The following is a 144,179-nucleotide window of genomic DNA, read 5'->3' on the forward strand; positions in this document are numbered from 1 at the left end:
TGGCGGTTAGTTAGATGCTTGCCTAAAAAGCTATTAGGTCAACCATTACTGTAGGTTTTTCTTAACTGCAAACTACAATTATTAAGAGGATTGAGCTGCTTTTTCTTGATGGACCAGGCACAGGTAGATTGTCACCCCTGCACTTGTGAAATTTAACCCCAAAGTCTCTTTCACAAAGTGCAATTTCATGTGCTTGTTTCTCATTTGAAACAAAACATGACCTTAGTCTCAGAGATAGTAGGAACTGCAGATGCTGGAGAATCTGAAATAACAAGGTGTAGAGCTGGATGAACACAGCAGACCAAGCAACATCAGAAGAGCAGGAAGGCTGATGTTTCGGCCTAGACCCCTCTTCAGAAAATCTTAGTCTCACTGGAATGAAGTGGCAGAACAGGAAACTAAATTTGATGATTTCAACTTTGCAATATAACTGGAATTGAAATCATCATTAAAAACATCCAGCTGTGTTGGTCTGGCCACATCACTCATTATTTGATTATAAATTTCCCAAATTTGTCTTCGATGCCAAGGTGCTGTTCATATATTGAACTGGAGGTAGGCATAGAAAATTCAGTTAAGGTACACAGAAGTTCATTCTCAAACGTTGCAATATTAATTCCAACACCTGGCACAATATAGTTATCATTGCTAGGGGTTGATTTGAATTAATTTAAATGCAGACTGCTTGATGTGTTAGTTAAATACTTGGTACATAATTTAACAAGGCTGTATCTCAATGAGAAATTGATCATTACATGCATCCAAAATTAGCTCTTGTGCTTCTGAGCACATCCACAACTGAGACGGATCTGTCAATGTGACTGGCAACTCTGGTTATTGATTTATTGTTACCACTGGAGGTAGGTGAAAAGGCATCTAGTTGGTCTGCTTCACAAGCCTGTTTCCATTTCTATCATTTTGAAACTGGATGGACATTAGAATTATAGAATAGAATAGAACCCTTATAGTGTGGAAACAGGCCCAACAAGTCCACACCGTCCCTGAAAGCATTTCCCCAGGCCCACGTCCCTATAACCCACCTAATCTACACATCCCTGAATCATACGGGTAATTTAGCATGGCCAATCCACCGAGCCTGCACATTTTTGGACTGTGGGAGGAAACCCACGCAGGCATGGGGAGAATGTGCAAACTCCACACAGACAGTTGTCGGAGGGTGGAATCAAACCCGGGTCCCTGGTGCTAACTGTCACGTGTACTCAAGTGCAGGGACGCTGAAATACAGTGAAAAGCTTATAATGTCGCCATTCATGGCACCATCTTACTAACAAAATCTTAGATAAAGAATATAAAAATAAAGAAATTTAAGATAGATCTTCAACACTACAGTTACGGTATAAAGTAGTAAATAAGAAATAAAGTTAAAAGTTCTAAATTACAATCCTTCTTTGGCCATGGGTCTGCAGTCACCTCCACACTGCCTTTCCCCATGAGTGATCAATCTCTCCCCTATGGTGAAGGAAAAACAGAGTTAATGTTTCCTCACTTGACCCAAAATGTTAACTCTGTTTCTTCCTTCACAGAAACTGCCAGACCTGCTGAGCTTTTCCAGCAACTTTGTTTTTGTTTAAAATTACCTTCTTTGTTTAGGAGAATGTGTCTTACACATCCAACTTCAGTCAAGACTTCTGTAAACCTGAAAGCAAGTTTTCTCGAAGCTATGGGTGTTTACCCACGACAAAAATAAAACATCCAGAGCCTTCAACCTGAAATGTGATATACAATTGTTTACTCTGTTCGCTCGTAAAACTTTCTCAGTGAAAACTAACCTTATTACTCTCCAGGAGCTCTCTCTGTTACACTGCATTTTAAAATAAACCACCATGGCTTCAGAAATACAGATGAGTTCATCAATAAACCTCTTCATAGACACAGACCAAATTCACATGCCACTAGCTCAAAATTCCAACAGTAAAATAAGTGATATTAAGATGTACATAAATCACGCATTTTACATCACAGGTTCAGGAATAATGGGATTGATGAGACAAATAATCAATGCACGCGTGCTTATCTCAATGACCAAAATCAGCATCTTTTGTCAAAAATATAATTCAAAAGTTGAGTTATGAAAATGTTGTATTCAATGAGCTGATAATCAGTGACTGCTCATGATTCCCACAATGTTCACATCTGAACGTGGTAACAAGAGCATAGTGCTGCATATCAAGGAATCAGACCTAACAGTAAATATTTTTTAAAAACTGAATCCAGGTTACATATCCTAGGTTTATTCTTTTGTTGGTGTTGACATGGCCAAATGATTCCAAAGGATCTTCTGGTCAGAAAAAATTAACAATACCACTGAAAATATATTCACTGTGAATAGTAAACACAAATGAGGTTTAACCTACACCATTCCTGTTTAAAATAAAATATTGTGAGTAGGTAGTCAGCATTCACATATTTTTACACATTAAGTATTTGATATAAATATTTCATTGAAAAATCATTATAAGTAACCTACAGGGTCTCTTGGACCTCACAAATGGCACTTGTGAAATGTCTGCTCAATACTCAAGGTGCTACATACTATTTTGTATCATACAATCACATGGCATTCGACAGTCTGATCACCAGGTTTGCTGTTTCTCAACTAAATCTCTCAATAAATTTCTCAATAAATGGAGAAGCTTCATCAAAGTAAAGGTTTACCAAAAATGAAGTTTTAAAATTGGAATTTATCAAATTTTTAAATTTAAATCAGGCATGAAATTGAACTTTGCCTACACTCATATTTTTGTAAACTGCATTTATAACCTGCAGTCTGATAAATGTGTATTACATTTCTCCACTAGTCTGGAGTGAGCATGAATTATCTATGTATTCCCCTAGATGCCAGAGTTTTGTATTGAAGCTTGCTTTTCCAAGAATTTTATTTTGTTTGGAGATTATAGCAATTGTCAAAGGCTTGAAAAACCTCAGCAAAAGCATCTGTTGTTTCATTTAGTCATTGGCAAGCTATGACATCATCGACTATACTCCCAACTGTGTACAAAACTCTTTATTTGCTCAGCTTCTGACTTACTATCTCGTTTGGCAGCAATGGTGTATCTTAAGTATATTTTATCTGAGACACCAAATTATGTTTGCCCCATCTCTGAAATTAAATCTTCTTTCCATCAGTGGCAGTTGAGGAGGTAATTCATGACTCTCAGCAAAAATACTTCCAGTAAGGAGGAAATATTCTAAGTGAGGGTTAAACCAACCATGACTAACTAATAAAGTTAAGGACAGTGTTAAGTTGAAAGAAAAAGCATATAAGGAGGCCAATGTCAATGACAGCCCTGAAGACTGGGATAAATTCAAAATTCAATAAAAGTAGGAATAAAAAGCTAGTAGTGACAAAATAATCTATGAGGGTGAACCAGAGAGGAATACAAAAACTGATAATCGGAGCTTTTCTCAATATAAAAAGGAAGAAAGAGGTCAAAGTGAACCTGGGCCCCTTAGAAAATGAATCTGGTTGAGACGGTTATAGGGAATAAGGAAATAGCAGCAGAGTTAAACAGATATTTTTCTTTCATTATGGCAGGAGATACCTCGAACATACCATTAATATTAAAGAATATGGAGAAGAAATAAGTACCATCACCATTACTAGAAAAGTAGTATTAGACCAAGTAAAGGAGCTAAAAGCAGATAAGTCCCAAACCTTGTATCCTTTGATCCTGGAAGAGATAGCTACAGAAGTAGTAGATGCTTTAATTGTAATTTTCCAAAAATCCTTGGATTCTGGAGGAGGACCAGAGGATTGGAAACAGCTGATGTGACAGCCCATTCAAATGGTAGGGAGGTAGAAAGCAGGTAACTATAGGCTAATCAGCCTAAAATCTAATGTTGGAAAATTATTAGAATCAATAATTAAGAAGGTAATCACAGAATGTTTGGAAAATCATTATCTAATTAAGCAGAGTTAGCATGGCTCATGAAAGTGTGTAATTTATTAGTGTTTTTTGAGGAAGTCTCAACCAGAGTGGACAGAAGGGAGCCAGTAGGTGTGTTGTATTTAGACTTCCAGAAGGAGTTTGATATGGTACCTCACAAAAGATTAAGCCATAAGAGTTCATTGTGTTGAATGCAGTACATTGGCATTAATGGAGAATTGGCTAATGGGCAGGAAACAGAAGTGGGGATAAGGGTTTCTTTTTAAGTTTGGCACACTGTAACCATTGGGGTTACATAGGAATCAGTGCTGGGACTGCAACTCTTCATAATATATATTATTGACTTGGAGGAAGGAAGTGAATGCATTGCAGCCAAATTTGCAGACAACACAAAAACTGGGGAAAGGCAGGTTGGGAAATGGGTACAAGTATTTTAGTGAGAGATATTGATAGGTTAGTTAAGTGGGAACAGAGTATAATGTGGGAAAATGTGAAGTTGTTGATTTTGAAAGGAGGAAACAATAGAACAGAACATTATTTAAATGTAGAAGATTGCAGATAGATGCAACACAAAGGGACTTGGATGTATTTGTACATGAAACAGAAAACTAACACACAGGGGCAGCAGGTAATCAGGATGGCCAAGGGAATGTTAACACTTACTTCAAGGGAGTTGGAGTATAAGAATAGGGAAGTCTTAACTGCAACTGCACAAGGTGTTGTGAGACCACTTCTGGAGCACTATGAGCAGTTTTGGTCCCCTTATTGAAGAAAAGATATTATTTCATTGAAGACAGTACAGAGGAGGTTCACTACAATGATCCCTGGTATTGAGGGCTTGTCTTATGAGCAACAGTTAAATAAGATGGTACTCTACTCATTGAAATTTAAAAGAATGAGAGGTGGTCTTATTAAAACATATAGGATTCTTAAGGCATTTGACAGAGTAACCGTTGACTTTAGGACTCTCTCGGCTTATATAAGAACCCAGACAAACATCAGAATTCATCAAGATTAACAATGTTGGCAGAAATTTGTTTCACTGTATCAGCAACTTTAGCAGAAATGTTTTCCACTACTATCAACAACGAAGAGGGTTCAGATTGAGAAAACCAGTAAGGTATGTACGAAAACACAAGCAATCTGACAGCCAATGATACTCAGCTTGGATATTCTCTACCACAGTAGATCAAGTAGGCTCTGTAGATCCCTAACAAGACAGAGGATGGTAGCAGCAAATCTGCCAGATAGCACATACAACACAATGGATAGTGGTGGCAATACATCTTACAACAATAAAGACATTTAAAAATTATAACCCAATTGACTTTAGCACAAGAGAGATACATGAATGTTACAGACTGATACATACAAAAGCATAACCTTCTTCTCTCTGCGCTTGGTATTCAGCAGCTGTGGGGCCCAAGTTCTCCATCTGTTGCCTTTTGTTGCTCATCAAGACAGGATGCGACATTGGATTGCTGTGTCTCAGGTGGCGCTATAACCATATTCAGATTACAGTTTCAATAATTCTTTTGTGAAACATCTTCAGATCCAAAAACATAGTATGAATATAGATATCCTCATGGGACCTGACCAGTTATAAATTAACTGAGCCTAATGTTAAAGTTTATAAATCTTTTCCCTTTTTCTCATTCACAACATATGGATGTTACTCAAAATGCCGAAGCGGCATTTATTTCCTATCTCTAATTGCCCTTGAGAAGGTGATCCACTTTCTTAAGTCATTTGGTTTTGATAGACTGACAGTATTATTAGGAAGTGGTGGTGGTGGTGGGGGGTTTGACCCAGCAAAAGTAAAGGATGATGTGTGATTTGGTATGATGTTTCCATGCATCTATGACTATTGTCCTTCTAGGTGGTAGAACTCACAGGTTTAGAAGGTGCTGTCAGAGGAGCCTTTGTGAGTTCCTGCATTGTGTCTCAGAGATGGTTCATATTGGGGGTCCTCTCGAGATTTTCTCGAAGGTTACTTTTTGATTTTCAGTACCTACATTTTGGTTTTGAGACCTACTCTTTCATTCACTATGAATTATTCATTAGGTGATGCCATCATGTAGTAACAATACTTTCTGTATTTCTGTTAACATCTGAAGTAAGTTTTTTTTATTTGATTTATTATTGTCACATGTACATAGATACAGTGAAAAATATTGTTTTGTGTGTAACGATATAAATCATACCCTACAGAAGTACATCACGGTAATAGAACAGAATGCAAAACATAGTATTACAGCGACAAAGAAGGTACAGAGAAAGATCACCTCTAAAATAAGAGAGGTCCATTTACAACTATGTTAACAGCAGGGAAGAACCTGTATTTGAATCTGTTGATGCCTGTTTAAGAAGTAGAATTAAAATGACCAATCCTCAATACTTATCAACTCTCCATTAAATATAAATCCATAACAGAAGTTAATTTCTGGAACACAACAATTGAATTTGGTGCAAGGCAACCAGATTGGGTATTTTTGTTTTTAGAATAACTGACATATACTTCTGCACATGAAAACATTACCCTAAAACATAACTTCCACAGATTGGTGAGATCACAACAAATACATTTCCATCACACATGCACAAAACTGGAACATCTTAACAAAGCAGCTATAATCCTACTTACTGTATCTCAGATCTCAGGCTCTCAAATTTAACAAGTGATCATGTATATTGCAGCAGAATCTACTGCATTTTTTTCCACGTATAGTAGTGCCTGATATTATGCAGCCTTAACATAAAGATTATGCAATAACTTACATGGGAATCATTACTTCAACAATTTGAACCTTTCTTGGGTCCCAATTAATAAGTTTTAAACTGTTCTTTCTTCCCTGCAGCCTCTGAATGAATGAATTATTCATTGTCACATATATCTAGGGGGAGATGCAGTGAAAAGTGTTCAGTCACCATAATCCCTGTAGGGCTTGCTCTACCCTCCATACTGCAGGGCATCCATCTCATCCCATCTTGCAACTACCTTTTCTCCCAAACTTTAAATCACTCACAGCCTTTTTTCTCCACGTCATCGTGTGGCCACCTTTTTCCTCAATATCCTTCTAACCTATACCCTTTTCCCAACTTTCTTCTACCTACTTTTTACCTACCTACTCTTGCCATATCCTTCTACCCCACATCCAACTTGCAATGTCCTTCTCCCTGAAACCCATCTTTACGATTCCATACATCTTTTGCAGCATCCTTCTCCACTTTATATCTCTTTCAGCCTCCTTCTCTCCCTTCCCTCATTACAGCCTCCTCCTCCTCTACTCTGCTCTTGCAGCCTCCTTTCTTCCTCCCCAAACCTTCCAAAGCAGTTTCCTCCCAATATGCCTGCCCTACCTGACTTATGCCTATTGCAAATCCAATAGACAGAAATCCCAGATCTACTAAAAGACCTTATTTATGAAATATCATTCACTTGAAAAGCTAACTATGTCTCCTCACAAATGTGGCCTGACCTACTACATTTTACAAGACTCCCATCCCAGAAAAAGGTGTCTCTCAGTTACCCCCTTCCCCCCACCAGCCTGGCTTTGGCTACCCCACTCCTTAACTTGAGCTGAGATAATGGGAACTGTAGATGCTGGAGACTCCAAGATAATAAAGTGTAAAGCTGGATGAACACAGCAGGCCAAGCAGCATCTCAGGAGCACAAAAGCTGACGTTTCGGGCCTAGACCCTCTCTGATGAAGGGTCTAGGCCCGAAACGTCAGCTTTTGTGCTCCTGAGATGCTGCTTGGCCTGCTGTGTTCATCCAGCTTCACACTTTATTACCTTAACTTCAGCTGCCAAACTTGCACCCCTGATCACCGGCTCCTGACAAAAGGCACTCCCCAAGTGACTCTTTTGATTTCAGCACTGACTTTCCTAATGGCTTGATGCTCCTGCAATCACGAGGCTGTTTCTCTCTGGCACTTTTTTTTTGTTGTAAGATTTGCTAGTGAGCTTATTAGCAGCAAGCACAGGACACAAGCCAGCCTGCGATTGGAGGAGAAGCTCCTCATCGTTTCCTACTATTCCTTTTCTTTGGGTGGGGGGCAACTTTGATTTTCTTAACTGCTATCATGAGTTCTGCCAGGCAATTTTGGGACTTTCAGGGTGGGATCCACTTCCATCAAGCACTTGAATCTGTCAATGTGTGTAGGTGATGGAGAGAATGAATGCACAAGGTGATGGATGGGATAACAATCAAGTGGATTGCTTTAGCCTAGATGGAGTCAAGAATCTGAAGTGTTGTTGAAGTTGCATTCATTCAAGTAATGCCAATCTCAATAATGTTTGAATAATAAAGATAAGTCAGTTAAAGCGATATGCACTGACTTCCAAAAGACATTGATAAAATGTCAGTAAAGTTACTGTATGGAACAAATGGGGCAGAAGCAGTATGGAAACAAAATTGGCAGAGTGACAGGGAGCAGGGAGTAGTCAATAATGAAATCAAATTAAAAAATGCTGGTAAAACTCAGCACATTAGGCCATATTTGTTAGGAATAACAGTTAACTTTACAAGTTGATTTATTGAATTAATTATCGTCATGAGTATTCAATGTACAAATACAGTAAAAAATGTGTACCCTCGCCGTATCAACATGGTGCCATTCACATGAACTTAGAATAAGATAAGAAAAAAAAACTTAAGAGAATCCAACTTTCCTTTCCACTGCTACTGTCCCGTTATGGGCTTTCCAGCCCTTGCCAGAGGTTTGCTCTGGACTTTCCAGCCCTCGCAATGCCTCTGCCAGCGTCCTGCTCTGCGGTTTTCAGCCCACACCAGCATCCCATTCTGGGCTGCCTCAGTGGCCCAATCTTGCCGCCACTGCCTCACTGGCCAGCTCTCACTGGCTTACTCTTGATCTGTTGCTGTCGCTCCGGCCCAGGCTTGATCCACCATCACCTCAGGACACAACCTGTGCATTCAGCTCCCACATCATGTTTCCCAGTCTATATCCGTTTGTAAAACCGAACAAAGATTTTTGAACCACTGGAAGGAAGAAATTTGTGATATTTGTGATAGGGTGGAGGCCAACCAACAAAGTCCCCTGGATGCTCCTGTCACCTCCATGACCAAGCTCTAAAGACTAAAGAACTAAAAGAAAGAAAGCAAGAAAAGAAGAAGAAAAAAGCAGTTAGAGCAGACGAGCACCAGTGAGGAGTCTTACTCCACCACTATCTTGCCAAGATAGAGGGTATTGGGATGAATGGGAAATGGGCTCATGTGCCATAGTGAAACAGTCCCTACAAAATGCTGTAATGAGAAAGTAGGAGAAAATCTAGTGGTTGCACCATTTAGACTTGATGGAAAAGGCAAAAGGTGACCCATTGAACATAGAGGCTGATGCGTAGAAGGTGAGAACAAGGTAAATCTTATCATGGTTTCGGGAGGGAATGGAAGGGATAAGAGCAGGTGTGAGACGAAGGCTTATAACATTGTTATAATATGGAAATTGGTTTCTAAACTAGAGTTAAATAATTTTTTTTGAGTTGTTTAAGTGTCAGGAACTTTTTTTAGTATTGGGTCAAAACAGTATTTCCAAGATATGATGTGAGTTAAACTAAATGAAAAGCTACCTGCTGAGATCATTTAGAATACCATAAGACCAACTGTTTACTGAGTTGAGGCTTTACAACCAAGAGAGAAAAGGATGAAGAGATCAGAGACCAGAAGCAAGTTCAGTTCGGAAGAAAAGATCCATACTAACAGATGTGCAGTTTAGAAGCTGCCAAGCAGTCAAAGCAAGTGGCGAAAGTCTCATCTGAGAAGTTAGTGAGATTTCCTGTGTCCATGTCTCAAGAAGGGACAGAGTACCACATCTAGTGAACACACAGAAATTCACTGAAAGGCTTGTGTCCTTGTCAGTTGAGAAAGAAATTAGAGTTAAGACAGCTGTGATACTTAACTGAGGTTTAGTATCTGTAAAGCATATTGCTGCAGAAAAGAGCTGAATCCTTATTTTGCTGTTAATAAAATATTTCCAAATTGTCTTCTATAAAAATCATTGTGTTTTCTTTTATTTTATACAACACTTATGTTCTTTTATTAAAAGCACTTTGGCACCCTCATACAAATATATTCATGGTAACCAAATTGCAAAAATAAAACTTGTGCTGTCTCAAGTTTTCCTGTGTCCATGTCTCAAGAAGGGACAGAGTACCACATCTAGTGAACACACAGAAATTCACTGAAAGGCTTGTGTCCTTGTCAGTTGAGAAACAAATTAGAGTTAAGACAGGTGTGATACTTAACTGAGGTTTAGTATCTGTAAAGCATATTGCTGCAGAAAAGAGCTGAATCCTTATTTTGCTGTTAATAAAATATTTCCAAATTGTCTTCTATAAAAATCATTGTGTTTTCTTTTATTTTATACAACACTTATGTTCTTTTATTAAAAGCACTTTGGCACCTTCATACAAATATATTCATGGTAACCAAATTGCAAAAATGAAACTTGTGCTGTCTCAAGTTTCACTAAATATTACCAGTATTATTATGTATTATTTCATTAAGTATTTCCAGTATTACCATCAGTTTGGGTCATAATAAATGCATGAGAGAGCTGGAATTACCTTTCTACCCATGGCCTGCTACAAACTGCAGCTAAATAGTTAGATTTGGAAACTGGATCTATTCTCCTAGAGAAAACAGAATGAGAAGATATTTGATAGAGGTATTCAAAATCATTAAGAGTTCAGGCAAAACAGGTAGAAATAAAGTGTTCCTACGGGCAGAAAGGGCAAGAGCCATCAGATACACTATTTAAGGTAATTGTGAAAAGCAGCATTGACACAGGATTTTTTACAGCATGTTGTCAGGATCTGAGGTGCACTGCCTCAGAGTATGACAGGAAACAGGGAGTAGTCAATAATGAAATCAACACAAAAAGTGCTGGTAAAACTCAGCACATTAGGCCATATTTGATAGGAAAAAAACTGGAGTCTGGGAAAGTCCCAGATGATTGGAAAATTGCTGTTGTAACCCCCTTGTTTAAGAAAGGGTCAAGACAAAAGATGGAAAATTATAGGCCGATTAGCCTAACCTTGGTTGTTGGTAAAATTCTAGAATCCATTGTTAAGGATGAGACTTCTAAATTCTTGGAAGTGCAGGGTTGGGTTAGAACAAGTCAGCATGGATTTAGTAAGGCAAGATTGTGCCTGACAAACCTGTTAGAATTCTTTGAAGATATAACAAATAGGGAAACCCAGTGGATGTTATCTATCTAGACTTCCAAAAGGCCTTTGATAAGGTGCCTCACGGGAGGCTGATGAGTAAGGTGAGGGCCCATGGTATTCGAGGTGAGCTACTGGCTTGGATTGAGGATTGGCTATATGACAGAAGGCAGAGAGTTGGGATAAAAGGCTCTTTTTCGGAATAGCTACCGGTGATGAGTGGTGTCCCGCAGGGTTCAGTGTTGGGGCTGCAGCTGTTCACTTTATATATTAATGATCTGGATGAAGGAACTGGGGGCATTCTGGTGAAGTTTGCCAATGATACGAAGATAGGTGGCAGGCAGATAGTACTGAGGAGGCGGGGAGGCTGCAGAAAGATTTAGACAGTTTAGGAGAGTGGTCCAGGAAATGGCTGATGAAATTCAACGTGAGCAAATGTGAGGTTTTGCACTTCGGATAAAAGAATACAGGCATGGACTATTTTCTGAATGGTGAGAAAATTTGTAAAGCAGAAGTACAAAGGGAGTGTTGGACCAGTATTATCTAAAGGTTAACTTGCAGGTAGAGTCTGTGATTAAGAAAGCAAATGTAATGTTGTCGTTTATCTCAAGAGAGTTGGAATATAAAAGCAGTGATGTGCTTCTGAGACTTTATAAAGCTCTCGTTAGGCCCCATTTAGAATACTGTGTCCAATTTTGGGCCCCACACCTCAGTAATGACATACTGGCGCTGGAGTGTGTCCAGCGGAGATTCACATGGATGATCCCTGGAATGGTAGATTTAATGTACGATGAACGGCTAAGGGTCCTGGGACTGTATTCATTAGAGTTTAGAAGGTTGAGGGGAGACCTAATAGAAACTCACAAGATAATGTATGGCTTAGAAAGGGTGGACGCTGGGAAGTTGTTTCCATTAGGCGGGGAGACTAGGACCCGTGAGCACAGCCTTAGAATTAGAGGGGGTAAATTTAAAACGGAAATGAGCCAGAGAGTGGTGGGCCAGTGGAATTCATTGACACAGGATGCAGTCGAGGCCGGGCCGTTAAATGTCTTCAAGGCAGAGATCGATAAATTCTTGATCTCACAAGGAATCAAGGGCTACAGGGAGAGTGCAGGGAAGTGGAGTTGAAACGCCCATCAGCCATGATTTAAATGGCGGAGTGGACTTGATGGGACGAATAGCCTTACTTCCACTGCTATGTCTTATGGTCTTATGATGGAGGCGGATTCAACTGAGTCATTTAAAACTGAGCTCACTTTTTAAATGTAATTAATTAGAGAAGATTATTGCTAATAACAAGAATGTTAGCTAAGAGTGCATTTCTCAATCAATCTCTATGCAGGAAAAACATATTATCGGGTCATTTTTTTCATATTCATGGTGTAGTGGACAGTGAAAAAGGTTATCTTTGAGTATAAAGTGACGTTGATCCAATGGGCCCAGGAGTGGCAAAGGGAGTTTAATTTAGATAAATGTGAGGTGTTGTATTTTTGTAAGGCATACCAGAGCAGGACTTACAAAGTTCTTCGTAGGATCCTGGGGAATGTTGCCAAACAAAGAGCCCTTCATTGGTCAATGCATTGAGTGTAGGAATTGGGATGTCATGTTGCAGCTGTACAGGACATTGGTGAGGCCACTTTGAGAATACTGCATTCAATTCTGGTCCAACGTAAAAGAGTTCAGAAAAGGTTTACAAGGATAGTGCCAGGACTTGGTGGGAGTGGGGTACAGTGTTGTTAGTCAGAGAAGCTGAATAGACAATAAGTTTTTTTCCCCTGGACCATCGGTGGCTGAGGACTGACCTTATAGAGGTTTATAAAATCATGAGGGACACAGACAGGGTGAATAGCCAAGGTCATTTATCCCCAGTAAGGGAGTCCAAAACGAGATGGCATAGGTTTAAGGTGAGAGGGGAAAGATTGAAACCTTTTTCAAGGAGGGTGGTGCGTGTATGGAATAAGCTGCCAAAGAAAGTGGAGGAGACTGGTACAATTACAACATTTAAAAAGCATCTGGATGGGTACATGAATAGGAAAGGTTTAGAGAGATCTGGGCCAAATGGAACTCGATCAATTTAAGATATCTAGTCAGCATGGACGAGTTGGACCAAAAAGTCTGTTTCTATACTGTAAACCTGTGACTCTAAATAATTATCTGAACACAAAACAAAGAGTAAAGTGCAAGAGGACGAGATGAATCCTTCAGCCACACAAACAAAACGCATACTATGAGTCAGCTACCCCCAGCTACCTACTAACCTCATCCCACCTCCTTGACCTGTCCGTCTTCCCTGGACTGACCTATCCCCTCCCTACCTCCCCACCCACACCTTCTCCACCTATCTTCTTTACTCTCCATCTTCGGTCCGCCTCCCCCTCTCTCCCTATTTATTCCAGTTCCCTCCCCCCATCCCCCTTTCTGATGAAGGGTCTAGGCCCGAAACGTCAGCTTTTGTGCTCCTGAGATGCTGCTTGGCCTGCTGTGTTCATCCAGCCTCACATTTTATTATCTATGAGTCAAATGGCCTCATTTTGTGACTCCCAAATTGCCATTATTTTGAGAATGCATTATACCAGTTTGACATTAAAGGTACGAAGGCATCCACTTTGTTTGCCGCCACTGTCCGGGAGACGACCATCTGTTTGAATCTGAAGCAAATAACCGCCACTAGTGCGCTCAGAGCTTGCGTCTCTGCTTCCACCTGATTGGTCGGTGTGACCTGGAAGTTACGTTAGCCAAGGAGGGAGATTCGAATGTTGGAAGTTAAACATTCAAAAATTAAACGGGTGAAGGAGCCGGTTGAAGGGAGCCGGGAGCCGGGTAAAGAGAGCGGAGAGGATCGGGGAGCCGGGTAAAGGGAGTGGAGCGGATCGGGGAGCCGGGTAAAGGGAGCGGAGAGGGTCGGGGAGCCGGGTTAAGGGAGCGGAGAGGGTCGGGTGAAATGCTGCGTTAGCAGTTTAGGGTTAAATCTGGCTCTGTTTTCATTCTGTCGGGTGTGACTGATCGGCAGCTTGTTGTTTATCACACCGTTGGCACTCTCTGACATATTAATTGCTTGTTTTGGTAAGCTGTCATTTCTAGTTTTATGGGATCTTCCAGAGAGGGCGAAGGGGCTCTCGAACTAAAGTCTCATCCGAGAAAGTCCGGATCTTTGCCAAAATAACATTCCTTTCCATTGTGCACTGGCGGTCATCAAGTCAAAACTAACCATGGAAGTTCAATAATGAGCCTGATTTTATACTTTAGTTACAGGGTATTCAGCACATCAGGTCTTTGCCAATATGTCGTGTTATTCTAAATTGAGGAACTGTGGCTGCTGGATGTCTGAAACACAACCTGAATTTGCTGAAGAAACTCTGGCAGCATCTGTGGAAAGAAAGCAAAGCTAACTTTTTGAGTCGGGTGACTCTTAATCAGCACTGTTACCAGCTGGGAACTTTTGTTTTAAAGTAGCAAGGAAAACCCTGCTTTCTTCCCACAGGTACTGAGTTTCTTCAACAATTCCTGTTTATTTTGAGTTGTTTTGTTTACCACCAAGGACACCCATCACCCTCTTCAAGCAGCTAGCTTCTACTTTTGGAATCATTGATTGATCATGGGCTCTGCAACAAGAGGTCAAAACAGAGAATCTCACTTTCTGATTAACTCGTGATTTTTTTTTGGCCTCATGCATTTTTTTGCCGTTTATCTTGAATTTGGTGCTTTATTGATGTTATTTTGTGGACAAGTGAAAGCACGCAATCATTTTGAGGCCTCTCTCTGGGCTTCCTTCAATCTTGTGCTCCAATGGAGAAAACACTTCGGACTGTTGAAGTTTTCTTGGCACTTTAGAATTGTCCAAGATAATCTATGTTGCATCTTTGTGTCGTCTTTTTTTAAAAACCTTTTGGAAACTTGTTTTTTAATCATGTACACCCATCTGTTGTGGATGGGGGGGGGACAGCTGTGAGAATAGGGACAGTCAACACAGGACTGAGGGTATTGTAGTTAAGTACATGCAGTATAAGAAACAGGGTAAATGAATTTGTAATTCAGGTTGAAATTGGTGGATATGGTGTGTCAGGTATACCAGAAATATGGCTGTAAGGGCTTTGGGGCTGGAAACTAAATATCCAAGGCTACAAGTCCAACTGAAAGGACTTTGGGAGTTGTGTGCAGGCCTCCTAGCAGTAGTCACAAAGGAAACAAATTGTGAGATAGAAAAGACATGTCAAAAATAGACCTTGATTAGGGAGCTTAAGGTGAAGGAGCCCTGCGAGATAGTGACCAAATATGATAGAATTCACACTGCGGTTTGAGAGGGAGAAGCTGGAGTCTGATGTAACAAGATTATATTGAGTAAAACTAACAATAAAAACTTGAACAAGGAGCTAGGCAGAGAAGTGGACGCTAGCAGGAAAGATGGTGGGGCAGCAATGGCAGAACTTTCTAAAGGTACTTTGCGAAGCAGAGCAGAAATTCATTACTAGGAAGAAGCAGCATACCAAGGGGAGTATGAGGCAACCTTGGCTGACAATGGAAGTCAAGGACAGCATAAAAGCAAAAGAAAAAGCATACAATGTGATGAAGATTAGTGGGAAGCCAGAGCATTGTGAAGCCTTAGAAAACCAGCAGAGGATAACTAAAAAGCAGTAAGGTTTGAGAAGATGAAATATGAGAGTAAGCTAGCCAGTAATGTAAAAGAAGACTACAAGAGATTTTTTGTTCAGATATGAGATAAAAGAGACAAGAGCAGACATTGGATCATTTGAAAATGAGGCGCGAGAAGTAGTGAAGAAGGAGAGAGCGGTTGCGAAGTAAAGCAGAGAAGCTGAATAGGTACATTACATCAGTTTTCACAGTGGAAGACACCTGCATGCCAGAGATTCAAAGTCAGAAGCAGAGGTGAGTGTAGCGGCCACGTCTAAGGAGAAGGCACTGAGGAAGCTGAAAGGTCTGCAGTTGGATAAATTACCCACACCAGGTGGACCACACCCCAGAGTCTGAAGGAGATAGCTGTGGAGATTTGTGAAGGCATTCATGGTGCATTTTCAGGGATCACTGGACTCACTTGGTCCCAGAGGACTGAAAAATGTCAAATCTAACATGCCTGTTTAAGAAGACAGGGAGGCAAAAGAAGGAAAACTAATAGGCTGGTTAGTCTAATCTTAGTCACTGACAAGATTTTAGAGTCCATTGTTAAAAATGAGATTGCGAAGTACTTGAAAGTGTATGGTAGCATAGCTGAGTCAGCATGACTTTGTCAAGGGGAGACCATGCCTGACAAATCTGTTAGAATTCTTTGTGGAGGTAACAAGCAAGTTAAACAAAGACCCAGTGCGCATGATCTGTTTGGATTTCCAGAAGGCCTCTGACAAGGTGTAACACAGAAAGTTGCTAAATAAGATAAGAGCCCATGGTATTAGGAGGAAGGTACGGGCATGGATTGAGGATTGTCTGACTGGCAGAAGGCGGATAGAGGGGGCTTTTTCTATATGGCACCTGGTGACTAGTGGAGTTCTGCAGAGGTCAGTGTTTATAAATATCCATGTTATACATTGATCTGGATAAAGGAACTAAGAGCGTTGTTGCTAAGTTTGCAGATGACACAAAAGTGGAGAGACAGGTCGTGTTGAAGAGGTGATGAGGCTGCAGAAGGACTTGGACAGTCTCGGACAAAGAAGTGGCAGGTGGAATCCAATGTTGGAATGTGTGAGGTTATGCACTTTGGTAGGTAGAAGAGGCATAGATTATTTTCTAAATGAGGAAAAGCTTTGGAAATCTGAAGCACAAAAGAACTTGGGAATCCATTTCAGGATTTTAAGGTTAACATGCAGGTGAGGTGAGAGTGACAGCCCTTGACATCGAGGCTGCATTTGACCGAGTGGCATCAAGGACCCTAGCAAAATGAATCGATGGATATCGGGGACGGGCAAACTCTCCAGTGGTTAGAGTTATACTTGGTACTTAGGAAGATGGTCTTGTTTGTTGGAGATCAGTCACCTTGCATAATACGGAGGCCTGGCGAGGAGAAAACATTTCCACTAGTAGGAGAGATTAGGACCTGACAGCTCAGCCTCGGTGTAGGGACAGTTAGATTTTGATTTAATTTACTGTTGCCACGTATGCTGAAGTACAGTGAGAAGTTTTGTTTTGTGAGCAGTACAGGCAGATCATAACATACAGATCACAAAGTGTTTAGATAGAGCGAGGGAACAACGTTATGGCTGCATGGGAGGTGCACAAAAGTAAGATCGACATTAGATTTGAAATTAGAAGTCCATTCAGCAGTCTAATAACAGCAGGGAAGAAGCTGTTCTTGAACCTGTTGGTATGTGTGTTTAAGCTTCTACACGTTCTGCACTCTTTAGAACTGAGATGAGGAGGAATTTCTTCAACCAGAGAGTGGTTAATCTTTGGAACTCATTGTTGCCTAAGGCTTTGGAGGCCAAGTCGTTCAATCTATTTAAGGCATATTCCTGATTGGTAAGAGGATCAAGGGTTATGGGAGAGTGGGGTTGAGAAACGTACCAACCATGATTGAACAGCAGAGCAGACTTGAAGAAGAATAAGGCCATTTGGCCCAATGTGTTATGATTTTATGGTGGAGCAATTAAGTCCTTGCACAAATTTGACGTTAGCCCCTTGTTCTTATCAGCTTTGGTTCTGTTAGAAATTTTACTGACCAGATAAGTTTTTTATTTTAATATCACATTAATATTGTATCCATATCATTCTTTAAATGTGAGCTATGAAGTTTTGGTTTTTTGTTTTGAGATAAATGAGGCTGAATGTGGGTCTCTTGGGATTCAGTGTGCTGTACTGGCTTTGGTTTAGACGTTTATCCTTTATCCTGTTCTAAGCTTGGGTGACTGCCAATACTATCAAGTTGTGCAACTGGATAAGTCCCAGCTTTCAGTTATAAAAATCTGCTTACTCTGTCGGCTTATTGAAATGCTTGCCTGTGTTTTGTAGCTGGTGTGGGAATTGGGCTTCCTATTCTGGTCATTATATGAACTGAGATTTCACTGGAGTCTGTCCTCTGTCTATGACTGTTTGTTGTCACCACCTGTACTTCTGTCAGTTAATTGCTACTTTTGCTGGACTTTTTCTTCAAACGTTAACAGTCCTTCATCAGGCTGTAACAAATGCCGCTTCACTTTTGTCCAGCTGAGTGGAACTGCATGGGCCTGGTTTTGTTTTTTATGTAATTAACAAGTTTCTAGTCAGGATTTCTTGCAACACTTCACCTTACTGTGGTTGTTGACATGCTCATGAGCTGGTCAGTTTGTCTGCAGGCATTTTGTCACCATATTAGGTAACATCATCAGTGTGCCACTGGTGAAGCATCAGTATTCTGTCCTGCTTTTTGTTTGTGTTCTTGGGTTGCTGGAGTGGATGGCATCACTTCTGGATTTGTTTCTTAGTGGTTGGCATTGGGGTCCAGCTCTACATGTGTTTTAATGGCATTCCAGTCTGAGTGCCAGGCCTGTAAGAATTCGCGTGCATGTCTTTAGTTGGCTTCTCCTAGGATGGCTGTGTTTTCCCAGTCAAATTGGTGTCCCTCTTTGTCCATGTGTATTGAAATGAGCGATAATTGGCCACGTCTCCTGGTAGCTGGTCGGTGTTCGTGAATCCTGATGGCTAGCTTCCTTTCGGTTTGCCCTATGTAATGTTTTTGACAAGTCTTTGCATTATGTCTTGTAAATGACGTTGGTTCTGTTAGTTGTGGTTGTTGGATCTTTTGTTCTTGTTCATAGCTGTGACAGTGCAGCACTTGGTTTTTGGGCTGTCATGATTCCTTGGGAGTTGAGTAATCTGGTCATCTCGGATATGCCCTTAATGTATGGTAGGGTGAATAGTGTCTCTGGACATGTTGTGCCACTCTGTGGTGTATTGTGTAGGTATCAGCAGACTATGCTTTTCAGGTAACCGTTGTTTCTAAAGACGCTGTATAGCTGTTCTTTCTTGGCTGGGATGATTGCTATTGTCGTTGCGTAGATCCAGTAATTTGGGGGACAGAACACTAATGCATTACCGGAGGTGCACTGAACTTACCTAGCATGGTGGCGAAAGTTTGTTCACAAATGTTATCAGCTCAATGAGCAAATCAACAGCCCGAACTTCAAATCTTCTCAGAAACATTGAACTTCACCTTACTCTTGTATCATCATTACTGGGGTTTTCCAAGAAACAATCCTTGACCACATTTCTTACCTACAGTCTACTCGTTTGATAGCATTCATCTAACAGAGCGTTAGGTTTCAGCAATTTCAATTAGCTGACTACCGCCATCTCTACTGACGTAAACAGACATCTTGACTGATGAAGAGAAATTTGTTCTAATTAAATATTTCTAACATTGAACTTTAGTCCCTGCTGCAAACTCCATTCCCTAGCTACTAATTTCATGTTTCTGTCTAGAAATTGAAAAGTTTGTTTGGAACTATGGTGTCATACTTGACCCCAAGATGAATTTGTATTGTCATATTGACAGCATCATTAAGATTGCCTATCTCCACCACAATTCAATCTCCTAACTTTTTCTGCCCCAGTTCGTCTACTGCTACCGATGTTCATGCTTTTTGTCTTTTATCTTTTAGACCTGATAATTTGCATATTCCGCTAGCTGGTTTCCCACATTCCTTGACTTCATAAATTTGAGGTAATCAAATTTTGCCTGTTTTGAACACAGCGTCCCACTTGTCCATCACTCCATATGTTTACAAACCCACAATGTAATCAGCCAAGTGATGGTAGGGGTCTGAAGAGAGGATTGTAGTCTAATTCAAGTAAAGCAACCCAACGCAGTAGAAGAATTCTAACTGCTCAGTATTCTTGTTATCACTGAAATTAAAGTCCTCCAACATTGTTCATCAATGGGGGAAAAAAATGGGCAATGGTCAATTTCCACCCTGTCACTGTATTTGTAACATAGGAACATGAGCAGAACGTTCAGCCCCCTTGGCCTCTTCAGCTGTTCACTGAGACCGTGGTTGATTTGTGGCCTAACTCCATACACCTACCATTGGCCATTTGCTTGATAAAAACACATCTCTCTCAGATTTACATTGACGGTTGATACTAGATCAGTTGTTATTTTTGGAAGAGAGTTTCAAATCTCTACTGCCCTTTGTGTATGGAAATGCTACCTGAAACGTACCTTGCACAGTCAGTATCCTTGTCCTGATACTGAGAAGTATTCACCAGAAATCTGGACAAGCTAACAAAGTTCCCCATTGGTTTAGATTCTGGGAAAAAAGCTTCCAGTTAGAATATTAACCATAGTTGCTTTAAAGCTGCCTGATGCACTGATCCTGGCCTATGGTGCGATAATACACATTTGAAATAATTGGCAAAAGAGCCAGAGGGGAGCTGAGATTTTCTTTTGTGGGGAGTTGTTATTTGGAAGCACTGCTTGAAAGGGTGGTAAAAACCAATTTAATTAACTTTAAGTAATTGCAGAGCAGTGGTGAAAAGGCTGAGTGTCGGACTAATGAAACATTTCTTTTTGAAGAGAAAGCGCAGGCAAAGAGCCTGAAAGATCTCAGTCTGCGCTGTAAAAATCTTGACCTGTCATGTTTATTTGGAGGATACCTGACTGTTAGTACAAATCAGCTCAACAGCAGATCTGGCTTTATTATCAACTGAAAGCTTAGCAATTTTAATTGTTTATTTCAGGAGCTGTTTAATATTTCTGAAAGAAGTTTGTCCATTTTTCTGTAGCTTTTTTTGTTTATTAGACAGATTTGAGAAGAAGTAGGACTTCTATAACATGGAACTTTTCTAATGTATTGTTAATATTGCAGGTGCTGATTGTGTTCAGAGTTGTTGACTATGGCCATTGATTATGAAGAGCTGCTTAAACACTATGAATTACAGGAAACCATTGGTACAGGTATGCATTTCCATGCCCAATTACCAGTGTAATGATGCATGCATGTGGTTTAAAATGATGTGTTTTACTTACAGGACCACAGATCACGCTGGTGTGTTCTTGGCATAAGGGGTTTTGATTTAAGTTTTGACTAATATGTACTCAAGACACTTGAGCAAATGTGGTATAATGTGTAATCTGGCATTACACCAACCAGAGTTTTCGAGTAACCAGAATTTCTGACAGCGCAATTTTTCTTCTTTCTTAAAATAAAAGCCAATCGTTTTTGAGTCAATTTATTTTCGAGCAATTATTAGTGAAACTGACAGCATAACTTTTTTTCCAGCTTGGATTTCAGCCTTTAAATGAGTCTTCATATCATTATTAATCATGACCAGAGGTAAACAGAACGGTAGTACTGATTCTATTCACATCTTATTATTAATTAGCTTCCCGTTGGAATCTCTCTCACGGCCTTACTGATTTAACAGCAGTGTCCGTTCTCTGGATACCACGATGTACAGTACAATCATAATGCCAAACTTCCTGCTTGCTTCTCAATCCGTTGCTGACAACTTTGCACATGTACTTTAGGTGACCACAATTGGATGGCACTGAAAATTCAGCTCTCAAAATCTTTGTCCTATGGCTGAATACAGTGTCCTCAATCTTGGAGCTTTTTAGGTGTAATCTATTTTGTAACTGGCTTTATTTTAATTAATTTTGTCAATAACTGAGGTATCTCCCAATTGTCATACAATTCTAACATTTTCTTAAATATTTTTAAGCGACTTGCTCTCTTCATTGCTTATCTGCAGTATGATCCCATCTAAATATTTGGTTTGGAGTTTGCCTTTTTAGTGCAGATGGGTTTGGAAATCTTACTGGTTTCACATCAGATGATCACACTTCCACTTTAGGTTAACACTTATACTTCTTAAAAATCACTTGTCCATTAAGATCAAGTATAATGATCAGAAATTGGAAGTTAAAATTCAATAATCCATATTTACTACTACTGTAACACTGCAGAAGCTTTTTCTTCCATCTTTCTGCAGTGACTCTCCTTTCCCAACTGATCACCAATAAATCCAGCCAGTGGCATTACTGCTACTTGCTTTTTCCTGATAATTGGATCTTCTCACTAGAGCGGCTGATCTGAACTATAATCCATCATTTCACGCACCCCATTTTTGGTTCTATTAGTTCTACCCTCTCAATTTTGTTTAACGTGAAAAATTCCATTGATTTTTTTTACCAAATGTGTGTCACTTGAGATTTACAGGTACATTTTAAAATATCCTGGAAAAGCTTAATTATCTAGGGGATAGTTTGTATGCTTAGAAAGCCATGGGTTGACGATCAACTTTGAAGTAAAGCTTGCAGACCCTTGGTGAAATATCAAGTAAATGGCATGAGTTTTCTTTTTTCCCCTACAGGGGGGTTTGCTAAAGTAAAACTAGCTCGCCACATATTGACGAGGGAAAAAGTTGCCATAAAGATCATGGACAAAGAATTACTTGGGGTAAGTTCCTGGAGAGATAATAGAAGATATAAGCTGAATTAGTTGACTCCTTTATTGAGATTTTGATTAGTAATGGCAGATTTTAAAGTATCATTAAGAACTTAAGTTGACACTGCCTGTTTGTTTCTATTTAAACCCTGATCTTAGTTAAGAAAGGCCTTTCAAACTATCAAACAGTGGGCAATTTAAACAAGTATTCTACTGATGTTAATACTTATCTTTTGGTAGGAAGACTTGCCTCGCGTTCAAACAGAAATTGAAGCAATGAAGAATTTGAGTCACCAACATGTTTGTCGTTTGTACCATGTTATAGAAACAGCACAGAAAATATTCATCATCCTGGAAGTAACTGGCTAATTTTATTTATATTTTTGTCTGCTTGACATTGTGAAATAAACTTTGATCTTTTTGACAAGGACATGAAAGATGAACTTTTATTCTAATCTAAGATGTGCAGTATTTTGTGTAGGCATTTATTTTTTCCCCTTCGCTTTTCAACCAAAGTAATTATTTAATACTTTGAATTAAAATATAAAATGAAAAAATCTTTATACTTGCTTTGTTTCAGCAAGATAATAGTTACAAATTGAGCTTCCAGCTATTAGTCTCATCAGTAACTGGAGTGCAAATGGACCCTAAAATCATGAATGGAAATTAGAGGCAGATATTTTACTGATTTGACCTGCACTAAATCAGATTCACCTATAATGTCATTTCTGATTATCAATCTGACAAAGCTACAATTGTATAACTTGCTGCATGCTCTTATCTCTTTCTGTCTCTGTAACCTCTCTCAGCCCTGTAACCTTCGAGTTCTCTGCTTTTCCTTTCACGTCAACAATTTTAATTGGTTCAAAAATTCACAGCTGCAGTTACGCCTAGCTGGGCCGTAGGCTCCGGAATTTCCTGCTTGAGCTTGCCAGCTTCTTTTAAGCAACCTTTTAAAATGCTGTTTTAGAGCCAGCCTTTGAATTTTTGTTTACCAGCATAATATCTCTTTCTACGACATGTACGCACTTGGCATGTACACAAAGTTAAAGACCTTCCACAAATGTAAATTATTGTTCCATCACCTGCACTAAGTTCAATTTTGAAGAAATTAATATGAAACAAATTAGAGGTGGAATCCATATGTATGATTTGAGGGCATTTAAGTTTCATCTCTGTAAGCTTTTTTAAAATTAAATTTTAAGCTGTACATATAAATTTTATTTCAGTACTGCCCTGGTGGAGAGCTGTTTGACTATATTATTGCGAAAGACCGATTATCAGAAGAAGAAGCTCGAATCTTTTTCCGTCAGATTGTATCAGCAGTGGCTTATGTTCATAGCCAGGGCTATGCTCATCGTGATCTAAAACCGGTTTGTATTACCAGAAAAGGAGTTACTTGTACTTTAGCTATGTGTCTGATTTTTGAAGTGAGTGAAGTTAATGTTTTGTCAGGTTTTTTTTTAAGAAAGTGCAGGACAAATTGCATTCATTCCCCATGGTTTACAGGCCTCTTAAGTGTCAGAGGACATTACAGTCATCCAACTATTATATAACTGATTTGGTGAAAGGAAAGATAGAGTATAATGTGCAAAAATTAGATTATTCTTTTTTGGTAAGAGTAACAACTGCAGAATATTTCATAAATTGTAGGAGATTATAAAGAATAGATGTACAAAGGAGCCTAGGTGTCCTCAATAAGTCAGCTGAAAAATACGTGAGAATGCAGCAGGCAATTAAGAAGCCAAGTAGAATATTAGCATTTACTGCAAGATGATTTGAGTACAGGACTGACGAAGTCTTCCTTCAATTGTATAGAACCTTGACCTGACACCATTTTGGATTGCTGCCTGCTGTTTTGAAAGTATACTTATTACCATAGAAGAATTATAACAAGGTTCACTTGACTTGTTCCAAGCTGGCAGGATTGTCCTATGAAGAGAGATTGGACAAACTGGGCCTGTATCCTCTACTGTTTCAAATAAGGAGAAATGATCTCATTAAAACTTAGAAAATAAAATGGATAGCCAGGGTAGATGCAGACAAGAGAGTTCCCCTGCCTGGGAAGTCTAAAACCCTGGGGACGATTTTAAAAAATACAAGGGTGTCGTTTCAGACGTAAAGTCGTTTTTACTCAAAGGGTTGTGAATATTTGCAATACTTTACCCCAGACGTTGGGGATTTCTAAATGCTACTGATGTCAAGGGGTGTGGGAATAGTGTTGGGGTGGGTGCTGAGGAAAGGACAACAAAACAGATGATCACCCACAAACTTATGGAATGATAGCCCATGGGCTGTACTCTTATGTTCTGATATTCTTGTTGCCCTAAATATTTTTCCATAATTTTCCCAATGTCCTGTCCACAAAAACAAAATGCAACCTGGCCAATAACTTTCCCATTGGTCGACTCGCATTTCTACAAGTACTGCAATCTCCTTTCATCCTTGAACCTGCTCTCTGGTTTATTTTATACCCACTTGGCAGCTAGTCCAATAGCATGTTTCCTTGGGGCAGCAAACCTGAGAGGAATGATAAAGACATCTTGCAGTTAATTTCGACTTGACATCCCACCACCAATTTCTGCTCGTGGACTATGGTTATAAAAGAGGCATTTTAAACTTGGCTGTGTTTATTTCTCAGTCATAATCTGTGTGTTATTTAATTTCAACAAATTTAGTATTTTAATCTGCTTGGTGTCTTCTATCTCCCAAAAGCATGAGGAGACAATGAAAAAAAGCGTGCAATTTGCAATAGCCAGTACTGGAATGGTGAGCTAAGTAATTTCCCACACAAGCTAGTCAATTGATGCCAAATAGACAAGTCTAAGTTTCAGTTAATTGAGCAGACAGCTTACTCAAACAACTAGAACTTCATGAACAAGAAAAGAAAGTAATATTCATTGCAGAATTTAAATTGGAATTATTTTACTTACTGCAAGATATAGAAGAGAAACAAAAATTGCGTTCTCTTTGATATCATTTCTAAATGGTATGTTGTAGGTGAAATGTATTTAGACTACTCTTTTGAAGTGCTTTAATTCTAAGTTTTAAAGGGTTGTCTTGTTGCACGTTTTTTATATGAAGCACTTTGTCACCTTTATTTAATGCATTAGCCAGATTGATTGAGCTTCGAACATCTGAATGTGCCTCTAATAGAAGGAGTATGATTTTCAGTGCAAAGTAGTTGGTAACTATAAGCTTGTATATGAAGAAAAACAATTTCATGAACAAATTCAAGTGAATTTATTTGGTAAACTTTAACAGTGCAACTATGAAATAGTGGAAAATTATAGTGAATTATCATTTATGAACTGTACTTGGAAATTTGTTTCTAAGAACGAAGCAGACAAGATTTTAAATATTTTTGCTTGTAATTTTATAATTTTCTTAATTTCCAGAATAAATAAATATGATCTCTAGCAACCGGAGTATGGTTTGTTTTGCTTCTTGTTTGCATTCGCAGCCTCTGGGTTCCCAGTATTGTTACTGTGCCAAAGCACATTTGCAGAGTAATATGCGGCCCCTGAATGAAAGTTATGTAATAAAATGTATTAACTTGCTGAGCAGGTTTAATAAAATTAGATTTACCTTTTGGAGCTGCAGTGATTGACTTGCATTCTGGTTCATAAGTTTCTCTTGGGGTTTGAGAGGTATTTTCCAGCCTCTCCTAGGGCTCATGATTTTCCAGTAGTTATTAATCGTGGTGGCAATGTCAGCATTTCAGCTTCTGTGTTCATAATAAGTAATGTAACTTTTTTTCCTATAGGAAAATCTACTGATAGATGAAGATCATAACATAAAGCTAATTGATTTTGGTCTATGTGCAAAACCAAAGGTAAGTGCAGCTGTCACTGCCAAAAAAAAGTTAGTTTTGCACATAATTTTGTGAAGCTGGTCTATTTTAAATAAAAAATTATAGCAACAATTAATATCTCAGAACAAACAATTCAACTGGCAGCATTTATGGTTTGGTTATTAAAGGCTTATGCATTTTAAATGCTGATGCTATCTGTGCGGCGCAGATGATGTGCATACACAAGCTGGTGATCAACCTTAAGCTTAAAGGCAATTAAATTCTTATGTACTTCGAAAAGTTTGTGATCCATACATTTTTTGCAGATATTAGTGGGTGTGGATGAAGTACGTTGAAGGCCAACACTGCTGGTGTTCACATCAGTAAAGATTTCTGGCTGGAAAGTTTTTATTTCTTTCTTGGCCACTGAATCAACTTGGTTGTAGAAAAAGTCTAAAATATTGTACCCTTGACAGAATTCAACCTAGTATGTTTTTATTTTCACAAACCATTAATCCTAGTTTATTCATTAATCTCCCTGCTTTGCTGTTACAAGTTATTTATTTTATTAGCATAAGGCTTTCACAACCTAGATATCTCAAAGTACTTTGTGGCCAATTATATAATTTTCAAAGTGTTACTGTTGTAATATGGAATTGATGATTGGCAATTTGCACAGAGCCATGTCCTATACCAGCTATAAATTAATAAGCAAATTACTTGTATTTGGTACTGGTTAAAGAGTAAGCATTAGGCAAAGTATAGGGAGAAATCCCCAACTCCTCTAAGATTTTTTTAAGACTAGCTGAAGTGGTAGTTGGCCTCGATTTCAAATCTCATCTCCAAGATTATTCCCAACCAGCACTCTGTATGGTTCTTTATGCAAATAGTTGATTTTGTGCTGTGGTCTTCTAACCTCCCTGACGTTTAAAATGCAACCCATGGTTATCAGCAGTAATAATCTGCCAAAAATCCATAATCCTTTTAAGCTAATAGGTCTTGATATCATGAGAAATGTATTTTTCAAAAGTGCCACCCCTGAAGTTAAATGGGTTCAATTGGATCTTGCATTGCAATGTGGTACTGAAGGAATGCTGTATTGCTGGGGAGTGCTGCCTTTTAGGTGAGACTTTCTGTTCCAGTGACAAGAAACATACATTTCTTCAGAAAATATCAATACAAGTTCTCCCAATAGCCTTCCCACCAATACTCTTTCAACCAATGTGGTAGAAAAACAATTAACTGGTATTATTTGTGGGACATTAAATTATGAACAATGTTGTATTTACCTCCAAAACAAGTGCTCACTTTTGGAAATAAGTTTTTCCTGAAGTTGCTAAATAAATTCTCTTTTTATAGAAATTTGTCTTGGTAAATAGTCTCAAGATCCTAAGCCGGCTTTCAACTGAAATGTATTAATATGGGCCTAACAAAAAGATGCACTATTGGCACGTCAAGGTACTGGGGTGTCTGGCAGCACTTTTGTGGTTTATCTCAGATAACTCAAATAGGCTTTTTAAAATTATCCTGGGGTGGGTGGTGATTGAACCCAGGCCACCATCTACAGTGACAGGAGAGCCTTTATAGTTTGCCTTAAGGTTAAGGTGATGGTGAGAAGGCATTGAGCTAATTGGGTACAATGTCCCTGTGTGATATCATTCTACTGTCTTTGCTCCACTGTTTGCCACTCAAGCTGTTTTGATTGATTACAATTTAACTCTTCAATGCAATCAAAAAATGTACTTGAAATTTCAGTCTTCAGATTCCTGACTTAATTCGATCAACGTAGCTGTCTCTGATTGTAGCCAAATGTGGCACGTTATTCCATATCTGATAAAAATTTGAAAGTGCTGTGTTACTTTTATGGCTATTTTAAAAATAAAATGTACTGAGCTTGGCAGTTCAAGAATATAGTGGGGAATTATCAACTAGAATTTTGCACTGCTGATTATTATCGAGCTACTATTACTGGACCATTTAGAGTTTGTGTAAAGTAACAAGAGTAAATCCGAAGTTAAGGTCTGCAAAAATGACCAGTGCGCACTCTCTAATATTAATGAGTTTAGAAGAGGGTTGCAAGAGTATATAATTAGCTAAGTAACTGAACATTGTTAGAATTAAGTTCTCCAATTAGGTGACCTGTTGGTTTCCATCTGGTGTATGTAGACCAATGTCAGTTTCAATTTTGTGTTTTGCAGGGTGGTTTAGATTACCCTTTAAAAACATGCTGTGGTAGTCCTGCTTATGCCGCACCTGAACTTATCCAAGGGAAAGCTTACATTGGCTCTGAGGTGAGGTATTTTCTTTGAATAGTAAGTAGTAATTAAATTGTTGCAAATATCAAATTAAGGACTTTCTTAAGCAGATTACTTTGTCAGTCTGGTCCTGCTCGAGAAATTGTGTGGTTACTCCTTTGGGATTCTTGAAATGTGGAACATAAGCTGGTGTCCTAACTGACTGTGCTAGTCCAGTGTTTGGGTGCTATTTATTGATATTTGAGCTGAATTAGAAGTAATCCATTTGTCTCATTGCTCCCTTGCCATGAAGGACTGCTTCAGTTTCATTCCCTTTCCCATAAGAAGTGAAAGCTAAAGATTTTGAATTTGTTCATGGGATGTGAGAATTGGGTATTGATGTCTAGATCAGAATTTATTGCCCATCCATTATTGCCCAGAGGGCAATTTAGAGTCAACTACATTGTAGATTCTTTCTTAAAGGATATTAATGAACCACGTGGGTTTTAAATTCTGCACAATGATGAAATGTTTATATCCCTTCTTTGCATTGTTTTTGATTATGTTCAGTGGTTAGTAATTCAGAGGTCATTGGAAACAGATTTTCCTTATTTTGTTTATCTAAAGCTCTCAATTTCAAAGACCTCTTGATCTTTTGTAACTTTTCTTTGGAATGAAGCAAGATAGTCTTCACAGTTCACCAAACTCTTATTTTTGTGTTCTTGTCAAATTTTGATTATATAATGTACCTCAGTTTAGATAATTTACAAGGGTTCCAACATTTGTAATGGCAAATAGCGGTATTTAGATCTTTCTAGCCGGCAACTGTTAAGTATACATCTCTTCTGTCCTTTTAACTAACTTCCTAGACATTGAATCGTGTGCCTTTTAATTTTCTTGAGACCTCCAATCTGACAGATTCTCAAACTTCAAACATAATTTTACTGCATCCTGTAATAAATGTGAACAATTTAAGTAATAGGAGCTGGAGGCTTCACAGTCATGAGGGATGAACTCAGCACATCAGTGCAAAAGACGAGGCTGAAGTAATTGTAATTGGCCCTAGCCAGAAGTGCCAAGTGAATGATTTATCTTGGCCTCCTCTTGAAGTCCCTATCTTCTCACATGCCAGGCTAAAGAGATTTCAGTTCATAGGGCAGATGGCTATATTGACTCAATCAGGTTTGTCAGCTTCTGCAGAGCAATCCAGTTAGCCCTAATACAAATACAATATCCTTTGGAAAGCATTGTTTACCTTTTGCTGCTGACGCTCTTAGGCAGCGTGTTCCAGGTCAAAACCACTTGCTCAGTTTTCTGAAGAAAACGTTCTTCCTCAAAATCCCTCTGCTTTTACACAAACTGTTAAATCTATGTCCCCCTAGTCCCTGTATTGTCAGATAATGGTGACAGTTTCTCTTTGACTACCTTGTCCTAACCTGTAATGGTCCTAAAGAATTGTAGAATTTTACAGTACAGACAGAGGTCATTCAGCCCATCTCATTTGTACTGGCTCCTGAAAGAGCTACCCACCTAGTCCCATTCTCCAACCCTATCTCTGTAGCCATTCAAATTCATCACTCAACTTGTACAACCCTGTCAAATTGGCTTACTTTAAGATTAAATAGGCCCAATGCTTCCAACCTCACCACTAGAACCCTTTTAGTAAATTTCTTCCAAATGCTCTTGAGGATCTCACAACCTCACTTGTAGTATCCCATATACTCAGCCATTAGATATCACACCAAGAGCTTTGGGCCCTGACAATGCTCTTGCTGTACCACTGAAGACTTGTGCTCCAGAGCTAGGGATCCTCCACACAAGATGCTCCGATATAGTTGCATCATTACCATTCACCCAATAATGTAGAAAGTTGCCCAGGTATATCCTATCCACAATAGCACAGACAAATCTGACCTGGGCATTTACTGCCCATCAAACAATTCAACCATCAGCAAAATGATGTTATTGACAGTACTGCTCAGCAGCATTTAGTCAGCAAAAACCTCTTCACCAACGCTCAGGTTCTGCTACAGTTTGCTGGCTCCAAATCATGTTGCAGCTTTGGTCCAAACATGGGCAAGAGTTGAATTCGAGAGGTGAGGGTGGAATGACTGCCCTTCTTATCAGGACAGAATTTGGCCAAGTATACATTCAAGAAGCTATGGTAGATTGCTGCCAAGGAGAATTGATGGAAACTTTCCTTTAGTTGAAGTCCTGCCTGGCACAAAGAAGGGTGGTTGATCAGTGGCTAAACCTCTTAGCCCTAGAACATGATTGGAAGAGTTCTTCAGTAGTATTCTTAGCTGAACCATCTTTGGCTTCTGCATGAATAACCTTTGTTCCATCATAAAGTCTGAAGTGGAATGCTCCTCGATAATTGCACAATATTTAGTCCTTTTTTTTATTTTTCAGATAATGAAGCGGCCTGTATCAATGTCTAGGTCTTAATGCACAATATTCACACTTGGGTTCATAGGTTGCCGCACCATTTAATGTAATCATGGCTAATCTGATCCACAAGTTCATTTTCCTGCCTTTTTCCGCCATAACCCTTGATTCCCTCGCTGACTAAATTGTCTGTCCGTCTCAACCTTGAATATATCCAAAATCCAGCCTTCATAGCTCACTGGTAAAAAACTCCATAAATTCGCCATCCTCCTGAAGATGCTGCTCCTCATTTGCCTTAAAATGCCCATCTTCTCAAGAGCAACTAGAAATGGGCAATAAATGCTAGCAATACCCATGTCCCATGAATGGGTATTTTTTTAAAAGTTGACTGTAGAACAATCAGAACCACGCTGGATGAACTTGGGTTTTGTTTTGTCCAACAGTTCCACAACTAGCTCCTTGATGTATCAGAGATTATAGGAACTGCAGGTGCTGGACAATCTGAGATAACAAAGTGTAGAGCTGGATGAACACAGCAGGTCAAGCAGCATCTTAGGAGCAGGAAAGCTGACGGTCTTGGCCCAAAACATCAGCTTTCCTGCTCCTAAGATGCTGCTTGGCCTGCTGTGTTTATCTAGCTCCTTGATGTACTTGGCTTGACAAGGAATTTTCAAAAAAAGTTACATAATTTTACATTAGTTGAGCAAGTGTTTGTTCGGGCCTAATGGAGTTGCACCATATTATGGTTTTCAGTTAATATACTTGTGAAAATTTCTTAACATGGTGTAGTTACTTGAGTCCTTTGCCTTAGCTTTAGAATATAAATCTTAACCTTTATTTATGACTTTCTTTAACAGGCAGATATCTGGAGTATGGGGGTTCTTTTGTATGCACTTCTCTGTGGATTTCTCCCATTTGATGATGATAATGTGATGACTCTGTATAAGAAAATCATGGTATGGATGTTATCTTGTGCGATCTGTATATATTTGCATAAATGTTTTTTTTTGTCAACACTCTCTTCATTTCATATGCCCACAGTATTATGTTTTGGCCAATGGAGTAGACCAAAGTTTTTTTTAAGAGTGCTTTTGTAAAGTAGGTCTGTTCAATCTACATTTAGTTTACAGTTCAGTTGATGAAGCAGAAGGATGTTAGAATTTCCATTACCTCGGATAATTTATGTATGATGGCAAATCACCTGTACAACACCATGGGACAGAATCCTGCTAAGAAATCATGTTGTCCTAGCCAAGGCCCAAGAATTTGCAAAAGTGCTCATCTTAATTTTAAGAGTTAGGGTAGAATGAATGATTTCAGAATGTGACACTCGAAAGAAATGCTCCCTTGGAATGTCAAATTATGGAGTTGCCTCTGAAGTCTTTTCAGGAATCTTGTTAGCTTTCCTCCCTTCCTTTAAATTGAATGTGTGCTAAAAAGACACAAACTCATCTTATAAATGTTTATCTCATACATTGAGCAGTGTTCCTGTCTTATTTGGAGTGTGTAGTGTTCAAATGAGGGCATATGCCAAACACAGTGCTTATGCCACGTCCTTTATGATTTTAATTTTGCCAGAAAGTAATGTGGAGCCTCGCTAGATAGGATCATTTAATATGGACAGGACCTGACTTACAACTCTGCAATTTTCTTTTGACTAATTTAATTACTTTTTCACCTCTGTCAAAAGTGATATAATTTATTTACACAACAAAATGTACTCCCATTGTTGCTTCTATGTTTCTAAATAATTAGACATGGAAAATATAAACAAGTATAGGCCAAGTATAGGGGGACAGATAGGAGGTTCTGTGGGGACAAGAGAGACTCACGGTTGGTGTGTTGCCTCCCAGGTGCCAGGGTGCGTGATGCCTCTCATTGTGTTTTTGGGATCCTTAAGGGGGAGGGGGAGCAGCCCCAAGTCGTGGTCCACATTGGCACCAACGACATAGGTAGGAAGAGAGATGGGGATTTAAGGCAGAAATTCAGGGAGCTAGGGTGGAAGCTGAGAGCTAGGACGAACAGAGTTGTTGTCTCTGGTTTGTTGCCCGTGCCATGTGCTAGTGAGGCAAGGAATACGGAGAGAGAGAGCAGTTGAACATGTGGCTACAGGGATGGTGCAGGAGGGAGGGTTTTGGATTCTTGGATAACTGGGGCTCTTTCTGGGGTAGGTGGGACCTCTGCAAACAAGATGGTCTTCACCTGAACCAGAGGGGTACTGATATCCTGGGGGGGAAATTTGCTAAGGCTATTCGGGTGGGTTTAAACTAATTCAGCAGGGGGATGGGAACCAAAATTGTGGTTCGACTATAGAAAAGGTTGAGAGTAGGGTGGTCCGAAATAAAGTTTCAGGGACGCAAGATGGCACCGGCAAGCAAGAAGTTGGTTTGAAGTGTGTCTACTTCAATGCCAGGAGCATCCGGAATAAGGTGGGTGAACTTGCAGCATGGGTTGGTACCTGGGACTTCGATGTTGTGGCCATTTCGGAGACATGGATAGAGCAGGGACAGGAATGGTTGTTGCAGGTTCCGGGATTTAGATGTTTCAGTAAGAATAGAGAAGATGGTAAAAGTGGGGGGGAGGTGTGGCATTGTTGGTCAAGGATAGTATTACAGCTGCAGAAAGGATGTTTGGGGACTCGTCAACTGAAGTAGTATGGGCTGAGGTTAGAAACAGGAAAGGAGAGGTCGCCCAGTTGGGAGTTTTCTATAGGCCTCCGAATAGTTCCAGAGACGTAGAGGAAAGGATAGCAAAGATGATTCTCGATAGGAGTGAGAGAGACAGGGTAGTTGTCATGGGGGACTTCAGCTTTCCAAATATTGACTGGAAGCACTGTAGTTGGAGTACTATAGATGGGTCAGTTTTTGTCCAGTGTGTGCAGGAGGGCTTCCTGACACAGTATGTAGACAGGCCAACAAGGGGCGAAGCCACATTAGATTTGGTACTGGGTAACGAGCCTGGCCAGGTGTTAGATTTGGAAGTAGGTGAGCACTTTGGTGATAGCGATCACAATTCTGTTATGTTTACTTTAGTGATGGAAAGGGATAGGTGTATACCACTGGGCAAGAGTTATAGCTGGGGGAAAGGCAATTACGATGAGATTAGGCAAGATTTAGGGAGCATAGGATGGGGAAGGAAACTGCAGGGGATGGGCACATTAGAAATGTGGAGCTTATTCAAGGAAAAGCTCCTGTGTGTCTTAGATAAATATGTACCTGTCAGGCAGGGAGGAAGCTGTAGAGTGCGGGAGCCGTGGTTTACGAAGGAGGTGGAATCTCTGGTCAAGAGGAAGAAGAAGGCTTATGTTAAGATGAGATGTGAAGGCTCAGTTAGGGCACTTGAAGGCTACGAGGTAGCCAGGAAAGACCTAAAGAGAGAGCTCAGAAGAGCCAGGAGGAGACATGAGAAGTTGTTGGCGGATAGGATCAGGGTAAACCCTAAGGCTTTCTATAGGTATTTAACGAATAAAAAAATGACGAAAGTAAGATTAGGCCCAATCAAGGATAGTAGTGGTAAGTTGTGTGTGGAGTCAGAGGAGATAGGGGAAGCACTAAATGAATATTTTTCGACAGTATTCACTCTAGAAAACGACAATGTTGTCGAGGAGAATACTGAGATACAGGCTACTAGACGAGGTGGGAATGAGGTTCACAAGGAAGAGGTATTAGAAATCCTTCAGAGGGTGAAGATAGATAAGTCCCCTGGGCTGGATGGGATTTATCCTCGGATCCTCTGGGAAGCCAGGGAGGAGATTGCCGAGCCTTTGGCATTGATCTTTAACTCGTCATTGTCTACAGGAATAGTGCCAGATGACTGGAGGATAGCAAATGTGGTTCCCCTGTTCAAGAAGGGGAGTAGAGACAACCCTGGTAATTATAGACCAGTGAGCCTTACCTCAGTTGTTGGTAAAGTGTTGGAAAAGGTTATAAGGGATAGGATTTATAATCATCTAGAAAAGAATAAATTGATTAGGGATAGTCAGCACGGTTTTGTGAAGGGAAGGTCGTGCCTCACAAACTTTATTGAGTTCTTTGAGAAGGTGACCAAACAGGTTGATGAGAGTAAACCGGTTGATGTGGTGTATATGGATTTCAGCAAGGTGTTCGATAAGGTTCCCCTCAGGCTATTGTACAAAATTATGAGGAATGGAATTGTGGGAGATATAGCAGTTTGGATCGGAAATTGGCTTGCTGAAAGAAGACAGAAGGTGGTAGTTGATGGGAAATGTTCATCCTGGAGACCAGTTACTAGTGGTGTACCGCAAGGGTCGGTGTTGGGTCCACTGCTGTTTGTCATTTTTATAAATGACCTGGATGAGGGCGTAGAAGAATGGGTTAGTAAATTTGCAGACGACACTAAGGTCGGTGGAGTTGTGGATAGTGACGAAGGATGCTGTAGGTTGCAGAGAGACATAGATAAGCTGCAGAGCTGGGCTGAGAGGTGGCAAATGGGGTTTAATGCAGACAAGTGTGAGGTGATGCACTTTGTAGGAGTAACCGGAAGGCAAAGTACAGGGCTAATGGTAAGTTTCTTAGCAGTGTAGATGAGCAGAGAGATCTCGGTGACCATGTACACAGATCCTTGAAAGTTGCCACCCAGGTTGACAGACCAGTTAAGAAAGCATACAGTGTTTTAGCTTTTATTAGTAGAGGGACCGAGTACCGGAACCAAGAGGTTATGCTGCAGCTGTACAAAACTCTGGTGCGGCCACACTTGGAGTATTGTGTACGGTTCTGGTCACCGCATTATAAGGAGGATGTGGAAGCTTTGGAAAGGGTGCAGAGGAGATTTACTGGGATGTTGCCTGGTATGGAGGGAAGGTCTTACGAGGAAAGGCTGAGGGACTTGAGGCTGTTTTCGTTAGAGAGAAGAAGGTTGAGAGGTGACTTAATTGAAACATATAAAATAATCAGGGTTAAATAGGGTGGATAGGGAGAGCCTTTTTTGTAGGATGGTGATGGCGAGCACAAGGGGGCATAGCTTTAAATTGAGGGGTGAAAGATAAAGGACAGATGTCAGAGGTAGTTTCTTTACTCAGAGTAGTAAGGGAATGCAACACTTTGCCTGCAACAGTAGTAGATTTGCCAACTTTAGGTACGTTTAAGTCGTCATTGGATAAGCATATGGACGTACATGGAATAGTGTAGGTTAGATGGACTTCAGATTGGTATGACAGGTCAGCACAACATCGAGGGCCAAAGGGCCTGTACTGTGCTGTAATGTTCTATTCAGGCCTTTTGAGCCTGATCACCAGTCTCTCCTATATTTGTCCTGCCATCTCCCAAGTTTGTTTTGTAAACCTTTTTATTGCACTCCCTCCATAGCCAGAATGTCCATCCTCTGATAGACATCAAACATTTCTCACAATACTCCAGGTGTCGTCCCACCAAGATTCTGTACAATCAGAGCAAGCCAGTTCATGTAATCAAATCCTGTCACAGTGAAGGCCAACCTACCATTTGCTGCTTTGACTGCTTGCTGCACTTGCATCCTTATTTCAGCAGCTGGTATACGAGGACACCCAGGTCTTGTTGCATATTCCCATCTCTTAATTTATGGTCATTCAGATAATCTGGCTTTCTGCTTTTGCTACCAAAGAGGGTAACTATGTTATCTGCATTATGCTTCATCTGCCATCCATTTGCTCACTAAATCATTTACCAGCTTTCCATCTTCTCTCAACTCGCTTTCCCAACCAGCTTTGTGTCATCTGCGAACTTCGAGACATTATAATTAGTTCCCTCATCTCACTCATTATATATTGTGAATCAGTGCGGTCCAAGGACTGATCCCTGCAGTACCCTGTTGGTCACTGACTAACACTCAGTAAATGACCCATTATTCCTACTCTTTATTTCCTGTTTGCCAGCCTTTTCTCTATCCATGCCAATATTTTATCCCTGATCTCGTGCTGTAAATTTACACGCCAAATGTAACTGCATTTGAAAATGAGAGGATCTGTATGAACAGTATCACTGGTTGATTTTTACTTTTACTATCATTTGATGCTGCTAATTCTTGAGAGAGACACTAATACAAGAATTTCAACTTTGTTTTTTACAGAGAGGAAAATATAACATACCTAAATGGCTGTCACCTACAAGTGTTGTCATTTTGAATCAAATGTTGCAGGTAGAATTCTCTTGTATCAGTTACTTTTGAATCAATTATTTTGGAATTGATTTTAAAAAAGTTAAGTCCAAAAGCATTGACTCTTAAAATTCAAAAAATGGATCAACTTACAAAGTTATTGGCTGTCTATTTTTGTTGGTGTAGCTACAGGCAATGATAACTTCTGTCACCCAGCACTATATGACAAGATGCATTTTTTTTAAGAAAAGTACAATGGAAGATCATTTGTGATCTTCACGTTTAAATATATATATGTAACTTGAATGGAAGAAATTTTTTTTTCTTTTTTTCCCTTTTTGGAGTCTTTCTTCTGTTGAATTCTTTTCTCCAGAGAGTAATTGAGGCCGGATTCTTTTATATAAATTTGGATTTCTAAATGCAAAGAATGCAGGTTCAAGAGAACTTACTACTAAACTTATGTTGTGGTCAGCTTTTCATTTTAAGGATTATTTCCAATACAATTTAATTTTTGTCATTCTGTCAGTAACTATGTTGCCGTATCCCTGACTATAAGCTAATTATAACTATCAATAAAACCTAATAATTAGCATTCGATTATCCATTTTCTTTTCAGTGAATGTGTTGGAAATTGGACAGTAGGATTGTGTTTTTGCCTGCACAGGTGGACCCCTTAGAGTATTAGGTCAGTCTCTATTTGAATTGCTTTATTTGTAGGTGACATTTTGACTTCTTCTTTCTTCAAATACCCTATTTGCAAGGACATTCCCCAATTATTATTGTTACTGACAGCGTACCACATATCGTGCATTGGGTCTGAAGCGCACGTGGGAGCTGTGAAATTTAAGTTCTACGTGCAATCATGGAAAGATGGGTATCAAATGCATTGTATCTGGTGTCTTTCACTTAAGATATGTCAAAGTATTTTTGAACTCCTGACCTTGTAGACCCAAGCATTTTTAAGGAGTGTGATGTGCATATTCTCTTTAGGAATTGCATTCAGGTTCAGCTTTAGGATGCTCCCACTTTGTTAATCTCCTAATTTTGAATCCTCAACAATTTCAGTAAAGAGTGAATATGGGAACTGCAGATGCTGGAGAATCCAAGATAACAAAGTGTGCAGCTGCATGAACACAGCAGGCCAAGCAGCATCTCAGGAGCACAAAAGCTGACGTTTTGGGCCTAGACCCTTCTTCAGAGAGGGGGATGGGGAGAGGGAACTGGAATAAATAGGGAGAGAGGGGAAGGCGGACCGAAGATGGAGAGAAAACAAGATAGGTAGAGAGGAGAGTATAAGTGAAGAGGTAAGGAGGGGATAGGTCAGTCCAGGGAAGATGGACAGGTCAAGGAGGTGGGATGAGGTGGTAGGTAGGAAATGAAGGTGCGGCTTGAGGTGGGAGGAAGGGATGGGTGAGAGGAAGAACAGGTTAAGGAAGCAGAGACAGGCTGGGCTGGTTTTGGGATGCTTGGGGGGAGGGGATGAGCTGGGCTGGTTTTGTGATGCAGTGGGGAAAGGGGAGATTTTGAAGCTTGTGAAGTCCACATTGATACCATTGGGCTGCAGGGTTCCCAAGCGGAATATGAGTTGCTGTGCCTGCAACCTTCAGGTAGCATCATTGTGGCACTGCAGGTGGCCCATGATGGACATGTCTGAGGAATGGGGGGAGGGGGGTGAGTTGAAATGGTTCGCGACTGGGAGGTGCAGTTGTTTGTTGCGAACTGAGCGGAGGTGTTCTGCAAAGCGGTCCCCAAGCCTCCGCTTGGTTTTCCCAATGTAGAGGAAGCCACACTGGGTGCACTGGATACAATATACCACGTTGGCAGATGTGCAGATGAACATCTGCTTGATGATACAATATACCACATTGGCAGATTGCAGGTGGATACAATATACCACATTTGGCAGCCACTTCCACCATCTACAATCCAACCCCACCACCCAAGCTATTTTTCCATCCCCACTCATGTCTGCCTTCCAGAGAGACCACTCTCTCCGTGACTCCCTTGTCCGCTCCACACACCCCTCCAACCCCACCACACCCAGCACCTTCCCCTGCAACCGCACGAAGTGCTACACTTGCCCCCCCACCTCCTCCCTCACCCCTATCCCAGGCCCCAAGATGACCTTCCATATCAAGCAGATGTTCACCTGCACATCTGCCAATGTGGTATATTGTGTCCATTGCACCCGGTGTGGCTTTCTCTACATTGGGAAAACCAGGCAGAGGCTTGGGGACCGCTTTGCAGAACACCTCCACTCGGTTCGCAACAAACTGCACCTCCCGGTCGTGAACCATTTCAACTCACTCCCCCCCGCCCCATTCCTCAGACGACATATCCATCATGGGCCTCCTGCAGTGCCACAAGGTTGCAGGAACAGCAATTCATATTCCACTTGGGAACCTTGCAGCCTAATGGTATCAATGTGGACTTCACAAGCTTCAAAATCTCCCCTTACCCCACTGCATCCCAAAACCAGCCTCGCCTGTCTCCGCTTCCCTAACCTGTTCTTCCTTTCACCCATCCCTTCCTCCCACCTCAAGCCGCACCTCCATTTCCTACCTAACACCTCATCCCAGCTCCTTGACCTGTCCATATTCCATGGACTGACCTATCTCCTCCCTACCTCCTCACCTATACTCTCCTCTCTACCTATCTTGTTTTCTCTCCATCTTCGGTCCGCCTCCCCCTCTCTCCCTATTTATTCCAGAACCCTCTCCCCATCCCCCTCTCTGATGAAGGCTCTCGGCCTGAAATGTCAGCTTTTGTGCTCCTGAGATACTGCTTGGCCTGCTGTGTTCATCCAGCTCCACACTTTGTTATCTCAGTAAAGAGTGAAGTTACTTTTCGCCAATAATAAAATAATCCATGGGCTTTTTGTTAGCACGCTTTGACCTGTGCATTAAATAATTTGATCATGTCTTGGGTTCTTTGTATTCTGTCCAATTATTAATCTGTTATCTTTTCCATTGGTGTATGTCAGGCAGTGTTCTTTACATCCGTTAAAAATATTGTTCTGTTAACCATCTGTTCTTCTGAGAACAATCACCTAATCAGGATTTCCACTTCCTAAACACCCTCATCAGAAAGGAGGTTTCTATTATATGAGCAGTATCTGAGAGATTGCTAACATTGTACATTTTAATAGCTTAAATTTGCACACAGGCCCGTATGCCAAAAATGCCTGATTAAAGGTGCAGGGTACCAAGTGCTAAGAAAATTTATTTTTCCTACTTGATTTCAGAACCCCAACACACTTCATTTCCATCAGTGATTTCTTTTATTGGGCACAGTGTTTATCAAGTATTATTATTTTGAGTTCCGTAGTGCTCAATCTCATTTTTTCAAATCCATCAGTGACATAGAGCAGAAATGTGGAAAGTAGTATGGTAGTTGCAATGAGGAAGGTCTACCTGTAGTTCAGCCAACATTTGACAAAAGTTGTACTGAATTCGTGCTGATAGTGTTGAATCTTTGAATGTTTCAAATGCATTATTTGAAACCGGCCAGCCCCTTGGGACTTTACTATTTTTCTTGGGGATGGGATGGAAGATTTGTTTCTGTTCGTAAATCCGAAAGTTTACAAAGAGCAAAACATTCCTTTTGCAAGACTCTGCCAAACTCTAGAGTAAATTGCAAGCCTCCTATCCTTTTCCTCAAGCTTGATTTTCTGCATCAAATATGTAATTAGAAGTTGAGAAAAATTCAGTTAATCTGATGAGTTTGATGTTAATACATTGCTAAATGAGAATTAATCCTTTTCCATAGTTGAGGAAAATATGCTTCAGAGATCAAAATATAACAAATTTATTTGCGATATCAGGAAAATCACTCTTTGGTCCCAAAAACTGATGATCTATCATAAAAATTGCCGGAAATACTCAGTTGGTCTTGCAGCATCTGTAAAGGGAGAAACCAACGCCTTTTTATCAGAAGTTTGGCATTCTTATTTATCTAGAATATTTACTCAGTCATAAAAGAAGCTTGGGGAAAACGCCACTCTTGAAAATAGATACAGGGTTCAGACTGTCGAATGGAATTTTCTGTTAGCTCAGGACTATATTTGGTACGCTGTGGTGATTGGAACACTCCAATATTCTTTCTTCCTTCTTTTACAATTTACTTGATTTTCAGCAGTGTTGACATCAGAGTTGAAATCTGTGCCCAGTCTAGATGAGGGAATGAATGATTGGCTAAATATGAACACAGTTCATCTATCGGTTCAGTTCCGATAGTCCCGAGATTGAACAACCCACCAAAAATGCAAGATTTGCGAGTAATTCAGGGCTCACCTCAGAGTTAATTTGCCTGGGGCAGTTATTCCAATGCAAACTTGTTCCCTAATGGCATTGTGGATGTATTCACATAAAATGAGCTTCTATGGTTTAAGAAGTCAGCTACTCGGACACATAGGGATGGGCAATAAATGGTGGCCCAGCCAGCAATGTCCACATTCCTGAGAATGAATTAAGAAAACTTGAATGAAATTTTGAGTAATGCCAAAACCTTCTGTACGTAAGGACTGTTGAGTTATTCTTTAACCTTCGTTGTTTTGATATAAATGTTGCAGCCATGTCCACTTGAATTACAACAGAATGGTACAGCACAAGGACAGGCCCTTTGACCAAAACTGTTGACGATGCCTTTCTAGACCAAAAACCTTTTGCCTTTGTGACGCATATCCCCCTCTTCCTTGCTTATTCATATATCCGTCAAGATGCCCTTTAAAGGTTTGCTATTGTATCCCATACTCTGGCAGTTCATTCCAGACTCTTGCCATCCTTCGTGCTTTTTAGAAGAAAAAATTGCCTCCCACATCTTCTTTAAACATATCCCTTTTTTACTTTAAACATATGCCCTCTGGTAATTGCTGTTTTTACCCCATCTATCCATTCTATCTGTGCTCTCATAATTTGGTAAAATTCTGTCAACCCCTCATCCTTCAATTTTCAATTGAAAACAAACCAAGTTTGTTCAATCTCTCCCTATAGCTAATGCAATATCCTGATAAACTATTTCTCTACCTTCTCCAAAGCCTCCACATCATCCTTGTTGTGCAGCAACTCGAACTGTACATAATATTCCAAATGTGGCCTAATTAATGTTCTAGAGAGCTGCAACAAGGCTTGCCAGTTTTTATGCTGTATACCCTGACCACTGAAGGCAAGCATAGTGTGTCTGGTTGAATACCTTTATCCAATTGTGTTGTTACATTTAGGGAACAGTGTACCTGTGCCAGGACCCCTCTGTATGTTGATGCTACTAACAGTTCTGCCATTTATTGTATACTTGCTTCCTGCTTTCAGTCTTCCAAAATACATCACCTTGCATATGTTCAGATTAAACTCCATTGCCATTTCTCCACCTAAGTCTCTAGCTTACCTATATCCTGCTGTATACTCTAGCAATCCTTCTCACTATCCACAGCTCCCACAATCTTTGTGTTGTCTGCAAATTTACTTATCAGGCCATCTACATTCTCCTCCATGTCTTGCCAGCTCACTACAGATCCCATGTGACATCATCTTCTGCATCAGCCTGCCATGAGGGACTTTGTCAAAGGCTGTACAAAATTCCAGAAATATAACATCTCCTGCCCCGTCCTCATCAATCATTTTTGTCACTTCGTCAAAAAACTTGATCAAGTTTGTGAGACGTGACCATCCCCATGTAAAACCATGCTGCCTATTGCTAATAAGTCCATGTTTTTCCAAATATGAATAAATTCTGCCTCTAAAAGTCGTCTTCAATAATTTTCCTACCACTGACAAGGCTTACAAGCCTGTATTTTCCAGATTATCTCTGTTGCTTTCCTTACACAAGAAACAACGTTGGCTATTCTCCAGTCCTCGGATCTCTCCTGTTACTAAAGACGATACATAGATTTCGTACAAGGCACCAGCAATTTCCTCACCTGCCTTCCTGAGCATTCTGGGTGTCATTCCAGTAGTCATGCTAAATAAACAAGATGATCCTTGGGGGAGAGAGAGTTAATGGGAACTGCAGATGCTGGACAACCCGAGATAACAAAGTGTGGAGCTAGATGAACACAGCAGGCCAAGCAGTATCTTTTCTGATGAAGGGTCTAGGCCCGAAACGTCAGCTTTTGTGCTCCTAAGATGTTGCTTGATCTGCTGTGATCCTTGGGGTAACTGCTTGAACCTAATGTATGTTTGAACGGTAGACAGCGTTCAGTCACACATTAATGGACCATGACAATTGAACATTAGCTAAATTTCCAACAGCTGCACAAAAAGTTACAACTTTTCAAACAAGAATAATTTATTGATGCCATGTTTGATGTAGATAGGTGCTTTTCACTCTTTAGCCCTTTCTACGTTTAAATTGTTTACTTACCCTAATTTCTTATAAATTGGTTATTTGGAGTAATTTTGAAACTTGTGATATGCTTGAATATATATTAAAGCCACATTGAAACTTTTCAACAGTTCACAAAGTAAGCGACTGCTGGATTGTTACACAAGTAAACAGCAGCTATTGGAAATATTGTCCATCTGAAAAACCTATTTGAGGAGAATTTATTCTTTAAAGATCATCTTAAATTTGAACGTTATTTAAGTTTTCAATAACCAACATTGTATTGGAGCATAAATACTGCCAGTGGTTGAGATCTTAAAGATGTGCTGTTTGATTTTTAAATGCAAATTAAATCAATATAGATTTTCATAACAATTCTCATTCCTTCCAACAGGTGGATCCAAAGAAACGCATTACAGTTAAACATCTTCTAAGTCACCCTTGGCTAATAGAAGATTACAGCTGCCCAGTTGACTGGCACACGAAATACCCAGTGAGTAGTTCAAAGTTAAATGGTTAAAGCTATTTAATGCTTACTAAGAGTTCCTAAGCTAAATTTAATAATTATTACTGGGTACTATCTAGGGTTTAGTTAATTTTACTTAAGCTTTTTGCTCCAAATCAAAATGTGACCAGACTTAGTTGGTTCAGAGCTAATAGGAACTGCAGACGCTGGAGAATCCAAAATAACAAGGTGTGGAGCTGGATGAACACAGCAGGCCAAGCACACCTGTAATCTCAGACTTAGTTGGTTACTGTTTATACCTAAAAAGCTATTTCTCAAGTCCACCACCAAATAAATTTTTCCGAAGGCTTGCTTGACTGATATGAAATTTTCCGAAAGCAGAAACACATCCATTATTATGAATTAATTTGACAGTTGAGTACATGCCAAAGGCTAACCTTTTCTCACAAAAAGTGCATCATCTTAATATTGAAGTGTTTGTGCTTTTGAGGAACGCATCTTACTGGCACAAAATAGGCACCAATATTTTGCAGATTTCACCTCCAGATTACTGAAGGTTACCTTTTTCTGCCACTTGAAGGAGACCTTGTTCATTCAAAAATGAATGTGTGCAATCTGCTCTTAAAGTAACAACTGGAATATTTGATTGCTCTAAGCTGTTCACTTCCCCTGTTTTTGTGTTTCAGATTTACTGATCTTTAAGGGCGGTTTTAAGGAATGACATTTATAAATTATTGTTTCGTCATTGTGCATTATTTGTAATCCTGCAGCCACGATAGTGTTTCATTTAGTTTGGTTGTTATGGCTTAAATATCATCTGTGCATGAATTTCAAGGAATTCTGCTCCCTTTTTGAAATTAGCTGTTTTGCACATTCAAGGTACAATAAGTTCTGTGAAGCAAGCTAAAACTAATAAGGAGTATCCCTTTAAAGATTTACCAATGAACAAGCATATATTTAGAAGTAGGCATCTATTATCCCTCTTCCACTTAATGAGATCATAGCTGACCTGAAACCCACATCTGTATAGTTAACCTACAATTGAGTGAACATTTCACTTATTAGTGAGTAATATGCATGATAGATTTCAACGGAGTACTTGAAAGGTCTAAATTCAAAGCCACTCCTAAGATTCTAGAGTTGTGTAATTTTGACTTCATTAGTATGAGATACAGACTGTTCACAGTATACTGGACAAACCTGGGAATGGGTCAAATAACCTATCAGGAGATCTGTTTTCAAAAAAATACACAGAACTAGTTTATATACTGGAGAAGTTTACTTGCCAACAAAGTCATGAACAGCTATAGTAGTTAAAGAAAAAGGCAAACAGTTCTAAAAACAGATCCTGACAAATGGAAAAGGTACCTTTTAACCATGCTTTGTAGCAGAACAAATAATAAGGCCTATAGACAGTATGAAAAGAAACCTCCAAAGGGTATTGAAATTTACATACCATTTACAATTTGATTAGCAAGAGAAGGATGGTCCAGAAATATGATGACAATTTATTAACAAAAGTAAGGAAGTGATAGTGTGCTGAAATATTACTTGCTTCGATATTTCCAGTAGCATAAAGATTAGTATGCTAGATACCTCAAGGAAGTTTAACATTAAATCAAGTCAAGGAACTCTACAAAATAACTGTAACAAAGAAAATAATAGCATTGAAGAGAGATGAATCCCAAACCTGATGGTTTCCATTCTAACCTTTAGGGATGTAGGATGATGTTAAGAAGGGGAGATCAAACCTCTGATATTAAAATCAAAACTCAAACCCCTAATCTGTAACAATGGGAGTAGAGGTCCCCTTTTAATAAACCTGAAACACACACAGGGAAGCTTGTCTCACCTTGCCATCAGTTAAACTGTTATAGGGAAGGGGAGGCTAAATGAAAGAAAATCCCTGATATTCAATTTATAAGTAACAATTTATTTATTTAACTCTAACAGTGAGCAAATTAATAAAAATACTAATAAATTGAGCAATTGCCTGTTAATTGTCGACTATTCCCTAACTGAACTAAATTCTACTTTTATGCTGTTCCAATAAACACGAGTCTCACTTATAAACCAAAGTAATAAGGACAAAGTAATTAAAAATTAAGTAAAAACCGAAAGAACTGTGGATGCTGTAAATCAGGAACAAAAACCATGCTGCTGGAAAAGCTCAGCAGGCCAGCAAGCATCTCCGAACGGGGAAGGATCACTGGATCTGAAACCTTAACTCCGTGTTTTCCTTTACAGATGCTACTAGACCTGTTGAGCTCTTCCAGCAGCTTTGTTTTTGTTCCTAAATTAGAACTTAGTCTGTCACAGTCCACATGCCTTTCTTCTGCTGTTCTAAGTCATAAATGCCCTTTCACTGATCTGGCTGTAAAAGTTGTTTTCTCTGTGAAGTCTTCTGAGAGAACTCTTAGGTAGAAATGCTGTGGTACCTTTTTATAGATAGACAGTGCTTTCTTAGGGAGCTTAGTGATTGTTTTTTGTGAGAGCTAAATGCTTTTTAATTAGATGGTGGTTTGCTCTCACTGATTTTCTTGAATGACATAGCAATTTTATAACAGCATTGGTCAGAAGTTGTCAAACACCATCAGATTTATTTTCAATTGCTAAGTGCTTGGTTTAAATTAATTGGCTGATTCTAACTAGTTGCCTAAACATCAAAACAAGCCTAAGGTTTCCAACTGATACATGTTTTAATTTCAGAACAGTTTGTACTCCCTTCACTGCTTGGACACATTTTCTGTACAAAGCTCTCAGCTTAGGAAACACTTTTCTTTTTAAAGAAGCCACACACTCTTCTCGCTTGTCATTATTTTACAAACAGATCCTAGCTTCTTGCCTTCTAAATCATGATTACTGTACACAACTTCACAACAATGAGAATATCGCAGATGTTGGAATAAAATCTTACAAAATTGGATGATGATGGGATGGTGTAGAGGGCGGGTTTAGACTAGCCACAGATCTGCGCAACATCGAGGGCCAAAGGGACTGTTCTGTGCTGTATTGTTCTGTGTTCTAAAATTCTCTTCTGTTGATTCAGGCATCATTCCTTTTAGATTGGCAAATTGTGCATTCATTCTATTACAAAGAATGATGCAAGAGGGGAACTAGAATGTTGTACCCAGTTGGCTTGACATTTGTTGGAAAATTGCTAAGTTTGTGGGCACTACAAAGGTTGGTGAAGTTGCAAATAGTGAGGAGGATTGTCAGGAGATACAGCAGGATATAGATCAGTTGGAGGCATGGGCAGAAAAATAATAGATGGAGTTTAATGTGGACAAATGTAAGGTGATGCACTTTTGGAAAGTCAAGTACAGATGGAAATTATACAGAAAGAGGCAGAACCTTTTTGGAATATTGATGTGCAGAGGGATCTGGTGTGCAGGCCCACAGCTCACTGAAGATGGCACGCTTGCCTTCATTGGAAGGAGCGTGGAGTATAAGGATAGACAAATTATGTCGCTTTTATACAACTCTAGTTAGACCACGCTTGGAATATTACGTACGGTCCTGGTCACCACACTTCCAGAACAATATGGATGCTTTGGAGAGGGGACAGAAAAGGTTTTCTCGGGTAATGCCTGGGTTGGGGAATTTAGCTATAAAAGGTTCGATAGACTGGGTTTTCTTTCACTGGAACACAAGAGGTTGAGGGGTGACCTGACAGAAATTTATAAGATTAAGAATGGCATGGATAGAGTGGGAAGTATGAGGCTTTTTACCAGGGTGGAAGGATCAGTTACGAAGGGACACAGATTCAAGTGCGAGAGTAAGGTGGGGCTGAGGGGGTGGAAGTTTAAAAGAGATGTGCGAGGCAAGTTTTTCCACACAAAGGGTGATGAGTGCCTGGAAAGTGCTGCCAGAGGAGGTGGTGGAAGCAGACACAATAGCATTCAAGAAACACTACGACAAATGCATGAATAGGAAGGGTTTTGAGTGATATGCATCTGTAAGCGAAGACCATTTTAGTGTGGAAAAGCAAAATGTGGGCCTGGTGCGCCAAAGGGCCCTGTTCCTGTATTTTATTGTTTTTGCTCATCTATAATTGAGTGATTGAACACCATGGACAATTTTCAGCTGATCAGGACAGAACCAGCATCAAATGGTAAAGTAAAGACCATGCTTGATAAATTGGCGATGGTTTTAATAGTCGTGTACAGGAGAATTTCTACATGTTATTTTTCAATCAATTCATGACACCATTTGATAAAGCCGCCTATAAAAGAATCTGAAATTAACCAAAATTGCTCATGGAATTGAAGGTAAATTATTGATTAAGAAATTGTTAGGAACAGGAGTAGTTTATTAGGAGTAGTTATGGGCAATGACACTAATTTGCTCAGTGTGACTAGTGGAGTTCTGCAAGGATCTCTGCTTGGGCTTCATTCTTAACAATTCTCAACAATCCTCTGTGTTAATCACTTGGATGTTGAAGTAGAAATTTGCATGTCCAAATTTGCCAGTCATACAAAAATAGATACCATAAAGAACATAGATAATGCACAAGTTGTAAATCTTTGGTAGTCTTCTCCAGCCAATGTTAAATGAATTTTAATGTAAGCAAATATAATGTAGGTCTGGCAGCATTTGTGGAGAGAAAGCAGAGTTAACATTTTGGGGCTAATAACCTCTCTTCAGAACTGGAACCATTCTGAAGAAGATTCATTGGACCCAAAACATTATCTCTGCTTTCTCTCTACAAATGCTGCCAGACCCTGCTGTATTTTTCCAGCACTTTCTGGTTTTGTTTGATTTTCAACATCCACAGTTGCCTGGCTACTTTTTTTTTAAGCAAATATAACATGTTCATTTTAGACTTTAAAGTATTGATCAGGGTTGTTTCTAAATGGTCAAAAACTAGGAACAGTGGAGATGACACGACTTGGGAGCATTCCAAGTGTATACATAGTCAAAATGTCATAACCAACTTTCAAAATCTGCCCAAATGGATTGCCGTTGGATTACATAGAACGTATGGGTCAGAACCAAATTGTTCAGCCCAACCTGTCTGTACCAATGTTTATTGTCCATTCAAATCTCCACCCATAGAAACATGAAGAATAGGAGCAGGAGTACGCCATTCAGCCCTTTGAGCCTGTCTCACCATTCAATATGATCATGGCTGATAAATAAATCAGTATCCTGTTCCTGCTTCATCAACTCATCCTTTTGCTCTAAGCGCTAAGAACTGTATCTAGCTCCTTGAAAGCATTTTTTTAATGTTTTAAGCACTTTTTGGCAGAGAATTCCACAGGCTCTCCACCACCGCCCCCCGCAATCCCTGTGTGAAGAAATTTCTCCCTTTCTCAGTAAATGGTTGACTCCACACCTTGAATTGTGACCTCTTTCCCACCCCCACCTCCCGATTCTAGATCTATCTCATTCTTTCTCCTCCTCAACCATCATGACTAACTATTCTCTTGTAAGTATTTGTCTAGCTTCCTCATCAATGTATTTATGCTATTAGTTTCTCTATGGTGACCAGAACTGTGTGTAATATTCTGGATGTTCTTATGTTCTTAGTAATGTGTGTAAAGGACAGCTTGATGTAGATTTGACATAGCCTCCTTTTCAAAGCTATAATGCAATACTCACATTCCTATCTATAAGATTACAGTACAAAAGGGGATAGGTGACATTCTAACTGCAGAAAGCATATAGCACCTGTAATTCTAGACAGCTCTGGGCACCACACCTTAGACCATTTGCTTTGAAAGATGCATTGATTTCATCAGCTGAAGGGTAGTCTTAAAGGTTCTGTCAAAGCATCTGTGCATTCAAGTGTTGAGTACCATTGGTATCTCACAGGCATGTGGTGACAAAACTTCTGTCTACACACAATGTATCTATTGTTTTTTTTGGCACTACCAATGTGATGAATGCGTCAGAACTGAAGCAAATTTCAGCGTTAAAGTGGACATCCAAGAAGCACTCTGGGTCATCAGCAACAGAATTGCATTTCATTAATTTGTAACCTTGTTTCCTTCCCAACTCCCAATAATAATGATGTGTCAGGAGACCAACGTGGGTCAATGAAGATTGTGCAAGACCATAAGCAGAAGCCAGACATTCAACCCACTGGGTCAGCTGTGCTTTTAATGAAGTCATTGCTGATCTGATCCTCAACTCCCCTTTTCTGCCTTTCCTCCTTTATCCCTGATTGCTTTACTGTTTAAAAAAAATGTACTTAATGCCCCAGCCTCTAGTCTTTTGTGGTAAAGAATTCCATAGTCTCACTATTTTGAGAGATGAAATTCTCTCCTTTTTTTTCTTAAACGAGTGACCCCCTTGATCTGAAATTATACCATCTGGTCCTTGACTTTCCCACAAGGGAAAACAACGTTTCCACATCTCTCCTGTCAAGTCCTTTTAAGAATCTTTTACGTTTCAATCAAAACTGCACCTCATTGTCCTAAATTCAAACAAGAACAGACCAACCTACTCAGCCTCTGCACATGTTAGTACTGCCGTACCTATGAACTTTCTCTGGATTTCCTCCAATGTCAGCGTATCTTTCCCCATGATAAGGGGGCCAAAGCCCCTCACTAGCCTTACATAGTTTGAGCAAGACTTCGTTATTTCCAAACACTATTCTCTTTTTGAAATAAAGGTCAACACTCTTTGCTTTTCTTTTATTATCTGCTGAGTATGCTAGCTTGTTGTCATTTATGCACAAAGACTCAATTTCCTCTAGCTTTCTGCAATCTTTCACCATTTAAATAATATTCAGTTCTTCTATTCTTCTCCTATTGGTGAGAAACCTCACACTTTTTTTCACATTACATTCCATGTGCTACTTGTCTTTCCACTTATTTTTGTCATATGTAAGCTTGGCTATAGTCCATTTATTTTTCTCATTCATCTCCTGTTGAATGCTCTAACTATAGTGGCATGTTGTAAGTATTTGTGGCTTGAATACTGATCGCTATGACACTCCAATTAGTTACAAATTGCCATCCTGAAAATGCCTTCATTATCCCGACACTGTCTTCTATTAATTAACCAATGGACTATCCATGCTAATATAATACCTCCAACACCATGAGCTCTTATCTTAATTATCAAATGTACATTACCTTGTCAAACACTTGGAACTGCAAATATATACATTTTTTTAAAAAGTGGCTTGAGGTGTTGAGTAACTAGTCCATCTTCTGAGATTGGGATTGTTAGTGTAGTTTCCCACTTCAATACCAGATCCTGTCTGCTGGACTCTAAAGGAGAATTTGTAAAATGTTCCCAACTCCAACTGTGATTTCCAGCATTGTGACACTAATGCGCCTTCGATATCAAAATCAACTTGTTTGTTGTGAAGAAATATTTGAACAACATTTCAGCAAAAAAAATAGTTAGAGTGGCCGGAAAAGTTCTATAAGCTGCTGATTGAACAACATCTTAGGCATGTGTTCTTAGTCATTTGAGGATTAAAATTAATGAGATAGTCATAGAATCGAAGAATTTTAAAGTGCAGAAAGGAAGTGGCTGTTCAGCTCATGCTGCCTGCATTGACTCTGAAAGTAAAATTTTCACTTGGTTCATTTTTCTACCTGTTATACTTTGTAACTTTTTGAAAATTTCTATAGATTCTGATTCTCCTTGGATTCCCAAGTGAGGGATTCTGCATTCTAACTGATTCTCTGAATAAAATAGTTCTAAACTTCACATTTTGAAGTGCCTAGAGCTTTACCTGTAGCAAAGATACTGTATAAAAACATTTGTTCTCAACTCATGTACTAATGGAAGTAGATTTTTCCCAAGCACCTGATTAAAGCCTCCAAGTTTTAAACTAATCTACTGTTAACCTCTCTCTGTATTGAAAGGAACTAGAGCTTCTCCTTGCTTTAGTCCTAACAAGAGCATCTCCTCTGGCATTGTCTTGGCACACCTCTTTGTGTCCTCTGTGTTCCTACTGGTCTCACTTTTGAAGTTAGTGTCCTAACAACCAAAACCGATAGAGAATTAATAATTCTAAACTCTCTATTTTAATCAAGCCTTCAATTTTACAGTCTCATCAACTGGTTCTTTCAAATTTACAGAATTGTGTCTCTAATCGTAAGGCCATGAACCATGTTTATAATCATTCTTTCACTGCAGCAATTAGGTATATTGGACAATATTTTAATAACCCTATAATATTAGTAATCCTTTAATTCACTGAATTTTGTGAATTATTTACTTTGCAGTCATTGCACACGCAATACAGGGCTAGCTGTAATAAATTGATCCTTCTTGCATGCTTTAATTTGCAGGTTGGCCATCTCGATGAGGATTGCCTTACAGAATTATCTGTGTTCTTCAAGCGTTCAAAAAAGAGCATGTCTAGTTTGGTGACAGAGGTAAGAATCTGCCTTCAAGATTAATAATCCTCATACATAAAACATGTCATTTTGCCATTTAGATATAACTCTCTTCCTGTATTGATTTGTCCCATGCTACAATTGAGCTATTTGTGTTACCACAGCTCTCTGAAGAGACGGTCTCCTATCTATTGATAGGAAAGTCCAAAAGTAAGAATTTAGAATAACCTGAATCAGTCTTTGTCATTCTATTGTAAATAGATTGTGAAATGTTGCATCCAGTAGATGGGTGATTTGAGTAGTGTTGACTTTGGTGGCTGCCTTGCTTCTGCAGTGAAAGGAGTTTGTCCAGTTTTCATCAATAGTGAATGTGATAACTACTTGTCTCTCTGACATCTGAAAACAGCTTTTTTTTAAACATGCATGTGTAGGTGCATCTAGTGGAAGTTCTCAACAGTTCCTTCACAATTTTCTTCAGCACTATAGAATTTGAACCACAAACTAGCACACTGGTATGTCATCTCTCTTGCACACGGAGACCAGGAGTTGCTGTTGATTTTTAAACCCCTTTTTTGTGTATCTCTGGAAGGATAAAACACTAACTAACATGTCTGTTTCTTTCCACTCCTATCATGTTTGCTGTCTGGGTCACAATTTTCAAGAGATCACAGTTCAGTTTTTAAGCAAATGTTTGGTAATGAATATCTTCAAGAGAACCTATCTGCTTAACACTCAACAGAATTACCATTGTTGAATTCCCCACCATCTTTATCATGGGTGTCACCGTTGGCACCTAGGCAACCTTAATTTTGCAGCAATTTACTCAATTGACTAGGTAAAGCCTGTCTACCATCTACAAATCACAGTTCAGGAGCGTTTTGAGACTCTCTACTTGCCGGGATGAGTGCAGATCCAACAAACTTGAGTTTGCACCTCTACCCAAAATACAAGCAGCCTACTTGGCTCATATCATGGGCACTTTGAGTATTCACAACCTAGCCCCAGGCATTTAGTGTCTGCAGGGCAAGGGAAGTAGCTACATGGGTGTGTGAGAGCCTTATTCTGAGATGTAGACTTCTGACTCTACAATCTATTTCAATCCAAGCCACACACTGTCTTGACTTTGAAGTTACCTCCCTTTTTTTAAACTTTATTGACACTGGGTCAAAAACCTGAACAACATTTCCAACAGAGATAATGGGAACTGCAGATGCTGGAGATTCCAAGATAATAAAATGTGAGGCTGGATGAACACAGCAGGCCAAGCAGCATCTCAGGAGCTGCTTGGCCTGCTGTGTTCATCCAGCCTCACATTTTATTAACATTTCCAACAGCAGTGTTTGTTAACCCCCATCATACAAACTGCTGAAGTTCACAAAAGTGAGCCACCACCACTTCTCAAGGAAATTTGAGGATGAGCATCAATTGCTGGCCTTGCTATGGAAGCCCACACCTGGCAAAAAGAAGAAAAAAATTGCTGCTTGGCATTGTGATCAGTTGTGAGGTTGGCAGAACTTTGGTCCTGGCTTTGAATGCCAGTTGGCATCATGACCTGCCTACTCTGGATACATGCAGTGGACATTTATAGTGTGCATACACACTATACCCTTGCTATACCAACAAAACAGGAGCCAATGGACGTAATTCATTCCCCACCCTCATTGCACAAAGGTTTGAAAATTTTCTCCTTGCCTGCTGGAAGAATAAATCTACATTTGACAAATTTGCTGTTTAATCTGGACCAGTTAGTTCTCTCCTATTTCATGTTTTCCCTTTAATTTTCCTAACCTTAGTAGTCCGAGAACTATCAGACTATTCAAAATTCTCTATCCATCTGTTTCTTAAAGTTCAATTCTAACCAGATATTTGACCAGCTCTCCAAAGTACAATGATGTATTTGACATTACCTTTTAATGTTTGCTTCACTTAGCTCCTGTTGCATGGGCAGATAAGTTGGATATAAATTGTCAAACCCTATTCTGCCTTATGCATTTTATCTGATCCCTATTGCAGATGTGTCTTTGTAATAGCAAATCCAAGAGAGATCAGCATTCAATTTGAAGACAATTTTTTACCTAATAAACACTTTTTTCCAGTTTTGGTGATGCTTGTTTTTTTTAAGAAACGTTCATTTCGAAATCCAGTCGTTATTCACAAAGTAAATAAAGGTTTAGGTTGGCTGCATTACAGATGAAGGAAAATGCAATAAAGAATATATGCTTTAGAAAGATGTCAGTTCATTACAATTTTCCCTTAATGCCCTAAGGCTCAACTTATTCATTCAACGGGATGGTAAAATCTTACCTATGTAGTTTGCAGGGCAATTGCTAAAGGATATTTAAAGCTTAATTCTGTAAGTTGAACTGTTTCAGAGTTAATTCAAATACCAGCAAGGTCTGATGTTATTACAGAATTGTCATTTAATTAGGATATTTTGGCATCCAATTAATATTTTGATCAAATTGATTTTATTATATTGCTACAAATATTTTTTTCTTAGCATTACGAATTGGTGACCAGGTAAAGTACTCAGGGGTGTGAGGGGGTATTAAAACTGCCTTGCATGAATGCATTCAAGGCTTAAACATACCTAGCCTTTATAGGCATAGTCTCTGAAAATTCTTTGCTACTTCTTTCTTGCCCAGCAGCGCGCTCTACTATTGATTTCCACCTCCCCCCCCGTCTTATTTTTATGTCACCAAAGTCAATAATGTTATTATAGCTAGAACAAAGGTTTTGCGCATTATTCTTTCTCTTGTATTAAAGTTAATGTTGAATCTTGCTTGAATCATGCTTTTCCAATAACTTGAAGTTCCACTGAGTTTCAAGCATCCTTACATAATCCTTAGGATATCCTTTGCTAGTAACTCATTTAATTCAAATTAAATATAGTTGGACGTATGTAGTTTAATGTGCTTTTTCTGCCCTTCCAGAAATTAGTTCTCCCTTTAAAGGTTGTTACTGGTTAGTTCTGTAAATTGTCCCTCCCACTCTCTGGCTACTGAATTGCTAGTCATCTTGTACAGTTTGATTTGCTCAAGTACAACATCTTTCTACTTTGTATGCCATGTTCTTTTGTTTAGTGGAAATATGATAGAATAACAGCTGCGTATTTGCTACTGTTACATAAGAAGAACCGTGGCAAGCGTGTCCGCTTGTTTTTTTGCAGTGAAGACCGTAGTGTACCTTCAACACCTCTGGGAGAACTGCAGGTGAGAAATTCATTTTGCATGAATCTAAATAGTAAGGTGGGTAATTATATTTAAAAAGCCATTTTTCTAAAGTGTGTGTTTTGGAAGGAGGGGATCTTATTGCAAATGTATGAACACAGGAATTTTGAGTAGAAGTAGAGCCCTACTCTGCTATTCACGAGATCATGGCTATTCTGTTATATTGAATTCCACACTCCCGTCTACCCATGTTGATTATTTCTCTCAGGCAAAGAAATCAATCTACCTCCACTTTTTTGTTTAAAAAAAATCCAACAGCCCCACCTCTACTGCCACCTTAAACGCACTGTTCCAAACTTGCACAACCCTCTGAAAGAAAATGAATTTCTCTTCCTATTTGCCCTAAAAGGTCAGCATCTAATTTTAAAGCAGTCTCCCCTAATTCTGGACACAAGAGGAAGCATGCTTTCCATGTCAACATTGTCAAACAACTGAGGACCTCCTATGCTTCAATTAACTTCAATAAACTCCAGTCAAAATAAGCCCAGACTGTCCAACCTATTCTCATAAGACTGAGTTCCATCATTTCAAATATCAGTTTGGTTGGCCTTTTCTGAGTTAGCTTCAATGCACTGACATCAAAGCTATGTACCAGATTTTCTATATAATTATGGGAGACCCTCCTCGTTTTTACATTCAATTCTTCATGGAATGAAGGGTAGTATTCCTTTTGCTGCTTTTATTACTTGTGCCTGTGTGATAATGTTTTGCGACACTTGTATTAGAGCATCTAGATTCCTCTACACATAAGAATTCTGCAGTCAAACTCCATTTAAATGATGGAACTCAGTTTTTCTTTTAAAAAAAATTCTTCCTGCAAGAGTGAATTGCTTCATATTTTTTCACATTATACTCAACTTGTTTTTTTTGCCCCCACTCATAATCTACATATATCAGTCTGCAAACTCACTATGTCTTCTTCACAACATACTTTTCTACCTGTCTCTTGTGTTGTCTGAAAATTCTGTTATCATGCCTTTGCCCCCCGCATTTTAGGTCAATCTGTCCAGAGCCATGATATTAAACCAGCGTGAACCTCCGGGAGTATGAATGGAAATTTGTTTATATCTTGGGATTTTGTCACAGGAGAGAACAAATGTTGAAAGAATTAGCTTGCTTTTTGTTTAGAATAATAAAGGATTGATTTTAGCTAAGCAATACCCACAGATGAGAGATTTCTTTTTTTCCCCAGTTCCAAGGAGCGCTTATGAAGTCAAAAATAAGTGTGGTCTCTCCTAGAAAGAGATTGTTCGGAGCAGTTAAGGAAATAAATTATCTGTGAGTGTTGTAGTTTGTGAAAAGTTTCAGATCAGTGTTTGTTTAGAAATCTGCAAATGTAAATGTTTATACGATCAGCGTAAAGACTTGCATAAGTCAGGGGAGGTGATGGCCTAGCCGTATTGTCACTGGATGATTAATCCAGAGACCTAGATAATGTTCTAGGGACCTGGGTTTGAATTCTGCCATGGCAGATGGTGGAATTTGAATTCAATAAATACCTGGAATTAAGAGTCTAATGACCACGAATCCATTGTCAATTGTCAGGAAAAATCCATCTGGTTCACTAATGCCCTTTAGGGAAGAAAACTGCCGTCCTTACCTGGTCTGGCCTACATGTGACTCCAGACCCACAGCAATGTGGTTGACTCTTCAGTACCATCTGGATAATTAGGGATGGGCAATAAACGCTGCCTAGCCAGTGATACCCTCATCCTGTGAATGAATAAAACAAAAGCTAGATTTAAAGTAGTCATTCCATCATGTGGGTTCTAGATGAAACTCCTAAATATATTTTTGTAAAAAGAGAAAATGTCAAACAATTACAGTCATATTACTGGTTAATCTATTTCTTAAAAGTGAACTTAACCTTTTAATTGTTCCATCAGTCCAAGAGGAACGTAAGTTTTGAAGATGTAGAAGATAATGGTCGTTATGTGTGCAGATCTGTGGAATTTGCAGATGAATGTGCCCTATATGATGACTCACCTTTTGTTTTGATGCCCCAAACAGCAGAGGTTTGCAGAATGTTTTTCTTCTTTACCCTGTTGTATTACTTTGCCAAAACTACTTACAATTTTGAAATGACTGTAACGTATAAAATCTGGTTTTAAGATCTGTGTAGCCTCACTAATTACACATACTGTACTTTTTCTGAGTTATATATATATTGAGCATTTTACTACATCCTTTTTTACAGCCTAGAAGTTTAAATCAATCCCTTGATCCTACAGTTTGATATAGAACATTTCTATATTTTGAACAATGCAAAATATCTAGTTTTATAATATTTTGCTGCCATTTTTTGTATTAATAGTATATTTATTCATTAGTCATGTCCACATCAGGAAGTTGATATGTCCATTCTCCCACTTCTCTGCTGCCTGACCTGCTGTGTTCCTCTAGCTCCACATTATCAAATTCGAAAGGCTGTTATCTTAATTGTTTTATAATGTATAACATACAAACTATAGCCTCATTAAATTTATAAACATGCAGTTGCTTCATGTATTTTTCAAGGCGTGCTTTATGCACAATTTAGTATTCCTAGTGAAATGCTAGCAATGACTAAACTTCCAGTAAATAACTGGTATCTTTGTATTTTAGCAACCACGATGCAGATTACTTAAAGATTCTTCAGAAGATAATTTACAATCTTCAGGCAAACAAAAAATTGCTTCAAAGAAATCTGGAAACAAAGAAAATAAAAAGAGGGTAAAAATTGTGAAAATGGATGATCACTTTGTACAACCTGAAGCTAAAACACCAGTTGTTATTCAAAACTATGAAAAGAAAAATCTGCTCAATCCCAAAGAACATGTAGATATTTATCATAAAGGTAACTTTGATGTTAAATCTTAGATTTTCATGTCTCTACGTTCCAAGTGTAGTAAACATCCTGCACAGTTAGTGTCATATGTTTTTCAATGAAAATAATGCCATACTTCCAAAATATAGCATGACATGTTAACTGGTAAACAGTTATGTCAGTGTATCTTGAGATCACATATCACGATAAGTTGAGCTTTATTCTCCATTTTGCCACAGTTGCACATGTTGTATAAAATAGCATCTTAAACTGAGTTGAGCTGGGGGCTCAAAGTTTTATCGAAGTTGTCTGCTCAATTAAAACCACTGCATGGTAACCTTTTATCTCTTCTGATTATCTTCTGTTCATCATAAAAGGGCAATCCTGAACTGTCTGACCTTAGAAAGCCCTCTACTGTGTGTTTGCAGCACATCCAGCCAATAATAAATTTCCCCTCCCCTCTGGAATTGACTGTGAGCTGGAAGAGCTGACTCCCATTAGTCAATGGAGCCTATTCCACATGAGTAGCCAAGCAGGGATAAGCTGAAACAAATTTAGTGTGGACGTGGGATTAGACCATCTAGCATCGTGCAGAAAAAATTATATATTAAATCATACCACTTCAGACCATTGTGCATTTCAAACTTCAAGCAAGCACAGACAGAATCTTTAATTCCTTTTCAGTGAATATTTATACCTGAAATGAGAGAACAAAAATTGAGAATATAAGAAAATTTCAAATACCTTTTTTGGTTTTCTTGCTTACATATCCCTCCTGATTGAAGATTATCCTATGATCCCAAATTTGCATTGCCCTCCACTTGCTTTTTCGATTTGGCATGTGTTGCAGAATTACATGACTCTAATATTGAAAAATACTGTGTTCACTTATAACAGATCAATAAGATGTTTGAATAGTTCAAAGGTTACTTGCTGTTTACTACAATAATTATCCAATCCACAATAAAACTTTGTATGTCTTCCAGTGTTGACTTGAGTTGGAAGACAGTTATTAACTAAATTTCTTTTTTGCAAAATTGCTAAAGTTTGCTGCTTGTTGGAAACCAAGCTAGAGTTTAAAATAAGGCTATTAAATGTCAAGTTTTAAATTATTTCTACTGTCATTGTTTAACTGTTAGCCATGATCAGCTGCAACAAGGACATGCCTATAAAGCATGCTACAAATCAGCTTTTCTCAGAAGAATTGACCGGCACAATACTTAGCCCAGAAAGACGGTATGTAGCAGAATGAATGATTCAGAAGTAAATGTTTACTTACAGCTATTCTGTATTTCTTTAATCTAGAACACTTTCCTATTCCATGAATAAATAAATTTTAAGAATGTCATTAGGCCCCTCAGTCTGCTATGTCATTCAATACAGTCATGACTGATCTGATTACTCTACAATCCTTACCAGATTTCCTGTCTTTTCTTTGATTTAAATGGTGCTGAAATCCTCAATCAGACCATTGTATCTAGTTTTAACTATTCAAATACTGTTCTGCACTCCCCCATTCCAGCCCTCAAACTTCAGGTCATTCAGAACTTGGAGACATTGTGCAAATTAGGACATGTGCAATCACCCATCACCTCAATGTTCAGTACATTTGCTTCAGGTTAAGAAATAAGTTAATTTTGAAGCTTTTATACTATTTCAAAATTCCCCTCTCCACACTGTTCCTGTAATTTCCTTGAGCATTACAGAATTTGTTCACTATACCATTGGTGGCCATGCCTTTAGCTAGCAATCCCCTAAGGTACAGAATTCCCCTCCAGCCTCTTCACTCTCATTTCTAAAACTACTACGAAGCTCTTTCTTTGACTGAGAATTTGGCCTTTGGCCCTAATATAGGCCAGACAAATTTCCTCATTATAGCATAGCTATGAACATCATCTAATGTTTCACAATGTTATTTTTACAATCTCTAGATTTGCTTTTCCCACAAATGGAACACATTTTGTCTATGCTCTCAAAGCTTGTCATAATTTTGAAGACTTCTATGTGGCACCCTTTTGCTCTCTATTTTAAATAGGAACGAGACCCAGGCTTTTCAGTTTTTCCAAATAAATACAACCTCTCTGTTCTGGCATCATCCTTGCACATTTTATACCCTCTGTGATGCCTCACCACAGTTTAAAAATAACTGGAGCACAATACAGTAATCTATGTACGATCTATACTTTTTCAGAAGTAGTTCACACAACTTTTCAATTCTATCCCTTTAGAAATAAATCTTGGTGTGTAATTTGCTTTAAGTGTTGTAGATCTAAGTCACAACTCTGTGATTTATGATCTCTTTGCATCTCGATCCTGTTTAATTTGGTGTTTGTGAAATATTACCATCTCCTCTCATTTTCTTCTCAATGTAATACAGTGCACTTCACAAGAATGCCATTAAAGGGGACAACCAGCATTTGTACTGAATGAGAGGAGAATGTTGATGGTTGGCAAATGGACTTTGGTAGAGGCATTGCCAAGGAGCATACATGTTAATGATTGTTAACTGATAGGTTTTGTTTAGCTTTCAAACCAAACAGGTTGACTTCAGTCTGAAATGAACCAGCAGATGGCTGGTGCCAGTTTCATGTTGAAGAATGTGCATATTCATTGGATCTATGTGTAGCAACATATGTTGCTGCCAGAACAAACATTTGCCCCACAGCAGGCCTGACTGGCAAACCTAAATTTGTTATCACCATATTTCTTCTCTCACTCAGAATTATCCAGTAAATGTTGTTCAGTTGCAGATTTTCTTCAAATGAAGAGCTCAACACAGGTATTGTCTGGAGGCTAAATAATGAGGATAGATTGTTGGCTTCCTACTTGGCTTTGATTTTGATGCTATGGGATTGTATTAGATGGTGCATAGGCTTTGTGAATATAATCTGCTTAATACTAAAGTGAATACAATTCCTCAAAGGGTATTGGTGGTTAGGTACTGCTTGAAGATTTGGGATCTAGTGCTTAGAACAGGGTGTGCACATATGAGTAGTTCACAAACTATTTCTGAATTGCAGTTTTCCTTAGCTCCCCACTTATATCACTTTGGCTCCGATAATTCTGAATGTTTTCCAAATGTTTGATAGCTAGGGACTTCATCAGACAACTTTAGAGGATTGGAGTATAGAAATCATTTAAAGGGTCATGGTGAGTGACAAAAAATAATGTAAATGGCTAATGAAATGTAATCCATTATCTCAAGACTACTTTTAATATAAGGGGTGAAAAATATGTGCAGAGACTTATGGAAACCATTTAGATTACTGGATTCTGGGCATCTGTCTTGTACAGAATTTTGCGTTTTCTTACTATCTGTGGTCAATGTGTTTTACATGCAAGGTCTGTGCATTATCTTATCCTCAGGATGGTTGACCCCAGTTAAATAATTCCAGCCTTGAGCATTTTAAGGGCTTTGAAACAAAGGTTACTTATTATCCCATACTTGACTCCAATTTATAAATATGACGTCTCATGCACTCACCTCTCACTAGTACTCAAAGTAGATACAAAGGAAGACTCAAACAATGCAATTAACACTTGGGGCCATTTCAGTCCCTTTTTACAGCAGATTTCTAGTTTCTTAGACGAACGGATGCTTTAGCTAGAGTGAGTTTCTTGCAAAGGTGGAGGGTTCTCTGGGCGTTGTTGAGCCTCTGCAAGCCAAATTATCAGGTAATTGGCTCTGAGATGAACTTGAAGTTGGAACAAGTATAGTATTTTGGCTATCTGATGAGCAGTTAATGATTGAAGGCTATGAAGCTTCTACTTTCCCTCCTGTTTTTGGAGTAATTAAGCTATAATCTTTGAAACTGGGTTCAGCCACACAACTGAGGTTATCACTGACATCCATTCATTCAGGCTGGAATGGAGCAGCCATCAAAAAATAATGGGATGTCAATGGTAGCGATTCACTTTGACCTTCATAAATAAGATTTGATTTTCCCTTTTGGTCCTTTTATGGACCATGGAGATCAATCGTGTGCAAATTGCTGATGGATCCAAAAAGTTGTTTTTCCAGAAAATAACAATCAAACTCAAATCAAAACTCCAGTTAGAACATAGAACAATACAGCGCAGAATAGGCCCTTCGGCCCTCGATGTTGCGCCAACCTGTGAACTAATCTCAGACCACCCCCTTGCACTGTGCCACCATGAGCTTGCTCCTTAGATTAACCACTCACTACATTAATATTTCAACATGTTAGTTTTAAATTAACTCTCCTCCATGTGGGGTGTCTCCTCTGTTTCCACTGATACCTTATGTTCTATGTTGTTGAGTCATTTTTTAGGATTCTTAAAAACAGCAACCACAGTACAATCCTGATTTCTGCCTTTCTGCTGGAATATGGCCTAGTTTATATTGTTTTTTATGACGTAATCTTTTCATTCCCCTTGATTGTTCTGCTTGCTCTCTTTGGTATCCTCAACAGCTGCAATTTCCCTTTTTGTACAGGATTACCTCATTTCAGCTGAACCTCTGATTTCTGTTACTCATGCCTCTCAGCATTGCTATAATAGCTTCAATTTATTGTCAATCAGGGCTTCTAGATCCCCTTTCCTTTAAAATGTACATTTGTTTTCCCCCATTTAAAGAATAGACCCTTGCTGAATTTCTTGTCCCTGTTAAAGCACTTTGCAATTCTCTCTATTGAATTTCATCTGCTGCCTGTCTGCCTATTTGACAAATATATTCAAATCCTCCTGTAGCTTATCCTGTTCACTTTGAATTTGCCACCTTCATTAGCTTTTCTTGTCTAGCTCCAACTGACTCATGAAAATACAATAATAAGACATTCTGGTCTTCTAGATTAGTGGCCATTGTGCAGTTGCATGTTCAAAAGCAGTTAATGTGCAATTGTCGTCATAATCCTGACCGAGATGGGAGTTGTTAAGATTGGCTTAATTGAGCAACAAATCATTCCATGCCTGTTGTTTGTTAATGCAAGCCCTCTTGATGATTTTGTGAAGTGTTGTCTGATTATAGAAATATAATGTAAAAAATATATGTATCTTCCATGCTTAGTAATGAATGAGGCCATGTCAATTTTACAATGAGACCTTTTAAGTGTTGGTACTTTCAGGACCCGTTCATTGGACATGGATCTAAATCAGGCTAATGAAGAAAGTGGCCAGAAGAAGAAAGGAACCAAGGTGTTTGGAAGTTTAGAAAGAGGCTTGGATAAGATGATCACAATGTTAACGCCTAACAAACGGAAAAAGTCCTTTAAAGATGGGCCAAGGAGAATCAAGGTTTGGTTTTACACTTAGATATGATCAATTCAGAAGTTAAAAGTCAAGTGTAATATAAAAGTAGAAAACCAACTATGTTGAATGTTCTTTATTATGGCCATGTTCCTCGAGTCAGCTTCTTCTAGTTATCAATTGACAGCTTATACTTGGGTACACCTTTGATCTACATATGACAAAGTCATGAATGATGTACTCTGGTAGTGATTCATTACTCTCTCTTCTCCAATTTGAGTGTGCAGCTTGTGGAAGCCTTATTAACATGTCTTTGTTCAGTTTCAGAGGGCTGCTTTTATCTTATTCTGCTTCCTCCACTCCTGCATCACAATCCTTGAGGAACCGTCCTTTTTATTCACTCGTAACTACTTACAATTGGCAACAAGCTGCACAGATATTGATCAGTTATTGTGTGTGCACACTAGTTCACAGCTGTACTCCATCACCTTTCTCAACCTCTCTAGTACCTCTTTACAGTGAGATGCCTTCTGTGATATCCAATTTTGAAATTAACTCTCCAGCTAAAAATAAGAAATGTTACCATCGTCAAGTTCTACAAGCTCCAACTCTCTCCTCTCTCCTCTCCGACTCTCACACAACAGGAGGGGAAAAGAAAAACTGCGGATGCTGGAAATTGATAACATAATCAGAAATTGCTGGAGAAACTCGGCAGGTCCGGCAGCATCTGGGGACAAAATAGGTGATGTTTAAGGTTCAGTGGCTTTTCTTTCTTCAGTTCCAAAGAAGGGTCACTGGGCATGAAATATTTACCCTGCTTTCTCTTCAGATGTTTGCCAGACCTGCTGAGTTTTTCCAGCAGTTTTCAATATATCTTGGCATATTGTTCAGCCCCAAGCTGCCTTTCTGATTCCAAAGCCCCTCTATTAGAAAGATTGCTTACTTTCACTTCCATCTTTTACTTTTCCACCTGAGATGTACAAGGCAGATTCACTTCTCTTGAACTTGTCTGTCTTTCTGCTTCCTTGCTTTTAAGACTGACCTTAAAATTAATTTTACACCAACCTTTTGGTTACCCCCATTTAATCTTTCCTTGGCTTGGTATTCATTTTTCTCACATCAGCTTCTTTTAACATAAAAGATCCTTACTAGCTATAGTGCATGTCAGCTTTGCTTGTTTTCACAATTTGCTTTCAATTAAATTCCTATTGTTAGAGAACTGGTTTGTTAGAGAACTTCACTCATTTGCTTTTGTAAGGATATGACTAGTTCCTAAAACACCACTATTCCAAAATTTCTAATTTTTCTATAGTGCTGAATCAAACATTTGAATTATGTCTTGATTAGCTTATGGTACATCATAAGATTAGAAGCTTTCATTGTGCAAATGTTCAAAAGCTGTAATACTTGCGGTGTTTCTATGAATTGAAAAACATGAGTATAGAATGTAAAGCAAAAAGTAATTTTTTTTGTCCAAATGTACTAAAATCAGATAAGTTTTGTCCTGCAGCTTGGAAAAATAGTTGAATAAAGGAATTTACTGAACTTTGATCTACCAGGTTAATGACATCCAGCTCTTAAGACTCTGGACTTCTATATGGAGACTGATTAAAATTCAGCCATCACACATCCTGGAGTTAAATGAGGTTACATTATCTTCTGTGAACCAATGAATTCTAAACTGAAAGGAGAAAATGTCACCACGTTCAATTCTGATATTTTCAAATCTGATCTGGTTTTCTTTAAAAAACGTGACTCAAAACAGTACATTTTAGGAAATCTGCCAAAAAGGAATCTCGAACCAAAATAAAATTACTGAATATTTATCAGCAATGATTGAGGTTTTTCACGGAAAAGATCATTGCAATTTTTTTTAGATTTTTATATGAACAAATGTTTAGTTTGCAAGTTTAATCTTCACAAAATTTGATTCAGATCCTTCTTTTTCCCCCCTGGAAAGACTTTTTTTAATTCTCTCTCAGGAATCTCCTGAAAACACCTAACTTGTTGTTGAATACCAGGCTCCCAGAGTTTTGTCTGGCATCCCTTTTCATGAATGAGCCAAATGAATAGGTTGACCAGATTTTGGATGATGTTATAGTCACTCGCAGAATGTGGGTGTCACCGTCTATGCCAGCATCTATTGCCCATTGTAGTTGCTTTCAAGTGTGATGGCAAGCTCCTTTTCTGAACTGCTGGAGTCCACGCGGGACACCTACAACACTGTCAAGGAGAAAGTTCCAGGATGTTGACCCAGTGATGAAGGAGCATCAATAAGATACAAATTAGTATGGCGTGTAGCTTGGAGAGGATGGTGTTCCCATTTATCTGCTGCCTTTTGTCCTTCTAGGCGGTAGAGGCCACTGGCTTATAAGGTGATGTTTAAGGAACCCTGGTGATTTGTTGCAGTGCATCTTGTAGATGGTGCATACTGTTGTCACTATGTGTATTGGTGATGGAGGGCATGAATGTTGAACGTCTTAGATGACGTGCTAATCAAGTGGACAGCTTTTTCCTAGATGGTGTTGAGCTTCTTGAGTGTTGGTAAGTGGGACGTTTTCCATCACACTTTCAACTTGACTTGTAGATGATGGAGAGGCTTTGGGGAGTCAAATGGTGTGGTACTCACTGCAGAATTCCCAGATTCTGACCCGGTCTTGTAGCCAGTGTATTCAAATCTAGTTCAGTTTTTGGTTAATGGTAAACCGTTGCAGTATTCAGCAGTTTATTGATATCATGTAGATACCAGCCTTCAGCTCATTTGATTTACTACGTGACACTGGATACTCTGGGGGAGACTGAGATGGATCATCTACTTTGCACTTCTGACTAAAGATGCTTGAAAATGCTTCAGCCTGGTCTTTGCTGAGATCCTATGTGCCAGTGGAGAATTTGCCACCAGATACCCATTCATTCCAGTTTTGCAGGGGCTCTTTGATGCCACTTTCAGTTGAATGTGGTCTTGATGTCGAGGGTTGTCACTTATAACCTCTGGAATTCAGGTCTTTTATTCTCCATGTTTGAACCAAGGCTGTAATGAGGTCAGGACATGAGTGGCCCTGGTTGGACCCAAACTGGGCGTCACTGAGCAAGTGTTGCTTGACAGCACTGTTGATGACCCAATCCATCACCTTACTGATGATTGAGAGTAGACTGTTGGAACGGTAATTGGCCTGTTTGGATTTGTCCTTTTTTTTGAGTATCAGACATACCTGGCCAATTTTCCACATTCTCCGGTAGATGCCAGTGTTGTAAATATGCTGGAACAGCAGGTTATGCAGCACAGGTCTACAGTATATTGATGAAATGTTATTTGGACCCAGAGCCTTTGCAATACTCGGCACTTCCAACCGTTTCTTGATATCTGATAAAGTGCATTGAATTCGCTGAAGGCTGGTGTCTACAATGTTGGGAACTGCTGGAAGAGGCTGAGATAGATCATCCATTTAGCACTTCTGGCTGAAGATTGCTGCAAATGCTTCAGCCTTTATCTTTTGCCCTGATGTTTTGGGCTCTCATCATTGGGAATATTTGTGGTGCTATCTCCTCCAGTGAGTTGATTAACTGTCCACTACCTTTCAGTTCTGAATGTAGCGGAGTGCAAAACTTAGATCTGAACCATTGGTTTTGAGATGGCTTAGTTCTAACGATCATTTTCTGCTTATGCTGTTTTGCATGTAAGTAGTCCTGCTAGGTAACTTTGCCAGCTTGACACCTCATTTTAGGTATGCCTGGTACTGCTCCTGGAATGGCCTCCTGCACTCTCCATTGAACCAGGGTTGATCCTTTGGCTTGATCATAATGGTTCAGTGGGGCATGTGCTGGGACGTGAGGATGCAGATATGATAGTTTTAGGAATATTGCTTTTGGATCACCAAGGTCAAAATCAAAGAGCAATAAAGCAACGTGGGCTTCCTCAGCTAAAGAGCTAGAGACATAATGTCTGCTTTCTGTAATGGCAGTCCAGAGAAGTGTATTTTGTTTTGGGAGTTGAAGTTAAATTAGTTTAAAAGCAGTTGCTAGAAGGGTAACTAATTTAAAAAGCATAACCCAGAGCACTGACTTGGAGATGAGGAGAGGTTAAGAAGGTTCTCTGATTTTAATTTACCTGGATATTGGCTGGAAGAGATTATTTGCAGTTTGGACCTTGTGGTTTGCAGCTCACTGAGAGATGTTCATTAAAATAGATAATTGTTAGACAGACCTACGTTATAAACAGTATGCATTTTATAAAAGACGAATTGCCACTTCAACTGCTGAAAAGGGAGATTGGGCTTAATCTCCATCTAAAGCCTGCAGATTGCTTAGCTTAAGGTCAGTGGGGGAATTTGCGTTCAGCCTCTGTTTCTTATTGCACAAGAAAGTGACCAGATTAGATTGAAAGTACTAGAAAAGTAGCCAGAACAAGGCACTGATCATCCGCAGGCAAGAAAGTAAACGAAAACCTTTCTTCCTGAGACTAAATAGAGCTGTGAAAAAGAGCGGTGTGCAATGCTTGTGGGTGGTTCTTGAAGGAGATAACTAAAATGTTTATTAGAGAATTCTTGGAATTAAGAAGTAAATCTGAAGAGATAACAGAATTTCAAGGGAATGGCCACTGACTATGTTTATCGCATGGTGCATTAAAAAAAGTTTTTTTTTTGAAAAGTTAAATCTTTTGGCATTATTCTATTTGTTATTCTGATTCCCTAAATGCCCACAGCTCTTAGCCTTGTCATAATATGAAAGGTGTTATTCGTAAAAATAATTACTAAACCTTTAACAATTATGCACTAAATTTTAGCATATTAGAATACAGTAAAATGTCTTATGTGTATTTTTATTTTTACAATTTTATTATTTGTGCAAAATACAAATTCCATATTTTTGCAAAAATGAAATTTTAGAAGATGTTCCAGATGTGTTTAGTTTAGGGAACAACGAGGAATGAAGGGGATCCTGCGGCCAGCTGGTTTCTGCTGATAGTAAATGTAACTGACGAGAAATGTCAAGAGGGGTGGTTTTGTAGGGTAGAAAGTGTAAGGTGTTCATGCTTGGAAACAGCAGCTGGGATAATAAGTAAACGATTGGTTTCCAAAGTCCCTGGAAGTGTTTGGAACGTCCATGATAGAATCAGCAGCCCATTTGGTCTATCAGGTCTACCCAACCGTCCGAAGAGCAGCCCACCCAGACTCAACTCCCATCCTATCCGTGTAACCCTGCATTTCCCATGGCTAATCTACCTAGCTTGCAAATCCCTGGACACTACGGGCAATTTAGCATGGCATGCCTTTTGGACTGTGGGAGGAAATCCATGCAGATATGGGCATAATGTGCAAACTCCACACAGTCACTCGAGAGTGGAATCGAACCGAGATCTCTGGCGCTGAGAGGCAGCAGTGCTAACCACTGAGCCACCGTGCTGCCCCAAGATTTGTAAAGTTTATTATTTAAACTGTTGACATTGTTTAATGGAATTGCATTCCTGAAAAGTATGTTAAACAACATGAAGCAAATTATATTTTCCCATTATAACCATATCAAATTTATAATTCTGTTCAGGAGGACCTTTCTTATCAGAAACTGAAGGTTTCAAACAGTAACCCCTGTAGGTTGAAATAATTTACTAAAATCCTACATCTGTAAATGAAATAACTTTAAAATAAATGTTAGCTTCTGAACTAAAAAGAGTATACTCATTCTGCTAACCTCCAGCTTATCATGCTCATTAGTTCTTTGGCTTTGTTCCCTTTCCTGCTCTGAAAGTTCTCACCAACCCATCTGCCCGCCAACCTCCATTATGAACAGTCATAAGCAGGAAGAGCAATTTTATGCTTTACACGTTAGGCACAAGGTATAGAGGAGATGCAAGAGGAAGGGTCAGCAGCTAGCAAAACAGCCAAGGAGTGGGAGGAGTCTCTCTTAATTAGCACCAGTTGGACCTTGCAACCCAGCTACGATGAAAGCCACTGAAGTGAAACTCTTGGTGTTTAATGCAAATTGGGCTCTGTTAACCAATTGATATTAAAGCAGAGTGGCTTAAAATTGGAACTTGCCATGTTTAATTCCAAGATAGAATGAACTGGAAATTTAAGGGAAAGCTAATTAACATTTCCACCTGGTTAAGGCTGATGTAATTCACAAATATGTGCTGTCTGCAGTGATCTGACAGGAGAGAAAACAAGTCTCATGCTCATCACACAAGAATGCAAGTAGCAGCTCATGCTTGGAATAAAAAAAAGTTGAATTTCAGTGAGCCTGAAAACCTATCTTTAGCCAGAGGGGAAGAATCTCCAATTTTTCCCTCAATGTGAAAGTCAGTCCAGGCAGTAGAGCTGAGACTGTGGTGGGCGGGTGGGTGCAAGCCCTAAGGAGCGAAGAAACACTGTCTCTTAAATAACGCATTCTTCTTCCAGAACAAGAGTCAAATATAACTAGAAAGGCAGGTGGTGGAGACAAGGAGATCTTTTCTGTAGTTCATTGTATAAATTGGCTAATGAAATGATATTTAGTTCATGGTGCTTTGATTTGTGTTATTTGAAACCTCTTAACTCGATCTTGTCATGTAGTTCCTTCAAGCTGGCTATTGGAAATACATACTTGTTTCTGTGGGGATTGTAACAACAATTGATGTCCTTTAGCTGTTGAAACATCTCTTCCCTTTTTATCTCAAAGGTTAATCCAAACTAGAATTGAATTGCCTTCAGGATGGTGATGTGAGCAGGTAGAATCATTATTCATATTGGTTTCAAAAGATTAGCTCTCTGTTTAAATCAGTTCTTAGAGTAAATCTAATATATTTTTATGACAAACAGGAATGTATCCTCAATAATATGCTTTCTCCAGTATCCCTTGCTATTATTACCCGTGCCCAATATTAAAACAATGCTTGTAAGACTGCAAGTACCCTAGATCATTTTTATCGGACTACTCACTTTGTAAAATTCTGACTGACATGCTGCTTCCACACTCTAGTTGAAAACTGGTCAGTTATTCAATTCCATTTCTGGTATGCAATAATTCATGTCACCCTCAAGGCAAATTTAGGTAGAGCTAGTAAACCAGACTGGACTTTTTTCAAATGCGATGATCTTGGTCACTGAGCAATCATCTAAGCCATAAATATTTACTTTTAATCCCACTGTGAAAAGGACTATGTGCTAATGCACTCGAGTGTACAATTCTAAATTGTAGCATTTTAATCAAATGTCTTTTGTATTTTTATTTTGATCGAAGAATGAGAAATTGTTATTGTCGTTGTACAAATTCTTAAGTGCTATAACAGTCAATTATGAATGTACAATGTAGCAATGGCATCAAATTAGCTGTACTGAGTGGTAAAATTTATTCACCTTTTTCACAGGCTCAATATAATGTAACTACAACTACAATGCTGAATGCAGATGACGTTTTGAATGAAATAATTCTGGTTCTGCCAACAAAACGTGTTGATTTTGTGCAAAAAGGGTAAGTTTTTTATATAATATTAGTCAGCTTCCAGTAATGGTATATGATGTTGAGGCCACGTGCAGTCTTCAGTTCAAACATGTGGAATGGGAAAAGTGGTGGAAGAGAATGAGATTGGAGTAGATGGATGATAGGTTTGGAAAATCTCAGCAGGAGGTAGATCAAACTGCCAAAAAGTACCATTGGAGTGCTATTGGCAAGTGAAGTAACTTGAAATTGTCAAGTGTCACAGATGAAAGAAGTTGGCAGGTGTACAAGTACATTTTTAGCAACTGATTGTTTGTAGCTGCATTTTATAGGATGATCTCATTTGCTAGAAATGTGGGCTGGATATCATATGTCCTATGGGTGCAGTTTCAGCAATGGTGATTGTCCTTCAATTTTCCACACAGTTAACAATGTGAGTAAATAATTAAGGCCCAACTGAGCTTTGTTAAAAGCTCTGACACACTCGTATTAAACAAAAAGAGCCAAAACTGCAGATGCTGAAAATCAGAAATTGCTGGAAATTCTCAACAGGTCTGCAGCATCTGTGGAGAGAAAGCAGACTTAATGTTTTGGGCCCAGTGACCCTCCTTCAGAATTGGTAGGTAGCTAGGAAAAGGTTAGAATGTATGCTAGAGAAGGGATGGGGGAAAAGAGTAAACAATAGGCAGAGGTGAAGCCCAGACAGAGAGAAACAGTTGGGCAGACAAAGGAATAGGTCAAGGTTAGCCTGGGAGGATTAATAGCTGCTAATGGAGACTGTTCATGGCTGTTAACATTATCTTCATATTCTAAAACAGTTGGTGCAGACAGTGTGCACGCAATGCATGTGAGATCACGGGGTTGTGGGTGCTTATCTGACAGTGCAGCTGCATTGAAACAGCTTGGCTAAGGCGCAGCTTGGTTTGGAGCATAAGATCTTAACATTATATTTGGAATGTTGCTGTGTTCAGTGCCCCAATCTTTTCCTGATATTGTATGGAGTGAATCAAATTGGCTGTAGATCAGCTCCTGTCGTGTTTTTTCTCTGCTGTGGTAACAAAGTCATATGTTTTGTATTCTCTAAAGGCTCTAGGAATAAAATACCAAGTGTGCTTGGTCTGCCCTTGAGTCTGGGGCACAGATGACACAGTCTGTGTAAGCACATCAGTATTTTTGTAGACATCTCAGTGGGATGTCAAGGTGAATTGTCCACACGATACTTCCAAAGATGATTGCAAATCCTTTGGTCTTGCCTTTCACTCGTGTTTACAGTTCAGCCATAATTGAGAGTAGTAGAGCTTTGATCTGACCTCTCAGATATGCAATGGTTTAGCTCAATATGTATGTATTCCTTGTACAAGCCAAGCAGTATCTAATTCTGTTCAGGGTTCACCATGTCGATCATCTTTTTCTACCCTATTCCCTGTATAACTTGTGGACACGTGATGTTTGTGATGGAAGTTTATTATGTGCAGTGACTATTTGGGAACTTGGATTCTAAAGGAGAGTTAAATAGGGATTTGATTTTCTCTGCTGTGAAGTTCTGATTCTTTGAATAAGTGCCGAAGACATTTAGAATTGAGCTACAGACAGCCTTTCCAAGAAAGTATTTAACTTTATTTAAATGATTGCAATAATCATCTGTCTGGACACCTTGCTGGTGTTTATTCAATGGAACTTTTGTGACCTACATAAAAGGTAGATGGCCAAGAATATGTGCAAGTCAAATTCAGAAGAAAGGCTACATTCCAGCAGAAGGGTAGTTTTTAGTTTATGTCTTCAAGTTCAAGAATATATTAACATTGACTAGCAGCAAAATGGCACGACAAACTATTCTTGATATCGGTACATTCAGAGAATGAAGGTGATCAGTTTAACTGGGACAAGGTAACCATAGTGGCCCAAGCAAACATAGACACACACAGGAATTCCTTGAGGCATGGTTCTCCACCCATAATGCAATCAATAAACATTTTTGAATTGGACCCCATGTACAAGTCTATACAGCTCAAAACTGGAAGTGATACCACTCGCCGTAACGGACCAGACAGTATATATTTCAAGCGGAGTAGAATAACGGTGCTTCATCCTAGGCCTCGTTGATGTCACCTAGCATGGTGACAAAACGCCTGAATGAAAACCAGCCAGCTCAGCGAGCAACAACCTCAATTCTCCAACTCGTGGGCTCCAGTGCGAACGTTTCCAACGCAGGATCAGTCAGATACTTGAGAGAGATCCTGCTTTTGTTACCTGGATGGTTTTCCAGGAAATGTTAGACAGATCAAAATTATGCCTACCCTCTTGGTAACTACTGACTGCATCTCCTTCCCCTACCACCAGATTCACTGGCCTTTCTAACTTTCCCTACTCCTTCTCTCCCTTCAGCCCGCCACTCCAACACGTACCCCAATCAGTTGCTCCACCCTGTTACCTTTCTCGTCATTCACCAGTACTCTGAAAAGTTATTTAAACATCTCTCAGCTTTTCGGTGTGTCAGTGAATGAAGACTTGCCAAACCAGTACCATATATTAGGAATATTCTGAAGAAGGGTCATTGGACTCCACAGTTATCTCTACTTTCTCTCTCTACAGATGCTGTCTAGCCTGCTGAGTTTTTCCAACACTCTGTTTCTGTCCCATAAAATATGGACATGGCTTGTTTGTCCCAATGATGCTGCACATGACGAACGGCACTGATGGAAGGCCACTCTGTTTCTGAAGAGGCTATGTTTGGAAATCCTGGTCAGAAACGCTGAGCAATGTCTTTGGGTATATTTAAAAAAAGTAGAATCAAAGTGGTAATCTAACTGCCTCCATCTGAAAATTCTCCCCGATTCCCTCTTCCATCATTCAGTTTGTTTTCTTTCCTCTAGATGGTGCTGTTGCATTAATAGCTTGCTGTCCCAAAATTAAACTGGTTTGATTTACAAAGTACTTCCACAAAGTACCTGGGGCCAATGTCTGTTACTTCCTTTGATATCTACCGATGCACATTTTAAGGCAAGCTCTCAATGTTGCAAATGTTTTTGACAGCATACTGAGCTGAAACAGTCTGGTAGATCATTAGCATGCCTGGTTGGGAGAACAGATCCCCATGTAAATTGCATTGCACTTTCCCTCTTGATAGTGGTTTTTTTTAAAGCACTGGTTCCGTACACATTATGTATGGTTGGCTCTCCTTTAAGAGCCTCTCCAGAATGTCTGTCAGCATCGTGACTACATGGAGCCTACAACACAGCCTGACTGATCTTGGCGGGCGCTTATTCCACAGAAGTCTCATCCAGCCTCTCTCTATAATCTAACAACATAGCCACTTGTTTTTTTAAAAATTCGCTTGAGTGCTTATCCAGCTTTCCCTTAAATGCATCTGTGCTATTTACTTCTTGTTTGCAATAACATTTCATATTCTTACTAATCTTTGAGTAAGTAGACTTCTCCTGAATTCCTCCTTGTATTTATATGATCTATTATTTTGATTTCCAATTTAGATCTCCCTGTCAGATGGAAGCATTTCCTCTACATCTGGTCTCTCCTAATCCTCTGACAAGCATGCCACCCCCCACACACTGTCTTCTCTATTTTCGAGTAGAGAACCCCAGCTTGGTGAGCCGTTCCTTTTCTGTAATATGGAAACCAGAGCTGTACACAATATGCCAAAAGTAGCCTAGAAAGTTTCTATACAAGTTTAAATAGCTTCTGCTTTGGTTCTTTCTCTCAAGAAGTTACTTCCATATTTGATTTGCTTTTAATGTCCTTATTAACGTGCATAATTACTTCGTGATTTGTGTATTTCTAACCCCAAATCTCTCTTCTCATCTAGCCCATTACCCGAGAAGTGAGTGGGTTTCTTATTCCGCTGTCCAAAATGCACAATAGCTGTTGTAGTTATTTTCTATAATCAACCCATTCAGAGACATTCATACAAACCTTCAGAGCAGATGAGACTTGACCCTGGGTCTCCTGGCTCAGAGTACGGGACACTACCACTGCACCATAAAAGCCAGTTGCACATTGAAATTAATTTGCCAATTGCACACCATTCTGCCAATTTACTCACATTTCCTATAGAACACACAAACAACATGTTTCTCTGGTATACTCATTGCCAGTGTTTTATACAAAATTGAGTCTCCAGTCTCAAAATGTGACTGTTTCTGCAGAAACAGTCAGGTTTCCCACGAGGACAACGTCTCCCTCTCCCCAGCCACCACCACCATGTCCCACGCCATCCCCTCCTGCCATCCAGTAAATATCACTTTGTGCTACATAAACCTAAGTTAATTCTGTTTAACCTATGTTTTCCCTCTCAATTATCAAATTAAGGCCACTTGCCTGGAGCTTCCACTTGTCTGAACAGTTTTCATTCAGCACAATTCAACCAAAAAGCACTGAAACATTTCTAGAAGTTGTTGAATTTTGACCACAGTTTGCATTTAACCAAACTCTACTTTCTGCAATTTTTTGCACTAGTTTTAAATACGCACACTGGAAATGGACAACACTAACAGAATTGGCCACCAGCCCAGAGTGAATTGAACACCACTGACCGTTCTACTCATTACATTCATTGCACACCTTAGGTTTTTAAAATTAAACTTGTTCTTTTGGATATAAGAGCATTAAAAATGCAAGTTTCAGAAGCTTTTAAATGTGATCATTGTTTTAATTTATTAGGAAAATGCTGAATATACCTTGGGGGTATTTAGAAAATAGGCTCATTTTGTTCAAAGGTTACCACAAAGTGGTGTGCAAACAAAGCAAAAATGTTGCAAGAAAAAACTTTCATGCAGCGAGTAGTCAGGGTCAGAAATGTACTGCCTGGAAATGTGGAGGCAGGTTCAATTGAGGGCATTCAAGAGGTCATTGGATGATCATTTGGATAGACACGTTTTGCAGGGCTAGGGAGGAAGAGGCAGGAGATTGGCATTGGCTGATAGAATTGATGTAGGCACCTTGGGCTGAATGGCCTACTGTACTGTAACAATTCTGATTCTGTGAAAATGGTTATTTAAAATATTATAGTTTAAAGCATAGGCCAGTTGTGCTGCTTGGTAGATTTTGCATTTGATATACAAAACTGAGTGGAAACTCCATGTTGGTGAATTGTAAGAGGGCAACACTTTTCAAAAAGGGTATAGATAGTTATTGCCGGAATTGCCTTTTGTGCATAAAGCAGAACCGCTAGCCCCTAACCTAGACAAGGTTTTGAGTTTTCCACATGTGTAAAATATGATTAATGTGGATTTAAGCAACAATGTACCCAATTGCCTTTTTTTAAAAACAGTAGTTTAATGGAAAGCAATTATTAGACAGTAACATCACTTATTTGTGTGCGCCAATGATACTTTTAGTGTACCATGTGGTAAGATTGCTGTCTTTAAAATAAAATCATCCTTCCATCAGCTTTTATTAAATTTCACACACTAATTGCATAAAAATCTTAATATGTTTACTGCAGTCGAGGAAAGATTGATATTCACACAATGGGTAATCTCTCTTTATTGTGTGCAAAACCCAGTCTCCTTGATTTAGCAACAGCGAGTATGGTGTTTTTATGTTGCATATTCATAGTGTATAATCTTTGTTTTCCAACAGCTATACCTTAAAATGTCAGACTAGATCAGACTTTGGAAAGGTCACTATGCAGTTTGAACTGGAGATATGTCAGCTCAGCAAACCTGAGGTGATTGGAATTAGAAGACAGCGACTAAAGGGTGATGCCTGGGTTTACAAGCGTTTGGTTGAAGATATTTTATCCAGTTCCAATGTTTAATCAATGCTTACATTAGAAATTTGAACTTGTGCAAATGTAGCTTTTAACATCTCATGGTTTTGAAAGGACTGCTTTGTTATGATGGCTTTACTCCAAGGTATTCCCCATTTTAGATAATCTGTTTTACTTTTACCCACAAAAATGTGTTTAATCTAATTGGAGCCAACTGTTTCAAGATGTGTTGGCTACATGTGGATGTGCAAGATGACGTTTTAGGTTTGTGTACATATAAAAGGAGATCCCTTTTAGTGATTCTCTTAAAGAACCAACAGCTAATTAAATCTTTAAAATGCTTTTGGAAACTGTCAACTGAGATGCTGCTCTAAAAGTACTAACTGTGGAGAATGAAGGAGGATTAGGCTATATTCGGAGATATGTTTGTATTCCTAGCTCCCTGGACCTGAATATTATTATATAATAAGTGTTAGCTTCCTGACTGGAATTAGTCACAAGTAAGTTTTAAGAACTCATTTATGCACCAAAATATAATGAAGGATAAAAAGGGAGTATTTGTATGGAGAATTGTTCAGGATCACCAATGAACTTTAGAGCAGTGTTCTTTTAAACTGTGAAGTGCCTTGGCTATGTTAAGCTACAACCTCACTGTCTGAAAATTGAGCATAATTAGCTTTTCATAATAAAGAAAACTCATGAATAAATGTATAAGAGAGCTGTAATAGTTATGTTTACATTCAGTTCTCCATTTTTAGTCAGTATACTTTTCATCATGCAGCTTGTTTATGCAATTTGTATATAGTACATTCATTGCATCCATATGAAGTGGCTGTGCTGTTATTCCTGAATAAACTTGTAATTTTTTTGTTTTAATGTACAATTTTCATTTTAAATCTTAATTAAAAATTTAACAATTAACTTTCAAATGTGACTATCTTCTTTTTGGAGAATCCAGTATTCACAGTGCACTGCATTCGAGGATTGCTTAATATATCATTTGCATAATTCTCTTCCTGTCTGTGATTTAAAGAGGATTTATTGGGATCGTTAAAAGAGTCACAGCTGCGGTTACCACAGTTGAACTATGCACTCAGTATGTTGCATAAAATTAAGTTGATTTAAATAACTTGCCTCTCTTTCTGAATGTTAAATGAAATTCTGTATTTACAAACTAATGATCTAAAATGGACTGACGTGACACAAGGAAATTGCTCCTGGAAACAGTGTGCGTTTACAGCTTATCAGTAACCTGTCACAGTAACTATTGGGATACACAATAAGGATGCACAAAGCACATTGACCTGTAGAATATTTCTTACATTTTCCTTTTTACTATTCAATTGTTGTCTGTTTCTGATCATATTGTTTTGTTTAAAACGAATTAAAAATGTGCAATAAGTTGACAGGCTTTCCAGCCAAAGACAGCACCATAGTAAAGGTCTTGAGGCGATTGGAAGGGGATATCAAAGTGTCTGATTAAATTTACAGTATTGAGATCTGTTTACAGTACTCAAGCATACTTCAGCTAATTGTGCAACTATAAACTTAAGATCAATCTGATTTTTATGACAGTCAATGAAGTGATGAATGAACGTACCAATTTACATATATTTAACATGTAGCACAAGGCCATTTAGTGTGTGACGGTTCCCAGCAGTGGCATGAATATCCAGTAGGACTGAATATTTTTTCCATAGACATGATGCTGTGTTGCATAATCTACTGCTTTGTTCACAAAGGTAAAAAGTGCGCACTTCAGTTGATGAAGGACAAATTTAGATTACAAAGTTTTCACTCCCTGTGCATGCACACTCTCTCTCTTGCAAATATACAAGCAAGAGGCCATTCAGCCCCTCAAGCCTGCTTTGCCATTCAATAAGATCACAGCTGATGTGATTTTAACCTGAACTCTACGTTTCTAAATATCCCCAATAATCCTTCATTCCCTTGGTATGAATATCTATTTGAACATTCTGCACCCATGGCTAAGGGCCTCCTTGTTTTAAATAAGGTGTAATTTAGTGCTATCACCAACCAGGTATAAACTAAATTAGTAAAACAGTCTTTACAAACATGTTTCTGAGGAGACCTTGGGTAATAGACTGTACCCTTGTGATCCTGTAAAGTTCTGCCTTCCATCAGATTCTGATGACATCAGCTTGGATGGAGCTAAATGTAGTCTCATCCATTAACCCTTTCAGAACTTTTAATCTGATCCATATACTCGGTGCCACTTTTTATAACTTGGAGTACTGTAAAATGTTTTAATCCAAAACATCAAGTTGATATTTTAACGAATTTTAATTATCTTGTGCTAGTAGATGATTCTTAAAAAAAGAAGCAAAGACTAACCGAAGCTTCAGATTCTGTTCAGAGAACTAGACATTTACTCCCTTTCTCTACACACTTTTTGGAAGATTTTCTCCTTTCCAGTATTTACGTATTTCTAAAAAGAGAATATAGTTCTGCTTCCACCATTGTTTCAGGAGCACCATTGCAACTCCAACCAAATCTCTGCATTAAAATGTTCCAAACTTCTGTCTTTTTGGAGATCCTACATTTCTGATATCTAGTTACTGAGCCAGAGAGCAGTCAAAGAAAGTACTTTCCAATTTCAAAACTACCCTTCAGAATCACTATCAGATTGTCATTTAACATTTGTTCTCATGCGAAGTTCAGAATGTCTCTTGCAGCATAATTTAAGTCTTCCATCATTGAAATCCTTGTGCATTCTGTGTACAATCTCTACTATTCAATGTTGGTTTGGTTAAAAATGGAAGATAATTTGAAGTAATTTAAGTTAAACTTGAGGTTTTGTTAAATAATTTAGTTAAGGTTTTGATGAGGGTTGCTGCAGTGAGAAGCCAACAGTTCACTTGCAGCCTATAGAGTAAGTCAGATCTCAACATTGAGACCATTTTTTAAAAAAAACAAGTAGGAGTGCACTGCCCAGCCCCTTGAGTCTACTCTGTCATTCAATAGCATCATGGCTGCTGACCAATCCACAAATCCAGCGTCTTGCACTTCCCCATAACCCCTAATTCCCTGACTGATCAAGAATCTATCTCAGCCTAAAATATACACAAGGATTCTGCCCCCACACCTCTTTGTGGAAATGAATTCCAGAGAATCTCAACCTTCGGAAGAAACTCCTCTTTAAATTGGCACCCCTTTATTCAGAGGCTATGCACTAGGCTCTCCCATGAGGGGAAGCATCTTGTTGCCATTTACACTGTCAAGCATCTTAAAACGCCCTCAATGTTTCACTGAGTCCCAAACTCTTTAGCCTTTGGTCATTAAAACAATCCCTCCATAGCAGGGATCATCCCGGTGAACTATCCCTGAGCGGCCCCAATGAAATTAATATCTTTCCTAAGGGGACCAAAATTGCTCTCAGAACTATAGGTGTGCTCTCGCCAGCACCTTGTACCGTTACAGTAAGATTTCCTCTCTCTTGTACTCTTAAACACCTTGAAATATGACCAATATTTCCGTTAGCCTTCCAGATTGCCTGCTGAATTAGCACTAACTTTGTGTTTAGTGTTTGTTATTATACTCCAATTATCAAATATTTTATCCACTTGCTTAACCTATTGATATTTCCATGTAAACTCTTTGTATCGATCTCACAACCTAACTTTCCACCTATTTTTGTGGTAATCTGCAAATTCGGCTACAATACATTCACTTCTATCCTCCAAATCATTAACATATTTTGTAAACAATTGCGGTCCCAGAACTGATCCCATGGAACCCCACTGGCCATGGGCCGCTAACCTGAAAAAGAACCCCTTATACCCGCTCGCTGTTTCTTGCCCATCAGCCAACATACTGCCTCCAACACCATGGCATCTTATCTTATGACCTAACCAATTGTGAGGTACCTTGTCAAATGCATTCTTGAAGTTCAAATACAGTACAAATGCTGGTTGCCTTTGGTCCAATCTGATTCAGATTTCCACAAAAGCTTAAAATAGTCAGACACAATTTCCCTTTCATGAAGTCATACAGACTCTGCTTGATTAGATCATGAATTACCAAGTGTTCCGCCATTACATCCTTCATAATTAATTTCAATTCTTTTTCAACAATACATATTAGGCTAATTGGCCTACAGTTGCCTGCTTTTTGCTTCCCTCCATTTTTGCACAGGGGTGTCACATTGGCAGTTTCCCAATTACCTGGTACTCCTCCAAAATCCAAGGATTTTTGGAAAATTACAATGAATGCATCTAGTATCTCTGTGGCTTTTTCTTTAAAGATCCCAGGATGCAAAGTCCAGAGGAATTATAACTGCCTTTAATCCCATTACTTAATTGAACACTTCTCTTGTAATGGTACTTAATTCCTTCCCTATGTTCTTTAGTATTCGAGGGATGAATGGTTTAAAGTACCTTCCACTGCAAAGACTGATGCAAAATATCTGTTTAATTGCTCTGCCATTTCATCGTTTTTACAACTATCTCCTCAAGTTCATTTGCAAAGGGGTCTTATGCACACTTTGATCTCTTCTGTTTTATATATTTTACGAAGGTCTTGTCAGCTTTTATATTCCTCGTAGTTTTTTTAAGAATTGTTTTAGTACTCCTTTGCTGTTCTGACTTTCACCTCCTTATTAATGTTTAGCTTTTATGTTTGGTCTACTTGTCTTTAGGTAATAGAAATTCTGACTGACTTATTTTCTGTTGGTGAGAGGAGGCTAGTTTCTGTGTGTTCTAAAATATTGTTATTCATTTTCTTCTAAAGACTGGGGAAAATACTTGCAATTTTTAAAAATTGATTTACGAGCTGTGGGTTCACTCGTTGGGCCAGCATTTACGATCTCAAATTCTTAATTGTCATTGAGGAGGTGATTGTGAGCTGCCTTCTTGATCTGCTGCAGTCTAGTCCATTAGGTATAAAATACCCACAATACCATTAGACAGGGAGTCCTGGAAGTTTTGACCCAGAGACAGGGAAAGAACTGTGATGCACAAGACCTTGTTTCAGGAAAAGTTTTGCCATAATACGTTTTTCAACAATGATGGTAAAAATGTGTCATGTCTGATGTAATGGACAAGAAATATGCAGCTACCGATTGTGATCTTTTAAAAGACTTTAAACCACAAATGAAAACTATTTTCCATCATTTCCATCTACTCCAACTGATGGTAAGGCAATGCTCCTAATACAAAGGTATGTTACATTCCCATGCAGAGGGACAGTCTTTATCCCAAGCTCGACGACAGCATGTGCAGAAGGGATAAAGAGGTGGAATAGTGTTAGTGGCACTGGCCAACATTAGGCATTATTGATCACATCTATCCCCAATATACCAACATTCCACAATCTTTTGTGAAATTCTGTTAGCAACATTCATTCAGGAAGACTCTGCTGATTTGTGCTCATTTACTTAGGTGTTAGCATCAGTAAATACTGTTTAAATATTTGTTAACATCAGAAAACATTGGATTAACTAAGAAACTGAAGGGTATGTACCAATCAAAACTGTTAAATGGTTTAGTTTATATCGCCAGTTTAATGATTTTAAATTCAGTTGCTGAAAGATGGAGGACTGGGTACCCTTATTAAAATGATAAATCAACTTTAAATTGTATTACTAAAAATATGCCCTTTTATCTCTCTTAACTGCTTCAAGGAATATCTTTTATTGGCAATGAAATTTGCATTTACATTGCTGCCCAATTGCACTATTTACATGTAAGATTTTATTTTGGTGATCAGGTGAATGAAGCCTAACTAAAACCTGAAGTGGAATCTAAACAGCACTAGTTTTTGTGCAGTTGGGAAGCTCTACCCCACAAACCCAAAATTTCTGATTCTGTTCAATGTTTGTGAGACATTATATTGAAATACTTTATAAACCCACTGCCATCGTGCAGAATTGGTCTACGCTATTATGTCCATAAATTAATCTTTTGGTAACAACTGAATGAACCCTACAATGAAGTTTTGTTCACATAGCAGCTATGTTTTACAATGTTCCTTTAGTTGAAGGTGAAACAAAACATTCTTAAAAAATGGAATGGTGTATTTCAGACAAAGCACTTCTGCTCAGAGAGGCATGGCTATGTGAACTGGTTGCTATAGACAGAGAAACCCAACCAAAAACCTATTGAATCATGGTGTTCCATCTTTAACACCTCCCTCAGTATCTCACCGTAGAAGGATAACTGATGTTTTGAGATGAAAGAGACAAAGCAGAAACTTTCTGTGGGAAAACAGTGGACGTGTTTTAGGCTACTGATGAAGTAGGGTACTGATGATATCAGCGTCTGTTCTGTAAAAAAGGATCAAAGAAATTTGACCTTTTGAATATTTAAGGAATGGAGAATTCCAAAATATGGCTTTCAAGTGTAATCACATCCAGAAACTTATTTTTTATTCATTCAGAGAATGTGTGTATCACTAGCTGGGACATCATTTATTGCCCATCCCCAACTGGCTGTTAAGAGTCACCACATTGCTGTGGGTCTGGAGTCACCTGTAGGCCATATCAGGTAAAGATGGCAGGTCCTTCCCTAAAGGACTTTAGTGAACCAGATGGGTTTTTTCCTGACAATCAGCAATAGACTCATGGTCATCATTAAACACTTAAATCCATGTTTTTGGGTTATAATTCACCATCTGCCATGGCAGGATCTGAACTTTGATCCCTTTATTGAGGTTCAGGATTAACAGTCCAGTGATAACACCGGTAGGCCATTACCTGCCTTAATGTGGGGGATAACAAAAACAAAGTTGCTGGAAAAGCTCAGCAAGTCTGGCAGCATCTGTGGAGGAGAAAACAGAGATAACGTTTCAGGTCCAGTGTGAGGAAGGGTCACCAGACCCGAAACGTTAGCTCTGCTTTCTTCTCCACAGATGCTGCCAGACTTGCTGAGCTTTTCCAGCAAGTTTGTTTTTATTCCTGCTTTACAGCATCCGCAGTTCTTTTGGTTCTTAATGTGGGTGATGATCATCAAAGGACAATAGATATTTCTACCAGGATGCCAGCGAGAAGCCTACCTGCTAGGAGCAACTGTGGGGCAGCTCCTATTATACTACATACCTGTTGCATAATAAATGTATTTCAGTTACCTTAGTTCATCCTCAAGTACAAGTGGCATGTTTGATCTATGTCTATTTCAGCTTTCTTTCCAGAAAATGTCCTAACCCACTTAACCCATGAAATTTATTCCTACAGTTGCTGGAAAACGATCTCTCTTTTAAAAGTTAATGCTCTCTTCAGGGATCATGTGATTTCTCAATAACATTTAAAGTTCCAGCAATCAAAAAAAAACTGATTTGGATATTACATGTCAGATAAGCCCTTGCTGTTTCCTTAAATTATGTTGAGATAAAGGTACAGATTACACTAGATTAGTGATATAATTAATGGTGCGTTGGTATGAAGGAAAATGTTTGCATCGTTTACCTACATAATTTACAATTCCCTGTTTTGATTCCTTTTTTAAAATCATTTCTTGTTTCAATTCTTTGCAACTTCACAAATCATACAAGTTAAATGATGAATTTGCAAATTGATTGTGCTGCAATTTGCATGTGGTGAAATGTAACAGCAGCGAGGCACATAAACTACAATAAGAAGTGACAGTTGCATGGCCACTGATCTATGTGAATAGTAGAGCTGATCCAACCATAGTAGATCCACATACTATAAATATAATTAGTATATAGGTCAATCAGACTCACTGCATGATGCACAGCAGAGCCTCTCAGGCTGGGTCATCTGCATTCTTACTCCTCAGGAATAAAACAAGGCTATAAAAATCAGCTTGAATCTAGTTTAAAACATTTCCGCTCTCAGTTCTACTTGCAATACTCAGTTGCTCCTCATCCATCTTCAGAATTATCCAATTTTGATTGGTTCTCACATAAGAACCAAGATATAATTAATGCTAGTTTCCTTAGACAAGCTTCTTTAGCTGAGATTACTATCTATGTAATTTCTAATAGAAAGCTATGTTTCTATAGCATCTTTCACATCCTCAGGGTGTAACAAAGTTTTTAAGAATCAATTAATTACTTTTTAAGTGCAATTACCATGTTAAAACAAACACAGCAGCCAATTTACACATGGCAAGGTTCCACAAGCAGCAACTGAGGTAAATGGTCAATTAATCTGTTTTGATGGTGTTGGTTAAGGTGCATCTGAAATAAACCCAGCTTAACAAATTCACACTATGTGCACTTTCACTGCAGAGAGAGGAGCACAAATCCAAAATTTGTGTGCAGGGGTCAGTGTTAAGTATCAAAATTTGTACAATTTTCCTTCTATTTACAAATAATTGTTAAGAAATCGTAAAACCCACAAAATGTCTGAGTTTATCCCCTTAACCAGTCTCTGTCAATTGTCCTCCAAATCCCTATGCTAGTCAGAACTGATAGTCTTCAGATTGGTAAGCTGAAGGTGAAGTAACTTTATATGTCCATTTACAAACATAGTAGCCGATTTGCACATGGCAAGATTCCACAAACAGCAATTGAGGTAAATAATAAATTAATCTGCTTTGGTGTAAGTTATATGATGCATCTGAATTGAACCAAGGTAGGCTTGCTGAAGTGCAACACTTTAGTTTCTTGTTTCAACAAAGAACTGATGCCAATTGCAAACATCTATCAATCCCATTAAAAAATCAGTTGATATCTGGGTTGTTCCTATCTGACTAGCTCTAGGTAGAATTAATGGCAGGGCCTCTAGCGCAGGCCTTAGGGGTCTCTGGTACTATTTATCAACAAATCTTCATTTTTGCTATGACTTAACTATTCATCTTTATGCACAATCCCCTCCAATTACAGCGAGCCAATAACAATACAGGAGTTCAGATTTTAATCTGACATAATAGATCCCTTCAGTGTAGATGTAGCCCATCGAATCCACACCAACCCTCCAAAACAGCATCCCACTCTCACCCCTCCCCTAGCCTATCCATGTAACTCTGCATTTCCCATGGCTTATCTACCTAACCTGCAAATCTTTGGGCTGTGGGAGGAAACCAGAGCACCTGGAGGAAACGCACATAGACGCAGGGAGAATGTACAAACTCCAGACAGACAGTCACCCGAGGGTGGAATCGAGCCAGGGTTCCTGGCACTGTGAGGCAGTAGCGCTAACCACTGAGCCACCGTGCAGCCCATAACTATGTTAATTAACAAATATTAATGAATATATGATCTTAAAGACATGTGATCAATTAATGTAACAATGTCCAGAAGTATTTGAGTCTGTTTAAAAGTCACAGCATTCAAGGAGCTAAGCCACACTTCCAAAATACATTTTGTTGCATCAGACAAGAAGTAAGAAAAGGGGGACATTATTCCACATTACTCCCATCCATAACATTGGAGACTCAAGTCCGTTACTGAAACCACCAGATACCAAATAAACTGGAAATGTGAGGTAAAATTTGTTACTGGACCTAAAAAGTGCAAAAGGAAAAGTTAATAGCAGACTATCTTATAGTTTACAGCAAAACATATTTAAGATGGTAACATTTGACACAAAAATCTTTGTAGGTCAGAATGAGATAACTCGGATTATATTAAAAGCATTAATACTGGGGAACTAAGAGCTGTTGCTTCAATAGGAGACCAATATAGAAGCAAGAAAGGCCAAAATCATCCAAATTCATACTAATAATTTTGATGTAGAATCAACGACAGAAGAAATAAATATAGATCTAGAGTTGGAATTTTGTTGATTTTGAGATTATAAAATGAAGGATTTTAACAGCTCCTGGTTGCAAAGAATTTACCAAGTAACTTCTTGTGACTCAAAAGTCAAGAGAAAAAGATTGAAAAGAGAAGAAAGTGAATGCTTAATGGACTATAATTGCTCGACGAACAGTCTGGGTTTTGGATTGGGCTGAAGGTTGCTTAGTAATAGCCTTTGCATTTTTGGTTTTTGTTTTGCCACAGACAATGAGAGTTAGTCAATTGGGAGAGGTTTGCAAAGAAATAATTCTCTCTAGGCGACCCTTAAGTATGACCCTTAAAGAAAACCAGCCGAAAATATAGTTCTAAGGAGGGGCCACTCAACCCGAAATGATTTGTCTCCACAGATACTGTTAGATCTGCTGAGCGTTTCCAGCAATTTCTGTTCTTGAAGCTGCACAGATAGCTCAGTGAAATATTTTCTAGCTACCTGAGAATGTCATAGAAATCAGTATTTCTGATCTCCTTATGGCTTCTGAATGTTGAACTGTTAATTCATTGCAACAATCTGGGTCTAACTGATCTTCTGCCTGAAATAAGGTTCTTTTATTGCTCCGAGACTGACAACAATTGGGACTTGTCTACAGGGAACCAAAGGATCAATCCATTCTCTCTGGTGTATTTGAACCCTTGACCTGCATAAGTGTTGTTGTTTTTTTTGGCTTATTTTCTGGCCGCTCAATATTGTGTCACCTTGTCCTTTCTGTTTGTGGATGCAGGTATGTTTAGGAAAATGGGACTAGTTTAGTTCTGCATGGTAGCCTAGTTGTTAATTAATTTGGCAATATGTATAAAACACTGGTTTGTTTCTAATAACCAAGTTATTTCTGAGTTTATTGAAGAACTTGTGAAACTTTTTTTTGCTGTACACAGCAGAACTATAAACATAAATGTATAAAGTAAGATAGTTACACATTTGGAATGGCTTGTGAAATAATAGATCTTCATTTCCCACACAATCCTCCCATCAGAGCCATAACACTAGAAACTAATAAGGTTGTGTTATCAAGGATCCAGTGTGGAAATTGGCAAATGAGAAATGGAATTACAGTTTCATATGCAAAGGGAAAACAGACCAACAGTACGTATTGGGAAAAAAGAGAGGAAAGAAATGCAAATATTATCGGTAAAAGAGGAGAGAGAGAGAGAGATGCAGTGAAAGGAAGAGACCTGGAAATTTAATTAAAAAGGTAAAACTGAAAGCGGTTACCAGAAATCTGATTCAGATTCAAATGCTAAATGCCCAAATTTAATAAATAGAAGGTTGAATTAATTAAATTTGAGAATATTCCTGAGATATTAAAATGTCTAAAAGAGTCTTGGACTTTTGCAGGTGAATTAGTCAGAAGAGCGTGCAAAGCTGATCTGTTGATATCAGAAGAAAGCTCTCTGGATTATAATCAGACAAACTTCCATTTTTAACACATGCCTCAATGTTAGCACCCAAGGCATACTGTTAGATATGCAGGAATTCCCAAAAGTGGCTTGCACAAACATACATCGAAGTTGAAAGAGAAAAGGATATTTGGTGTTGAAACAATGATACTATGAAGCAGTCTAGTGGCCAGCAGTAGATTGCTGTACAGAAGAATTCATCAGCACAGCTTGCATACCCAGTGAAGTTAGTTAAGTTGTGCCCAACACCTCTGCAACTGACCCCATAGTCAGCAAAACTATAGCAAAAAGTCCAAAGGGATATCTTTAAAGAAGTACAAGCAGCCCCCAGGAAACAGCTTTCATATTTATTGTTCATGATCTACGGAGCAAATGGCTAGAAATCACTATTACAATCTCTATAACAATCACTTCCAGCATTGACGTTCTAGTCAAGTTGTTTACAGAATGCAGTTTAATGGATATTATCAATGCACTGTAGTTTGTTCCTCATCAGTTCTCAGACTTTGTAACATAGCAAGTTACGGAATTCATCACCACCTTAAATCACGCTACAATCCACAATCAAACGATAGTGTTGAATATTTCAACGGGAGGGGAAAGGATAGTCTGAAAGTTACAATCCTCTCCCCACAATTTTACAGGAAAGACACCAACCAAACTTATCGCTGGTCAGAAATTTCACTCTCCGCTGACTATTCTTAAATGGTCACCACCAGGTAACAACAACGCCACAGCAAGAGCAGATATAATTGCAAAGTGATAAGGTAAAGCAAAAGCATGTTTTGACAAATGCACAAATACAAGGGAACTATTTTTTGAGGCTGGAGATTGGGTTTGAATCCAACATTTAAATTGTAATCGTAAACTTGCTTCACCTGTATCAGGTCCAAAAGCAGATTAAATGCTTATTTGTTGGATCATACAGTACAGAAGAGGCCTTCGTAGTCTGTATCATCAAAAAATGTACCTCTAGCTGCACTGGTCTCTCTTTGCCACACGAGAGCCTTAACCTTGAAACTTCCAATGGTGTTCCCATGCACCTGCTCTCCTTGTCCTTTGAGCTGGTTGAGATTACGTGTATGGAAGATGCTGCTGATAGAGTTTTGGTGTGACTCTACATACTCAGGCCTCCCTGTTCCTACACTTCCTTTAATATTGTACCGTGTCTTTAAATTACACCTCCTCATCCTTCCTACAAAAATGCATCACCTCACAGTTCTTTTCATTGATTTGTGACTGCCGCGTGTCTGGCTATTTCATTCGCCTGGATGTAAGGAGTAATCTAGCTGCATGGCCTTGATAAACTGAATGAATACCTTATCTGTAATATCTTTTTACAGAATAATAAGCCATTCAAGTATATGCAGGAAAGTAACAAGAAAATTGTTTCAAACAACAAGAAACCTTCTCCCTTTGCTATATGAACAGTTGACTACAGGACATTATTTGTAGATCAGTACAATTTTCTGACATGGGTTTTCATTCACAGGAGAAAAGCACTTTACAAGTAGACCTTTACCTCAGTGAGATGTTGCCTGAGTTAATTGTATGGAGCTGGTTCATTTCTTCTACTTTGTCATTGAATCCTACAGCACAGAAGGAGGTATTTGGCTCATCATGCTTACGCAGATTCTTTGAAAGAGCTTCCAATTAGTTCCATTTCTATGCTCTATCTCCATAATTGTTTTATTTTTCCATGTGAACTCCAGAATTGTTCCTGTAGTTCCATTAAAGTTGTACCATTTAATTTATATTCCTGCTTCTCAAACTTCTTTCAAAAGTTAAATCACCTGAGACCTCATCATATTAAACATTATCTCCTACGAACCTTTCCATTTTCAACAGGCTGACTAGGCACACTTTAAGTCTTTTACTGGCCTCCTCACCACATCTTACACCATTGTTCCCTTGTTCTGCATTGACACACTTAGAAAGGATTTTCCCCCATCTTTTGTTTTATCTGCAAATGTTGACTTTCTGCCTTATATACCCCAACATAGGTAGTTACTATCTATCTGATAGGGCCGTGTAATCCTAATATGAATTCCAAGGGGATGTCACAGTATACTTCTGTCCAGTCTGATATATATCTTTACACTATTGCCTACCTACTGTCTCTGACCTAATTTTGTTCCTTGCTACCATTACCCCTTTTAATTGCATGTACTTGACAATTACATTTTAATGCTAAATTTGGATATACATGAAACCAGGGCATCCCTATCATTGCAGTTGACTCCAAAACAGCCATTAGACTTTTCTCTACACAGAAGCTGATCGACCTTCATTGAGCTTCCTTGTGTTTCTGTTTCAGATTCCAATATTTGCAGTCCTTTCAGTTTTCCTTTCCTACAATTAATTTTGTTACAATGCCAAATGATTTGTCCTTTGTAAATAATCTGTTTGAAGTTATTCCCTATTAACAGATGGTTATGTTTTCATATTTCACAGCAGCTGTAAGAGAGATAGACAGGGGGAGACAGCCACTGCCTGAACTGTGAGTCAGCAGATCACAATCTGCCAATTCTTTCTCTGTGTGTAAAATGCACCTTCTCAGGGTTTGAACCTGACGTCAATCAAGCCTGCTCCTAGCACACTTGCTATCCCCGTTTGCTGCAATTGTGATGGCATGGGTATGATATTGAAAATTATAATCTGAATTTGCAATTAAAACTTGCTGCCGGAGTTGGGAAGACCATTCAGCCCTTCGAACCTGTTCAGTATGGCTGAGGATAGCTCTCTCAGCCATTGTGTTGTTTCAAGAAATGTCACTTTGTCTAAATCCTGTGCCATTTGACTCCTTTAAAATGAGCTTCACCATAAACATCGTGTTTTTTTTTGGATTTGGCAGTATACAAAAACATAAACACTGCTTGGTTAATCGAAACCCAGTGCCATTTTCATTTCAACAGTTTTGAAAGCTTTTAAAGGGGCAACATTCGTTCATCACCAAACCAGGAAAAATTGTTCCTGGTTCATAATGTTCTCTGACACTACAGCATGGGGGGCTTTAAAATTATTTTGCCCTCATTTTCATTCATATTTTGTATACCTTAGCAAAAATGTGCATCACATTGTTCTGCCAGAAATATGATCATCAAATATTTATAAAATGCAATTTAAAAATTCAATGCTGGATGACTGCCTGAAGAAGGAAGAATTTTTTTTTACCCCATCTCTTTCTTTCAAAAGCAACTTTTAATGTGATTATATTCTGATATTCGAAGAGTTAGCAGATGCACTTGATGATTAACTGTGTACATTAGAAACAATAAGATGTTTTATTCTTGTTAATGATGAATAGCAGACTGTCAGAGATTTGTAGAATCTTCTAGTCTTATTGGCATAGTCTATTCCATAAGTTGTTCTGTAAATGGCCACATATGGCTTTGTGTCTCTTGGAGTGATGATAGTACAGCTGGTTTTCGTCGCCCACCAATTTAAGGAGACCTGATTCTTTGTGAGGCTGTCAGTGCAAAGAGCTTTGTTCGTTTTGCAAAATATATCTGTTTTCTAATTGTCTATTTATCACCTTCCCGGCCTCGTAGGCTGCCTATCACAAAGTGAAGGAGGAAGGCCGTGTGATGATTTCAACAGCACCCATCCCCTGTAAATGAGAACCGAGCCACTAAACAACTAATTTAGCTCTGCTATCAAGCTGAAAAAGTGAGTATTCGATGTAAAGTGCCGACTAGGGAATTGATTATCTCGACTCTTAGCATGCATGGTAAAACCGTCAGATCTGGCCACTGCTGGATATTGTAGGTAAGTCCCCAGTGGCTCAGAGATTGTCTTCGTAGAGAATGAGTCCAGAATGTCCAGAATTAGCTAGTTCATAATAAAGAAAATTAAAAACCTGTTCTTCTAGTCTTTCTTTCACTTATATAAAAATGAATAATGTTGCAAACAATTTAAGGTCAGGAACACTAGATACGGAGAAAACAAGTACTGTGAAGTTATTCAGTGCCAAACAACTTCATCAGGTAATTGGATTAATTGTGAACCTGAATCCTGTCAGGATCACCAAAATATCTGCAATTAATGCTCGCAGATTTTGATGTGCGTAAAGCTGATTATTCCAGCTAGAATGAAATCTTTCCAATACAGGCTGCGCGAAATTAATGCAGAGAAGGAATTTTCTCACATCTGTACTTTTACATACAGGGAGTAACTCATGCTATAAGCACAAACACTCACTGTTATGGCATCAACACTTTTGAAAGAAATTTGCACTTAGCTGAAAACAATGATGCACTAAAATTCCCAATTTTGTAAGATCTTTTACCATAATTCAGGGGCTTTCCGCAGCTTTCATTGAGTTTCTTAAATCTACCAGTAGCAGTAAACCCATTTGAAATGATCCTTCTTCACCTCTCCCATGCCAGGATGAATTTCCCACAAATCCTGGGCTGACTACAGGATGTGATCAGAGATAGTAGGAACTGCAGATGCTGGAGAATCCAAGATAACAAAGTGTGGAGCTGGATGAACACAGCAGGCCAAGCAGCATCTTAGGAGCACAAAAGCTGACGTTTTGGGCCTAGAGCCCCTTCATCCAGGCCCGAAACATCTGCTTTTGTGCGCCTAAGATGTTCATCTAGCTTCACTCTTTGTTATCCATGACTATAGGATGTGTCTCTTCGACAGTAATCTGTCTCCATCCTCATAAAGTAACTGACAAAGTTAAGCACCCTCTGTCCATGCTGACGACGCAGAGCTGCTGTCTCTCTGCGATATTCATTGAGTTGTAGGGAGGCCTGTAACCTGACCTTAAAGTGTTTTTCTATCACATTAACTCTGCATCAAGGTGCTGAGGCTGATCGAGGTAATGATTTCTCAACCCAAACTCCTTACATTCTTAGAAGTGATTGGACAGTTTAAAGCGCTTAATAAGGGTTTTTAACCTGTTATGTGCTACACCTTCGGCAATCTTGGAAGACTCAATTGTAATCTGAGAGACTGTTGTCATTGTTTCCAAACATAAATACCCTGCACCTTCTGCTCAGTAAAACAATCTCAGCCTTGCTTTGATCTTTGATAATAAAATGCATCTGGCTTTACTATTTTCACAACAGCCCTATGATTTATCAAAAATTTAAAGCTAGTGTACCAAAATATAGTAATCTTATAAATCCCATAATTGTAATAATATACCGAAACAGATAAAAACTGTCCAACCCACAGCCATACTTTATGAATATAACAATGATTTGCTATTTGGGAAGTGACTTACAGGATCAACCAATTAACAAGATCCAAGTGACATCAGAAAATGTGCCTTCAATTGCAATGTGAATTCCGAAATTAGATGATGGTACGATATTGAATATTTATAATATGTAGGCACACACAAATGCATCATATTCAATAAAGATGAGGGTAGGAAATGCATATCATGACCTGTGTGTCCCAATCCTCAGTGTGGTCTCTTGATTCGTGAAGTGTTCATTTGAAAAATCCATCCCAACCTGTAAGCAGGCATCATTTCTTTGCGCTTTCTACAATGTCAGCATTTCCATCTAAATGTATCAACACTTCCATCTAAGCAGTGCACGCTGAACTCAAGGCAAACCTCAGAAAAGAGCATCCAGGTCTTTAGGAAAGTCATCTCACAGCATTGTCTCAGCCTGGTCATAAGACTGATCCAAGCAAACCAGCCCGGCACCAAGCATTACTTACCTACTCACTTAGGAACGGCGTGGGAACCATTTCAACCCGATCTACCCTGTGGGAAACAGACCAGATCAAATTGGTCACCTATTTCACAGCCGATTCTTTATTATAAAGTGTTCTGAAGGCAATTTGTGATGAGCAACTGGTGAAAGCTTGTCAATGATGCCCAAGTCTTGAGCATGAATTTTAAAAGAAGCCCAACTACTTACAACTCCTTTTGAAACAATGTAAAAGACCCATTCAACTATTCACATGGCTACCACTGCTATGCTGTGGCAGACTTTGCGAGAACTCCTGCAGCTCCTTTGTAACACCCAAAGATCTCAGCCAAACTATTTAATGGACCCTGAAGTGGGAAAATTGGCCCAAGTCAAGAAAGTACGGTTAAGGTAAGTGAAAGGTCCACCAGTCCAAAGGTACTCATGATGCTAAGGAAAATATAGGCTGAGAAAAAACTAGGCACGGCCCGAACTGTGTCTCCAGGCTAACGCATTACGGAGGTTGTGAATAATTTTCTTCCTGGCCTGAGGGAATAGACTAATCACATGCAATTACAGGGGGCAGAATTTAGTGTCATCTGCTGGTGGGAACTGGAAGGCAGGTGAGCCAGGGAACCTGTCTCGAAAACATGCATCCAATTCTCGGTGCCCACCATAATGATATTGGAAAATGTAAGAACTACAGATGTTGTAAATCAGGAACAAAAACAAAGTTGCTAGAGAAACTCAGCAAGTCTGTCAGCATCTGCGAAAGGAAAAACAGAGTTAACGTTTCGGGTCCAGTGACCTTTCCTCAGAGCAATGATCTTGGGGTGAAGTGAGTGGGTGGTTGCTGCCAGCTGGACTTCAATCAGCCTCTGGGATGAGCTTGAAAGCAATTGACCTCCAGGAACACTGAGCTCAACCAAGCGTCTCAGTCAAACTGGGGGAAGGGAGCATTCGTTAGCCAGCTCAACGAGGGAACGGTTGTAAGGAAGACCTGTTTACAGGTGCCTCACATGAGGACTTCTGTTGGGTAGTATGTGGGAGAATGCTGTAGTATGTGGGAGAATGCTGACAAGGATGTGCACTGAAATGCTGGGAAAATTGGCAGACCTGCCAGAACAAGCCTCCTATCACTGTCGTTGAAGGAGATCACAAGAACTGGGAGCAGGATATGCCGACCAACCTATTCCACCATTCAAAGCCATCATGATGGATCTTTACCTCAGTTCCACTCTTCTGCATTTCCCTTCTGTTCTTTAGTGCTCAAAAACCTATTCCAACTTATATATTCTAAATGATTGAACATTCTTAGGCCTTGGGGATAAAGAATTTCAAATATTCACAACTCGTTGAGTGAAGACAATTCTCCTGATCTCCGTTCTGCATTGCTAACCTCTTATTCTAAGAATGTGGGCCGAATCTTACTAGAAATTGGCTCCATATCAATTTGGGGTGTGTTTCATGAACAGTGTCTCTCGGCAAGGCCATTCTTGAGCTATCATATCAAATCTACCTCAGCATCTATCCACCAACGCCCCTAAGGGGGCCTGCCTTGCAGCAGGCAGGGACATCTCCTGACTCTGGATGCCACCGCCATATTTAAAAGGCTGTTACGCACCCACCCAAGCACCTGACAGTCTGGAGCCTTACATTGTGTTACATAGCACTAACAATGCTGAGTGGGATAAACTTTGAACAAATCTAGCAAGCCAAGACTAGGCATTCATGAGGCACCATAGGCCATCAGCAACAGCACAGTCATTCTCTAACACTGTCTGCAGTCTCATGGCTCAGCTACACCCCATCCTACTAACACTACCAAGCCTGGGGGTTAGCCCTGGTTCAGTGGAGAATGCACAAAGTGAGAGGTCAACTTGCTGAAGCCACAAAATGGGACTAACTGCATGCCAATCAGCATAAGGTACAAGTGAGTGGACAGGGCTAACCAATTCCACAGCCAACAGATGAGAATTAAGTCCTGCGATATTGCCACATCTCTAGTCATGAAGGATGGTGGACAATTAAGCCACAAAGGAAACTCCCCAAATGTCCTCAGCCTTGATGATGGGGGAGCGCAGCACATCGTGGCAGAAGGTAAGGCATTCATAACAATCATCAGCCGGTAGTGCTGATTGAATGATCCATCTCGGCCTCCTCAGCTGGTCCTCAGCATCACAGGCACCAATATTCACTCAGAGGTAGTAAGAACTGCTGATGCTGGAGTCAAAGATAACACAGTGTGGAGCTGGATGAACACAGCAGGCCAGGCAGCATTAGAGGAGCAGGAAGGCTGGCATTTTGGATTGGGACCCTTCTTCAGCTTTCCTGCTCCTCTATTGCTGCCTGGCCTGCTGTGTTCCTCCAGCTCCACACTGCGTTATCCCCGATATTCAGTCAATTCCGTTCATTCGACGTGATACCCAGATAAGGTTGGAGGCACTGGATACTGCAAAGGCTTTCAGCCCTGACAACATCCCAGCAACTGTGCTGAAGACATGTGTTCTAGAACTTTTCACAGGCATTGCCAATCTCTTCCAGTACATTTACAACACTAGCACTACCTGATAGTGTAGAAAATTGCCCATGTATGTCGTGTTCACAAAAACCAGGAAAAATCCAATCTGGCCAATTACTGTCTTGCCATTATGCTCTCAGCAATCAACAAAGTGATGGAAGGTGTCATCAATATTGCTATCAAGAGGCATCAGCAATAACCTGCTCAGTGACATCCAGTTTGGGTTCTGTCAGGTCCACTCAGTTCCTGACCTCATTACAGCCTTTATTTCAAACATGGGCAAAAGAGCTGAATTGCTGAGGTGAGGTGAGAGTGACAGCCCTTGACAGCAAGGATGCATTTGACTGAGCGTGGCATCAAGGAGCCAGAGCAAAATTGGAATCAACGTGTATCATGGAGGCAAACTCTCTGCTGATTGGAGTCATACCTGGCACATTGAAAGATGGCTGCGCTTGTTGGTGGTCAGTCATCTCAGCAGGAGTTCCCTAGGCCAGTGTCCTAGGCCCAACCATCTTCATCTATTTCATCAATGACTTTCTCTTCACCTTCAGGTCAGACCTGGGGATGTTTGCCAATGATTGCACAATGTTCAGCACCATTTATAATGTCGGCTTTTGAAGCAAACAATGTTCAAATGCAACAAGACCAGGGCAAATTTCAGACTTAGAACATAGAACATAGAACAATACAGCACAGTACAGGCCCTTCAGTGCTCAATGTTGTGCTGAACTTTCACCCAAAACCTAAGGTCTATCTAACCTCCACTGCTATCTTATACTATACGATCATCACTTGGGTTAAGAAGTGACAAGTAACACTCATGGCAAACAAATGCTGTGCCATGACAACCTCCATCAAAAGAGAATCTAACTCTCCTCCCTTGAAATTCAATGGCATAACTATCACTGTATCCCCCGCTATCAGCATTCTATAGGTTACCTTTGATCAGAAACTGAATTGGACTAACCAGATAAATATTGTGTCCACAAGAGCAAGTCAAAGGCTAGGAGGCAGCGAGTATCTCACCCCCGCAAAGCAGAAGTCAGAGTGGGATGGAATACTCCCCACTTTCTGGATGAGTGCAGCCCCAACAACACTCAAGAAGCTTGATACCACCAAGGAAAAAGTAGCCTGCTTGATTGGCATCATATCCACAAATACTCAGAGCCCCACCATTGGCGATGTTAAGCAACAGTATGTACTACCTACAAAATGCATGGCAGAAAATTCTCCAAGGCTCCACAGACAGCAGTGTGCTGTGAGCATCAAAATAGGCACAAAGTGAGTGAGTGCTCAGCAAACCAACCAGCGAAGCGCCCAGAGATACAATCTTGTCCAATCCATGAGATGCCTGTGTGCCCCTGTGTCATAGCAGCAGCATTGCAATGAGAAGATCTGGTGCAATCCAAACTGCAGAATTCAACCAGAGCAGAAATAAGTTGGAAGTGGCTTGGAAATGTGCTTTGATGATGTGGTGAGGCTGGTAGGTATCAAATGCTAAGTTCCATGGATAGGGAATGGATGCAGTCGTTGCTCATGCAGCATGCCCTGAAATGTTGGTGTTGGGTGTCCAAGGTATAGGACAGGAAGAGTAGGTGATGAGGTGGAGCCATCAGGTAGCTGCTCTAAATTTCATGTCAGAAGTAATTGGCAGTTTGTTTCTGATGGGTGGGTGGTTTGGAAACTACATATTAATGAGATAAAAGTAGCTAATAATGAGATATTAACATATTCTAATTAATGTAATTAGGCATTGGACTACTCAGCAGTGAGAATCTTGCATTGTCATTCAATAATTGGTTGAATTGCTGTCTTTATAAACCTTCTTACTGAAGTCATGGTTTACTTACTGAGACCCATTGTTTTACATCTTTGCTTTCTAATGAAATTTCTTCTGCCAGGACTTGCTAGTTTTCTCGAACTTTGCTCATTTCCAACTTAAATTAATTTTAAGGCAAATCTGATTCTGTGCCCCACCACACATTTAGTTCTGGTCTTTTTACTGTTCTATATATCTATGCCCCATGAAGCCTAATCTCAAAGGCAGCAATGCTCAATGTAAGAGGTGAGAATTCTCTTTTACCTTATTTCTTTTGTGGTCTTTGCATCTAATTAATAAAATTATCCTGTTTTCCTTTGGGATACTTAATTTTACTCCTCAAACTTTCTCTTGTTCCTTCATGAAGGCCTCTGTCTGATTCTACATCTGGCTAACTTTCCTCTCTTTCCATAGGCCACATTTTTGTCTCTGCCCCTCTTACCAGCTTCTTGGTGAAGGTTTGCCTTTGGAGGGCTGAACTTGCCCAGTTGCAACTTCATGTTGCTGTCTCCCTTTATTGGTTAAAAGATAACAAGATGTAGAGCTGGATGAACACAGCAGGCCAAGCAGCATCAGAGGAGCAGGAAGGCTGACGTTTCGGGCCTTGACCCTTCTTCAGAAATGTGGGAGGGGAAGGGGGTTCTGAAATAAATAGGGAGAGGGGGAGAGATGGATAGAAGATGGATAGAGGACAAGATAGGTGGAATGTCTCCATCTTCTTTCAGCAGCAATGCCCTGAAAGTAGTAAATTCACATCTCATCAGGTTTCTCTTTTCTTTTGGATCTTCTTATGGTAGGGGCATCCACATAAAATTCAAATTTGTGCCACTGCTTATCATGATAGTATCATCATCAGGTTGTTGTGATGTTGATAAATGTGGACTATCAAGCTTATTTTGCATCAACTGACTGATATAATTGAGACCATCCATGGTCTAAAATGTGTTCATTTTAACAAAAGACAAATACTTCCCTAAAACGTCTGCCATGATCTCCAGATTGTCAAAGGTAAGTCCAGAGACCCGTGCCTGGACTTGTAAGCAAAATTAGCTGCACTGTCTGAAGTCATAAAATTCTGACATGAGTCAGCATCAAGGAATTCACATTGAATGATTTAATTCAGGCTTGTATCATAATTTCACATACTGGTCAAGAAAGGTTGCCTGTGGAGTATCCAGCTTGGAGTGATACCGGGGCCCAGCTCGGGAATCCATGAATAAACCTTCTTTCAGTAGTTGCTCTTGAGCAGCAGAAGACAAGAGGAATATGGATTGGTAACAACAAGGACTGGAAAACTGTCTCTTTTTCCCAATGTCTTTCATCTTCTCGGAAGAAGGAGGCTAGTGGAAAAGCAAATTGGGAAAACAACTGTCCACCAAGAACACAAAAATATCTACCTACTTTATCAGTGCTGAGGATGCCAGTCAACAATCAAACAACTGTGGTCTTAAATGTAAATTTAAAAATCTTATAAACTCTTAGGATTTTTAAATAGTCGTCTTTTTTCTGACACTCACTCATTTTTAAGCTTATTACTTGTACTCACATGGGTGTGATGTTGCATTTTGTTAAATTTTCTTAGGATCATTAGGCAATAAGTTCCTCTTTACAATGTTCAGAGTCCAGTTTCCAACTGATCGGACCATTCCTCTCATACAATATGATGTTGGCTTTCCACTCGAATTGCTGTTCTTGTGAATTGTCCTGATGAATGCAAGACAAATAGCTTCAACAAAATGTAGACTCAAAGTATACAGCATACACAAAATCATCTTTCTTTCACTCAAGAAAGCCTTTTAATTGGCTGTTTTGTTTACGATTGTGTTTAATTGAAATGTGACATCTGTGTGCTAAAAAGAAAAAAAAACTATTTGTTGTGACTGTCTGAGAAGGTTAAAAAGGACGTAGTTGACACCTCCTCCTCACCTGGTCATAGCAGAATTGTTTAATGTGGTTTGCTGCCACCAGTTTCTCCTTTTCCTTGGGCCTGCTTGATGATCAGTTGAGTCTTCCTGGAAGAAGCAATAATTACAACTACATTATTAATTAGACATAACTACTAGAAGTCTCAGGAGATATACAGAATACATCTCCTGTCTCTGAAGGCTGAGACTCCACTTTAGAACCATGACCTTATACAACACGACAAGGTGAGTATTGCACAGCCCAGTTAGCTTTTACCCGCCATATTTTTGCCCCCTCACTTCGCCTGTCATTCCCCCGTTGTAGATCTAACTTAATAGAGGGTAAAAAGCCCGGGCCTGAGTCTGAATTATTCTGAAGAAGCCCCCTCAAACGTGTGTACAATATTCTCTTACTGCATCATAGAATAATAAAATCCCTACAGTATGGAAACAGGCCATTCAGCCCATCGAGTCCACACTGACCCTCCGAAGAGCATCTCAACCAGAAACAATCCCCTACCCTATCTCTGTAAGCCTGCATTTCCTGTGGCTAATCCGTCTAGCCTGCACGTCCCTTTTTGCTAATATTTACAAACGGCAGAACATTGTCCGTAATGAGTCCAATCGCAGTTCATACAATGGCCAACCCACCAAACCTGTATATCTTTGGACACTTTTGGCCATCTTTGTATAGTGATGCTCCCAGCTTTTCAAATTGTTAATAAATAAGCATAGCTATTTTTGTGTTTGCCATTCCCTCAAACTGCACAAAAACACTCCTCAAATGAATTATCACCCATTAAATGACATTAAAGAGAAATTTGAACAAGTGATTTGTGGTTGTACAGATAACCCCAAACAGTAAGGTCAAGCTTGCAGCTTCTGAACAAAGTCAATGAGCCCCGAGAAACGCGAGGGCTTGATGGTGGAGTAGGATGAGGACAGGTAGTCATGGAGGTGCTGAAGACGTTGGAGATGCATGAGTTGCAACAGAAACTACCCCAAGAAACCGCTCATAATGAAGGAGCAGTGGCTGAAATATTGGTTTCCCAGGTAGGTATGAGCAGCTGCTCTTGGAGAGAAAATGTGGACATTATAGGTCCTTCATGAAGCGTGTTGAAAAAGCTGATGTTGGGAGAGATGTAGCAGACTTCCAGGAGTCATGTTGAGTGTCATATATGATCAGTGCAGCGCAGCTAGCAACAAAATCAATAAGATACTGAACTCTGCAAACACAAGAATAAAAAGAAAGGCTTGCAATTGTCTAGTGACTTTTATGGCACACATGCTTCACAAGCAACATTGCATTATAGAACGGCTTCAGTGCCAAGGGTGGCCATTTCACCGAATCATATCTGTGTCAGATCTCTTGAAAAGTTACTCACTTAGCCCCAAGCCCCTGCCTTTCCCCACAGAATCACTACAGCATGGAAGCAGACCATTCAGCACATCGCATCCACACTGACCCTCCAAAGAGCATCTCACCCAAACCCACCACCCCTACCCTATTCCTGCAACCCTGCATTCTCCATGGCTAATCCACATAACCTGCACATCCCTGGACGCTATGGGCAATTTAGCATGGCCAATCCATCTAACCTGCACACCTTTGGACCATGGGAGGAAACCGGAGCACCCAGAGAAAACCCACACAGACAAGAGGAGAATGTGCAAACTCCACACAGACAGTCGCCTGAGGCTAGAAATGAACCTGGGTCTCTGGTGCTGTGAGACAACTGTACTAACTACTGAGCCACTGTGCTGCCCCAAATTAGCCTCCAAATTTTACTTGACAGACCCCTATTGATTTATTTTGGAATGTTTCACTAGATCTGTACCCAGACAGTGCATTGCTGATCCTGACCACATGCTGCGTACAGAGATAGCAAGGACTGCAGATGCTGGAAGTCAGTCGATAAAATGCAGAACTGGAGGAGCACAGCAGGTCAGGCAGAATCAGAGGAGCAGGAGAGCCAAGTTTTAGTTTGGGACCCTTTATCAGGATGGAGTAAATATGTTATTCTTGGTGATGTCTTTCCTGTTGGTTGGCAATCGTTCTCAATCAGTGTCCCCTGATTCTCGATCCTTCTACCAATGGGGAAAGGTTCTTCCTAACCATTCTACCCAGGCCTTTCATAACTTTGAATAAAATTAACCGAACAATATTTTGCTTTCTCTTACTTTCCCAGTTGGTTACATTCTAATCCAAGAACAAACTTATAGTGTGAGGGTTCCACCATAGGTTTCTTCTTCTAGCTCTAAGTTGGGCACATCTTCCAATCTCCATTAAATCCTCAAGAATTCTATCTTGAATGTAAGATCCTATCTATGCTTAGTGTGGCGATTGATTGATAAAATCTCTAGAGACGCTGGTTGGTTCCCTCTATCTCTTGTTTTCTACCTGTCAGATGGTTGCTAACTATACAAGTCAAAGTTGCGATATTCGTGAGTAAGTTTGCAACCTATTCCAAAAATGGCTTCCTCTACCATCTTCCCAGTCTTGGAAGTAAATGGACGGCTTACAGTGCAACTGTTTACTAGTTGATATCCATAACTTTGAGAGACTGGGGGTCTATCCACGGTAAAATCAGAGATTGTGGTTTTTGCCCCAGATGTAAATACCTTGCTGTTTCTTCTCAGCAAAGTGGTTATGGTTTCTCCCCTTTGTCTGCCTGAGCCATTTTGCAAGTTCCAATAAGATAAATGCGATTAAAATTTCAGATCACTCATCATATTGTCAGATCATTGTGTGTTTAAAACATCATGTGATCAAATCTTCCTGGTCATTAGTAAACAGAATTGTAGGCCTTGTCTGAATCCTACTCCCAACCAGTGCACTGTGAAGGAATTGCTGCAATGTTCAGATGTATCATTTTTCAGGTGAGATTTTATACCGAGGCCCCATTTACTCTCTAAGATCAATACCAAAGATTCAAAGTAGAATTTAGTTCTCTCCAGTGTTTTGACCAATATTTATGCCTCAATGAACAACACTGAAACAGACCAACTGTTTGTGAGATTTTGCTGTGTGAATATTTGCTTCCATAATAACTGTGGCTACATTTTGGAGGTAGGGTGTTTTAGAGTGTGAAGTGTGTCCTACAATTGCATGTTCATTCAATGTATCTGTCTTTTTTAAGCTCTTTCTGCAATCCTCAAAATCTGAATTTTGATTAGTGATCAAAATTTAAGGTTCCTCAGTGTGGGATTTCGGATTAGGTTGTTAATTGAAGTCAGATTTATTTCAGGAATTTCATGACCAACCTGTTCAGAGATATTAGCACACATAATTGGGGCAGTAAGGGCACAAATTGTGTTTCAGATGTAAGGACGCTACCACTGTGCCACAACAGCTCTTTATTGTTCAATTTCATGAAAAAGTTTGCATCAAAAAAGCAACTGAAGTAAATCATGTGCAATCAAATGCAATGCAGCTTTGCAGAACCAAATAAATAGACAATGGGCAAGTAAAAGTAGCAACTTTTTAAAACGCAAAGTTTTAAAGAGCCCTAGGAAATCTAAGGTACTTTATAAATGTCATTCAATTTGGAACGAACTGCGAGCTGAATGTAGAACACCGTTCAATCAATGTTTTAAAATCCAAGCATATAGCACTAAAATCCGTATTCCAAGCAGTCCTCAAAAATAATTTAACCGGATGATATGCTGTTTAAATAATTGGCAGTTGACCGTTTGAACTTCTTATACTAATTCCATTTCATTTTTCCAACAATTATCTTCGCATAACTTACTGGCAAAGCACAGAGAACTCTGGGAGATTTTCCTGCTTTGCCTTAATCAAAATTAAAATCTTATTCGAAGCAGGAAGTAGGTGACAAGTCAAGTGATGATCCCATGAGGGGCTTGGGGGAGGTGGGGGTGTTGGGAGAGCTGTGAGAGATGGGGGTGGGGAGGACTGGCAGCGAATTGAGATATCGTACTCACCACCTTGAAGTGGTGAACTGATGCCCATTGCCAATCAGAATGGGAATGTATGCAGATTTCCTTTTAAATTTTCTTAGCTATATACAGGGCAATGAAAATAATTCTGATGGGAACGTACTGTCTTAGTTCTGCTGCGATGCGCAGTAACTCAACTAAACCACAGCATCCAGTTTGGTAAATGAATCTTTGAAAAATCCCCACAGACAATATATTTAAAAACTCAACGTGATGCTCATGGCTTTTACTCTATGCAGCCACCTACTGTTGGCCTGAGCAATGGATACAGAGTGAGTTCCTAAATGGAAAAATCATTTACTTGTTAACCCCTTTGTATCTCTTCTATTTAACCTGAAAAAGTCACCTTTACCTGCAGCAGTTGATAAGCACCTCCCATCATTCCCTGGGCCTGTCAAGCAGGTCTAGAACTGCCTTTTAATAGACTCGGAGTAATTTTGCCTGAGTGAAGTCCTAAAAACTCCCCAAGGAGAGATCATCAAGCAGACCGGTCCCCAATGGAGGATTTATTACCAGTCAGGATGAGAAGGTTGATTAGCTTCTGTGGCTGAACAGACACGCTGTCAGGCAGTCCTCTTAATCCAATCAGTTACCTGTCGGAGAGAAACTGTCTTGTGTTCCTGATCGGGGCAAGGGAGCATGACCAGTCCACTTCTGTCTCCTTAACCACACACTCACACTGCAGCCATTTTTGCACACCACCTGCCTTTAGACTTCCCACATCTGACAAGAGTTTTCACTTTTAAATTCTTTCACCTCCAAGCTGGTACTTAATTCTGTGCAATTAATCTTCCAATGTCGCCATTTATTTCATTAATTTTAAAGGCAACCTAACTGCTTCCCAAACATAATAAAAATTGGCTTTCTTTCTGGATAAAAGCTGCTGAATATTGCTTGAAGATAGCTTCCTTACACTCCCACATGAATTAGCAGACAGTAAGAATACTGAAGTGTGAGGAAGGGAAAATATGAATGTTATTGAATTAGACGGCACTCTAATTCCCACCGAAATTGCACCACTGAAAAGTTAAGCAAGTGGAGCTTAAAAGCAAAATGTGAGAACACACAAGATTTATCTATTCATTAGACTTTTTCGGATATATATTTGTTAGTGAAGTTCAAGTTTGTAAAGCACACCTGGGTAATCAAAATCTTATCCTCTTGTAGTGTGCAATGCCAAAATCATCTTCCACAAATTTTAACAAATAAAGTTGCAAATTCCAAAAGGCAGTGCTCTACTGTATCAGTTTATTTCAGTGGCGAACAGCTGATTTGACTGTTGTGACCGGTTTACTTTCAAAGTCAGCACCTTTTCGAACCTGATTTCTTGCTAGCAAATAAAAAGGAACAGTTTTACGTCCCTCACTTTTTCAATCCCACAGGATTAGACTATGCCAAGATGGCAGGCAACATGTTGAATGCTGCTGTCTCTAATTCACAGCAAACAATCAACATGCGGTAGCTCATGTTTGACTTAGCCTCTTGATTTTTGCGTTCCTTGATTAGGTATAGCCTAGAAATGTAGAATAAAGGAATAGGAGCAGGCCATTTGGCCCTTTGAGCCTGTTCTGCCTTTCAATATGATCCTGACTGATCATCCGACTCAGTCCCCTGTTCTTGCTTTCTCCCCAGATCCTTTGATTCCTTTGGTCTTAAAAACAGTATTTACATCTTATTGAGAGTGTTCAATGTTATGGACTCAACAGTTTCCCGTGGCCGAGAATTCTTCAGGCTCACCACTCTCTGGGTCAGGAAAAGATTCCCCCTAATCTCTGTTCTCTGGCTTGCCCCTTATCCTTAGGCTGTGATCCCTGGTTTTGGGCTCCATGGTCATCAAGAGCATTCTTTCTGAATCAACTCTCTCTAATCTTGATAGAATTTGATAGGTTTCCATGAGATCCCCACACAGTCTTCTAAAACCCAATGCATATAGCCCTGACTGATCAACTCTCTCCACATATATCAGCCCTGCAATCCCTGAAATCAGACTGGTAAATATTCTTTTCTTCTTCCCCAGCCAGAATACACTTCCTCAGGAAAGGAGACCAGAACTCCAGGTGTGGCCCTGTACAATTGTAGAAAGACAATCCCAGTTCCAGTACTCAAATCCTCTTACTAGGAAGACCAAAACTCCAAGGGTCTCATAAGCTTTATCCCATAATACTTAAGGAAGTGGCTGTAGAAATAACAGATGCATGAGTAGCCATCTTCCAAAATTATGTAACCTCTGGACAGGTTTGTCTGGATTTGAGGGTAGCTAACATAAAGCTACTATTTAATAAGGCCGGCAGGGAGAAAACAGCGAATTATAGACTGGATATGTTGACATCAGCAGGAAAAATGATAGAGTTCATTCAGAGCATTTGGAAGATAGCAACAAGCTCAGACAGAGTCAGTGTGGGTTTACAAAGGAGAAGTTGTGCTAGAAAAATCTGCTGAATTATTTTGAGAATGTAACTCGTACAGTGGGTAAGAGGAGTCAATAGTTCATTTGGCTTTTCAGAAACCTTTTGATAAGTTCCTGTATAAGACATTATCATGTAAAATCAAAGTACATGGGATTGGAGGTTGTGAATTGAAATGGATTGAGAATTGGTTGGTAGACAGGTAACAAAAAGTAGAAATAAACAAGTCTTTGTCTAAGTAGCAACCAGTGACTAGTGGGGTACCGCAGGAAGCAATGCTTGGACCCCAGCCATTCATAACATATGTTATTGATTTAGGTGTGGGAACCACACCATATCTCCAAGTTTGCAGATGTCACAAAACTGGGGGAGAGTGTGAACTGTGAGGAGGATGCAGAGATGTTTCAGTGCGATTTGGGAAACTCAGTGAATAAACACATGTCAGATGAAGTATAATGTGGATTAACTTGGTTCCCTGGTCTATTAGAACTCAAACAAAGGTAGTTATTCCTGTTTGTAAACCTCAGGCTCCAGCTCAGTGATTCACTTTCCTTCTGCTTTCAACAATGTTCTTAGGAAGTACTTGGTTGAGTAGATGCAGAGGTTCTTTAATATTGCTGCTAAGGTTTGACTATGCATTTTAAATGGTTGCCTCATTTTTTTCTACTTCTGAAATTATAATTGAAAATGAAGTATGATATTTGGAAGTGTTATGGCCTGAAAATGCACACAATATTTTCCAATGTAGATTTGTAGATTAGTTTAAGGTACAGATTCAATTCCAAATCTCAGAGGCTTACCTGTTGTACATGTAACTGCTCAATCTTTCCATTTTATACCTCAGGTGATGCTTTTTCCAACTAAAGGTGCAATGGGATTAAAATATGCAAACTTGAGATTTTTTATTCTCGACATTAATGCAGATAACAAAATAAGATCAAAAGTTACTTGTGCCCTAAATGCTTCACCCAACATGCCAGGCAATGAATATTTGATGATAAAAATTCAGCTGCTCTGTGTGTTTGGGTTCCTGTTTAATTGGTGTGCTCCAATATTCTAGTGGTAAGGTTAGATGCCCATCAATTCCTTTCAGTTAAGTTTGCTTCACAGAACTTTTTTCTCCTCTGCTAACAGCTGAGATTACCACAGCTCCAAACCTATGTTTGACCTGATTGTTACTCCTTAGACTACAGAGAATCATTCACAATTCTCTTGAGTCATTCTTGCAATCTAAGTTGACCTTCCAGTGTTCACATCTGTGAATTACATGCCGACAACAGGACAGCAATTAGGAATTAGTCCCGCTCGAAGATTCTCCTAAACATTAGTGTGACTCTGTAAGACAGTATCATATTTTTCTCTCTTTTATATGTAGCGTGTGCATGCTGTAGCACAGAGATAACCATGAAGTACCAATGATTTGATGCGAAAAAGCCTACAATTAATTTTTATAAAGCTTGTGCTGAACATCACTGGACAGTTACCATCTCTTTAATGTATTCATGTATGCAGATTGTCAGGGCATTGTAATACTAGGCAGTGTTCTTACAGGCAGAGAGAATACCCTTTCCTATTAGCAATCTAATTGTTCAACTTCCTGCATCATTAATAAAAGGTTGATGTATTACAACAGGATTGTATTCAATTTGAAATGCGAGGATAACAACACAGGAGTTACTGAGCTACTTTTTGGTAGTGAATGTTTTTTTCCAATGGGCAAAATCAAAAAACATGTCTTGTAAGGAAAAAATTGCATTAACATAAAACACTTCTTTTCGGGAAATTTCAGCGCCCTTTCCAGCTGAACCATTAATTTGGAAGCAAAAAGGATTCATTGATCTAAGTCTTGAAGCTTTAATTGACCCAACACCCACAGCCAAGTAAAAGATTTCAACTAATCTTTGCATGTAAAAGTGTTTCCTGATCTCACCACTGCTTGGGCTGGCTTTAATTTGAAGGTTACATTCTCTGGTTGTTAATTTCCCCCTAATCAGAGGCAATAGTTTCTCACTATCTACTCAGATAAATCCTTTTTAGACTTTAAAATGCATTGGCTCAGGTCACTCCTGCTTGATCCTGGTTGGCAGTGGATACAAGCACATGACAGATATGCCTCTGATAGAACCTGCCTGTCTCAGATACCCTGAAAAATTCGCTGTCTCATTTCTCTCATGAGCTTTCTCTCATCTCTCATTCCCACCCACCTGATCGAAGTATGCCTTCTCGGCAATACTGACCTACACAGAAATTCCAGGTCTGAAATAAGCCAGACTCCCTGCTAAAGCGCACTTTCCCTTAGTTCTATCCTAATGACAAATAGAAGTTGTGTGACTGCTTCCTTTGATTAGAGTGTCTGCCTGTTGTCCTGTCCAAGTCAGCGCCTAAGAGTTGCAACTTCTGGCTGCTTTCGCTTTCGGACATGCCCAGTTTCACCAAATGCAGTGACTACAGCAGTGTGCTCTTCTCATATTTCAAGCATGCATTCTGTCCCCTTTCTGATGGAAGGTCATTCTTGTTTCTGGTCTCACTGCTAGTAGATCTTCTTCAGTGCTGCTTCCTGTAAATCTGCTGCCATGTTTCTGCAAGGGGAGGGGGGGGGGGAAGTTGGTGGTGAGGCAAGACTGAAGCCTGCGAGTGGGGGAATGGATGTATTGTATACATTGCCTATGAAAGAATGTACATTTGTAAGAGGTTTCCCTACAATCAGGGAGCGAGGTACTTTTACTTTGGTCCTGGAAAATTAAAAAAAAACATTTTTTAATCAACCACATTTCGCTCTCATCTAGGTACACAAGAGCAAAGTTGGGGCATGTAATATAAGGGGGCAACTCTTTATAGTTCATCATTCTACAAGAAACAAACTATTGCTAAATCTTTCACTTTTATTTGCCTTCATTTACCAATTATGTCAGCAAAAACCTTAATGGAAACATTTTACATTTGTCTTTTGTTGAGAGATTTAGGCTTATAAATACCTCTGCTTCCAAGGCAGTTTTTAATATGTACTAGTACTTTGCCAAATTACTGTGTATAAGCTTAAAGAAAATCAATTGTAAAACTGTTTTGAATGTGTATATAGAGGTTTATATTTCCATAAATATATGATTATATACAAAATATAGTGTTTACATTTGATATTGTTTTAAATTTAGTTTGAGTTTGGAAGATGTTTGTTCGTCAAGCGCATTAAGACCTCCGCCCTAGAACTTGCTGAGCTCCTAACCAAGCAGTACAGTTACAGTGACAAGATTAGCATCTGTCCAGCAATGTGGAAAATTGCCCAGGTATACCCTATGCACATACTGCCCTATCAATCTACTCTCCATCATCAGCAAAGTGACACAAGATGTCACCAACAGCATTAGCAAGGGCATTTGCACAGCAATAACCCATTTGCTGATGCCCAATTTGGGTTTCATCAGAGTCACACATCTCTTGACCTTGTCACAGCTTTGGTCCAAACATGGATAAAAGAGCCAATGTCCAGAGCTGGGATGAGAGTGATTGTCTTAACATCAATACAGTATTTGACTAAGAATATTGTCAAGGAGATTAAGCAAAACCGGGCTGAGTGGGAATTTGGGGAAAATTTCTCCTTTGGTTAAAGTCATACCTGGTATAAAGAAAGACTGTTGTGATCATTTGATATTGATCCTGTCAGATAATGGCATCTCTGCAGAAGTTTCTCAGATTAGTGTCCTCCCCCTAATCACCTTCAGCTGCTTCGTCAATGTCCTTCCTTTCCTCCTAAGATCGGAAGATGTTTGCTGAGGATCGCATGATGTTCAGCACCACTTGCTGCTCCTCAGATACTGATGCAGCTTGTGTTTATATACGGCAAGACCAAATTTGGCTTGACAAGTGGCAGGTCACATCACGCCATTCAAAAGCCATGAAATAACCATCTCAATAAAAGGAGAATCTAACCATTGCCTCTTGATCATCACTGGCATTATTGTTGTTAAATCCTCAGGATTACAATTGACCAGAAACTGTACCAGCCAAACATATAGTGTGGCTATAACAGTAGATCAGAGACTGGGAATTCTGGAAGCACAAAGTGTGAATGTGATGGAATACTCTCCCCTGTCTGAATGGGTGTAGCTCCAACAAAATACAAGAAGCTCAAACAAGACAAAGTGTACTGCTTGATTGATACTATCTCCAACACCTCCCAAATGCACTCTGTTCACCAATGATACACTAGCAGCAGTGTGCATCATCTACAAGATGCATTGCTGTAAACTTACCAGGGCTCCTCTGACTGGGCCTACCAAGCCAAGAAATTCTACCATTTTAAAGGTAGGACAGCATTTGAACTCCACCTTCTATACATTCCCCTACAAGACACACACACAACCTTAAGATGGAACTACATCACTGCCCTCATACTGTCACTGCATCAATATCCTTGCAACTCCTTCTTTAATAACTTTCTGGTTACCTACTGCAGTAGCTCATGAGGCAGTTCACCACCACCTTCACCACGGCAGTAAGTGACAGCCAATCAATGCTGGCTGAGACACCAGCGCCTACATTTCTAGGTACCTAATGTGATCATTTTCGATAAAAATTCATGGAATTGTCCCCCTCAATTTTATTTTGAATTTCAGGAATGTGAGAAACAATGTGCAGTAGGTGGTCAGGGAAGGATTGTCCAACGGTGTGCAACAGGAGCATTTGTGAGGAAAAATTGAGCAGAGGATCAGATCAGAACTAGGAGCTGTGGTAACATGAGAGTGAGATGTTGGTGTTGGGAAAAAGGAGGCAGAGTGAGCTGTTTGCTCATGAGAGAATGAGAGGAGGGCAAGTACTTAGAGTTAATTCCGTGTTTTGGGATTACTAAGATCTCAGGAAGTAGAATCCCACTCACCTGAAGATGGTCTTCCAACAATGTCAAACTCCTTCGGGTCTGTAGGGCGATCTCAGAATTTGAGCTAAATTATATTTGGTTAAAATCCACATGAGTAGCGATGGACAACAAATGAAATTTTTCACCTGCAACATTCCAAGAACCAGTAAACTCACTGTGAAACATTCATTGACAATACTGGTAAATTTCACACTCTCCTGGCAGGTAGCATCGGAACAGAATGGTGAAATGAGATAGGGAAATAAAATGCAATCTATCTGTGTTCTGAAGAAGGATCATTGGATCCGAAATGTTAACTTTGATTTCTCTCCACAGATGCTGCCAGACTTGCTGAGTTTTTCTGGCACTTTCTGCTTTAGTTGCAATCTATGTCAAGATCAATTCCCTTTTCATGCTGTAGCAGACTCTTGGACCAACTGAGAGTCTCCAGCACCAAGTGGTGTTCCCGTTTAGTGTTAGAAATTCAGTCCAGCACAATGCTGGGTAACAGCCTCTTCTCAGAATGTAAAACCTTTCAGATGCTCCCAGAATTAACTCAGGGGCCTGTCCGTAGAGGGAATCTGTGCTTCCCTTAGACTCCAGTAAGACAGGCATTCAGGGATTAGGTGTACGTCAAACTGTTTAAGAGCAGAAATTTAATTGGATCGTGCAAGAAAGAGGCATTTAAGTTAATAGCAACTGAACTAATCAGATTTTTCTTCCCCTGGCATTTTGTTTACTTTTGGAGGCTTAAACTCCAAATTTCTGTCAGCAAGATTTATCTACGTGATAATGAAAGATCTGGAAAGGGAATACCGATGGGAATTCCTCTGTTCATCGTGTTACTTTGTGCACAGTGAAGAGGATCCGTAACCTTTTACCTGGCAATGTCTAAGGAAAATTACCTTCTAAGGCTGTCCATCACAAGTCGTTCTTGCCAATGGTTCTAATGCTTGCAACACTACGCTGGTCAAACTGTTCACCTTCCTTCTGCCATTTCGGCATCTTTAATGCTGGACAGACAAGTTATGGTTTCCCCTAAGAAACAGCAGTAGTGCTTCTGTTGCTGGGCATTGTCTCTGCTAGTCCACTGATTTGCACAGGGCAGATGTCAGGGCATTTGTAAGGGGCTGTGCACAAACCCTGTCCATCTCATCTCCCACTACATTGAAGCCAGTCAACCTGGTGTAATTGCAATCATTACCAGCAAGTCCTTTCTCATTCATTTTTAAAAATGCATTCTCAGGCTTTGGGCAATCCTGCCTGCCTTTATTGCCCATCATAGTCGTCTTCTCCTGGCCTTCGGAGAAGGAGCTTCAGTAAAGACAATAGGTGAGGATTTTCAAGATATTGATACAGTAACAGTGAGGACCAATGGTAAATGTCAAAGTTAGAATGATGAGGGACGGAGAAATTAGAAATGATCACCTTTCTACAATCTTGATGTTCTTGTCTTGTTTAATTGTAGAGGTCACACCAGAGGGAGATACATCGCAAAGTTGGTGAATTGTTTTGAGTGATACTTTGGGCTCAGAACATGGGAATTCTGGTGTAAATGACCCTGCACACCACATGAACAACAGATCCGTTTAGCAAACATGAACAAATGCGTACACAGGTATTGGACATCTTCACCATTTCCAGCAAACTTCACAGGAAACGTACCACACACTATAATAATGCCAAGAAAAGGAATTGTGATGGTTTTCCAGATGATAATTGCTGCTACATTGTGGTATTTTCTTCCTGCACAGATCCAGCATCTACAGTAATTTGCTGCTAAATTTTGATTCTGCTTTCTCTCCACAGATGCTGCTAGACCTGCTGGGTTTCTCTGAAAATTTCAGCTTTTGCTTCAGATTTTCAGCATCCACAGTTCCTTGGTATTTGTTTATCCATGTCAATGCTGTGTATATATTCTCATACACATCTTGTTTGTTAGAAGCGAATACTGTAGGGTGTTGTGGAGTGATGGGTTTTTAGGGGCTACCTGAACATTTGTTTCATCTAAAAAGCTGGCTGGGCAACAGGAGACAGAGGGTAGTAGTAGAAGGGAGTTTCCCAAATTGGAGACCTGTAACAAGTGGTGTTCCACAGGGATCTGTGCTGGGACCACTGTTGTTTGTGATATATGTAAATAATCTGGAGGAAGGTGTAGGTGGTCTGATCAGCAAGATTGCTGATGATGCTAAGATTGGTGGAATAGCTGATAGTGAAGGGGATTGTCAGAAATTACAGCAGAATATAGATAGACTGGAGAGTTGGGCAGATAAATGGCAGATGGAGTTCAATCCGGGCAAATGCAAGGTGATGCATTTTGGAAGATCAAATTCAAGGGCGAACTATACAGTAAATGGAAAAGTCCTAGGGAAAATTGATGAACAGAGAGATCTGGGTGTTCAGGTCCATTGTTCCCTGAAGGTGACAACGCAGGTCAATAGGGTGGCCAAGAAGGCATATGGCATGCTTTCCTTCATTGGGCGGGGTATTGAGTTCAAGAGTTGGCAGGTCATCTTGCAGTTGTATAGGACTTTGGTTCGGCCACATTTGGAGGACTGTGTACAGTTCTGGTCGCCACATGACCAAAAGGATGTGGATGCTTTGGAGAGGTTGCAGAGGAGGTTCACCAGGATGTTACCTGGTATGGAGGGTGCTAGCTATGAAGAGAGGTTGAATAGATTAGGATTATTTTCATTAGAAAGACGGAGATAGAGGGGGGGTCACCTGATTGAGGTCTACAAAATCATGAGGGGTATAGACAGGGTGGATAGCAAAAAGCTTTTTCCCAGATTGGGGAACTCAATTACGAGAGGTCATGAGTTCAAAGTGAGAGGAGGAAAGTTTAAGGGAGATATGCGTGGAAAGTTCTTTACACAGAGGGTGGTGGGCGCCTGGAACACGTTGCCAGCGGAGGTGGTAGACGTAGACATGTTAGCGTCTTTTAAGATATATTTGGACAGGTACATGGATGGGCAGGGAGCAAATGGACATAGACCATTAGAAAATAGATGACAAGTTAGACAGAGGATCTTGATCGGCGCAGGCTTGGAGGGCCGATGGGCCTGTTCCTGTGCTGTAGGTTTCTTTGTTTCTTTATTTCTTTGTTTTTTGTTAATGTTCACCTACTGAAACAGACAGGAACATATTTTTATGACCAATCCACAGGTAAAGGTCCCAATTTCTAATGATTATGGGCAGGATTCCTCCCAAATGGTTATACTCCTTGCATAACTTGGCATCCCCTTCTTCACTCCAAAGTTGGTTATAATATGGTTAACCCCTTCTGTCATGTATACCTTTTCGTAATTCAAATGTGCTTAAGTTTTAAAATGAGACAAACTAACTAGGCATCCTTGACTTAAAAAAGGTGCATGTAATTGTTATAAATGGTGAAAAACTAATGTAAGGTGCAACATAGATTAGAAATGTGAATTGAGTAAAAAGATGTACAAATCAGTCTCAGGGTTCCATGAAGGGTAGACGGAGGAACATTGTCTGTGGTAAGTTGAATCATACTGATAATTCTGACATTTGTAATAAAGTAATTAATCTCAAATTTATTGGCTGTGCAATTAGGTGACAAGATCTTGTCCTGTTTCCTTCTTGATTGTGACTTCACTGACACCCAGCCTCCAAAGCAAGAGAGAATATGTTCTTGTTACCTTGCAGCTCTGGGATGTCAATGGCCGTCTTCTTCACAGCATGCCTGGATAACCTGGGCAGGGATCTTCAGTGAAAGTTGAACCAAAAAAACCTGGCTCGGTGGCCTGTAAAGAATGGTAAAGAAGTTTGGGAAGTATCTAAGATAACAAAGTGTGAAGCTGGATGAACACAGCATGCCAAGCAGCATCTCAGGAGCACAAAAGCTGACGTTTTGGGCCTAGACCACTTCCGCCATCTACAATCCGACCCCACCACCCAAGCCATTTTTCCAGCCCCATCCTCGTCTTCCTTCCGGAGAGACCACTCCCTCCGTGACTCCCTTGTCCTCTCCATACTTCCCTCCAACCCCACCACACCCGGCACCTTCCCCTGCAACCACAGGAAGTGCTGCACTTGCCCCCACACCTCCTCCCTCACTCCCATCCCAAACCACAAGATGACTTTCCATATCAAGCAGATGTTCACCTGCACATCTGCCAATGTGGTATACTGTATCCATTGTACCCGGTGTGGCTTCCTCTACATTGGAGAAATCAAGCGGAGGCTTGGGGACCGCTTTGCAGAACCCCTCAGCTCGGTTCGCAATAAACAAGTGCACTGCCCAGTCACGAACCATTTTAACTCGCCCTCCTATTCCTCAGACATCATGGGCCTCCTGCAGTGCCACAGTGATGCCACCCGAAGGCTGCAGGAACAGCAACTCATATTCCGCTTGGGAACCCTGCAGCCCAATGGTATCAATGTGGACTTCGCAAGCTTCAAAATCTCCCCTTCCCCCACTGCATCCCAAAGCCAGCCCAGTTCTTCCCCTCCACCCACTGCATCCCAAAACCAGCCCAGCCTGTCTCTGCCTCCCTAACCTGTTCTTCCTCTCACCCATCCCTTCCTCCCACCCCAAGCCGCACCTCCATCTCCTACCTACTAACCTCATCCCACCTCCTTGACCTGTCCGCCTTCCCTGGACTGACCTATCCCCTCTCTACCTCCCCACCTACACTCTCCTCTCCACCTATCTTCTTTTCTCTCCATCTTCGGTCCGCCTCCCCCTCTCTCCCTATTTATTCCAGAACCCTCACCCCATCCCCCTCTCTGATGAAGGGTCTAGGCTCGAAACGTCAGCGTTTGTGCTCCTGAGATGCTGCTTGGCCTGCTGTGTTCATCCAGCTCCACACTTTGTTACCTTGGAGTCTCCAGCATCTGCAGTTCCCATTATCACTGGAAAGTATCTAATTGAGATCCCAAATGGGTGGCCACACCATATTAGCATGATACAGCTTGCTGAGAAAAATAGTTAAAAATCTGTCCCGTTGCAACCAGCTTAGAGGCTGAGGTTAGCAGTGGAGACGAGTAAGATGGAGAAGTGAATAAAAACCACATCGAGTACTCAGCTACCTAGCTTACCAACATAGCAATATTCCTGAACTTAAACTCCTTACTAGCTGCAGAACAGTGAGCTGGTTCAATGAGCTTACTCAGTGCATTTACATGTTAATGCAGAAGTAACTGCACCCTTGCTGCCTAACTCTGATTTAGCCTTCATTACTTTCTCCCTTATTCCAACTCATCTACTAACGTACTATTCAGGACTCTAGCGCTGTCTGCTTCTGCCCACATCTGGTGCATTGTAGTATTACTTTCTAATGTTCTCTCCTGGGGCCCAGGCCCTGCTGGGTTACTTTGAACTGCCGAAACAGCGCAAGCAAATTGCCCTCAAGGCATTCGGTCTTAGCTGTTCTCAGCTGTAACTGCCTTCTCAGTCGGTTGCAGCAGGTTCATTTAGAAAGGATCCCTTCCCTCATACATATCTTCTCCCATCCAAACGTATTCACGTTTTAGAGGGAGACTTTCATGAGTTGAAGAAACAGTGAGTTTATTTGCAGTAACTTGCAAGAGGGCATCATAAAATATCACAGACATTCACACACTTTGGAAATGTGAATTGAGTTAAATGCCACCAGCTAAAAAGATATATGAATCAGTCTCCAGCTTTTGCGAAAAGTAATGTGTTAGAAAGGATTCTGAGGGATAGGATTTATGACCATCTGGAGGAGCATGGCTTGATCAAATACAGTCAACACGGCTTTGTGAGGGGTAGGTCATGCCTCACAAACCTTATCGAGTTTTTTGAGGATGTGACTAGAAAAGTTGATGAGGGTCGAGCTGTGGATGTGGTGTATATGGACTTCAGTAAGGCATTTGATAAGGTTCCCTATGGTAGGCTCATTCAGAAGGTCAGGAGGAATGGGATACAGGGGAACTTAGCTGTCTGGATACAGAATTGGCTGGCCAACAGAAGACAGCGAGTGGTAGTAGAAGGAAAATATTCTGCCTGGAAGTCAGTGGTGAGTGGGGTTCCACAGGGCTCTGTCCTTGGGCCTCTACTGTTTGTAATTTTTATTAATGACTTGGATGAGGGGATTGAAGGATGGGTCAGCAAATTTGCTGAAGACACAAAGGTCGGAGGTGTCGTTGACAGTATAGAGGGCTGTTGTAGGCTGCAGCGGGACATTGACAGGATGCAGAGATGGGCTGAGAGGTGGCAGATGGAGTTCAACCTGGATAAATGCGAGGTGATGCATTTTGGAAGGTCGAATTTGAAAGCTGAGTACAGGATTAAGGATAGGATTCTTGGCAGTGTGGAGGAACAGAGGGATCTTGGTGTGCAGATACATAGATCCCTTAAAATGGCCACCCAAGTGGACAGGGTTGTTAAGAAAGCATATGGTGTTTTGGCTTTCATTAACAGGGGGATTGAGTTTAAGAGTTGTGAGATCTTGTTGCAGCTCTATAAAACTTTGGTTAGACCGCACTTGGAATACTGTGTCCAGTTCTGGTCGCCCTATTATAGGAAAGATGTGGATGCTTTGGAAAGGGTTCAGAGGAGGTTTACCAGGATGCTGCCTGGACTGGAGGGCTTATCTTATGAAGAGAGGTTGACTGAGCTCGGTCTCTTTTCATTGGAGAAAAGGAGGAGGAGAGGGGACCTAATTGAGGTATACAAGATAATGAGAGGCATAGATAGAGTTGATAGCCAGAGACTATTTCCCAGGGCAGAAATGGCTAGCACGAGGGGTCATAGTTTTAAGCTGGTTGGTGGAAAGTATAGAGGGGATGTCAGAGGCAGGTTCTTTACACAGAGAGTTGTGAGAGCATGGAATGCGTTGCCAGCAGCAGTTGTGGAAGCAAGGTCATTGGGGTCATTTAAGAGACTGCTGGACATGCATATGGTCACAGAAATTTGAGGGTGCATACATGAGGATCAATGGTCGGCACAACATTGTGGGCTGAAGGGCCTGTTCTGTGCTGTACTGTTCTATGTTCTATGTTCTATGTTCTATAAATCTTTGCAGTCATTAAGTTGGACAATACTACTCATGCTGACATTGGTAGTGAAGCAGTTGATTTGAATTTTCTTTGAATAATTCTGAAGAAGAGTCACATTGGACTCAAAACATTAACTTATTTCCCCTCTCCACAGATGCTGCTAGACTGTCTCCAACTCTTTCTGTTTTTGGCTCAGCACTTAGCTGATAGGTTTTTTTGACTGTTTCCTTCCTAATGGTGACCTCACTGGCTTGTAAGTGAAGGTGAGAGAGATTGTTTACTGGTTACCTGTAAAACTAGGATATCATCACGGCTATCCCCAGGCCATGACCTTCACAGCACATTAGTCCACACTAACACTTTGGTCCACTAACATACTCAGAGTTACTGCAATTAGGTTCTAAGGCCTTTTTCCTCCCCCAGATAGATTTCTACTTCAGTGTAAATATGAAATGCTTTAAGATCCACAATGTTGCAAAGTAGTACATTTTCTTTACAATGCAAGACTCCAGCTCCAGTAGTTGTCTCTCACATCCAGGGAGAATTAGTCAGTGGCAAAACCTTGCAAAATTACAGTTAGAACATCAGATCTGGATCTAACTCCACGGTTTACCGAAGCTGGGTAGAGTGAAATGTCCTCCAGGAGGCAAGCTTAGTCCATTCTGTGTTGGGAAAAGAAGCAGCATAGCATCAATCCATTGGGGTGGGAGATTTTTAAAAGTCAACATTAAGGAGATGCACGTTGACTTAGCAGATATTTCTAATATTAAAATCTGCCTATTCCTGGAGTACAGCACTAATTACATAGCCTTTGTTACTGACCTTGCTATTGGTACTGCTCAGACATTGGCTGCTCAAATAACTACAGCTATGAACATATACACCACTTCTATTAACTAGCATAGTTGGACGTGACTGAGAATTATTCCCTTATGAAAAAAGTTCAGTCTAGCTGGAGAAGTTCTACAGTTGGAACGGTTGTGAAGGTTGGGTCCACACAAAGGAAGCATTACTTTTTGCAGGTGCTTCTTAAAAAGCTATTTTGTGATTTGCTGTTCACCTATTGCTCACTTGTATGCAACATATTGTGAATTCAGGTGTTACCAACTGAGAATTCCTGCTGTAATTGGGCAAAAGTCCACAATTGTTAACTCATAAGCTTTTGTTGCCAAAGTATGACATGTTACCAGGCTGAGGGGCTGGCCCAGATGCAATCTCATAAATGGGAAACACTAGTATCACATTCAATTGTCTACAACACTAGCCTGAGCTAACATATGGTCTCTAATGTCACACCGAGGGTAAATACGTATCTCACATTCTCTAAGATAACTAATTAGGCCACAGGTAAAACTGATCCTGCCCTTAAGCCAAGGGCTCACGACGGCTTCAGTTTGCTCTAATGAAAGACCATACATGACTTAAAATTAATCGAAAGAATTGACCGAGCTCTTAGTCGCAAAACTGAATCATCCATGATAGGATGTCAAAACCTCATCAGCAGCAAGTTCGGATGAAGCAAGATGATGTGGGCTGTGAACTGCAGATTAAAGTAGCAGGAGAGGACAGTACATAATTAAGTCTGCTCTAACTGGTTGATCACTTTATTGGGCTATTAAAAGCAGGTGGCTTTCTCTGCTTATTTAAACCATAATAAAAAAAATTGAAGATAAATGAAGGTCACAGGGGCAGATGCACAGTCTGTCTTCCTTCACCTCTGCTACTGAATTAATTTGAAGCATTGTACTTACTCATCACCATCAACATAGTTCCAGATGGCCACCCAGCCCATGTCAGTCCAATTACTAGTCCATTGACTCTTTCATTTGACTTAGCAGCAATTTCACACCCAACAACAGCCCTTTGAATTATTGTATATAACTATGCTCAAACTACAATAAAACTCTTACGGCCCGTGCATTGAAATGGTTTCTGTCGAAAGAACCATAGGCTATAAAAAGGGGAGAAATGGCTGATGGGGGTTTGCTGATGTTAGTACATTGCCTTCTTAGTGACAACAATTTTCAAGACCGATTACAATTCAGCATACAAAATGCTTAATTAAGTGAAGATGCATTTCCTGAATGAATGGTTTAGAGGGGACAAATTGGCAGAAGGAGCCTGGCAAATCATCACATCAGCTACTGATCTCCAGTCTTAGGGTGGAGCTTTCATGAGGGCAGCGTTGGGATAAAGGCTCGTGCCACTTAAACACTGTAAGGTTTGGTTGTGCAGGGATCTCAGGAATGCACCATGCAACATGAATGGGCCAACATGCGATTGATGAAATAGAGAAAGGCTATTTCTAAAGCGTCAAGTTGTGCTGGCTGTAACACAATTCCACTGGTGCGCAGAGAAGTATGCATCAACATCATGTGATCATTTCACAGGCTTTGTTTTTAGAAAATCATTACAGGGAAAAATGTTTGGATTTCAAGACTCTCCTCATCCTGGATAATGCGCCAAACCATTGTCCCATCCTTGTTGAGCTTTCTGAAAACATCAAAGTCCTGTTCTACCCCCAAACACAACGTCTCACCTTCAACCCATGGACCAGGATGCTATAGCAGCTTTTAAAGCTTATTATTCAAGGCACACATTTAAGAGGCTGATTGCAGCCACTGACAGGGATAAGGACAGTGTTCTTCAATTTTGGAAGAGCTTTAACATCAAGAATGCAATTGACATTATCATGGAGGCCTGGGGTGATGGCAGTAAGGACTGCTTGCATGCAGTTTGGCGGAAGCTTCTCCCAGGCTGTTTTCAAGATTTAAAAAGCTTTGATCGTCGGAGGAGCCCCCAAGAATCAAAGAACATTGTGTTGATCTTGCAAAGCAAGTTGGATTTGAAGAAGTGCAGAGTGAGGATGTTGAAGAGCTGCTTGAGTCCCACTGTGAAGACCTCTCTAACAGCTGATCTACAACAACTTGTTGCTAGGGGGAAGTGGAAGCTGGAGATGAAGAAGATGAAGTCCAGGATGCAGCACCACAAATGCTTTCCATTTCTATTTTGCCTTCTATCCCGAGGGAAATTGAGAAGCAGTTACAGCTCTTTGAGGACAATGATTACAATGCAGAACGCAGCAGGGCAGCAGTTTATGGAATAAAATCTTATTTAGCACCTTATGAACAGCTTGTTCATGAAAGAAGAAGAAGAGCAAAGCAGCAAAAACTGGATGTGTTTTTTAAGCCAGCCCCCAAGAAAAAGTTAGAAGACAATGAACCACAGCCACCCACTTCTGGATGAAGTATTTATTTCACCCTAACCCTGCAACCACAACTGTGCCTAAAGTTGATGATGATGATGATGATGATCCTCAAATGCTGCATTAACAACAGATTCATCTCAAAACCTCCTCTCATCAAGTCATTTTGACATTTTTTTTCAAGGAAAGGTGTTAAATTTACTTTCATTTTGTTACAGATACCTGCATGAATTAAACATTTATTCAAACTGTGCAACTCTTTGTGTTAGGCTTTTGAGTGAATTTTTTGGTGGTCTGCCCGTAACTCCGTTAACCCGTCGGCCCTATTATTTCTATAGAACCGTTATTTATAACACAATGTTGTGCAGGAAGGCAACTATCGCGCTTCAGCAGAACTGACTGAACTGTGATAAGCTAGTCAGTTCTTACGAGATTGAGACATCTATTTCCAGTTTCATCCTTGGTCTGTCTGGGATGTTGCCTGTCATCAGTACCTCATTATAAGCACCATGGTGACTGAGCTTAGAATCCCTACAGTGTGGGATCCCTACACTGAGTCCATACTGACCCTCCAAAGAGTATCCTACATAGATCTACTATCCCTGAAACTCTGCATTTCCCATGGCTAAATGCACATTCATGGAAACTCTGGGCAATTTAGCATGTCTGGTCCACCTAACCTGCACATCTTCGGACTGTGGGAGGAAATAGGAGCATCTGGAGGAAACCCACGCAGACACGGGGAGAATGTTCAAATGGCACACAGTGTCCCGAGGCTGGAATCAAACCTGGATACCTGGTGCTGTGAGGCTGCAGTGCTAACCACTGAGCCACCTAGATCGGTGACAAAATCAAGAGAAAGTACCTGGAAGCCTGAAAGATTATTTCATATAATGAAGACCAGCACTGATATCTACTTATTCAGAAACTTGTCGCTTGGTGAACTCCACTTCCACAAGGATACACTAATCAGATAGATAGGTTGGTCAATACATCAAAAAGGCAGATTTGGTGGATAGATAGATCAGAAAGATCTTAAACCTGCTGAATGCTTGCTGTGCCTTCATGCTAGCTTTCAGTGACTTGCAAACAAGGATATTTAGGCTCTCTTAGACATCAAAACTTGCCAAACTCTTATCATTTGAGAAATATTCCGTACCTCTGACCATATTGTATACACCTGCCATGCTTGTGCTTAAGCATTCTGAGTGTTTACGTCCTCCAAAAGCCCTTTTGAATCCTTATCATTCCCAATCACATTCCAAACAAGGTTTGAAACACCTGCAAAGTTGCTTCGATTAACCCCACATCCAAAGCTTTGCCATCAATTGTGAACAGCTGAGCCCAGGCACTGATTCTTCAATCAAGGCCTGGGTCGTATGCTTGGATCAGGGGCAGATCCACTGTGCTCAGGCCAGGAGCACGGGCTGGAGTGGAACTGGAGCCAGTGATTTAAGTCCCTGCCCATGCTTGCAGTACCCCATTGGCCACAGGTTGCCAACCTGAAAGTGATCTATTCATTCCTACACTCTGCTTTCTGCCTGTTAACCCAATACACCCAAACCTATGTGCTTGAATTTTGTTTATTAACCTGACTTTGTCACAATCCTTCTGAAAATCCACAATAAACCACTGGTTCTCTGTATTGTTGATACCGATGTGGTCCTTGAACTCTGGCTGTGCACCCTTGCCAAAGTGAATGAACTGCAGTCCAGCAGTCAACAGCACCTACAGGAGGAGGCAAGAGGAGGACCAGTGAAAGGCAAATATGAGAATCAGAAATAATTACATTAATCAATGTCTCTTTATAAATCATAATGTTGAATTTTATCATCAGAGAAGTGTGCAGCATTGAAACGGACTCATCTGTGCCAACCGAATATCCTAAATTGATCTAGTCCCACTTGCCAGCATTTGACCCATTTGTTCCTTTTATTTGATTGGCTTAAATTTTTCTGACACGGGTGGCACTTAAATACCTTTTGGAAGTCCATGTACACCAATGCAATCATATTACTCTTTCTGCTATCTCATCAACAAACTCAATCAAATCAGTGAAACAAACTTTAATTATAAAGAAATACATTGAAGCAAGGCTTAGGTACAAATTTTGGACCATTTTTACTTTTGTTTTCTCTGTTCATACTTAGATTCTCAACCTTTGGACTACATGTTCACATTTATTTGGTTTCCAGCATTCTAATTGTCATCAAATTATTTACTCCCAATACTGATAAAATCAATTGTTCTAATCGTATCGTACTTTTAAAAACGTCAAATTCAATGCACTTTATAAAATATTGACATGTTTGTTCAGATAAACTAATGTTCAAATTCAGACACACTCATCTGCTTCAAGGTCAATGTGACTAAACCAGTTGCTCCTTGTGGACTTTGAACCAAGGTAATACTGTTTGATAGACTGTTACCTAGAAATGATCGTCATCCTCAAATGCTTCTTTTTCTCTTCAATCAAAGACACAAACTAAGAATCTGGTTAGCATTTGCAACCAGCTCTGTGCCTAAAGCTTTCGATGTTGATGAAATTCTCCCAGGCCCCAATTACTCAATAGATCAAAGTGCCTCTAAAAACCTAAAAGTAAAATTATATGGGAAAGCACACTTCAGTACCTCTTTCAACAAAACTGCTGCATGAAAATAAATGTATGTTATTTTCTTGTTAAGTTGCATTATCCTGCAAGACACTAAGACACAGCTGTAGGTGTGGATTTAGAATGATACATATCGAAATAGCAGAACGCACACAGGAAAGCTCAATGCAGAAAACAAAACAGGAAATAAGGACTAAGTAACATATGGTCAAAAGTAGCCTTATGGCCCTGGTACTAGACTAGCAACCCTGAGGTTCACTGGGCTTGAAATGTTAGCTCTGTTTCTCTCTTCACCAATGCTACTAGATCTATTGAGTTTCTCCTGTAATTTCTGTTCTTGTTTCAGATTTCTACCATTCACAATGCTTTGTTTTAAACTATTTAGGAATAGGCAACTGACGATTTCAAGTAATGTCACCTCTGAACCTGAAATACCATTCCTTCAGCAAAGGGGACCTATTACCTCCACCCAACTTGGTATCCATGTGGCTCCAGGATATGAGATCCAAATCCACTTCAGGGAGCAATCATTCAGTTCAATGAAATCTCAAACTACTGACATGATCCAGCATCCACCATTCTGGGGTTTCAAGAGTGATCAAGGAACGTCCTAGTTTACAGGGGGGGCAAGAGATACAAGTGACATCCCTATCATTCACCCAGAACATCAGCTGCTTATCCATTGTGAGAGGAAAACGGAAACTGAACAACAAATTCCCTGGAACTGGATTTTCATTTCCTGAATCAACAGAGAACGAAGCTGTTATCTAAAATGTAGTTAATTGCGAGGCTGTTCTATTCATTGACATAAGTATAATCTGTTATGCAAGCCATTCTGAAATGATAACATTGTCTGTTCCATTCCCAAACAATAACAAAGTCAGAATCTTGCATTTTTATTGGCAAAATGAGAAGTAATTCTGCTCAGGGTTGTATCAGTTGTTTCAGGCGATTACATTCTCCTCAGCTCATTGTGTTTATGTGCCTGAGGAAAACGCCAAATTGTATGGGCATGTAGCTGTGAACCCACTGGGGTCTCCTGTGTTCCAATATCTGAGCACAGCGACAACACTCCACTCTCTGCTGGTCACTCCCACTCCACTCCTGATTCCAGACAAAAATTAGTGCCACTGTTCAGTAACAACTCTTTAGACATTCTTCCCTAGGTTGGCTGGGAAAGAAAGGAAGTATTGTTTCTGATGGATTACAGCTGAAGGACATCCCAACTGACAAAGACAGCTTGAGCCAAGAATACTGTGGAGGTCAATGCCCTGGACCCATATCCTCGTGTGAATGCTGCATAGCACCAGGGTAAGAGCCACTGTCCACTCAATTTTTGAGCTCCCTATGAGTGTGAGCATTGAAAGCTTCCTGCCACAGTGGACTCCTGCACACAATATTGGGCGCCAGACAACTTCATCAGATGCCTCACTTGCAATGAATATGTCTCAATTAGCCAGCGGGACATAAACAGTGGTGCTGGCTCTTAGACATCTGCCAAAGTTCCCAGTTAAAACATAAAAGGAGTGACAACACTCAGCAGTGCACACACCATCAGGTCACTGACCTTTCATCTCGACTAGGAGAATTTACATATCTGATATGTTTCCACCAAAGGGTTGCGTGAGACAAGGACATAGCTACAAAAGGTCGCTTCAGTCTGAACACCTCTGAGGTGAATCTGTCACACATCATTTAACACTTTATTAGCTTTCACCTACTCTAACTCTTTGACCAAATAGAAACACTGTTCATTCTGTACTCTTAATTCCTAAGACATGCCAAACCACATTCCTCTTACAAATAACATTAAAACAGATACTCAAAGCTCTGGGAACGATGGCTCAATCTGTAGCTGTTTATGTTCATGTTCATGTACCTTTGCTAATGTCTATAAATGCTTCTCCCTTTCTGTACGAACATGGGCAGTAAATGTAAACATGCCCAGAGGGTTGTGGGGGATGGCCGGTCATTAAGCCTTACACAAGGCTCTTGAGCCCGTTCTAGAAGCAAGCAGGAAAGCTACCAGGAAAGCAAGGGGAATGTGCCTACTCTGAAGGTGAGGCTGGATATGTGCAAGTGAGAAAGCCTGCACTCTGCCAGCTTCAGCTGCATGTGAAGTGGAAACATCTTTGGTAAATCTGGTGGCTTACAGCATGAGGAAATCAATGTCTTCTGTACGGCCTTCCAATCCAGAAGAATAGAAATAAGGGCCCTGTGCCCAGGCCCATCAATAGCCCACACCCTCAGAGGATGGACCATCAAGTCATTCTTTCCTCACTCCCCTCCCACTGCACAGAGTCACCCTCTTCAGTGGGTGATCTGTCACGAGTAGGTTTGGTATCACATCATTGTAAGCACGGCGCCCATAGCCAGAGCAGGAACCAGCCCTCGGAGGCTGGAGAACAGGCCACTGCCGAACCTGTTACAGTTGGTGAGCCTCTGGACACAGCCGTTAATGAGCTGACACAGAAGAATGGAGAAACAAAGCAATGCCTGGTAGAGGAGCCAGAGAAGATGCGCAGATTGAAGTGACGGGCAAGGGATTATGTCCAGGTTCCATCCAATGTTGTGGCTCCAGGTTGTAAATACATAACTGCCCCCACGGGGAACGGGGGTGGTTATCATGGAGAGATATTCTCACAAGATAGGTTATGAAAAACATACTTTCCATGACCTTGGCTGACCAGGTAGTACACATTTCTTACACTGCAACTGTTTAAACAAATAGTTTGTTTCTGAAGGAGCTAGGCATCTGAACAGGTGTGTACTTATCAGAGCGCTCAGAGGGACATTTACGTGTAAGCTACACACTCTCATAGTTATAGTCTAGCATTGTTCTCACTTTTGCCCAACAACATCACACCAGCGAATGTAATTCCATCAGATTGGAGTGTTAGTGAATATTTGGAAATGAAAAGTAAGAGGCTCCTGGCTATTAGAGAAAGTTGACCCACCTGAAAGGTTCTGAGAACTCAATGCTAAAACATTAACTCGTTGTCAGGAATATGAACTTTGATTTTCTGGAAGGTTCTGCCCGTTGTCTGCCTGATCGATTCTCAGACAGTATCACAGTCTGCCCCAGCCCAGATAGTGTCAGTTAGCTCTGTTGTCAGATGGGAACACTATATTGATCTGCCCTATGCCTGTTCAGTAACGCTATCTGCCTATCTCATTCCTACACTGAAACACAATCTATCCCCTTCTGTAATGGTGTCTAAAGAAAACAAAAGAACTGCAGATGCCATAAATTAGAAACAAAAACAGAATTTGCTGGAAAAGCTGAGTGGGTCTGGCAGGATCTGAGAATCAAAATCAGGGTTAGTATTTCGGGCCGGGTGACCCTTCCTCAGAACCATTCTCTGATCCCCTCCTCCCACCTCAAGCCACACCTCCATTTCCCACCTACTAACCTCATCCCGCCTACTTGACCTGTCCGTCCTCCCTGGACTGACCTATCCCCTCCCTACCTCCCCACCCATACTCTCCTCTCCACCTATCTCCTCCTCTATCCATCTTCGGTCTGCCTCCCCCTCTCTCCCTATTTATTTCAGAACCCTCTCCCCATCCCCCTCTCTGATGAAGGGTCTAGGCCCGAAATGTCAGCTTTTGTGCTCCTGTGATGCTGCTTGGCCTGCTGTGTTCTTCCAGCTTCACACTTTGTTATCTTGGATTCTCCAGCATCTGTAGATCCCATTATCTCTGATGGTGTCTGTTTGCTTTATTCTCAGAAGTAACACTATATCTGTCTGTTGCTTTCCCAGACAGTAACACTATTTGCTTGTCTCACTCACAGACAGCATATTGTCCACCTGTCTCATTCACCAACAGTATCACTGTCTGCTTGTCTCATTCCCAGACCCCTGTAACACTATCTGCCTGTCTCATTTCCAGTCAGTAACACTGTCTATCCGTCTCATTCCCTGACTGTATTACTGTCCACCTGTCTCATTCCCTGAGAGTATCACTACCTGTCAGTCTAATTCCCTGACTATATTACTGACTGCCTGTCTCATTCCCTGACAGTATCACTATCTGCCAGTCTAATTCCCTCACTGTATTACTGTCTGCCTGTCTCATTCCCACACTGTATTACTGTCCGCCTGTCTCATTCCCAGACTGTAACACTGTCTGCCTGTCTCATTCCCAAACGGTAACACTACTCATCAGCTCCATTCTCTGGAGAAAGTTCTGCCTGTACCATTTTCAGATGATAGCACAATCAGTATGTTCCATTCCTAATCACAACTCTGCTGCAAATGCTGATACATTTTAAAATAATCCAAAACTGTTTTGCATGAAGTGGAGAATTGAGTTGAATATGATCTATCGGGTGATGGGAAAGGGAAGGGGTTCAGAGAGAAATGGAGTTGGTCTGGCTCCTAATTCAGTCATTGACCCCTGGGCGGATTGAATGGCTGTCTCTGAAAGAACGGTTTCTCCATGGTCATTAGGTCCTACAATATCACTGGGGGGTGTGGGGGTGCATGGAGGGAGGGGGTGTTTGAGAAAAATATTAATACGTTTCATTGACATTTCAGATCTGATTCACTTTTCCAAATTTTGAATCATGTAAAGCTGTGTATAAATCTGATGTTTTAATTAACCTGGAAGTTCATCCCTAATTGCTGAAAACCAAATCAAGTAACATCATATTAATAGTGACTCTATGTCATAAATCAGCAGCAGGAATGGGAATAAAGACCATATGCTTCCTTCTTTATGCTTATCACTGAAGAGTGTTATTAATGGGGAACAAAATACCTCACATGTCACATTTTAGGTGGTGAGGGTAACATTCTGGTAGACTGCACCGAGTCTCCCAATCTCCTCACACATACGATCTCACCAACCAGCAGAGAAAGAGGAGTGTTGAATCCCAGCAATTACAGGCTATAGAGAGGAAAGATGTGAGGTTCTAACACATTGGGCAGAAGGCTCCCCTTTGAAGTTAAGGAACGGTAGTGGGTGTGTAGGTTGGTGTTATATCTGCCGTGAGAATCCAACTTTTCACAATATGTACCAATGATGTGGATGAGTCAAAGACCCCTCCCACCCCAGTTATAATCTCTTCCATCAGGCAAGAGATACAAAAGCTTAAATACATATACTAACAAATTCAAGAACAGCTTCTTCCCCGCTATTGTTAGACTACTGAATGGACCTCTCAAGTTTTCAGTTTAGTATTGATCTTACTCTTTATGCACCTCCTCTGCAGCCATAACATTGTATACCTCACTTTGTTCTATTACCCTTAATGCATTTTGTATGGTATGATCTGCTTGTTCTGCACACAGAACAAAAGTTTTCACTGTACCTAGCTACATATGACCATAAGAAATCAAATCAAATTTTTAAAAAAGGGAAATCAAAAGTAATATTTCCAACTTTGGTGACAACACAAAAACTAGCTGGCAATGTGAATGGAGAGAGATAATGGGAACTGCAGATGCTGATAACAAAGATGCCATGATAACAAAGTGTGAAGCTGGATGAACACAGCAAGCCAAGCAGCATCTCAGGAGCACAAAAGCTGGTGTTTTGGGCCTAGACCCTTCATCAGAGAGTGTGAATGGTCTGGAGGATGTAAACAGGCTTCAGTGTGGTTTAGACAAATTGAGTGAGTGGGCAACCTCAAGGCAGAAATAGTACAATGTGGATAAATCTGAAGTTACCCACCTCATTACGATAAAGAGAATGGTGGAGTATTACCTAAATGGTGATAAATTGGGTAAGGTTTGACCCAGATGATCATGCACATCATTTGTTAGAAGCAAGTGAGCAGGTGTAACAAGCAGTTAGGAAGGCAAGTGGTGTAGTCTTCAATGCTGGAGGCATTGAGTAGAGGAACAAAGAAGTTTTATTGCAGCTGTGCATGGCCTTTGGTGAGGCCAAACTGGAGTATTGTGTGGAACTCTGTTCTCTTCACCCATAAAATGGTATACTTGCTCTAGACGGAGTGCAGTGAAGGGTCGCCAGGCTGATTCTTGGATTGGCAAGTTGCTTCTATGAAGAGACATTGGGTTGACTGGGCCTGGATTCACTGGAGTTTAGAAGAATGGAAGGATCTTTCATTGAAACATATACATTCTGATGGGACTGGATCCAGGTATGGTGCTTCCCAATAGGCAGAGGATCCAGAATAAGACATCACAGTCTCAGGATAGGCTGTCAGCCATTTAAGACTGAAATAAGGAGAAATGTCTTCACCTAGAGATTGATGGACCTGTGGAATCGTCTACCATAAGGTTGTGTCAGCAAAACAATTGAATATATTGGAAGTAGATTACTGCAAGCTAAAGGTATCACCGGGTTTTGGAAGTGGTGAACCTGTGGAATTCATTGCCACAGAAGGCTGTGGAGGCCAGGTCATTGAGTATAATTAGGGAAGAGATGGTTAGGTTCCTGATTGTCAAGCAGATCAAAGGTTACAGGGAGGAATCAGGAGAATGGGCGGAGAAACCTATCAGTCATGATTGAATGGAGGAGCAGACTTGATGGGCTGAATGGCCTAATTTCTCCTCCTCTGTCTTATGACCTCATGTCAGGAAAAATAAGTAATCATGATCGCTATGAATGGCAGAATAGACTCGATGGGCCAAATGGCCTATGCCTGCTCCTGTTGTCTACGTTCTCATGTTGCTGTGATCACTGGTAGTGGTTAAGAGGGTACTGCACCCTGCTTCGGTGGGATATCAGCAATAGCTGATGCCCTAGGTGTTTGACAGTATGAGGAGGAAGGAAATTAAGAGACAGGCTCTGGTGACATCACCATTTGTTACATCCTGGATGTCCTTATGAGCAGCTGATTGTGAGATGCCACAGAGTTCCCAGCTGCACTATCAAACAAGCTGCTGATAAATAAATTGAGAGAAGCTGTAACCTTGAGGCTGCAGGGATGGGATTGGTATACAGTCCTCGTGGGCACAAGTCTTCATCCATCAGCTGATGCCAGACTGACATGATGGCTTGAGACATCCTTAATATCGTTGGATCTTAGTCATTTGCAGTGAGCTCCAACAAAGACTGTATTATGATTCCATCCTCGAGCTCTGCACCTCCTTGCTGGATAATCCCTGATCTTTCTGCCTCTTGTTTTATCACCCGTCTTATCGGGAAAGCAGCATTACCAGAAGATAGCCTTAGGCATTCTGTGTGAAGTAGATACAGATTTTTGAGAAGAGTCAGACAGATCACAGAATGCTTTTAAAGACATGACTGTGCTCTCATATCCTTTGTAATTAAGTTTAATGTTATGCTTCACACCGATGGCAGTATTGAGCCTGAAACAATAAAACTGCAAACCTGTGTGTTGATAAAGAATTTGGAGTGCTATATCCTTTACTTATGTAAGTCGTGCAACTACTTCTGCATTTCCATGAGGCAGCTTCCAGGAGGCTGACCTGTAAATATTCCCCCACCCTTCCCATTCCACCTCAATGTCAAGTCACGGCAGGCCTACTGTTGTTAGGAAATTGCAGCCGTAGAGCAGAGGCTTTAAATCCTTAGAACTGTGTGGCCAGGCGATTTGAGAGGATGAGGCAGTGCTGGCATTGTTGAGCTGATAGATCACAAGGTAGCACTCAATGGGCACAATGTACTGCCAATGGAGTAAGAATGAAGAATTGAGAATTTGATTAATTGAAAAATGTTGACTTCCAGATGAAGTGTAAATTAAAGGCAGAGTGCTAGCAATGTTTAAATACTTTAATGATAATGCATGCACAAATCCTTTAGAAACCATTACATTCCAGTGCTAGAGACAGTAAGAACTGCCGATTCTGGAGTCAGGGAGAGAAGGGTCTGAAGAAGGGTCCTAAACCAAAACAAAAACTTTCCTGCTCCTCTGATACTGCCTGGCCTGCTGTGCTCCTCCAGCTCCACACTGTGTTATCACATTCCAGAGCTACACGCCACCTAGTTTAAAAAAAGTATTCTTTCCAATTTGCAAGCTGTTCTTGTCTTTTATAGACCAAATTGCACTTTGATTTTTGAATTTATTCCAACGTTTCATTCACCTGGGGGACTTGCAGTTTCTACATGTGACTCACTTTGTACTCCCCTACCATCCAAACTCCAATAGCTCTTCACCTTCTCCCTGTTTCAGTTCAGCCTAATTACATTACTCTTAATGTGCCCTTGAGAGGGCATCGTCACTCTAGAGGTTCCTCTGCCCCTGTTTGCCCTGCACCCTCCCAGTGTTGAGATCAAGGTCACCAGGACTTACATTGACTACCAGATCACACCCTATTATCTGCAATTCCTTCTTTAACTGTGACAACTCCCTGAGATACCAGATAATAAGCTCAATTCGTAGACTGGAGCTGCCTACAGCCTCCTTGTAACTGTGGACTGATCCCTGAAGAGCCGCTGGATTATGTGACATACCTCCCTAGCCCAGTTAGACTTGAGCCCACCCCTGAACTGACTCAGCAGGACAGCATAGCCCATCTGCCAGACTGATTATGCATCAGCATCTTGAAGGGCTGACAAGTGAAACCCATCAACTGGATTTCCAGGAATCACTATGGTGCAGTCCTTGGACTGTGATGGTATGTATCTACTGACCTGGATTCGATCACCATCCTGATTCACCATGGCCAACCCTCCAGACTCGGAATGGCCCTGGTGACCAACTGTCTATGACAGTGTCTATTGACTGACTGAAGTTCCTCTCACCCCACTCAACGCTCTCCCCCATGGACTTTCATACATTACCAAACACAGGCAAGAGGGACTGGTTCAGTTTCGGAAATTTTGTCAGCATGGAAAAATTGGGCTGAAGGGTGTATATTCTGTCTATGTCCTTACCCCAACTCCCACACACCAGGCCCTATCATTAGATAGGCTGCTCCAACGCACGACCCATTATCAGCTACTTGCAGTCCCCATCTCTATCTCTACCAATTGTCTACTCTTTATTTCATCCCCTCAAGCCATCTTCTGCACCTTTCCCTAGCTACCATCAGTTCAGAGGAAGAGTCACTGGAACTGAAACGTTAACTCTGACTTCCCTCTACAGACGCTGCCAGAGCTGCTGAGTTTTTGCAGCAATTTCTGCTTTTGTTTCTGATTTGCACATCCACAGTTCTTTAGGTTTTTTTTGTTGAGTGATGCCTGACCCTGGCTGAACAAGCTATCTCAAGTCCACAAATATCGCCTGTCATAGAACCTAATGTTTGAAGGCTGGTGAATTGCTGTTGCCCAGTTGTGTGAATGGAGGGTCCATAGAGACCATTGTCACTGATGGTAAAGGCAGCTGTGGTTGAAGCAGCAGGGAGCAAAAGGAAGATCGACAGCACAACCATGGGTCGTGAAATTTTCCTGACTTGACTCTGAGGATTGAGCTTGACAAGGACCTCATTCATTCTTTAGTATTGAGTTTTTGAAGCATTGAGTTTCTCAGTTGGGAGAAATGATTAGGGAAGGGGAAATAAATAGGCTGAGTTGTGTAATTATTACAGTACAAAAGCATTCTAGTCAGCTTTTCACCACCTGATGGCTAGAATTTGATCTCTCCTTCTGAGAAGGGACAGCTTCATTGTGAGAGTTGTTCTTTACCCTGAGAATTTGATTTTTGGACTCTTGTCCATTTTAGTTGTCGCACTCACTGCTGTTCTCTCCACCACAAGGATGGGAAAATCACACTTATCTGTGTTACCAAATCTCCTTCACCCAGCAGGGATGGACAGACAATAAGCAGCAACTGGTACTCTACATGAAAAGGTGTTTGTAAATGTACAAAGTGAGATGTGTCTAAAAAGCTCAGACAAGCTTCATAACACAGAGGGCTAAAATTACAGGCATCAAAGAATTGATGGGATGACTTTGTATTTTTGGCTCGGCTGCAGGAATTCGGATATCATGAATACGCAATCCTAATAAGTTGAATTTTCCACCACACTAGCAATCCTTGCCTGATGAATGAAAGCCTGAAGAAATATAATTACAAAGCTAAATGCTGATACCAGATTGGTAAAGTTTCAAAGTGTTCCACTCCATATCATAACCTTGCCTATTTTATGTTCATTTGACACTCATCAGTATTTAAAGGGCAACAAATTTTATAAAGGTAACAATCTTTATTGTTAAAGGTTGATACCTTTATAAAGATAACTTCAGCCTTGGGAATCCCCAAACCCGTTTCAGGTTTATTCTTGATCTCTAATGTTTCCCTCTCTCGCATTCCCGTTGTCATCCCATTTCTTGCCTATTGCCAGCCACAGCTTAGTGGTACCGTCCTCATCCTGAATCAGATTGCAACATCTAAGCTGACAGTCTGGAGTATTGAGGGAGTGACAAACTATCAGACAAGTCATCTTTCCAGATGGGGTATTAAACAGAGGTCTCAAGTTCCAAACACAAATGATTCCATGGAAGTTATAAATTTGTTCTACTGGTGTCCTCTACTAATATTTGCGGCTCTTTTAAAAAAAAACGCTAATGTGGATTATCACATTGCAGTTGTGGAAGCTTTCTATGTCTAAGTTGGCTGCTGTGTCTCTCTGCCTTATAATGGTGACTGCACTTTAAGAAGTTTAAGATTGCAAAATTCTTTCAAATGCCTCGAGGTTGTGGAAGGGTTTGTATAAATGAAAATTTTGATTGTTTTTCAATTCTCTCTCAACATGCTTGCTTCTTCTTAAAAATCCAACCCATTAATCAACCATATGCTGATTAGTCTCGCTGGAATTGATTTTGCAGGAGTAGAGCCTTTTGTGGCATGTTCCAGAGGATGGGCTTGTTTGAACACTTTTGTAAGCTTTAACCTTTCAGACTGCAAAGTTGGTGGAATTCTGTGAGGTTAATGATGCAGAGGGCAACAGGGCATTTAGGAGGATGGAAACGGGAAAATAAACACGGTGTTTCCAGAAAACTTTAAAAATTGAGTAGTAAACAGGGGAAGAGCTAAGAATGAGTGTGAAGTAGAGAGGGTAAATTCAATGTCAAGTCAGCTACTGAAGTAGAAGTACAGAGATAGCAAGGTGTAGAGCTGGATGAACGCAGCAGGCCAAGCAGCATCTTAGGAGCAGGAAGGCTGATGTTTCGGGCCAAGACCCTTCATCGGAAATGGGGGAGAGGGAGAGGGTTCTGAAATAAATAGGGAGAAGGGGGAGGCAGATCGATGATGGATAGAGGAGAAGAGAGGTGGAGAGGAGGCAGATGAGTCAAAGAGGCGGGGATGGAGCCCTGCTCTTAAGAAGCTGCTTGGCCTGCTGTGTTCATCCTGCATTTCACCTTGTTATCTTGGATTCTCCAGCATCTGCAGTTCCTACTATCTCTGAAGTAGAAATACAGCGAGGAACAAAATGTTTGGATTGAGAGCGGAGAGAAATTTTAAAACATGAAATGTAATGGAATGGGTTTCTACACTTCTGACTGTGTGCTTTCTGGTCATGAGATCTCAATTGGCAGTTAACAACAATTATGCTGCTATAAGGGTGTTTACAGATTTTATTACGTATCTCACAATGGAGAGTTTAATGAGAAAACTCATGGAAAGATTAGGGGCAAGGTGCCATTTGTGTAAAGCCAACAGCCAGCAGATGTAAATCAGCCAGCAATTTGAGGCAGTTTGCAATTCACATACATCTCACAAGTAAAAACTGAAAGGGCAACGGATGCCGGAAATCAGACACAAAAACAGAAGTTGCTGGAAGCGCTCAACAGGTCTGGCAGCATCTGTGGAGAGAAATTAGAGTTAACGTTTCAGGCCTGGTGACCCTTCCTCAGCACACTGTACCTGGTCTACTGTGTCAGTTGCTCCTGATGTGGCCTTCTCTACATCAGTGAGACCAAACACAGGCTCGGTGATTGATTCAAGCTGCACCTGCGCTCTGTACGCTATAATCAACAGCAACTTCAGTTGCCAACCATTTTAAAACTCCCTCTCGTGACACAATGATGCTACCTGCAAACTGGAGAAACAACACCTCATATTCCACCTTGGGAGCTTACAACCCGATGATCTCAACATAGAATTCACTGGTTTCAAAATCTCCCCAATCTGGCCTCATCCCATGACCGACCCTCCATCTCATCCCCAACTCCTTAACCTGACACAACCTGTCCATCTTCTCTTCCACCTATCAGCCCCACCCCTCCCACTGACCGAGCCCCACCACTGCCTACCGGCACTCACCTATCATCCCCAGGCCCATCCCTCCTCCCTCCATTTATTTCATACAATCATAGAACCACAACAGCGTGAAAACAGGCCTCTCAGCCCAACAATCCACACTGCCTCACCAAAGAGCACCCTACCTTTCCCATGCCTAACCCACCTAACCTAAACATCCCTGGGCACTATGGGTAATTTAGCATGGCCAATCCACCTACCCTGCACACCTTTGGACTGTGAGAGGAAACCCACACAGACAGTTGCCCGAGGGTGGAATTGAACCTGGGTCCCTGACGCTGTGAGGCAGCAGTGTTAACCACTGAGCCACCATGCCACAACAGTTCCCTCTCCCCTCCCCCATGCTGCTGAAGGGTCCAGACCCAAAATGTTGACTTTTCCATCAGAAAAGCCTGCTGTGTTCATCCAGCCCCACACTTTGTTATGGTGGGCTTGTGGAATTCATTGCCACAGAGTGCAGTAGAGGCCGGGACGTTAGATGCCTCCAAGGCAGAGATCGATAAATTCTTGATCTCACAAGGAATCAAGAGCTACGGGGAGAGTGCAGGGAAGTGGAGTTGAAATGCCCATCAGCAATGATTTAAATGGCGGAGTGGACTCGATGGGCCGAATGGCCTTATTTCCACTCGTGTGTCTTATGGTCTTATGTCTTATGGGCTTTCCTGTTTGTCTGATGTTCCTCCTGACCTGCTGTGTTCCTCCAGCTCCACACTGTATTGACCAATTTCTGTTTTTGTTATCTCATGAGTTGCTGGCTGATTTACATGTGAGTAACAGTGTGCTACTCACATACCATTACTTTCGCAATCCTGGATCAGTTCTTTAGCTTGTTTTTCTTTTATTCCCAATTTCTCCTCTGCATTGAACATAGATGTTTCCCTGTAATAAAAGTGTTGTATAAAGGCAAGTTAGACTCGTTAATGCTACAACCTTCTTTGATACTTGACTGAGGTGCTCTGTTCCCTTATGATTCCACTTTGATTTTGCCTGTTTTTAAAAAATGTATTTGACATCTTTTGAAAAAGTTACTTGACAAATCTCAGTGCAAAATGCAAACATTGTTAAATGTATGCTGTATACCGCACAGGTCCCAATGTCTCCTCACTAACACATTAACTCAACACTGGCTTCCCTGATGGTGTCAATAACACTCACTTGAAGTGAAATCACACAGTGAGATATTAACATATGAACACGTGGGCATATTCAGATGAAATTCCTTTGTCTGCTTATTGTAACACATTAATTCTTAGTTACGCCCTCTGAGAAAATAACAGACAAAAGAAATTTGGACATGTTGGCATGTTAAGATCGCACAACATGAATTCACCCCAGTAGTTTAAACGAAAATATGTTAATAGTGCCAAAAATTTTAATAGGGTTAAGACAAAAAAAAACTAGATACACATTGAGCTTGCTTGTAATGTAACAAATATGTTGACTTTTTAAAAAAAAATGTAGCTCTGGTAATGAAATTGCTTTCCCTATAAATATTTGTTGCTTGTATGAATGAGCCTTTTGCTTGACTGTGTAAAACACTTTCCACCCAGCTAGCGTGCCTGCACCTTTTATTAATATTAATATGGTTTGTTCAACTTCTAATTATTACCTTTCGGCACTTGCTCAGGAAGAAAGGACAAGGATTGTATAAGGAGTGGAATTGAAATGCATTCAACAAAGAACGAGGGCAAAAGGACTGATTGAAAAACATGAAATGTTTCATTATTTCAGGTACATGTCCAGAAAGCATCAGCTGATCACAAGGTGCTTAGAACTGGAGAGGCCATTCAGGCAGTTAACTGCATTAAATCAATACAATCCACACTGCCCTGACTGCTGCATCTAAATAAAGACCGAAAGAACTGCGGATTCTGTAAGTCAGAAACAAAAACAGAAATTGCTAGAAATTGTAGGTCAGGCAGAATCTGCAGAGAGAAATCAGAGTTCACGTTTTGGGTCAAGTGACCCTTCCTCAGAACTTCGTCAGCTGCGTCTACTTGTTTCTCAAATGATTTTGGGTTTTCACCTCCCGACTTCCCTGAATCCAAGTGCTGATGGCTCTCAGTGTGGAGACCCTCTTGCTATCAGCTTGAAGATTTATCTTTTACTAGTTTAACCTGTGACCCCTCATTATACTCTTGCAGTTTATTGTAGGTTAACCTCTGTTTTTTCATACTATTTCGTTTTATAAAGTCATCTCTTAGCCACCTACTTTGCAGGTCAAAAAATCCAAGCAGGTGGACTTTAACTCCTCAAAACAGATGGTTTGGAATCAGGCAAGCTGTAAAACTCGTTAAAATCTCAAATGCATTACAATAATATAAATTAAAATCATACAGCACGGAAACAGAGCCTTTAGTCCAACTCATCCATGCTGACCAGGTTAGTTCAACTTCTGCTAATTATTACCCTTTCAAACTTCCAAACCAGTCAGAACTAAGGGTCTAGGCCCGAAACGTCAGCTTTTGTGCTCCTGAGATGCTGCTTGGCCTGCTGTGTTCAGCCAGCCCCACACTTTGTTATCTTGGATTCCCCAGCAACTGCAGTTCCCATGATCTCAGAACTCGTCTGTTTCTGGATTTTAACAGAGACTAACTGAGCAGAGGAAAACCAACCCAATCCCCAGCAGATGGTTTGCCAATTCAAATAGTTGCAGGAACTCAGTAGCCTCAGACCTAATGCAGCAGGTTTAATCCTCAGCAGCTGGAAAAGAGAAACCTCAAGGAAAGGGACAGTTTTCAAACACTGCTTATGGGTTAGGAGGACAATGCATGCTTCCAACTGAACCTCTTAGGTTTATTGTCATTGCGTAGACTGGACGCACTGCTCTGCCAGAAAATGACCCCTTAGTGTGAAGGCATAGGCTATTCCCAAGATCATGAAGTGGATGCTCCTTCCTCGCATTGGAAGCCGTCAAATCCCAACTCCCTTCCCCGCACACCCCCACCCTGAACCCTGGAAATCAGACCCTTCCTGGATTTGAGGTTTGAAACCTGTCCCTAAATTAAAATCCCCTTCTTCCTGGTGTCAGGGATCAGAATCTCCAAACTCCCAAAAGCAGCTGCATGCTATCTCCCTGGATCTTTAGCCTCTTTTGTGTCCAACTGGAGGCTGTACCATCTGTCAATCAGATTGACTTTCAGCAGAGATAGAAACACCACTCTCCAAAGACCATCTGGCCCCTCCATCCCCACCAACATAACCCACTCTTGGCAATGTCAGGACCTAAGTTTCTTCACTGAATAACTCAAACCTCTGATTCTGGGGGTCAGCCTCATGACTGCTGGGGCAAAGGGTGCCTCAGTGATTAGAACAGGGGCCCTGGTTCGATTCCACCCTCAGGCGGCTGTCTGTGTGGAGTTTGCATATTCTCCCTGTGTCTGTGCAGGTTTCCTCCGGGTGATCCGGTTTCCTCCCACAGTCCAAACAGGTACAGGCTAGGTGGCTTGGTTGTGCTAAATTGTCCATTGTGTCCAGGGATGTGTAAGCTGGGTGGATTAGCCATGGCAGCATATCTGGGGAGAAATCAGATTTAACGTTTTTGGACGAGTGACCCTTGCTCAGAACCTCCTTCTGCAAATGCTACTAGACCTGCTGAGTTTTTCCAGCAATTTCTGTTTTAGTTTCTGATTTACAGCATCCACATTTTTTTTCAGTTTTTACTTAGATCCCAAGTTAAACCAATACATAACTCTGATTATTTTGGTGAGGCCAGAAATGGCAGGAGAATCCCCTTTCCAACATCATTTCCTCTCACTATTTAGCCACTTCAAGTCCCACTGCCAACTAGATTTGATTTCTTTTTAAATTCAACAGACAGTAAAGTCTAAAACTGGGAACAATCTGCATCCCATAAGCTAATTTTAGGCGAAAATATTTTCTAATTCAACCTGTTCAGAGGTGTTACCTAACACGGGGTTCATACTGCCTCCACAGCCAGCTCAATGGCCAATCATCTGATTGATTGATTGATTGATTGATAGATTTGTTGTTGTCACATGTAACAGGATACAGTGAAAAATCAGAAATCCAGCTCAGACTCAATGGGCTGAAGGCCTTACTTCTGAAGCATTTTCTTCAATCATTCTGCATTCCCTGGTGTCACATTGTAAGGTAGTTGTACAGAAAGATATTGTAAATTATTCACACAGTGTGGGTATTATCAGCAGGATTTGTCCATTCCTGAAAAGCTACAAGTAGATCTTTTCCCTGAGCCATTGATAGCAGTTTGTCAGGACTGCGAGGCTTCCTAGACCACATCAGAGGTCAATGCAGAATCAACTTTGCAGCATGGCACACATAATACCTGACTGGGTAAGAAAACAGGTTTCCTTCCCTAAATGATAGACATCATAGAAACAACTGGGTTTTTATAATCATCGAATCCCTACAGTGCAGACAGAGGACATTCAGCCCACTGGGTCTGAACCAACCTTCCAAAAACATCCCACCCTATCCCCATAACCCCATATTTCCCATGGCTAATCCACCTTGCCTGGATAGCCTTGAGCACTGTGGGCAATTTAGCGCGGCCAATCCACCTAACCTGCACATCTTTTAACTGTGGGAGGAAACTGGAGCACCCAGGGGACACCCACGCAGACACAGGGACAATGTGCAAACATCCACACAAACAGCCACCCAACTCTGCATTTGAACCTAGGCACAGTGATGCAGCAGTGCTAACCACTGTACCACCATCCTGATAACAGACAACTTCATGAACACTTTTTCAGATACAGGCATTAAATTTTCTTGGACCAGGTCAGTTGCTTTTTCAGAGAGCTGGCATAGGAATGGCAGGCTGACGAGCCTCTGTCATGGCTGTAACCATGCTATGACTCTAAGGGCTAGATCTTGTCAGTTGTTTGAAGGCCCCCTGGGTATGGCATCTGGAAGTGAGCATGCAGGGATGTCACTTGCGTTCTTCTGATAGTTGACCAATTACAAAGCCATGTCCAGAAGCTGTGTCCATTTAAGAGGCAGGCAGATCAAGGAGGCAGTATGGCTCACAGCCCCACTTCCCCCTCTCCCAGAAGAGTTGTATATAACTAAGGTCACACTTGGGAGACAATTAGAGAGCTACGGATTTCATGTGCTCTCTGCAACATTGTAACGCTCATGGCTACAGTTGTCTCATCATCATGAACCAAGAGGAGTCTCTCTCTAGAATGACTTGTAGCCGTGGCCCTGTATTGGACTGATGGAGAGGAAGTTGCCACCAATTATCCTCCATGTTCTGGTGTCAGTGGTGGGTGAGAGTGGGGATGAGGATGGGGAAGGATTGGGAGGGTGGGGAGGGCAGGCCACCATCAGGAAGATGCTGGTGATGGTATCTTACCCCTGAATGACCAATAATGGGCCTGATCACCCTCTGCCACACTCACCCAGCCTTCAGCAAGATTGCTCAGATATCCACAGTGAGGCATTCTTTCTGGGTTTTAATTCCAGCTCCACCTCTAAATCGACTGATGTGAGACCGGGAACATCAGAGCTCTCCTTCCAATTTCCCGATTTGTTAAAAACAGAATTAAAATTAAACTTCATTATGACAATTGTGAGCAGATCCAGTGGGAGTTTCTGCAGACGTGTATCCTTCTGGTGAAGACTGCGTTAACATAATGGGTTAGTGGGAGTTGAACATGGATAAGGATTAGGAACTACAATCTCCAAACAAAGGAACTGGAATTCTACCCATGGAATTTGAGAACTTTGAAAGAATTTATGACTGAAATGAGTGTCATATGTACTAAGCAGACTGCCTAGTGAATTCCTCAGATCTACTTTTACTGCATCTACTACTTACTATGTAATATAGTTCATATTGACTGCTATTTGTTTATTCATTCATGTTGATTTTGATTTGAGTGTTAATACAGAAGTTATAAAGGGTGGAAACTTGTCCATTTGTTTCTCTGTTGGCACCTTTCAGATCTTTTGCTTTGATGGTTTTTGGTATAGATAACTTGACAAATCGATAGATGTCATCAGGAAGCAGGTACTGAACATTGATTTCACATATGTGCAGGGAGAAGCAAATTTACCAGCGTGAAGTGTAAAATTCACTCTGATGGGTTTACAGATAAATCCAATGTTTGTGGGAAACATTACAACATCCATTTTGCAATTCTCATACTTCTCTGCCCAGGTGCCTGCTATTTCTCCCACAGCCTTTCATAAGTATTGCCTGTATTGACCGAAGCCGACACTATCCTGCTGATAATGTGGCTTTGACTTTACCGGCCTTGACTGCCTGTATGTCTTGTTTATTATCTATTCTTTGTACATCTGTGTCTCCCACCAGCTTTGTTATTTCTAAAATTTTCATTGTTAGCTATTTAACCCCTTCAGCCTCAACAGGGATCATGACATATGGATAGGGTGAGCTGAGAGGGGGCATAAGGGACGTGATAGAGAGAAACAAGAGAAAGCTGCATGTTCGCTGCTAGGACAGAGGGAGAAGATGCTGTAAAGACAGTGGGCTAGAGAAAGGGGGAAAGGTAGCTAGCGGAACTAAATGATATTCTCAATCTTAGAGGCAAAAAAGTTCATGAGCTCCTCACATTCAAGTTAGTCAGTTAAGGATGAAGGAGACAGTGGAGAGCAGTTTCAGAAGATGGTGTGCAATCAAGAAGCGGGTCCAAAGGATATATTTTCATCCAGAGGATGATGGGAGATGGCATGTTGCAACAACCACCTGTATCTCTGGGAATAGACGAGCAAGTGGGCAAGGCTCGTCCCAGAAACTGGATGGATGTAGCAAAGGTGAGATATTGATGCAGGAACAGATTAAGGGCAGCAATATTTCTCTGTAGGTTACAATGACGCAGGCAGAAAACAGGAGGAGGTGGGAAGTAAGTGGAAGAACGATGGAAGTCGTTGGAAGCTGTTTGAAAGGAACTGAGCAAGAATGTACCCTGATTAATATTATTCAAGAAAGAAAAAGAATAGATTGAGGCTTGCGCTGTGAAGAACAAATTACGAAACCAAGACAAGTGGCAATTTGCTTAATTTGTCCAGTGATCTAGTGATTAAAGCGTATCCATATATTTAATTTTGGAATTCATCAATATTCTCTTATGCACTGATTAACAGTTGGCTTCAAGACTCTCCATTTATTAACAAAGCCTGTTGTTATTTTTGTGCCTACTTATTTAATAACTAGTTGCTCTGAGGGATCAGAAATGTCAAACATTATTTATATGTTGAAGGCATATCAGTCAGTAAATTAGGCTTCTATGAAATCTGGTCAGTATTTAATGATTTAGCTCAATAACTCAATTAAATATTTATTTAATAACTGTCAGAAGGTTAGGTGTCCATTAGAACAGAAATATAATTAGTTCAATATTACTTTCAACCAGGAATTTACTTATAGAATGACTGTTACTAAACTAAACCCTGTAGACAATTGCCTGTAAGGATTCTCAATGTATGAGGGTTAGATGATGCTTGAGTATTGAACAGAATGAGTTGAACTAATAATACGGACTGGATGCTTTGGTCCATTTAAAATTTAAGAATGTGAAACAATTATTAATAGTTAAAATGTTAGCTGCTGTAAAATTGTTCTTTGAACAATGGTCTTCCAATAGCACTGCAAAACAGGACAAGGGGCACCTGACAGATTTTAAAGCAATTGATTTAATTGCCAGTGCAAAAATCACTTAGCTATTGAGTAGACAGCTTTTTTCTGCATAGGCTAACTAAAGTTGGGCCTTATTTGTGGATTTTGACTGCACAGTCTGAGATAAAGTTTGAGATGCAACCCCCAGCAACTGTTTTTCTCTCTCTGCCTCCTCTCTCTCGACAGCACAGATAAACATAAATGCAGAGTAGCTGTTTTTGCTGTTCTGACATTAAACCTAAAATATAGGAACTGGAGGAGGTTTTTTACCTTCCAGACCTTGTTCCTCAATTCAATGAGATTTATGTAAATCTACCCATTTGCCGCATATCTTTTAATGCAATCAGTTAACATTAATTAATCAATCTCAGATTTAAGATTAACAATTGAACTAGAATCGATTGCCATGTCCAGAATACCATTCAACTCACTATAATTTCAATATACAGTGTGCATATGTGAGTTGGCCCAGTGAGGTGTGATAGAGGGAATTGCCTGTGAGTATTGCTGAGGGATAGCTGAGTTCAATGTTGAAGCAGAAACAACTAATACAGGTGAGTGTACATAGTAAGGGAAGATAGAAATTGCATTTATATGTTGTCAGACCTTTGCAACCAATAAAATATTATTTGAAGTGCTGTGCAGGCAAATGTGAAAAGGGCAAAACAAAATAATACTCCTCTGCCTCCTCCTGAGCAGATACATTTACTTCAACTGATTTTGGAAATTGACAGCAACATGGACTCAAAGCTGCCATTGTCAGCATTAATTCCTAGTGGGGTAGCCTGTTCAAATTGCCAATTTGTCAACAAGCTCATTGTAAAACCACACACTGTCAATATCCTAATTCCAAACAGTTGCCACGTGCCTTCCAGGAAACAAAAATACATTATTGCAAAAATGGGTGATTTGTAGAGGTGGCCCAGAGTAAGTAGCAATAAAG

At 40.2% G+C, this 144,179-nt stretch overlaps 1 protein-coding gene across 9 annotated transcripts; it reads left to right on the forward strand.

Annotated features, from left to right (window-relative positions):
- The first annotated feature begins 13,529 nt into the window (after positions 1 to 13,529).
- On the forward strand, positions 13,530 to 77,278 carry melk (maternal embryonic leucine zipper kinase). Of its 9 annotated transcripts, none has more exons than XM_048526234.2 (19): positions 13,702 to 13,913; positions 20,882 to 20,970; positions 22,389 to 22,474; positions 22,703 to 22,819; positions 23,692 to 23,835; positions 26,229 to 26,297; positions 28,454 to 28,546; positions 31,735 to 31,833; positions 36,941 to 37,009; positions 43,680 to 43,778; positions 52,010 to 52,096; positions 55,141 to 55,269; positions 57,174 to 57,302; positions 57,892 to 58,123; positions 59,233 to 59,329; positions 63,178 to 63,346; positions 70,641 to 70,744; positions 74,200 to 74,314; positions 76,307 to 76,453. In XM_048526234.2, the coding sequence occupies exons 2-19, from the start codon at positions 20,910 to 20,912 to the stop codon at positions 76,328 to 76,330; spliced, it is 1,923 nt and encodes a 640-aa protein (XP_048382191.1). In that variant the 5' UTR covers positions 13,702 to 13,913; positions 20,882 to 20,909; the 3' UTR covers positions 76,331 to 76,453. The 9 variants fall into 9 exon arrangements, with proteins under 9 accessions (XP_059501005.1, XP_048382191.1, XP_048382195.1 ...); XM_048526216.2 differs by lacking the exon at positions 74,200 to 74,314 and adding an exon at positions 19,676 to 19,737 and having other exon boundaries at positions 13,703 to 13,944; positions 76,307 to 77,278; XM_048526221.2 differs by lacking the exon at positions 74,200 to 74,314 and adding an exon at positions 19,676 to 19,737 and having other exon boundaries at positions 13,703 to 13,913; positions 76,307 to 77,278.
- Positions 77,279 to 144,179: the final 66,901 nt, after the last annotated feature.

The sequence above is a fragment of the Stegostoma tigrinum genome, chromosome 3 (assembly GCF_030684315.1).
Source record: "Stegostoma tigrinum isolate sSteTig4 chromosome 3, sSteTig4.hap1, whole genome shotgun sequence".
NCBI classification, from domain to species: Eukaryota; Metazoa; Chordata; class Chondrichthyes; order Orectolobiformes; family Stegostomatidae; genus Stegostoma; species Stegostoma tigrinum.

Excerpts from the sequence above, each read along its gene's own strand:
- melk (XM_059645022.1), top strand. The coding sequence starts at position 20,910 with ATGGCCATTGATTATGAAGAGCTGCTTAAACACTATGAATTACAGGAA. Across the intron at positions 20,971-22,388 it reads ACAGGAAACCATTGGTACAG|GGGGGTTTGCTAAAGTAAAA; the intron begins GTATGCATTTCC and ends TTTCCCCTACAG. Across the intron at positions 37,010-43,679 it reads TTTTGAATCAAATGTTGCAG|GTGGATCCAAAGAAACGCAT; the intron begins GTAGAATTCTCT and ends TCCTTCCAACAG.